Consider the following 134889-nt stretch of genomic DNA (forward strand, 5'->3'; position numbering starts at 1 on the left):
CTATTGCATAGTGCTTCTTATGTGTAAGCATCAAAACAAATTGCAGAGAACTCAAATAAAATATTAAAATTTCCTTCTTGTACCCATGCTGGAGAATTGATTGCTTTTATTTGATTCAGGCAACATCAATACTATTTACAACCAAGTGAGCTTACCCCAGTAGCCTGACTGTGTTGTATATATTTCCACAACCAAATGCTAAGAACTCTTCGGAAAATGCGAGCACCTCACATTGAGGTTGAGAATAAAGTGTGACAAGTTTCCCAAAGATGAATCCTAATAGGCTTTTTAAAGGTGAAAGGGACTTCACAACATTTTAATGGTGGGATCGAACTTTTATGCCTCAGGGACAAGAGAGCTGCAGTGAATCATTTTCAATTATACATTTATTTGGAGAAGTCCATCTATACTGTTAATGCCAAGGGGTCAGTTCCTTGCATGCTGTAGAATGGGTTACGGGCTACAAAATAAGACTTTTGCTCACATGGCATTGGAACCTGCCTGATCATATTGAATCTGGAAGAGTTTTAAAGCGCTGAATTTGGGAAGGAGACTCTTGGAGCTTCCAATACTTTGCTGCCATTAAAATAATTTTAATGAGTCTCTGTCTGACAGAATTGACTCTCTTTTATGTTATAGACATAATGGAGAAAATATGCATCTGAATCTACAAACTACTTTTAATGTTATATATCTCCTTGAGTTAAGAATCTAGAAACTGGAACAGAATAGCACTTGACATAGGTGCAAAATGTCACTGATTCTGGATTTGATTGGATTAGTGTATGACTTGTATTAGAAGGAACTCAATCAAAGGAAAACTGAAGTGGAGAGAATGGAAAGCTAATATCATAACTAATTTAGATGGTGATACTGGAACAATCGTTTGGGCTCCTTCAACGAGATGATAAATCAACGTCACGTCCTAACAGTCTACAGTTCCTTTCGATCAGGTATTTGACCAAACAGATCAGGGATCACTAGAGGGTTGGATTAACCAATGGATCTGGAATTGGGAATATTCCCAGAACAACAGGGAAATTAATCCTATTGTACACCAAAGACACAAGATTTATTTATTTAAAGGTAAATGGGAAAAGTACTTGGAAATAAAATCAGACTCCATCTCAAGGCAGTAAATGAGCAGGGTACTTGACACTCCTGAAGTTATTATGCCTGACTTGCATGGCAATTGTCAGATTATATAAGAGTAGAAGTGCAGATAAGAAGGAGAAATTCAACAAAGATTAGAAATACAGATAAGGAGTCCTAGAAATTTGGGTAAAGGAACAGATCTTTTAAATATATTTTTGAGTTGCATGAAACTACAGGAATTCTGGACTAAAGACTGCCATGTTGTCATGGGAATAGTTGCCATGACTGTCCTTATGATCTTTCAGTGTTTTAGGTGACTTTGGCAAAGCAAGAGCAGACAATAACAGAAGTAAAGTATGATCAACTAGCCTAGTTGTATGAAAGATGACAGTACCAAACTGGCTCCTTAGCCAATGTATGGCCATTCTGGGATGGTTGAACATCATGCTGTACATGGCCAAATTAGAGACAAACTAAATAGCATTGCCAGGGAGGAGGTCCAGATTCTCTCCAATCTGGACAGCACCTGAGTAGCATCTAAAAGGTTGTGTAGAAAATGAGACCTCTGTCTTAGTATAATGGATATCCAAAAGTTTCCGATTGGCAGGAGCAGGATGACATCAGATGGATCATTGTGCAAGACCAGAGGAAACTTATCACAGTGGACGTTTGTAAGAATGGTTCTGGTAATCATATATGATGGCAATGTAACCATTATTCAATATACTGAACTATGTACATTGATTGTATTATCTACTGACTGTGCTTTCAAGCACTTTTTCAAAATAGCAATTATTACAAACAGAAAATATAGAAAGGGCTTTATTCAATATTTTAGCGAACAATTTAGCGAACATTTTATATCTGTTATCAGCCCTGATATACAGCTGAAATTATTGCAGTTTAAAGGATTCCTTTTTAGTTAACTGAGAGATATTTAAGTGGAACAAAGAGTGCATAGCAGAGGCTGAGTCTCAAATCAATCCATATGCAATCCTGTATGTAAATTAAGCTGGTGGAGACAGAATTTACTGCCAAATTTCACAGAGAAATTGAGGCCGATATTAACCCTCGCACCCCCCTCTCAACATGACGGGTGGGAGAGGGTAAGGGTGGGATTAAAAATTAAAAATCGTGAAACGCGACCTCAATCCACCGCATATGCACCTGCCGCCATTTTTATGAGCGGCTGGACACTTCATTATAATATTTAAATCAGGTAGTAGGGAGGCTGATTTCAATTTAATGGTTGCTGGCCGAGTTTCCCAGGGGTTTGGAAACCCAGCAGCTAAATGGAGATGGGAACAACTGGTTGCAGAGGGTAAAACTGCTCCTCCTGGCCCCTCGAGCAAACCTTCAGCCAATCGCGGCCTCTCCTCGCTGCCGCCATCGTCGCCCCCTCCCCATCCAAACCCGCCATCTTGAGCATTCTGCCCAGAGATCTGCCGCCACCGCTCCCTTCTGCCCAGCAATCTTTCCCTCCCTCTCGATTGCCTCTCCGACACCGCCACCCACTACCAACTTCTGCCCCGCGATCTTGTCCATCCCCAACAGTCCCCGGCTGTGGCCTTCTACCACTGGCCTTCCTGCCTGGCCAGCTGCGGGAAACAGAATTAAAAAATTAAGATGAGGTCCTGCCACTAAATTCGGCAGGACTTCCATGCTCCTGGGATTTCCGGGTCTCCCCCCTGCAAACACGCTGCCCCACTCCCTCCCTGCCTCCCCGTAAATATCGCGGCTGTCATCTTCCCCGAGTATCCCCAGCAGGCAAATTTGTGGCAGCAGTGAGTTCTTCGATTGAAAAATGAAGAAACCTGTGTATTACAGTTTGGACTTTTTGTCAACACTCTTCTCATGCTCCCAGACAGCCCATAATTATCAGAAGTAAGCTGAATCTCCGAACTGAACTGAAATGTGTGCCTTTCTTTTCTGCTGACGACTGTAGTTCAGCTTTAACCATTGACCCCAAATCATTGCTTACTGGAGAATACGTGGGATGCCACCACATTACACCATCGCATCAAAAGGCAGAAAAATAACACACCATTTAACCAACCTGTACAGACTACTTGGGCAGATTTATTCACAGCTAAAGCAATGTATTGATGGGGATTTGGGTAAAAGGTAAAGTTTTATTATGAAGTGAAGGGTACATCATCTAGTCAACAAAGACTTGCACGGTTTGAAAAAACATTCCAATCATCTTCAAATGAGATGATAATTTTCCACTCTGCTGTTTAGTTCATACCATAAATGGAACAATCCCAATCTTCTGTAGTTGCAGAACCATCAACCCTCCAGATGTGCCAGTGCTTAATTTACATTAGTTAGAATTATTTTGTGAACTTGACTGCACAAACTTTGATATGTCTCGTAATGTGTACCCAATCCTCAATATCTTAAGCTCCTTGGGACATTTTCCTACATTAAAGGCAAGTTATTGTTATTGTTGTTATCTTGTGAGATGAAATGGTCTCAATAAATATTGGCTCCAGTTCGGAAATGAATGATGGTGAAACAGGGAATCAGACTATTTGTCACAAAAACTTGGAAAGGATTTTGTTTCCACACAATCAGTTATTCTGTGTAAAGATAGTCATTATGTCAGCTACCTATGGTAATTTATGCTTTAATAGGTTCTGCCAATGGCTCAGCAGGTTCAGGCAGTGAGTAGCTGAACCAAGTACAGAATAGGAAGGTCCAAGACTTTACACTGGTCTGCGTTGAGTTAGTTGATCTCAGCCAGGGTGGTGATAGAATTCTCCAATTGGCTTCAGCGCTCTGGGTTGGGGATGGAAAAATATAGGCTGCTCCTGATTGCTGTCCAGGAACACCTGCTCGAAGTAATTTTGAGTGGACATTGGTTAGGGAAAGGATCAAGCTCCGCTGTGATGTCCCCCACGATAGAAAACCTTGCTGACACTCACTGGCAACACATATATGAAAGGTGAACACTTCGTCACAGCAATGCACTGTACCCTCAGCCTATGGAACCACATGCCAGCATGGAAACAACTATTTAAGGAGAGCAGGAGGAAGGGTGGGAGAAAGGAGAAAGAAAGGCATAATTGAGTATTCGGCATAGAAATGAGCACTTCAAAAAAAAGAGAAAATAAAACTAATTTAAATTGGAAGACATCAAACGGCCAAGTAAAATCATTGTTTTATACATTTTTCATGGAAATCCAGTTATAAATGAGATAATTAATAAGAAATACCGGTGAAGGGCATTTTACCTTTATTCAGAAATGTTTCAACAAGACAAACAGAAGGTTGATACAACAATTTAGAATCCCTCATGCGCCTGAAAGATCCGATAGTTGAGCTGGTGGCGCCCCAGTCACTGAATCTCCTGTATTCACCGGGTCTCATGAAGTACTGTCGGCCTCTGTAGTTGGGTTGTTCAAGAATTGACCACCTGTGATTCCTCTATGGGCCAAGCAGTCCTCATTCATAGTGACGCACATTTTCAATCTCTCTTCCTTGAAGTCACTACATTAAATTGTCAATGTTATTGATTGAGTTTACAGGGCCGAATTCCTTCAGATTGAACTCCCGGAAATCCAGCAGAAAGGTTGAGATAAATTTCGGTTGCTGGATAGGCCAAGTTGGGATCTTAGTGTTAGCCATGGCTCAGTTGTCGCACTCTCGTCTCTGAGTTAGAAGGTTGTGGGTTTAAGTCCCAGTCCAGAGCTTGAGCACAAAATCTAGGCTGATACTTCAATGCAGTACTGAGGGAACACTGCAATCTACTGTCGGAGACACTATTTTGAAGAAGAGCTGGGGAGTTCTCCCCGGTGTCCTGTCCAATATTTATCCCTCGACCAAAATCACGAAAAACAGATGATCTTGTTATTGATCGCATTTCTGTTAGTGAGAGCTTGTTGTGCGCAAATTGTCGGCTGCATTTCTTCCATTACAGCAGTGACTGCACTTCTAAAGTGCTTAATTGGCTGTAAAGCGCATTGGCACATTCTGAGGTTGTGAAAGGTGCTATATAAATACAAGTTCTTTCTTTTAGTTGGGAATTCCTACTCAGCCTTGTAAGTGGTCGAGTGTCTTCCTTTCCCCCTTCCGTGGCCACTTGCGTGGAGAGGGCGGGGTTGCGGGGGGTGACTCTGTATATTGGGAGTTCCCTCTTCTCCATATCATAAAGGAACTGGTGTAACACTGGAGGCCATTAGGCCCAGTGAGATCTGGTATATCACCCTCATGAATGGTGGAAATAGACCTCACCGGAAGAGGTGCAGGTTGGGGAAATGACACCTCCTGGACCTGTACAAATGAGGTGATCTCCAAATGGTCATGCAAACTCTACTAAGGTCGGCACTGGATGGCACCGGTGGGCACAATCCTGGCGTTACTGGCAGGATCACGGCCCATGCATTTTCTGCATGGCTAATTACTCACTTTAATGATATTCATATAGCTGCAGTAAAATATTCTGCATGTGACCACCTGATCATCGTTTTGGACAATTTCAGTGAGAATTAAAACATAAGCGAATAAAACAAGATGACAGTGTAAAGTGGATATTTTATTATGTTGGCTAATGATTCAACAACATAAAGTCATGTTTTACAATGTCAGACTAGAAGAACCTCATACGCCTGAAAGATCTGACAGTTCCGCAAGAGCTACCCCAGTCACTGAATCTCCTGTATTCACCGGGTCTCAGGAAGTACTGATGGCCTCTGTAGTTGGGATGTTCATAGAAGTTCCAGTAACCGTCCATCACATGGCAGGAGTGAATGTCACGGTAGCGGAAACGATCGTAGACAGATGGACTGTCATCCATGAATTCCATCATCTGTCCTCCAAAGTCAGGCCTCTCGTAAATCTTCATTCTGTACGACCTTCCTCTGTACTGTAATATAAATACGATCATATTCCTGATGAAACTGCAAATATACATTTGGTGTGTGTAGAAAAAGAGATACCTGGTAAGGAGGGAATATGACGGGGCCCAGATGATGTCATCAACAATGAGGGCAAAGCTGAGATAATTTATTAACATCGATTGAACAAGTTGATTATGTTTGAGCCTCGTTAACAGCAAGCAGCTCCTATGTAATTTTATACAGTGAAGCAGTGAACTCTCTGTAAGAGTACACGTGGCCTGATATTAGTGGTTGCACCCAGACAGGAGGTTTCTCAATAGCTGTAAAAATCTAAATTTACTTATTGATCGTATTGTGAGGAGATTTTTCTCTGTGTGTGGGAGCAGGTTTCTCTTTCTTTTAATCTATTAAACAATTACAGTAAAACTAATGGAGCAAGTACAAATATGCCTGTCAGCAAGTTGTACTCAGTCATGTCTTAGTCTAGCTGGAGATAAATTTATTACTTTCTACACAGTCAATGCATCAATTTAGCTTTCAGTTCTGAATATTTGATTAATAACAAACACATGTATCCAATTATATTTCCAAATATTTATGAGCTTTGCAACAGGCTATACGTCACATGACACAACAGTGACGATACTTCAAAAGTGCTTAATTGGCTGTAAAGTGCATTGGCACATCCTGAGGTTGTAAAAGGCGCTATATAAATACAAGTTCTTTCTTTTAGTTGAGAATTCCTGTTCAGCCTTGTAAGTGGTCGAGTGACTTTCTTCCCTCCATCCATGGCCACTTGTGTGGAATGGACGGGGACTCTGCATGTTGGGAGTTCCCTCTTCTCCAGACTATAAAAGAACTGGTGTAACACTGGAGGCTGTTAGGCCCAGTGAGATCTGGTATATCACCTTCAAGAAAGGTGGAAATAGATCTCACCGTAAGAGGTGCAGGTTGGGGAAACGGCACGTCCTGGACCCGTACAAATGAGGTGATCTCCTATCGGCCACTCAAACTCAACCAAGATCAGCACTGGATGGCAACAGTGGGCACGTGAATAGGATAGTGAATAAAGCAGATAAGCTAAGGGCACAGATAGACGCATGGAAGTACGATATCTTAGCTATTACAGAAACATGCCTTAAACAGGGGCAGAAATGGCAGCTCAACGTTCCTGGTTACAGGGTTTTCAGATGAGATAGAGAGGGAGATATAAAAGGAGATGGGGGTGGCAATATTGGTTAAAGAAACAATTACGGCTGTGAGGAGGGGTGATATGTTAGAAGGATCATCAAATGAGGCCATATGATTTGAGCTAAAGAACAAAAAAGGGGCAGTCATACTGCTGGGAGTGTATTATAGACCCCCAAACAGCCAGAGGGAGATAGAAGAGCAAATATGTAGGCAAATTTCTGAGAAGTGCAAAAACAATAGGGCAGTAATAGTAGGGGATTTCAACTAGCCTATTATTAACTGGGATACAATCAGTGTAAAAGGTATAGAGAGCGCAGAATTCTTAAATTACATTCAGGAGAACTTTTTTAGCCAGTACGTAGCAAGCCCAACAAGAGGGGGCAGTTCTGGATTTAGTTTCAGGGAATGAAGCTGGGCAGGTGGAAGGAGCATCAGTAGGAGAGCATTTTGGTGGTAGTGATCATAATTCAGTTAGATTTAGCATAGTTATGGAAAAGGAAACAGATGGAACAAGTGTAAAAGTTCTAAATTGGGGGAAGGCCAATTTTACTAAGCTGTGAAGTGATTTAGCAAAAGTGGACTGGAAACAGCTACTTGAAGGTAAATCAGTGTCAGAGCAGTGGGAGGCATTCAGGGGGGAGATTCAAGGGGTTCAGAGTAATCATGTTCCCACAAAGAAAAAGGGTGGGACTGCCAAATCTAGAGCCCCCTGGATGACAAGGACCATACAGGGTAAGATAAGGCAGAAAAGGGAAGCTTATGTCAGGCACCAAGAGCTCAATACTGCAGAAAGTCTGGAGGAGTATAGAAAGTGCAGGGGTGAAATTCAAAAGGAAATTAGGAAAGCAAAGAGAAGGCATGAAAAAATACAGGCAAGTAAAATTAAGGAAAACCCAAAAATGTTTTATAAATACATAAAGAGCAAGAGAATACTAAGGAAAGAATAGGGCCCATTAGAGACCAAAAGGGTAACCATGTGTGGAGGCGGAAGATGTGGGTATGGTTCTTAATGAATACTTTGCATCAGTCTTCACAAAAGAGGAGGACGATTCAGAGATTGTAGTTAAGGAGGAGGAATGTGAAATATTGGACAGGATAAATACAGTGAGAGAGGAAGTATTAAGGCATTTAGCATCTTTGAAAGTAGTTAAATTGCCAGACCTGGATGAAATGTATCCCAGGTAGCTAAGAGAAGCAAGGGAGGAAATAGCAGAGGTTCTGACCATCATTTTCCAATCCTCCCTGGCTACGGGCATGGTGTCGAAGGATTGGAGGACTGCTAACATTGTACCGTTGTTGAAAAAGGAAGAAAGAGATAGACCGAGTAATTATAGGCCAGTCAGTCTAACCTCGGTGGTGGGCAAATCATTGGAATCGATTCTGAGGGACAGCATAAATCGTCATTTAGTAAGGCACGGGTTAATCAAGGACAGTCAGCATGGATTTGTTCAGGGGAGGTTGTGTCTGATTAACTTGATTGAATTTTTTGAGCAGTTAACAAGGAGGGTCTATGCGGGTAATGTGTTTGATTTAGTTTACATGGATTTTAGCAAGGCTTTTGACAGGTCCCACATGACAGACTGGTCAAAAAAGTAAAAGCCCATGGGATTCAAGGGAAAGTGGCTAGATGGATCCAAAATTGGCTCAGTGTCAGGAAACAAAGGGTAATGGTCGAAGGGCGTTTTTGCGACTGGAAGGCTGTTTTCAGTGGGGTTCTGCAAGGCTCAGCACTAGGTCCCTTGCTTTTTGTGGTATATATTAATGATTTAGACTTGAATGTGGGGTGTTTGATCAAGAAGTTTGTAGATGATACAAAAATTGCTGTGTGGTTGATAGTGAGGAGGAAAGCTGTAGACTGCAGGAAGATATCAATGGACTGGTCAGGTGGGCAGAAAAGTGGCAAATGGAATTCAGTCTAGAAAAGTGTGAGGTAATGCATTTGGGGAGGGCAAACAAGGCAAGGGAGTACACAATAAATGGGAGGATACTGAGAGGTGTAGAGGAACAGAGGGAATTTGGAGTGCATGTCCCCAAATCCCTGAAGCTGGCAGGACAGGGAGATAAAGTGGTTAAAAAGGATACGGGATATTTTCCTTTATTAGCCGAGGCACAGAATATAAGAGCAGGGAGGTTATGCTAGAACTGTATAAAACATTGGTTAGGCCACAGCTTGAGTACTGCGTACAGTTCTGGTCACCACATTACAGGAAAGATGTGATTGCACTAGAGAGGCTACAGAGGAGATTTACGTGGCTGTTGCCAGGGCTGGAGAATTTTAGTTATGAGGAAAGATTGGATAGGCTGGGGTTGTTTTCTTTGGAACAAAGGAGGCTAAGGGAAGATTTATTTGAGGTATATAAAATTATGACAGGAGTAGATAGAGTGAATAGGGAGGACCTATTTCTCTTATCAGAGGTGTCAGTGACCAGGGGATATATATTTAAAGTAATTAGTAGAAGGATTAGATGGGAGCTGAGGAGAAATTTTTTCACCCAGAGGGTGGTGGGGGTCTGGAACTCACTGTCTGAAAGGATGGTAGAGGCAGAAATCCTCAACTCATTTAAAAAGTATTTGGATGTGCACTTGAAGTGCTGTAACCTACAGGGCTACAGACCAAGTGCTGGAAAGTGGGATTAGACTGGATAGCTCTTTATCGGCCGGCACGGACACAATGGGTCGAATGGTCTCCTTCTGTGCCATAACATTCCAAGATTCGATGATTCTATGATTCTAGAATAACCTTCCTTTCCAGTTCGCACAAGTATAGACTTAATAATCAAGCCGTATAACTTCACCGCAGGTACAAAATTACAAGGGCTGGTACTAACTTTTGATAGTAGCAGAAAACAGGTGGCAGTGGATTGGAAAATCAGGCAGGATATATGACGGGCAGCCAATCCGCTTCCAGTCGTTATCCCCCACTGCCGAAAGTTCAAATCAGCCCCATGTAAACAGATAATGTGTCTTCACAGCCGACACAGACAAACTAAAATGCCCAGCACAGTTGTCATTTCTAGATGTCACTCTGGGTAGAACAAACAAACTAACAGAAGTAACTTACATATGGGGAGGTGCGACATGATCTGATGTTGTCATTGAATCCCATCCAGCGCTGGTAGTCAGGATATTCTCCCCTGCTCAGAACATACTGGTATCCCATGTAATTGGGTCTCTCATACACCACCCACCAGTCACTCTCAACACGGATGGAGTTACAGCGGCTGAAGTAAGAGGACAGGTCATCACAGTCAGTACTGCACTCGTAGTGCCGACCCTGGAAGTTCCTGTCTTCATAAAAGATGATCTGTGGAAAGACATAAGCTTGGAATTAATAATTTCACAAACTAGGAGATAATTAATGAAGAATTCTAATACAATGTATAAAATCTGAGTTCTCCTTGCCTTTCCCAATCTCAGTCGGACAACACGGTGTGAACTGCTGAGAGTTTGGTTCGTGTGGGAGTTTAAGGGTTAATCTCTTTAAAATCAAGTGCATATTGCTTTCAACTGTTTAAGTTCAATTGCTATCAACTGTTTAAGTTCAATTTTAAAATTTAAATTTTTAAGTTTCTGTCAGGCATCAGCAGAGTAAGTTAATTGGTTAGCTAGATTAAACTGGTACCTGAAGGTGGGGCAGGCCTGACTCATCTGAGTCACAAACTGTAGAAATACAGGGGCCTGTCAGTGCGACAGCACGGTGTGCGGACAACACAATGTAAATGCTGAGAGTCTGGTAAGTGTGGGAGTTGGGGGAAGGAGGTGCTGCTTTGCCTTGCTTTTCCTAACTTTTTCCCCAGAGCGGCAGTGGACCTGAGCGTAGAAGACTGAGATTGGGGAATAAAAGCAGCAGCAGACCTGCAACAAGAGACAACTACTCGAGCGGCGGAACGAAAGGTGATCCCCGAGGCGGGGAGCGGGGGTACTAAAGGTGAGCCCCGAGGGGGCGAGCGGGGGTACTAAAGGTGAGCCGCGAGGGGGGGAGCGGGGGTACCAAAGGTGATCCCCGAGGCGGGGAGCGGGGGTACTAAAGGTGAGCCCCGAGGTGGGGAGCGGGGGTACTAAAGGTGATCCCCGAGGCGGGGAGCGGGGGTACTAAAGGTGAGCCCCGAGGGGGGGAGCGGTGGTACTAAAGGTGAGCCCTGAGGGGGCGAGCGGGGGTACTAAAGGTGAGCCCCGAGGGGGGGAGCGGCGGTACTAAAGGTGATCCCCGAGGCGGGGAGCGGGGGTACTAAAGGTGATCCCCAAGGCGGGGAGCGGGGGTACTAAAGGTGATCCCCGAGGCGGGGAGCGGGGGTACTAAAGGTGAGCCCCGAGGTGGGGAGCGGGGGAACTAAAGGTGAGCCCCGAGGTGGGGAGCGGGGGTACTAAAGGTGAGCCCCAAGGGGGCGAGCAGCGGTACTAAAGGTGATCCCCGAGGGGGCGAGCGGGGGTACTAAAGGTGAGCCCCGAGGCGGGGAGCGGGGGTACTAAAGGTGATCCCCGAGGGGGCGAGCGGGGGTACTAAAGGTGAGCCCCGAGGCGGGGAGAGGCGGTACTAAAGGTGAGCCCCGAGGGGGCGAGCGGGGGTACTAAAGGTGAGCCCCGAGGGGGGGAGCGGGGGTACTAAAGGTGAGCCCCGAGGCGGGGAGCAGGGGTACTAAAGGTGATCCCCGAGGCGGGGAGCGGCGGTACTAAAGGTGAGGCTCGGGGGGGTACGAAAGGTGAGCCCCGAGGCGGGGAGCGGCGGTACTAAAGGTGAGCCGCGAGGGGGCGAGCGGGGGTACTAAAGGTGAGCCCCGAGGGGGGGAGCGGGGGTACTAAAGGTGAGCCCCGAGGCGGGGAGCGGGGGTACTAAAGGTGATCCCCGAGGCGGGGAGCGGCGGTACTAAAGGTGAGGCGAGGGGGGGCGAGGGGGGGTACGAAAGGTGAGCCCCGAGGGGGGGAGCGGGGGTACTAAAGGTGAGCCCCGAGGGGGGAGCGGGGGTACGAAAGGTGAGCCCCGAGGGGGGGTACGAAAGGTGATCCCCGAGGGGGGGAGCGGGGGTACGAAAGGTGAGCCCCGAGGGGGGAGCGGGGGTACGAAAGGTGAGCCCCGAGGGGGGGTACGAAAGGTGAGCCCCGAGGGGGGGTACGAAAGGTGATCCCCGAGGGGGGGAGCGGGGGTACGAAAGGTGAGCCCCGAGGGGGGGTACGAAAGGTGAGCCCCGAGGGGGGGAGCGGGGGTACTAAAGGTGAGCCCCGAGGGGGGAGCGGGGGTACGAAAGGTGAGCCCCGAGGGGGCGAGGGGGGGTACGAAAGGTGAGCCCCGAGGGGGCGAGGGGGGGTACTAAAGGTGAGCCCCGAGGCGGGAGGCGGGGGTACGAAAGGTGAGCCCCGAGGGGGCGAGGGGGGGTACGAAAGGTGAGCCCCGAGGGGGCGAGCGGGGTACTAAAGGTGAGCCCCGAGACGGGGAGCGGGGTACTAAAGGTGAGCCCCGAGGGGGCGAGGGGCCGTACTGAAGGTGAGCCCCGAGGGGGCGAGGGGCCGTACTGAAGGTGAGCCCCGAGGGGGGGAGCGGGGGTACTGAAGGTGAGCCCCGAGGCGGGGAGCGGGGGTACTAAAGGTGAGCCCCGAGGCGGGGAGCGGGGGTACTAAAGGTGAGCCCCGAGGCGGGGAGCGGGGGTACTAAAGGTGAGCCCCGAGGGGGGGAGAGGGGGTACTAAAGGTGAGCCCCGAGGCGGGGAGTGGGGGTACTAAAGGTGAGCCCCGAGGGGGCGAGGGGCCGTACTAAAGTTGAGCCCCGAGAGGGCGAGGGACCGTACTAAAGGTGAGCCCCGAGGGGGCGAGGGACCGTACTAAAGGTGAGCCCCGAGGGGGCGAGGGACCGTACTAAAGGTGAGCCCCGAGGGGGCGAGGGACCGTACTAAAGGTGAGCCCCGAGGGGGCGAGGGACCGTACTAAAGGTGAGCCCCGAGGGGGCGAGGGACCGCACTAAAGTTGAGCCCCGAGAGGGCGAGGGACCGTACTAAAGGTGAGCCCCGAGGGGGCGAGTGTCTATACTAAAGTTGAACCCCGAGGGGGCGACGGACCGTACTAAAGGTGAGCCCCGAGGGGGCGAGGGACCGTACTAAAGGTGAGCCCCGAGGGGGCGAGGGACCGTACTAAAGGTGAGCCCCGAGGGGGCGAGGGACCGTACTAAAGGTGAGCCCCGAGGGGGCGAGGGGCCGTACTAAAGGTGAGCCCCGAGGGACCGTACTAAAGGTGAGCCCCGAGGGACCGTACTAAAGGTGAGCCCCGAGGGGGCGAGGGACCGTACTAAAGGTGAGCCCCGAGGGGGCGAGGGACCGTACTAAAGGTGAGCCCCGAGGGGGCGAGGGACCGTACTAAAGGTGAGCCCCGAGGGGGCGAGGGACCGTACTAAAGGTGAGCCCCGAGGGGGCGAGGGACCGTACTAAAGGTGAGCCCCGAGGGGGCGAGGGACCGTACTAAAGGTGAGCCACGAGGGGGCGAGGGACCGTACTAAAGGTGAACCCCGAGGTTGTTTACAAATCCAGGTTCCGGGAGAGGGAAGCAAAAAGTATTTGTCGTGTGATATCATCAAAAAGCAGGTAAGTGATTGGTTGGTGAGTATTTTCTTTCTCAATTTTTCTCAACTTATATTTTGTGGTTACTACGGTCTCTTTGTGTAGCGGGGACGACTGTTAAGCAGGGGCCCTTGAGTATGTCACTTAATTCCAATGTGATTGGTGGGATCCATTTAATTTTAATTTAATTTAAATCAATTAAAGGGTAAGTCATGGCAGGACAGCTCGGCCCCGTGGCATGCTCCTCCTGCTCTATGTGGGAAATCAGGGACACTTTGTCCCTGACGACCATGTGTGCGGGAAGTGTATCCAGCTGCAGCTACTGACAGACCGCATTGCGGCACTGGAGCTGCGGATGGAGACATACTGGTGCATTCGCGATGCTGAGAACCATGTGGATAGCACGTTTAGTGAGTTGGTCACACCGCAGGTAAAGGGTGTACAGGCAGGAAGTGAATGGGTGACCACCAGGCAGAGTAAGAGTTAGAGGTGCAGGCAGGTAGTGCAGGGGTCCCCTGTGGCCATCCCCCTCTCAAACAGATATACCACTTTGGATACTGTTGGGGGGGATGACTTATCAGGGGAAGGCAGCAGCAGCAAACTTCCTGGCACCATGGGTGGCTCTGCTGCACAGGCTGGGAGGAAAAAGAGTGGAAGAGCTATAGTGATAGGGGACTCGATTGTAAGGGGAATAGACAGGCGTTTCTGCGGCCGCAACCGAGACTCCAGGATGGTGTGTTGCCTCCCTGGTGCAAGGGTCAAGGACGTCTCGGAGTGGCTACAGAACATTTTGGAGGGGGAGGGCGAACAGCCAGCTGTCGTGGTGCACATAGGCACCAACGATATAGGTAAAAAAGGGGATGAGGTCCTAAAAGCAGAATATAGGGAGTTAGGAGGTAAATTAAAAAATAGGACCTCAAAGGTAGTAATCTCCATACTTAAGAAAAGACATACTTGCTCTCGAGGCAGTACAAAGAAGGTTCACTCGGTTAATCCCGGGGATGAAGGGGTGGACATATGAGGAGAGGTTGAGTAGATTGGGACTCTACTCATTGGAGTTCAGAAGAATGAGAGGCGATCTTATTGAAACATATAAGATTGTGAAGGGGCTTGATCGGGTGGATGCGGTAAGGATGTTCCCAAGGATGGGTGAAACTAGAACGAGGGGGCATAATCTTAGAATAAGGGGCTGCTCTTTCAAAACTGAGATGAGGAGAAACTTCTTCACTCAGAGGGTGGTAGGTCTGTGGAATTTGCTGCCCCAGGAAGCTGTGGAAGCTACATCATTAAATAAATTTAAAACAGAAATAGACAGTTTCCTAGAAGGAAAGGGATTTAGGGGTTATGGGGAGCGGGCAGGAAATTGGACACGAATTTAGATTTGATGTTAGGATCAGATCAGCCATGATCTTATTGAATGGCGGAGCAAGCTCGAGGGGCCGATTGGCCTACTCCTGCTCCTATTTCTAAGAAAATATCCCATGTACTTGGGTCTCTCATACACCACCCACCAGTCACTCTCAACACGGATGGAGTTACAGCGGCTGAAGTAAGAGGACAGGTCAGCACAGTCAGTACTGCACTCGTAGTGCCGACCCTGGAAGTTCCTGTCCTCGTAAAAGATGATCTGTGGAAAGACATAAGCTTGTAATTATTAATTTCACAAACTAGGAGATAATTAATGAAGAATTCTTATACAATGTATAAAATCTGAGTTCTCCTTGCCTTTCCCATTTTGAGCTCACAGTTAGATTAGTAACTGACTGAATGTTCCACTGTTTCTCACAGCTTGGTATTTATGTGCTGGGCAGAAAGGCCTCCCTCGGCTGTACTTTTGTTACACGAATGATTCAGGATTGAAAATCAGTAAAAAGCAACAAAACACATGTTGCATTCATTGTCGAAAAATACCTGAGTTATGGGTGATGCGTCATTGATTGTTTTCAGTTTGCTTTCACCTCATTTAAATTGTTATACAAATAACAGACCAGATTTAGAGTCTATTTCACTTCCACCTTACAATTATATATCTCAAACACAGCATTAAAGCTGGAAGTGTGTTGGAGTGCAGAAAGGATATCATTGCGAATATACATCCAGAATACAGAAACAAAGGCAGCTGATGTCATGGTGTCATTTCTCGATAAGAGGATGAAAAGAAGACCAGAGACCGGAGGAAGGGGGCTGAGAAGGCTGGAGACATTGTGTGCTAAACTTTCAACTCCAGTCGTGGTGTAAACAGGCGAGATCGGATCGATTGCCCATTATACACTCCCCTCCTCCACACCCAGATTTTCCTTTCCATTGTAGTCAAAGTCAAGATAAATCGGGCGAGCCGTACAATGGACAGCTGATCCGTTATTGCCTGTCGAAAGCCCCCACTGATGTTGAAAGTTCCGATGAGTGTGATTTATGTCCTATTGTACGTGCTATATAACTCAACACCGATTTACATTACATACCATTGCCATTCACCAATACACTAATATCCTTTCCTATGCTGTATTCTGTGCACTAACACCATTTAGTTTATAATTCCAGTGTTTATTATTCTTCCCTTTTCTTATCACTTTGCACTTGTGTAAGGATTTTGGACATTTGGTCAAACCCCATTTACTCTTTTGAACTAATTGACGATTCAACATAAAGAGTTAACCAGTCTCTTTCAGGATTTGGACATTCACTTGGATTCTGTCTCTCTTCTTCTGTTACAAGCTAGAGTGTTTATTGCTTTACTTGTTTTAAATCACTTCAACCATTTACCAAACATTCTTCTTAATGAGATTACATCTCAAAAACACAAAGAGAAGGGCTTGGAGTTGGAAATTCCAAATCCAGCTGTTCTGTGTACATCAGTGTGTGAGATAGACAGGGTTAATTTCAGACAGGCTGCTCGCAAAAAGGAGAGAGCGAGACCTTGGAAGATCAGACAGAAAAGCTTGCCTGTCTCTCCCATGTTTTCTCTCGCCATATTTTGTTGGGTTGCTTAGAAATTTAGTGCGATTGTCGCAGTGCTTTAGTCAAGTGTATAAAATTTTTTAAGTTTCTTAATTTCAGTTAGTTCCCCCGGTGATAGAAGGAAATCTGATGTATTCACGGAGAAAAGTAACAGTGTAAGGTGGCCAACCACAACCACCACGAAGGTCCAATAAAGGCACCTGAAGGAAATCAGAAAGCAAATGAATTGGCTAAGAAAGGGGGGATGGGGGAATGGATTGAGAGCGAGTGGAAATGTTTCCCCCAATGGAAAATAATCAGCCTGAGAAATTGCCCAACCCAATCAATTTGAAACAATTATAAAAAGAAGAACCTGAAATAAAGGCAGTCTTGGTGATGGTAGAAAAGAAAGAAAGTCCAAGGGGAGAATATGATAATCAACCCGAATTAAAGGTGAAAGATGGGATCCTGCTGTATGACCAAAAGTGGGTGGTACCACAGAATGAGTGAAATGCTTTTCCTTACCAAGCCCAGGACGCACCCACTTCAGGACACCCCGGGGAACATTAGAGAGGCTCCAGCATGGAATGAAAAGCCAGGTGGAGCATTATTGTCAAAACTGTTTAATTTGTGTACAGCACAACCCGGATGCGAATGCCAAGAAGACACTGTTACACCACACCCGGCCGACAGCTGGCCCTTGGACCAATCTACAGACAGGCTACATTGGGCCCTTTCTCCCTTTCTCTCGAGGTTATCGGTATGTGGTGGTACTAGTAGACACAGTCTCAAAGTGAGTAGTAGCATTTCAAACCCCCATTGCAACAGCACAGGCCACTGCTAAAATACTGGTGAATCACGTATTCACCAGATGGGGATTCCCAAAGTCCATCGACTCGGACCAATGTGTTGGGAATCAAAACACGATTCCATATTTCACATAATCCTTCCCCGTCAGGCTTAGTGGAGAGAACGAACCGAACATTAAAAGCAATGTTAAAGAATTTGATTGAGCAATCCCCCAAAACATGGGACCAATTGCTGCCCTCGAATGGGAATGGGAAGTTGGGATGGGTATAAGAGGAAGAAGTTGGACTAGATTGTAAATGCACAGGAGAGAGTGGTACACCAATCCTCTCCCTGGCTTGGAAAAAGGGAGCGATCCTGGATGGTAACATTGAAAGAGACCTAATTAAGGAAACCTTAAAGACTAGAATTTAATAAAAGGCATGAGGGTTGTTTAGCTGTGGCACTAGCTTTTACAAATATGGGAATTAATGTTGACTGCGACAATGTTACAACCACCTCACTCACCAATGGAGGCGGGGAGATGAGAATGATTAGGAATCAGAGTCATGGCTGGAAACAGCAGCCTGGAACCAGATAGACATAGAGAGCATGCGGGAACAAATGAAGGAACTTTTAAAGAGCATGAATAAAGGGGATCGAGATCTGGGCCCTGATTTTCAAATAAAATTGCGGGTGCGTTGGGGGCAGGGGGACTGCGACAATCAGGAAAATCACAAGTGGGTGAAGAAGCCGCCGACTTCCGGGTTTCCCAATGACGTGCCTGTGTGCGCGTGCGCTACACGAATGCAGAAGTCCTGCCGGCAATTAAAACCAGCGGGACGATAGTTAAAGAACCAAACGTATCTCATTGAGGTACTTAAAGTATTTTATTTCTGACATAGTACAGAGTTAAAACGATTGAAAACTTACCTGGGCAGCTTTCCCACAGCTTCCAATTCACGCCTGGTGAAACCTGATGTGAAGGGCTTGGTCAGGCAAAAATAATCGTAATAATTTAAATAAAAAATAAACCAACTTTGCCACCGATGTCTCCTGCACCCCCCTGCTCTGATGTCGGATGTCCCCCTCTCTGATGTCCCCCTCTCCCCCTGATGTCCCCCCTCTCTGTCGTCCCTCTCAGCCCCCAATGTCTCCCACTCCGATGCTCCACTCAGCCCCCGGCGTCTCCCCCCCCGATCTCCCCCTCACTCTCCCCCCGGATCTCCCTCTCTCCACCACCCCCCCCGATCTTCCCCTCTCCCCCCCCCACAATCTACAGCGCTCTCCACTCTCTGTTCCAGCACTGGATGATGTGTGTCTCTCTCTCTCTCTCTATTTCTCTCCACCACTCACCTCGGCGTAGCAGCTCCTGTTGGCAGCCAGTCTGTCAATCAGGCTGACTGACGGGCGCGAAACCCCACTGCCATCACGCCACCTTTTTAAAATTGAGCCCCTGATATATGAAACCCAATAGGATACAGTATCGAGAGCCAAAATAACAAAAGGCACGGAGCAAATAATGGGAAGAGTAAATGACATAATGGACTCAAACACAATATAACGGGATATGTTGGGAAATAAAAGGTCCAAGAAGAGGTTAAGTAAAATAAACAAACAATATAACTTAGACCAGGTTGGGAATGTTTACTCTATGTTTCAATAATGAAATTGGGACAACCGGAGGCAACGGAGAAATTATATTTAACAAGAATTATCCACAAAATGGATAATGGTAAAAGGAGAGCTGGAGAATCTTTTAAGTCCAAGATTTCTTGAGAATATTGCACACTGTAATTTTCTGACAAACTTGGTGAAGATGAAACGAGCTAATGCATTTATAGATTAAAAAAATACAAAAGCTAGTAGATCATGAGTGGTGTGAGACAGTACATAATGTTGGACAACACACATGGGTTAGAATGTTTAGTATGGCTTTAATAAGCAACGTTTACTAATGTTTATGATGATAATCTGCTTATGTGTAATGGGATGTTTAATTCACAACCATGGCAAAGCAATATTCTTTCTGCATATGTCACGGCAAACCCGTCCTACACAGGAACATGACCCAATGATAAAGGAAACTTACCAATCACGGACAATGCTCAAAGTGTGTGAAAGTGGATTGGTCAAAAGATTAGTCAGATCCACTTGAGGAGGGACTGTAAGGATTTTGGACATTGGGTCAAACCTCATTTTATTATTTTGAACGACTGGATGATTCAATATAAAGGGTTAACCAGTCCCTTTAAGGATTTGGACATTCACTTCGATCATACATTTACATTACATTTGACAACAAGGGATAACGGGCCGCCCACTGATCCGAAACACTGTCTCCTCTCGGGCGGTGAGGACGTGTAAACGTGCCCATCCACCCTCAAGTCCCTCCTGCTGCCGGCCGTTATGTGCCACCTTCTCCTGCAAAACAGAGGACAGTTTGTCAGTGAGTATCCTGCAAGGAATGTGGGTGATATGTCTGTCATGGTCGAATAGCTGTCAGTTTCTGTGACCTGTGAGTGGTGGTTGTGTGGCCTGCAAGTGTAGAACTATGTTCGGGTGAGATGCAGCGTACTGAGTGCAGCATTGCTTGTAGATGGGCAGTGTTTGTTGGTGGGTGGGTGACGGGGAGTGTGATGTGTGTGGCAGTAATGCATTTGGTAGGATGTGCTACTTGACACTTGCATTCACTCACCTTGACCACTCGTGTCAAATCATTGAACTTCTTTCAGCACTGCATGACATGGCGGGTGCAGTGCTCCTGGCGTTGAAATCCTGCGCCACAGCCTGCCAATGCCTGCGGAGCTGCAGTCCGGAGGGACTCCTGCCACCCTTCCGTACACCCCTTCCACCAGGGCCTCCAGAGCATCATCGGAATAGCGTGGAGCCCTCTTTCGTGGTGGTCCAGCTATCCTCATGGCCATCTTTCCCTCCTGCAAGTAAGCAGTGTACCTGCCATTTGCAGTGTGCACCGGCACTTTTAAGAGGTGCGGGCTGCTGATGACGTGCGCTGTGCACGCCCCATTTCCAACTTCCTCATTCTCCGTGTAGCCTCTCAGCTGCACAGAGATATCATGGTGGGTAGCTGGCAGCACGAAGTTCACGTGCTGCCTGCGTAGGGTCCATCGGGCGCGGGGTACAATCACATCATGCCACCCCCGCCCGAAAACGGCCCATATCGAATTTTACCCCAATGTCTCTAAACGTTGATGAAAAGACAAAACTTGATGAGACAAACTTCGACATATCACCTGTTACCAAAGAAATCAATTCCCTACTTTCGGACCTGAACGACTGCTTTGACCTAGACGACTGCTTTCATGGGTAAGGTTGTATCATTTCTTTGCTCGCTTTGTTTTGAGCCTCCTCATGTGCTCTTTCAAATCATTAAGTAAGGAACATCGCAAATCCCCACTTGCATTATCGGGAAGAGTAATCCTTCTATTAATTGAGTGGCTTCATGCTGGCCATGTGCTCTTTTTAAATTACTAAATAAAAAATCACTGTGAGCCACAAAACTAACACATCAGGTGGCTTTCTTTGTCTGTGCTATCGTCCAGATCCATGAATCTCTGGGAAAGACCCGAAATTCCCGACACTTGTCACAATTTTACAACCAATTTATCGTCTGTCCAGAATGCTCTGCACCTGATCAACCTGCTTTTGATTGTTTGCAATCCCCACCATGGTGTCATTAGAAAATTTGGGCAGTTTTGACTCTATCCCCACTTCCAAATCATTGATATATAATGTGAATAGCAAAGGTCCCAGCACAGATCCCTGGGGCACCCTCAATCATTTCCCATCATTCGGAACCAGCTCCATGCACAATAACTCGCTGTCTCAATTGATGCAGTCAGTTGCCAAACCAATTCAATAACTGCTCATCTAATCTATGCTTTGCTGTCTTTTGGATCAAACTACAATGTGGCACTGAATCAAAAGCCTCACTGTAGTCTGTACAAACAATATTCATGGAGTTTCTTTCATCCATAACCTCCAATACCACCTCAAAGAATTCCAACAGGGTTCCCTCCATAAAGTTGTGCTAATTTATCTTGGTGGCTTCATATGCCTTTGGCGTTAAATGATGCCCTTCGTTAAGATAATATCTGAACATTTTCCCAACAACAGACGTCAGGCTCATCAGCCTATAATTTCCAGGACCGTCCTTTTGCCCTTTTTTTAATTACACTGGTTGTGTCCCTTTCTCTCCAATCCTTGGGCACAACTCCTGACCTTAAAGACCTCCACCAAAACATAACCAATTTTCTTGGCTTCTTGCTTAGGTACCCTAGTGTGCTGGCTTTGGTGTCTTACCCTCTTTCAGTGCCTTTAACATTTCAGTCACTTCCTTTTCAGTAGCAACCTGTAATCCTTGCTTTGATCAATGTATTTTAACAATGCTAATACTGGTATTTTTGAATTTACTTCTGTTTTATAATTGGTGATACACGTACACTTATGAGGAGAGAATCAGAAAACCAGTAGCTGCTTGTTGTTTTGACCAAAGCAACAGTGCAAAAGTCCTTCAATCAGTATATGTGTAACAGATATAATTACCATGCAAAACTTTCAGATTGGAGTTATAAGCAAATTTGTACACACATTCTTGCTGTGAAAGGTGTTCTCTGTGATATAGAAGGTAAATGTATCTTGTTTGCTTGTACCATAGATAAATGGACACTTTACTCACTCTTCAATTCATCTCACAGACATCTCCGATGAAAGGCTCAACAGGCAGTAGAACCATAGTTTTTTATATGTCTGAAACCAAGCAAAATAAATCTTTTGATCTGAGGATGAGGAGGTTGATTTGCTACAGACTTGTACAGGAGTGGAGCTAATCACCTGAATATCATCACTTTAACGGCACTGAGAGTCCGTCAGAAGGAATGTAACTTTGAAGTAGTTTACAGCATAGTCACTTGACTTCTCGGACATGAGCTTGACTCTAACTCAACCCACTGAGGCAACCTGGGATCATTTGAACTGATTCAGAAGCCAAAGGATGGCTGTTGGAATAAAAATCTCAGATTGGTTGCAGTTGTCTGTGCCGCTGTGAGGGTAGGGTTAGGGCACGTTGTTAGGGCAGAAGATTGAGAGCTTCATCCTGCATTTGAACTTTGTTGTATTGGCCCATGAAAGCTTGATGTTTATAGAGATCGAAACAAGTTCCATCACCTAAAACTTGCACAATTCACCTCAATCACACAAAATACTACCCTCTTTAAACCAGTTGGGAGCTATTTAATATTGACCTGTATTTTTACCTGAGGAGATTAGAAAGTTATTATATTTGATGAGAAAATTTCTGATAAATCACTGCATTAATTATAAATATTCACGTAACATTTTTTATCATTGATTGGTGCTGATATTACCAGCAGGAATTGATATTTTTTCTGAGGTTGCGTTCCAACAGCACTGATTGAGTTATTTTTGCCATGTGATATGTTTTACAATGTGTTTCTTTCAATGAATCACATTCTCTTAGAGCTGTGGATGTCAGGGAAATTGAACTAAATCATTAAATGCTTTCTGCTTGAAATGTGCCTGACCTTTATTTCAGATTTCTTTGGCAAATTGAAATGCTAAAGAATTGACCACCTGTGATTATGGGCCAAGCAGTCCTCATTCATAGTGACACACATTTTCAATCTCTCTTCTTTGAAGTCACAACATTAAATTGTCAATGTTATTGATTGAGTTTACAAGGCCAAATTCCTTCAGGTTGAAATCCCGGGAATCCAGCAGAAAGGTTGAGAAAAATGTCGGTTGCTGGATAGGCCAGGTCGGGATCTTAGTGTTAGCCATGGCTCAGTTGTCGCACTCTCGTCTCTGAGTTAGAAGGTTGTAGGTTTAAGTCGCACTCCAGAGATTTGAGCACAAAACCTAGGCTGATACTTTAGTGCAGTACTGAGGGAACACTGTAATCTACTGACAGAGACTCTCGTCTCAAGATCTGGGCAGTTCTCCCCGATGTCCATTCCAATATTTATCCCTCGACCAACATCACTAAAAACAGATGATCTGGTTATTGATCGCATTTCAGTTAGTGAGAGCTTGCTGTGCGCAAATTGTCTGCCGTGTTTCCTCCATTACAACAGTGACTGCACTTCTAAAGTGCTTAATTGGCTGTAAAGCACATTGGCACATCCTGAGGTTGTGAAAGGGGCTATATAAATACAAGTTCTTTCTTTTAGTTGGGCATTCCTAATCAGCCTTGTAAGTAGGCCCAGTGAGATCTGCTATATCACCCTCATGAAAGGTGTAAATAGACCTCACCGGAAGAGATGCAGGATTGGGAAATGACTCCTCCAAGTCCCGTACAAATGAGCTGATCTCCTATTGGCCACGCAAACCCCACCCAGATCGGTACTGATTGGCACCGGTGGGCACAATTCTGCATCTCTAATTACATTTCCAATGTAATTTTCTGCATCACTAATTACTCACTTTAATGATATTCATATAGCTACGGTAAAATATTCTGCATGAGACCACCTGATACCATCACTGTTTTGGACAATTTCATTGCGGATCAGAAAATAAGTCAATTAAGCAAAATGACAGTGTAATAGTGGATCTTTTATTATGTTGGCTAATGATTCAACAACATAAAGTCATGTTTTACAATGATAGACTAGATGTCCCTCATGCGCCTGAAAGATCCGATACTTGAGCTGATGCCACCCCAGTCACTGAATCTCCTGTATTCACCGGGTCTCATGAAGTACTGGCGGCCTCTGTAGTTGGGTTGTTCATAGAAGTTCCAGTAACCGTCCATCACATGGCAGGAGTGAATGTCACGGGAGCGGAAACGATCGTAGACAGATGGACAGTCATCCGTGAATTCCATCATCTGTCCTCCAAAGTCAGGCCTCTCATAAATCTTCATTCTGTACGACCTTCCTCTGTACTGTAATATAAATACGATCATATTCCTGATGAAACTGCAAATATACATTTGGTATGTGTAGAAAAAGAGATACCTGGTAAGGAGGGAATATGACGGGGCCCAGATGATGTCATCAACAATGAGGGCAAAGCTGAGTAAATTTATTAACATCGATTGAACAAGTTGATTATGTTTGAGCCTCGTTAACAGCAAGCAGCTCCTATGTAATTTTATACAGTGAAGCAGTGAACTCTCTGTAAGAGTACACGTGGTCTGATATTAATGGTTGCACCCAGACAGGAGGTTTCTCAATAGCTGTAAAAATCTAAATTTACTTATTGATCGTATTGTGAGGAGATTTTTCTCTGTGTGTGGGAGCAGGTTTCTCTTTCTTTTAATCTATTAAACAATTACAGTAAAACTAATGGTGCAAGTGCAAATATGCCTGTCAGCAAGTTGTACTCAGTCATGTCTTAGTCTAGCTCGAGATAAACTTATTACTTTCTACACACTCAATGCATCAATTTGGCTTTCAGTTCTGAATATTTGATTAATAACAAACAAATGTATCCAATTATATTTCCAAATATTTATGAGCTATGCAACAGGCTACACGTCACATGACACATTGACCTTCCTTTCCAGTTCGCACAAGTATAGACTTAAAAACCAAGCCGTATAACTTCACCGCAGGTACAAAATTACAAGGGCTGGTACTAACTTTTGATAGTAGCAGAAAACAGGTGGCAGTGGATTGGAAAATCAGGCAGGATATATGACGGGCAGCCAATCCGCTTCCGTCCGTTATCCCCCACTGCCGAAAGTTAAAATCAGCCCCATGTAAACGGGTAATATGTCTTCACAGCCGACACAGACAAAATAAAATGCCCAGCACAGTGGCCATTTTCTAGATGTCACTCTGGGTAGAACAAAGAAACCACCAAAAGTTTGTTTACTTACGTATGGGTAGGTGCGACATGACCTGATGTTGTCATTGAATCCCATCCAGCGCTGGTAGTCAGGATATTCTCCCCTGCTCAGAACATACTGATATCCCATGTAATTGGGTTTCTCATACACCACCCACCAGTCACTCTCAACACGGATGGAGTTACAGCGGCTGAAGTAAGAGGACAGGTCAGCACAGTCAGTACTGCACTCGTGGTGCCGACCCTGGAAGTTTCTGTCCTCGTAAAAGATGATCTGTGGAAAGACATAAGCTTGTAATTAATAATTTCACAAACTAGAAGATAATTAACGATGAATTCTAATACAATGTATAAAATCTGAGTTCTCCTTGCCTTTCCCATTTTGAGCTCACAGTTAGATTAGTAACTGACTGAATGTTCCACTGTTTCACACAGCTTGGTATTTATATGCTGGGCAGAAAGGCCTCTCTGGGCTGTACTTTTGTTACACGAATGATTCAGGATTGAAAATCAGCAAAATAGCAACAGAACAAATGTTGCATTCATTGTAGAAAAATACCTGAGTTATGGGTGATGCGTCATTGATTGTTTTCAGTTTGCTTTCACCTCATTTTAATTGTTATACAAATAACAGACCAGATTTAGAGTCTATTTCACTTCCACCTTACAATTAAATATCTCAAACACAGCATTAAAGCTGGAAGTGTGTTGGAGTGCAGAAAGGATATCATTGCGAATATACATCCAGCTATTTGTACCTTTACTGATCAATGGAGATAGCTTAATACAAAGATTCAATTTTGTTTGGATTAATGCATCTGGTTTTATCACTTATATTTTTGAGTTGTTTCTTCCTTCTCAGTTCTTCTTCCTTTTTGGCAGAAACCCTGGCCTGTGCTCAGTATTTCACCACAGCAATGTAACCTAGATTGGGAAGGGTAGAGGATTGCGACTCGAAAACCCCATATCCTACGCATTGATATCCTAACATGCTTTGCTGTGCTGTACTCTGCCCACTGCCTCAGCCGTCATGCAGGCACCTATGATGCAACAGTCAAAGGTCAATGGGGCCATGGCTCCATGCACAGCCATCTGTGATAGCAAGGCAAATAGGCTTTTAGATCAGGGAATAACAAGGTGAATTAGACACAGTTATAGACAGCAGAGGAGTCAGCTGTCTCATCACCAATTATCTCCGAGGGAACAAAGTGTCTTTCAGATGGAATTGCATTGTGAAGTAGTTTGTAACATTTGTATTTCCCCGTTAGGACTTTAACTTGAATCCAGCTCAGTGTGCCTGAAATTTGGCATTAATTGAGAGGAGAAAAGAATGGCTGATGGGAAAAGAAAATGTCAGAAGTGTGACTGAGGAAGGAGCTTCATTCTATATCTAGCCTGTGCCATATTCGACCCATAAATGCTCAGATAAGGTAGGAAAAGTAAGCAGATGGGCCACTCCTGTACTTAGCACTGACACCTCACCTGAATGAGTATAATTGATCCCCTCCCATAACACTAAGAGCAATTTGTCACTGACCATTGTACAGCATTGAAATGAGGATGATCACATGAATACAGAATATCGGTTATAATTCTTTGTGATCTGCAAGAACATAATTGATAAATCCAGATGCAATACACCAGAAAAATTGAATATTTTTATTATCATACGTGCATTGATCAGTGCAGATACAAATAACACTCAGTTTCTATACTCCTTGTCAGGTAGAGCTCAGAGAGGCAGCTTGATCATGTTTGGGACAGAGATTTCGACACATCCTACAAAAGGCAGGCATAGCTGGGGCCCGAGGAAAGTTTAGGCCTCCACACCCCAAACTCCACCCCTCCCCCACTCTGCCTCATGAACACAACCTCCATGAGACACCTCCAGAAGCTGATCTTGCCACATACCTGTGTCACTAGTGGGGCCTTCAGGCTGCGTAATATTCCAACACATCCTTTCTGGAATGACGCCCGGGAGATAAAATAACCCAGGCCTATTTCTGAAGCAGTGGGTGAGTTTCATACTTACACTGTTACCCACCCACCTCAAATCCACCCAGAGTTATAAATAATCAGGTCTTTCAGGGTTGTGGCTGAGAACACGGAGAGCTACATGTTCAGAGGAAGATAGATGAGTGTGGGTAAAGAGAATACAGAAACAAAGGCAGCTGATGTCATGGTGTCATTTCTCGATAAGAGGATGAAAAGAAGACCAGAGACCGGAGGAAGGGGGCTGAGAAGGCTGGAGACATTGTGTGCTAAACTTTCAACTCCAGTCGTGGTGTAAACAGGCGAGATCGGATCGATTGCCCATTATACACTCCCCTCCTCCACACCCAGATTTTCCTTTCCATTGTAGTCAAAGTCAAGATAAATCGGGCGAGCCGTACAATGGACAGCTGATCCGTTATTGCCTGTCTAAAGCCCCCACCGATGTTTATGTCCCATTGTACGTGCTATATAACTCAACACCGATTTACATTACATACCATTGCCATTCACCAATACACTAATATCCTTTCCTATGCTGTATTCTGTGCACTAACACCATTTAGTTTATAATTCCAGTGTTTATTATTCTTCCCTTTTCTTATCACTTTGCACTTGTGTAAGGAATTTGGACATTTGGTCAAACCCCATTTACTCTTTTGAACTAATTGACGATTCAACATAAAGAGTTAACCAGTCTCTTTAAGGATTTGGACATTCACTTGGATTCTGTCTCTCTTCTTCTGTTACAAGCTAGAGTGTTTATTGCTTTACTTGTTTTAAATCACTTCAACCATTTACCAAACATTCTTATTAATGTGATTACATCTCAAAAACACAAAGAGAAGGGCTTGGAGTTGGAAATTCCAAATCCAGCTGTTCTGTGTACATCAGTGTGTGAGATAGACAGGGTTAATTTCAGACAGGCTGCTCGCAAAAAGGAGAGAGCGAGACCTTGGAAGATCAGACAGAAAAGCTTGCCTGTCTCTCCCATGTTTTCTCTCGCCATATTTTGTTGGGTTGCTTAGAAATTTAGTGCGATTGTCGCAGTGCTTTAGTCAAGTGTATAAAATTTTTTAAGTTTCTTAATGTCAGTTAGTTCCCCCGGTGATAGAAGGAAATCTGATGTATTCACGGAGAAAAGTAACAGTGTAAGGTGGCCAACCACAACCACCACGAAGGTCCAATAAAGGCACCTAAAGGAAATCAGAAAGCAAATGAATTGGCTAAGAAAGGGGGGATGGGGGAATGGATTGAGAGCGAGTGGAAATGTTTCCCCCAATGGAAAATAATCAGCCTGAGAAATTGCCCAACCCAATCAATTTGAAACAATTATAAAAAGAAGATCCTGAAATAAAGGCAGTCTTGGTGATGGTAGAAAAGAAAGAAAGTCCAAGGGGAGAATATGATAATCAACCCGAATTAAAGGTGAAAGATGGGATCCTGCTGTATGACCAAAAGTGGGTGATACCACAGAATGAGTGAAATGCTTTTCTTTACCAAGCCCAGGACGCACCCACTTCAGGACACCCCGGGGAACATTAGAGAGGCTCCAGCATGGAATGAAAAGCCAGGTGGAGCATTATTGTCAAAACTGTTTAATTTGTGTACAGCACAACCCGGATGCGAATGCCAAGAAGACACTGTTACACCACACCCGGCCGACAGCTGGCCCTTGGACCAATCTACAGACAGGTTACATTGGGCCCTTTCTCCCTTTCTCTCGAGGTTATCGGTATGTGGTGGTACTAGTAGACACAGTCTCAAAGTGAGTAGTAGCATTTCAAACCCCCCATTGCAACAGCACAGGCCACTGCTAAAATACTGGTGAATCACGTATTCACCAGATGGGGATTCCCAAAGTCCATCGACTCGGACCAATGTGTTGGGAATCAAAACACGATTCCATATTTCACATAATCCTTCCCCATCAGGCTTAGTGGAGAGAACGAACCGAACATTAAAAGCAATGTTAAAGAATTTGATTGAGCAATCCCCCAAAACATGGGACCAATTGCTGCCCTCGAATGGGAATGGGAAGTTGGGATGGGTATAAGAGGAAGAAGTTGGACTAGATTGTAAATGCACAGGAGAGAGTGGTACACCAATCCTCTCCCTGGCTTGGAAAAAGGGAGAGATCCTGGATGGTAACATTGAAAGAGACCTAATTAAGGAAACCTTAAAGACTAGAATTTAATAAAAGGCATGAGGGACTGTTTAGCTGTGGCACTAGCTTTTACAAATATGGGAATTAATGTTGACTGCGACAATGTTACAACCACCTCACTCACCAATGGTGCGGGGACCCACAGTAGAAGGAGGCGGGGAGATGAGAATGATTAGGAATCAGAGTCATGGCTGGAAACAGCAGCCTGGAACCAGATAGACATAGAGAGCATGCGGGAACAAATGAAGGAACTTTTAAAGAGCATGAATAAAGGGGATCGAGATCTGGGCCCTGATTTTCAAATAAAATTGCGGGTGCGTTGGGGGCAGGGGGACTGCGACAATCAGGAAAATCACAAGTGGGTGAAGAAGCCGCCGACTTCCGGGTTTCCCAATGACGTGCCTGTGTGCGCGTGCGCTACACGAATGCAGAAGTCCTGCCGGCAATTAAAACCAGCGGGACGATAGTTAAAGAACCAAACGTATCTCATTGAGGTACTTAAAGTATTTTATTTCTGACATAGTACAGAGTTAAAACGATTGAAAACTTACCTGGGCAGCTTTCCCACAGCTTCCAATTCACGCCTGGTGAAACCTGATGTGAAGGGCTTGGTCAGGCAAAAATAATCGTAATAATTTAAATAAAAAATAAACCAACTTTGCCACCGATGTCTCCTGCACCCCCCTGCTCTGATGTCGGATGTCCCCCTCTCTGATGTCCCCCTCTCCCCCTGATGTCCCCCCTCTCTGTCGTCCCTCTCAGCCCCCAATGTCTCCCACTCCGATGCTCCACTCAGCCCCCGGCGTCTCCCCCCCCGATCTCCCCCTCACTCTACCCCCGGATCTCCCTCTCTCCACCACCCCCCCCGATCTTCCCCTCTCCCCCCCCCACAATCTACAGCGCTCTCCACTCTCTGTTCCAGCACTGGATGATGTGTGTCTCTCTCTCTCTCTCTATTTCTCTCCACCACTCACCTCGGCGTAGCAGCTCCTGTTGGCAGCCAGTCTGTCAATCAGGCTGACTGACGGGCGCGAAACCCCACTGCCATCACGCCACCTTTTTAAAATTGAGCCCCTGATATATGAAACCCAATAGGATACAGTATCGAGAGCCAAAATAACAAAAGGCACGGAGCAAATAATGGGAAGAGTAAATGACATAATGGACTCAAACACAATATAACGGGATATGTTGGGAAATAAAAGGTCCAAGAAGAGGTTAAGTAAAATAAACAAACAATATAACTTAGACCAGGTTGGGAATGTTTACTCTATGTTTCAATAATGAAATTGGGACAACCGGAGGCAACGGAGAAATTATATTTAACAAGAATTATCCACAAAATGGATAATGGTAAAAGGAGAGCTGGAGAATCTTTTAAGTCCAAGATTTCTTGAGAATATTGCACACTGTAATTTTCTGACAAACTTGGTGAAGATGAAACGAGCTAATGCATTTATAGATTAAAAAAATACAAAAGCTAGTAGATCATGAGTGGTGTGAGACAGTACATAATGTTGGACAACACACATGGGTTAGAATGTTTAGTATGGCTTTAATAAGCAACGTTTACTAATGTTTATGATGATAATCTGCTTATGTGTAATGGGATGTTTAATTCACAACCATGGCAAAGCAATATTCTTTCTGCATATGTCACGGCAAACCCGTCCTACACAGGAACATGACCCAATGATAAAGGAAACTTACCAATCACGGACAATGCTCAAAGTGTGTGAAAGTGGATTGGTCAAAAGATTAGTCAGATCCACTTGAGGAGGGACTGTAAGGATTTTGGACATTGGGTCAAACCTCATTTTATTATTTTGAACGACTGGATGATTCAATATAAAGGGTTAACCAGTCCCTTTAAGGATTTGGACATTCACTTCGATCATACATTTACATTACATTTGACAACAAGGGATAACGGGCCGCCCACTGATCCGAAACACTGTCTCCTCTCGGGCGGTGAGGACGTGTAAACGTGCCCATCCACCCTCAAGTCCCTCCTGCTGCCGGCCGTTATGTGCCACCTTCTCCTGCAAAACAGAGGACAGTTTGTCAGTGAGTATCCTGCAAGGAATGTGGGTGATATGTCTGTCATGGTCGAATAGCTGTCAGTTTCTGTGACCTGTGAGTGGTGGTTGTGTGGCCTGCAAGTGTAGAACTATGTTCGGGTGAGATGCAGCGTACTGAGTGCAGCATTGCTTGTAGATGGGCAGTGTTTGTTGGTGGGTGGGTGACGGGGAGTGTGATGTGTGTGGCAGTAATGCATTTGGTAGGATGTGCTACTTGACACTTGCATTCACTCACCTTGACCACTCGTGTCAAATCATTGAACTTCTTTCAGCACTGCATGACATGGCGGGTGCAGTGCTCCTGGCGTTGAAATCCTGCGCCACAGCCTGCCAATGCCTGCGGAGCTGCAGTCCGGAGGGACTCCTGCCACCCTTCCGTACACCCCTTCCACCAGGGCCTCCAGAGCATCATCGGAATAGCGTGGAGCCCTCTTTCGTGGTGGTCCAGCTATCCTCATGGCCATCTTTCCCTCCTGCAAGTAAGCAGTGTACCTGCCATTTGCAGTGTGCACCGGCACTTTTAAGAGGTGCGGGCTGCTGATGACGTGCGCTGTGCACGCCCCATTTCCAACTTCCTCATTCTCCGTGTAGCCTCTCAGCTGCACAGAGATATCATGGTGGGTAGCTGGCAGCACGAAGTTCACGTGCTGCCTGCGTAGGGTCCATCGGGCGCGGGGTACAATCACATCATGCCACCCCCGCCCGAAAACGGCCCATATCGAATTTTACCCCAATGTCTCTAAACGTTGATGAAAAGACAAAACTTGATGAGACAAACTTCGACATATCACCTGTTACCAAAGAAATCAATTCCCTACTTTCGGACCTGAACGACTGCTTTGACCTAGACGACTGCTTTCATGGGTAAGGTTGTATCATTTCTTTGCTCGCTTTGTTTTGAGCCTCCTCATGTGCTCTTTCAAATCATTAAGTAAGGAACATCGCAAATCCCCACTTGCATTATCGGGAAGAGTAATCCTTCTATTAATTGAGTGGCTTCATGCTGGCCATGTGCTCTTTTTAAATTACTAAATAAAAAATCACTGTGAGCCACAAAACTAACACATCAGGTGGCTTTCTTTGTCTGTGCTATCGTCCAGATCCATGAATCTCTGGGAAAGACCCGAAATTCCCGACACTTGTCACAATTTTACAACCAATTTATCGTCTGTCCAGAATGCTCTGCACCTGATCAACCTGCTTTTGATTGTTTGCAATCCCCACCATGGTGTCATTAGAAAATTTGGGCAGTTTTGACTCTATCCCCACTTCCAAATCATTGATATATAATGTGAATAGCAAAGGTCCCAGCACAGATCCCTGGGGCACCCTCAATCATTTCCCATCATTCGGAACCAGCTCCATGCACAATAACTCGCTGTCTCAATTGATGCAGTCAGTTGCCAAACCAATTCAATAACTGCTCATCTAATCTATGCTTTGCTGTCTTTTGGATCAAACTACAATGTGGCACTGAATCAAAAGCCTCACTGTAGTCTGTACAAACAATATTCATGGAGTTTCTTTCATCCATAACCTCCAATACCACCTCAAAGAATTCCAACAGGGTTCCCTCCATAAAGTTGTGCTAATTTATCTTGGTGGCTTCATATGCCTTTGGCGTTAAATGATGCCCTTCGTTAAGATAATATCTGAACATTTTCCCAACAACAGACGTCAGCCTCATCAGCCTATCATTTCCAGGACCGTCCTTTTGCCCTTTTTTTAATTACACTGGTTGTGTCCCTTTCTCTCCAATCCTTGGGCACAACTCCTGACCTTAAAGACCTCCACCAAAACATAACCAATTTTCTTGGCTTCTTGCTTAGGTACCCTAGTGTGCTGGCTTTGGTGTCTTACCCTCTTTCAGTGCCTTCAACATTTCAGTCACTTCCTTTTCAGTAGCAACCTGTAATCCTTGCTTTGATCAATGTATTTTAACAATGCTAATACTGGTATTTTTGAATTTACTTCTGTTTTATAATTGGTGATACACGTACACTTATGAGGAGAGAATCAGAAAACCAGTAGCTGCTTGTTGTTTTGACCAAAGCAACAGTGCAAAAGTCCTTCAATCAGTATATGTGTAACAGATATAATTACCATGCAAAACTTTCAGATTGGAGTTATAAGCAAATTTGTACACACATTCTTGCTGTGAAAGGTGTTCTCTGTGATATAGAAGGTAAATGTATCTTGTTTGCTTGTACCATAGATAAATGGACACTTTACTCACTCTTCAATTCATCTCACAGACATCTCCGATGAAAGGCTCAACAGGCAGTAGAACCATAGTTTTTTATATGTCTGAAACCAAGCAAAATAAATCTTTTGATCTGAGGATGAGGAGGTTGATTTGCTACAGACTTGTACAGGAGTGGAGCTAATCACCTGAATATCATCACTTTAACGGCACTGAGAGTCCGTCAGAAGGAATGTAACTTTGAAGTAGTTTACAGCATAGTCACTTGACTTCTCGGACATGAGCTTGACTCTAACTCAACCCACTGAGGCAACCTGGGATCATTTGAACTGATTCAGAAGCCAAAGGATGGCTGTTGGAATAAAAATCTCAGATTGGTTGCAGTTGTCTGTGCCGCTGTGAGGGTAGGGTTAGGGCACGTTGTTAGGGCAGAAGATTGAGAGCTTCATCCTGCATTTGAACTTTGTTGTATTGGCCCATGAAAGCTTGATGTTTATAGAGATCGAAACAAGTTCCATCACCTAAAACTTGCACAATTCACCTCAATCACACAAAATACTACCCTCTTTAAACCAGTTGGGAGCTATTTAATATTGACCTGTATTTTTACCTGAGGAGATTAGAAAGTTATTATATTTGATGAGAAAATTTCTGATAAATCACTGCATTAATTATAAATATTCACGTAACATTTTTTATCATTGATTGGTGCTGATATTACCAGCAGGAATTGATATTTTTTCTGAGGTTGCGTTCCAACAGCACTGATTGAGTTATTTTTGCCATGTGATATGTTTTACAATGTGTTTCTTTCAATGAATCACATTCTCTTAGAGCTGTGGATGTCAGGGAAATTGAACTAAATCATTAAATGCTTTCTGCTTGAAATGTGCCTGACCTTTATTTCAGATTTCTTTGGCAAATTGAAATGCTAAAGAATTGACCACCTGTGATTATGGGCCAAGCAGTCCTCATTCATAGTGACACACATTTTCAATCTCTCTTCTTTGAAGTCACAACATTAAATTGTCAATGTTATTGATTGAGTTTACAAGGCCAAATTCCTTCAGGTTGAAATCCCGGGAATCCAGCAGAAAGGTTGAGAAAAATGTCGGTTGCTGGATAGGCCAGGTCGGGATCTTAGTGTTAGCCATGGCTCAGTTGTCGCACTCTCGTCTCTGAGTTAGAAGGTTGTAGGTTTAAGTCGCACTCCAGAGATTTGAGCACAAAACCTAGGCTGATACTTTAGTGCAGTACTGAGGGAACACTGTAATCTACTGACAGAGACTCTCGTCTCAAGATCTGGGCAGTTCTCCCCGATGTCCATTCCAATATTTATCCCTCGACCAACATCACTAAAAACAGATGATCTGGTTATTGATCGCATTTCAGTTAGTGAGAGCTTGCTGTGCGCAAATTGTCTGCCGTGTTTCCTCCATTACAACAGTGACTGCACTTCTAAAGTGCTTAATTGGCTGTAAAGCACATTGGCACATCCTGAGGTTGTGAAAGGGGCTATATAAATACAAGTTCTTTCTTTTAGTTGGGCATTCCTAATCAGCCTTGTAAGTAGGCCCAGTGAGATCTGCTATATCACCCTCATGAAAGGTGTAAATAGACCTCACCGGAAGAGATGCAGGATTGGGAAATGACTCCTCCAAGTCCCGTACAAATGAGCTGATCTCCTATTGGCCACGCAAACCCCACCCAGATCGGTACTGATTGGCACCGGTGGGCACAATTCTGCATCTCTAATTACATTTCCAATGTAATTTTCTGCATCACTAATTACTCACTTTAATGATATTCATATAGCTACGGTAAAATATTCTGCATGAGACCACCTGATACCATCACTGTTTTGGACAATTTCATTGCGGATCAGAAAATAAGTCAATTAAGCAAAATGACAGTGTAATAGTGGATCTTTTATTATGTTGGCTAATGATTCAACAACATAAAGTCATGTTTTACAATGATAGACTAGATATCCCTCATGCGCCTGAAAGATCCGATACTTGAGCTGATGCCACCCCAGTCACTGAATCTCCTGTATTCACCGGGTCTCATGAAGTACTGGCGGCCTCTGTAGTTGGGTTGTTCATAGAAGTTCCAGTAACCGTCCATCACATGGCAGGAGTGAATGTCACGGGAGCGGAAACGATCGTAGACAGATGGACAGTCATCCGTGAATTCCATCATCTGTCCTCCAAAGTCAGGCCTCTCATAAATCTTCATTCTGTACGACCTTCCTCTGTACTGTAATATAAATACGATCATATTCCTGATGAAACTGCAAATATACATTTGGTATGTGTAGAAAAAGAGATACCTGGTAAGGAGGGAATATGACGGGGCCCAGATGATGTCATCAACAATGAGGGCAAAGCTGAGTAAATTTATTAACATCGATTGAACAAGTTGATTATGTTTGAGCCTCGTTAACAGCAAGCAGCTCCTATGTAATTTTATACAGTGAAGCAGTGAACTCTCTGTAAGAGTACACGTGGTCTGATATTAATGGTTGCACCCAGACAGGAGGTTTCTCAATAGCTGTAAAAATCTAAATTTACTTATTGATCGTATTGTGAGGAGATTTTTCTCTGTGTGTGGGAGCAGGTTTCTCTTTCTTTTAATCTATTAAACAATTACAGTAAAACTAATGGTGCAAGTGCAAATATGCCTGTCAGCAAGTTGTACTCAGTCATGTCTTAGTCTAGCTCGAGATAAACTTATTACTTTCTACACACTCAATGCATCAATTTGGCTTTCAGTTCTGAATATTTGATTAATAACAAACAAATGTATCCAATTATATTTCCAAATATTTATGAGCTATGCAACAGGCTACACGTCACATGACACATTGACCTTCCTTTCCAGTTCGCACAAGTATAGACTTAAAAACCAAGCCGTATAACTTCACCGCAGGTACAAAATTACAAGGGCTGGTACTAACTTTTGATAGTAGCAGAAAACAGGTGGCAGTGGATTGGAAAATCAGGCAGGATATATGACGGGCAGCCAATCCGCTTCCGTCCGTTATCCCCCACTGCCGAAAGTTAAAATCAGCCCCATGTAAACGGGTAATATGTCTTCACAGCCGACACAGACAAAATAAAATGCCCAGCACAGTGGCCATTTTCTAGATGTCACTCTGGGTAGAACAAAGAAACCACCAAAAGTTTGTTTACTTACGTATGGGTAGGTGCGACATGACCTGATGTTGTCATTGAATCCCATCCAGCGCTGGTAGTCAGGATATTCTCCCCTGCTCAGAACATACTGATATCCCATGTAATTGGGTTTCTCATACACCACCCACCAGTCACTCTCAACACGGATGGAGTTACAGCGGCTGAAGTAAGAGGACAGGTCAGCACAGTCAGTACTGCACTCGTGGTGCCGACCCTGGAAGTTTCTGTCCTCGTAAAAGATGATCTGTGGAAAGACATAAGCTTGTAATTAATAATTTCACAAACTAGAAGATAATTAACGATGAATTCTAATACAATGTATAAAATCTGAGTTCTCCTTGCCTTTCCCATTTTGAGCTCACAGTTAGATTAGTAACTGACTGAATGTTCCACTGTTTCACACAGCTTGGTATTTATATGCTGGGCAGAAAGGCCTCTCTGGGCTGTACTTTTGTTACACGAATGATTCAGGATTGAAAATCAGCAAAATAGCAACAGAACAAATGTTGCATTCATTGTAGAAAAATACCTGAGTTATGGGTGATGCGTCATTGATTGTTTTCAGTTTGCTTTCACCTCATTTTAATTGTTATACAAATAACAGACCAGATTTAGAGTCTATTTCACTTCCACCTTACAATTAAATATCTCAAACACAGCATTAAAGCTGGAAGTGTGTTGGAGTGCAGAAAGGATATCATTGCGAATATACATCCAGCTATTTGTACCTTTACTGATCAATGGAGATAGCTTAATACAAAGATTCAATTTTGTTTGGATTAATGCATCTGGTTTTATCACTTATATTTTTGAGTTGTTTCTTCCTTCTCAGTTCTTCTTCCTTTTTGGCAGAAACCCTGGCCTGTGCTCAGTATTTCACCACAGCAATGTAACCTAGATTGGGAAGGGTAGAGGATTGCGACTCGAAAACCCCATATCCTACGCATTGATATCCTAACATGCTTTGCTGTGCTGTACTCTGCCCACTGCCTCAGCCGTCATGCAGGCACCTATGATGCAACAGTCAAAGGTCAATGGGGCCATGGCTCCATGCACAGCCATCTGTGATAGCAAGGCAAATAGGCTTTTAGATCAGGGAATAACAAGGTGAATTAGACACAGTTATAGACAGCAGAGGAGTCAGCTGTCTCATCACCAATTATCTCCGAGGGAACAAAGTGTCTTTCAGATGGAATTGCATTGTGAAGTAGTTTGTAACATTTGTATTTCCCCGTTAGGACTTTAACTTGAATCCAGCTCAGTGTGCCTGAAATTTGGCATTAATTGAGAGGAGAAAAGAATGGCTGATGGGAAAAGAAAATGTCAGAAGTGTGACTGAGGAAGGAGCTTCATTCTATATCTAGCCTGTGCCATATTCGACCCATAAATGCTCAGATAAGGTAGGAAAAGTAAGCAGATGGGCCACTCCTGTACTTAGCACTGACACCTCACCTGAATGAGTATAATTGATCCCCTCCCATAACACTAAGAGCAATTTGTCACTGACCATTGTACAGCATTGAAATGAGGATGATCACATGAATTCAGAATATCGGTTATAATTCTTTGTGATCTGCAAGAACATAATTGATAAATCCAGATGCAATACACCAGAAAAATTGAATATTTTTATTATCATACGTGCATTGATCAGTGCAGATACAAATAACACTCAGTTTCTATACTCCTTGTCAGGTAGAGCTCAGAGAGGCAGCTTGATCATGTTTGGGACAGAGATTTCGACACATCCTACAAAAGGCAGGCATAGCTGGGGCCCGAGGAAAGTTTAGGCCTCCACACCCCAAACTCCACCCCTCCCCCACTCTGCCTCATGAACACAACCTCCATGAGACACCTCCAGAAGCTGATCTTGCCACCTACCTGTGTCACCAGTGGGGCCTTCAGGCTGCGTAATATTCCAACACATCCTTTCTGGAATGACGCCCGGGAGATAAAATAACCCAGGCCTATTTCTGAAGCAGTGGGTGAGTTTCATACTTACACTGTTACCCACCCACCTCAAATCCACCCAGAGTTATAAATAATCAGGTCTTTCAGGGTTGTGGCTGAGAACACGGAGAGCTACATGTTCAGAGGAAGATAGATGAGTGTGGGTAAAGAGAATACAGAAACAAAGGCAGCTGATGTCATGGTGTCATTTCTCGATAAGAGGATGAAAAGAAGACCAGAGACCGGAGGAAGGGGGCTGAGAAGGCTGGAGACATTGTGTGCTAAACTTTCAACCCCAGTCGTGGTGTAAACAGGCGAGATCGGATCGATTGCCCATTATACACTCCCCTCCTCCACACCCAGATTTTCCTTTCCATTGTAGTCAAAGTCAAGATAAATCGGGCGAGCCGTACAATGGACAACTGATCCGTTATTGCCTGTCTAAAGCCCCCACCGATGTTTATGTCCCATTGTACGTGCTATATAACTCAACACCGATTTACATTACATACCATTGCCATTCACCAATACACTAATATCCTTTCCTATGCTGTATTCTGTGCACTAACACCATTTAGTTTATAATTCCAGTGTTTATTATTCTTCCCTTTTCTTATCACTTTGCACTTGTGTAAGGAATTTGGACATTTGGTCAAACCCCATTTACTCTTTTGAACTAATTGACGATTCAACATAAAGAGTTAACCAGTCTCTTTAAGGATTTGGACATTCACTTGGATTCTGTCTCTCTTCTTCTGTTACAAGCTAGAGTGTTTATTGCTTTACTTGTTTTAAATCACTTCAACCATTTACCAAACATTCTTATTAATGTGATTACATCTCAAAAACACAAAGAGAAGGGCTTGGAGTTGGAAATTCCAAATCCAGCTGTTCTGTGTACATCAGTGTGTGAGATAGACAGGGTTAATTTCAGACAGGCTGCTCGCAAAAAGGAGAGAGCGAGACCTTGGAAGATCAGACAGAAAAGCTTGCCTGTCTCTCCCATGTTTTCTCTCGCCATATTTTGTTGGGTTGCTTAGAAATTTAGTGCGATTGTCGCAGTGCTTTAGTCAAGTGTATAAAATTTTTTAAGTTTCTTAATGTCAGTTAGTTCCCCCGGTGATAGAAGGAAATCTGATGTATTCACGGAGAAAAGTAACAGTGTAAGGTGGCCAACCACAACCACCACGAAGGTCCAATAAAGGCACCTGAAGGAAATCAGAAAGCAAATGAATTGGCTAAGAAAGGGGGGATGGGGGAATGGATTGAGAGAGAGTGGAAATGTTTCCCCCAATGGAAAATAATCAGCCTGAGAAATTGCCCAACCCAATCAATTTGAAACAATTATAAAAAGAAGATCCTGAAATAAAGGCAGTCTTGGTGATGCTAGAAAAGAAAGAAAGTCCAAGGGGAGAATATGATAATCAACCCGAATTAAAGGTGAAAGATGGGATCCTGCTGTATGACCAAAAGTGGGTGATACCACAGAATGAGTGAAATGCTTTTCTTTACCAAGCCCAGGACGCACCCACTTCAGGACACCCCGGGGAACATTAGAGAGGCTCCAGCATGGAATGAAAAGCCAGGTGGAGCATTATTGTCAAAACTGTTTAATTTGTGTACAGCACAACCCGGATGCGAATGCCAAGAAGACACTGTTACACCACACCCGGCCGACAGCTGGCCCTTGGACCAATCTACAGACAGGTTACATTGGGCCCTTTCTCCCTTTCTCTCGAGGTTATCGGTATGTGGTGGTACTAGTAGACACAGTCTCAAAGTGAGTAGTAGCATTTCAAACCCCCCATTGCAACAGCACAGGCCACTGCTAAAATACTGGTGAATCACGTATTCACCAGATGGGGATTCCCAAAGTCCATCGACTCGGACCAATGTGTTGGGAATCAAAACACGATTCCATATTTCACATAATCCTTCCCCATCAGGCTTAGTGGAGAGAACGAACCGAACATTAAAAGCAATGTTAAAGAATTTGATTGAGCAATCCCCCAAAACATGGGACCAATTGCTGCCCTCGAATGGGAATGGGAAGTTGGGATGGGTATAAGAGGAAGAAGTTGGACTAGATTGTAAATGCACAGGAGAGAGTGGTACACCAATCCTCTCCCTGGCTTGGAAAAAGGGAGCGATCCTGGATGGTAACATTGAAAGAGACCTAATTAAGGAAACCTTAAAGACTAGAATTTAATAAAAGGCATGAGGGACTGTTTAGCTGTGGCACTAGCTTTTACAAATATGGGAATTAATGTTGACTGCGACAATGTTACAACCACCTCACTCACCAATGGTGCGGGGACCCACAGTAGAAGGAGGCGGGGAGATGAGAATGATTAGGAATCAGAGTCATGGCTGGAAACAGCAGCCTGGAACCAGATAGACATAGAGAGCATGCGGGAACAAATGAAGGAACTTTTAAAGAGCATGAATAAAGGGGATCGAGATCTGGGCCCTGATTTTCAAATAAAATTGCGGGTGCGTTGGGGGCAGGGGGACTGCGACAATCAGGAAAATCACAAGTGGGTGAAGAAGCCGCCGACTTCCGGGTTTCCCAATGACGTGCCTGTGTGCGCGTGCGCTACACGAATGCAGAAGTCCTGCCGGCAATTAAAACCAGCGGGACGATAGTTAAAGAACCAAACGTATCTCATTGAGGTACTTAAAGTATTTTATTTCTGACATAGTACAGAGTTAAAACGATTGAAAACTTACCTGGGCAGCTTTCCCACAGCTTCCAATTCACGCCTGGTGAAACCTGATGTGAAGGGCTTGGTCAGGCAAAAATAATCGTAATAATTTAAATAAAAAATAAACCAACTTTGCCACCGATGTCTCCTGCACCCCCCTGCTCTGATGTCGGATGTCCCCCTCTCTGATGTCCCCCTCTCCCCCTGATGTCCCCCCTCTCTGTCGTCCCTCTCAGCCCCCAATGTCTCCCACTCCGATGCTCCACTCAGCCCCCGGCGTCTCCCCCCCCGATCTCCCCCTCACTCTACCCCCGGATCTCCCTCTCTCCACCACCCCCCCCGATCTTCCCCTCTCCCCCCCCCACAATCTACAGCGCTCTCCACTCTCTGTTCCAGCACTGGATGATGTGTGTCTCTCTCTCTCTCTCTATTTCTCTCCACCACTCCCCTCGGCGTAGCAGCTCCTGTTGGCAGCCAGTCTGTCAATCAGGCTGACTGACGGGCGCGAAACCCCACTGCCATCACGCCACCTTTTTAAAATTGAGCCCCTGATATATGAAACCCAATAGGATACAGTATCGAGAGCCAAAATAACAAAAGGCACGGAGCAAATAATGGGAAGAGTAAATGACATAATGGACTCAAACACAATATAACGGGATATGTTGGGAAATAAAAGGTCCAAGAAGAGGTTAAGTAAAATAAACAAACAATATAACTTAGACCAGGTTGGGAATGTTTACTCTATGTTTCAATAATGAAATTGGGACAACCGGAGGCAACGGAGAAATTATATTTAACAAGAATTATCCACAAAATGGATAATGGTAAAAGGAGAGCTGGAGAATCTTTTAAGTCCAAGATTTCTTGAGAATATTGCACACTGTAATTTTCTGACAAACTTGGTGAAGATGAAACGAGCTAATGCATTTATAGATTAAAAAAATACAAAAGCTAGTAGATCATGAGTGGTGTGAGACAGTACATAATGTTGGACAACACACATGGGTTAGAATGTTTAGTATGGCTTTAATAAGCAACGTTTACTAATGTTTATGATGATAATCTGCTTATGTGTAATGGGATGTTTAATTCACAACCATGGCAAAGCAATATTCTTTCTGCATATGTCACGGCAAACCCGTCCTACACAGGAACATGACCCAATGATAAAGGAAACTTACCAATCACGGACAATGCTCAAAGTGTGTGAAAGTGGATTGGTCAAAAGATTAGTCAGATCCACTTGAGGAGGGACTGTAAGGATTTTGGACATTGGGTCAAACCTCATTTTATTATTTTGAACGACTGGATGATTCAATATAAAGGGTTAACCAGTCCCTTTAAGGATTTGGACATTCACTTCGATCATACATTTACATTACATTTGACAACAAGGGATAACGGGCCGCCCACTGATCCGAAACACTGTCTCCTCTCGGGCGGTGAGGACGTGTAAACGTGCCCATCCACCCTCAAGTCCCTCCTGCTGCCGGCCGTTATGTGCCACCTTCTCCTGCAAAACAGAGGACAGTTTGTCAGTGAGTATCCTGCAAGGAATGTGGGTGATATGTCTGTCATGGTCGAATAGCTGTCAGTTTCTGTGACCTGTGAGTGGTGGTTGTGTGGCCTGCAAGTGTAGAACTATGTTCGGGTGAGATGCAGCGTACTGAGTGCAGCATTGCTTGTAGATGGGCAGTGTTTGTTGGTGGGTGGGTGACGGGGAGTGTGATGTGTGTGGCAGTAATGCATTTGGTAGGATGTGCTACTTGACACTTGCATTCACTCACCTTGACCACTCGTGTCAAATCATTGAACTTCTTTCAGCACTGCATGACATGGCGGGTGCAGTGCTCCTGGCGTTGAAATCCTGCGCCACAGCCTGCCAATGCCTGCGGAGCTGCAGTCCGGAGGGACTCCTGCCACCCTTCCGTACACCCCTTCCACCAGGGCCTCCAGAGCATCATCGGAATAGCGTGGAGCCCTCTTTCGTGGTGGTCCAGCTATCCTCATGGCCATCTTTCCCTCCTGCAAGTAAGCAGTGTACCTGCCATTTGCAGTGTGCACCGGCACTTTTAAGAGGTGCGGGCTGCTGATGACGTGCGCTGTGCACGCCCCATTTCCAACTTCCTCATTCTCCGTGTAGCCTCTCAGCTGCACAGAGATATCATGGTGGGTAGCTGGCAGCACGAAGTTCACGTGCTGCCTGCGTAGGGTCCATCGGGCGCGGGGTACAATCACATCATGCCACCCCCGCCCGAAAACGGCCCATATCGAATTTTACCCCAATGTCTCTAAACGTTGATGAAAAGACAAAACTTGATGAGACAAACTTCGACATATCACCTGTTACCAAAGAAATCAATTCCCTACTTTCGGACCTGAACGACTGCTTTGACCTAGACGACTGCTTTCATGGGTAAGGTTGTATCATTTCTTTGCTCGCTTTGTTTTGAGCCTCCTCATGTGCTCTTTCAAATCATTAAGTAAGGAACATCGCAAATCCCCACTTGCATTATCGGGAAGAGTAATCCTTCTATTAATTGAGTGGCTTCATGCTGGCCATGTGCTCTTTTTAAATTACTGAATAAAAAATCACTGTGAGCCACAAAACTAACACATCAGGTGGCTTTCTTTGTCTGTGCTATCGTCCAGATCCATGAATCTCTGGGAAAGACCCGAAATTCCCGACACTTGTCACAATTTTACAACCAATTTATCGTCTGTCCAGAATGCTCTGCACCTGATCAACCTGCTTTTGATTGTTTGCAATCCCCACCATGGTGTCATTAGAAAATTTGGGCAGTTTTGACTCTATCTCCACTTCCAAATCATTGATATATAATGTGAATAGCAAAGGTCCCAGCACAGATCCCTGGGGCACCCTCAATCATTTCCCATCATTCGGAACCAGCTCCATGCACAATAACTCGCTGTCTCAATTGATGCAGTCAGTTGCCAAACCAATTCAATAACTGCTCATCTAATCTATGCTTTGCTGTCTTTTGGATCAAACTACAATGTGGCACTGAATCAAAAGCCTCACTGTAGTCTGTACAAACAATATTCATGGAGTTTCTTTCATCCATAACCTCCAATACCACCTCAAAGTATTCCAACAGGGTTCCCTCCATAAAGTTGTGCTAATTTATCTTGGTGGCTTCATATGCCTTTGGCGTTAAATGATGCCCTTCGTTAAGATAATATCTGAACATTTTCCCAACAACAGACGTCAGGCTCATCAGCCTATAATTTCCAGGACGGTCCTTTTGCCCTTTTTTTAATTACACTGGTTGTGTCCCTTTCTCTCCAATCCTTGGGCACAACTCCTGACCTTAAAGACCTCCACCAAAACATAACCAATTTTCTTGGCTTCTTGCTTAGGTACCCTAGTGTGCTGGCTTTGGTGTCTTACCCTCTTTCAGTGCCTTTAACATTTCAGTCACTTCCTTTTCAGTAGCAACCTGTAATCCTTGCTTTGATCAATGTATTTTAACAATGCTAATACTGGTATTTTTGAATTTACTTCTGTTTTATAATTGGTGATACACGTACACTTATGAGGAGAGAATCAGAAAACCAGTAGCTGCTTGTTGTTTTGACCAAAGCAACAGTGCAAAAGTCCTTCAATCAGTATATGTGTAACAGATATAATTACCATGCAAAACTTTCAGATTGGAGTTATAAGCAAATTTGTACACACATTCTTGCTGTGAAAGGTGTTCTCTGTGATATAGAAGGTAAATGTATCTTGTTTGCTTGTACCATAGATAAATGGACACTTTACTCACTCTTCAATTCATCTCACAGACATCTCCGATGAAAGGCTCAACAGGCAGTAGAACCATAGTTTTTTATATGTCTGAAACCAAGCAAAATAAATCTTTTGATCTGAGGATGAGGAGGTTGATTTGCTACAGACTTGTACAGGAGTGGAGCTAATCACCTGAATATCATCACTTTAACGGCACTGAGAGTCCGTCAGAAGGAATGTAACTTTGAAGTAGTTTACAGCATAGTCACTTGACTTCTCGGACATGAGCTTGACTCTAACTCAACCCACTGAGGCAACCTGGGATCATTTGAACTGATTCAGAAGCCAAAGGATGGCTGTTGGAATAAAAATCTCAGATTGGTTGCAGTTGTCTGTGCCGCTGTGAGGGTAGGGTTAGGGCACGTTGTTAGGGCAGAAGATTGAGAGCTTCATCCTGCATTTGAACTTTGTTGTATTGGCCCATGAAAGCTTGATGTTTATAGAGATCGAAACAAGTTCCATCACCTAAAACTTGCACAATTCACCTCAATCACACAAAATACTACCCTCTTTAAACCAGTTGGGAGCTATTTAATATTGACCTGTATTTTTACCTGAGGAGATTAGAAAGTTATTATATTTGATGAGAAAATTTCTGATAAATCACTGCATTAATTATAAATATTCACGTAACATTTTTTATCATTGATTGGTGCTGATATTACCAGCAGGAATTGATATTTTTTCTGAGGTTGCGTTCCAACAGCACTGATTGAGTTATTTTTGCCATGTGATATGTTTTACAATGTGTTTCTTTCAATGAATCACATTCTCTTAGAGCTGTGGATGTCAGGGAAATTGAACTAAATCATTAAATGCTTTCTGCTTGAAATGTGCCTGACCTTTATTTCAGATTTCTTTGGCAAATTGAAATGCTAAAGAATTGACCACCTGTGATTATGGGCCAAGCAGTCCTCATTCATAGTGACACACATTTTCAATCTCTCTTCTTTGAAGTCACAACATTAAATTGTCAATGTTATTGATTGAGTTTACAAGGCCAAATTCCTTCAGGTTGAAATCCCGGGAATCCAGCAGAAAGGTTGAGAAAAATGTCGGTTGCTGGATAGGCCAGGTCGGGATCTTAGTGTTAGCCATGGCTCAGTTGTCGCACTCTCGTCTCTGAGTTAGAAGGTTGTAGGTTTAAGTCGCACTCCAGAGATTTGAGCACAAAACCTAGGCTGATACTTTAGTGCAGTACTGAGGGAACACTGTAATCTACTGACAGAGACTCTCGTCTCAAGATCTGGGCAGTTCTCCCCGATGTCCATTCCAATATTTATCCCTCGACCAACATCACTAAAAACAGATGATCTGGTTATTGATCGCATTTCAGTTAGTGAGAGCTTGCTGTGCGCAAATTGTCTGCCGTGTTTCCTCCATTACAACAGTGACTGCACTTCTAAAGTGCTTAATTGGCTGTAAAGCACATTGGCACATCCTGAGGTTGTGAAAGGGGCTATATAAATACAAGTTCTTTCTTTTAGTTGGGCATTCCTAATCAGCCTTGTAAGTAGGCCCAGTGAGATCTGCTATATCACCCTCATGAAAGGTGTAAATAGACCTCACCGGAAGAGATGCAGGATTGGGAAATGACTCCTCCAAGTCCCGTACAAATGAGCTGATCTCCTATTGGCCACGCAAACCCCACCCAGATCGGTACTGATTGGCACCGGTGGGCACAATTCTGCATCTCTAATTACATTTCCAATGTAATTTTCTGCATCACTAATTACTCACTTTAATGATATTCATATAGCTACGGTAAAATATTCTGCATGAGACCACCTGATACCATCACTGTTTTGGACAATTTCATTGCGGATCAGAAAATAAGTCAATTAAGCAAAATGACAGTGTAATAGTGGATCTTTTATTATGTTGGCTAATGATTCAACAACATAAAGTCATGTTTTACAATGATAGACTAGATGTCCCTCATGCGCCTGAAAGATCCGATACTTGAGCTGATGCCACCCCAGTCACTGAATCTCCTGTATTCACCGGGTCTCATGAAGTACTGGCGGCCTCTGTAGTTGGGTTGTTCATAGAAGTTCCAGTAACCGTCCATCACATGGCAGGAGTGAATGTCACGGGAGCGGAAACGATCGTAGACAGATGGACAGTCATCCGTGAATTCCATCATCTGTCCTCCAAAGTCAGGCCTCTCATAAATCTTCATTCTGTACGACCTTCCTCTGTACTGTAATATAAATACGATCATATTCCTGATGAAACTGCAAATATACATTTGGTATGTGTAGAAAAAGAGATACCTGGTAAGGAGGGAATATGACGGGGCCCAGATGATGTCATCAACAATGAGGGCAAAGCTGAGTAAATTTATTAACATCGATTGAACAAGTTGATTATGTTTGAGCCTCGTTAACAGCAAGCAGCTCCTATGTAATTTTATACAGTGAAGCAGTGAACTCTCTGTAAGAGTACACGTGGTCTGATATTAATGGTTGCACCCAGACAGGAGGTTTCTCAATAGCTGTAAAAATCTAAATTTACTTATTGATCGTATTGTGAGGAGATTTTTCTCTGTGTGTGGGAGCAGGTTTCTCTTTCTTTTAATCTATTAAACAATTACAGTAAAACTAATGGTGCAAGTGCAAATATGCCTGTCAGCAAGTTGTACTCAGTCATGTCTTAGTCTAGCTCGAGATAAACTTATTACTTTCTACACACTCAATGCATCAATTTGGCTTTCAGTTCTGAATATTTGATTAATAACAAACAAATGTATCCAATTATATTTCCAAATATTTATGAGCTATGCAACAGGCTACACGTCACATGACACATTGACCTTCCTTTCCAGTTCGCACAAGTATAGACTTAAAAACCAAGCCGTATAACTTCACCGCAGGTACAAAATTACAAGGGCTGGTACTAACTTTTGATAGTAGCAGAAAACAGGTGGCAGTGGATTGGAAAATCAGGCAGGATATATGACGGGCAGCCAATCCGCTTCCGTCCGTTATCCCCCACTGCCGAAAGTTAAAATCAGCCCCATGTAAACGGGTAATATGTCTTCACAGCCGACACAGACAAAATAAAATGCCCAGCACAGTGGCCATTTTCTAGATGTCACTCTGGGTAGAACAAAGAAACCACCAAAAGTTTGTTTACTTACGTATGGGTAGGTGCGACATGACCTGATGTTGTCATTGAATCCCATCCAGCGCTGGTAGTCAGGATATTCTCCCCTGCTCAGAACATACTGATATCCCATGTAATTGGGTTTCTCATACACCACCCACCAGTCACTCTCAACACGGATGGAGTTACAGCGGCTGAAGTAAGAGGACAGGTCAGCACAGTCAGTACTGCACTCGTGGTGCCGACCCTGGAAGTTTCTGTCCTCGTAAAAGATGATCTGTGGAAAGACATAAGCTTGTAATTAATAATTTCACAAACTAGAAGATAATTAACGATGAATTCTAATACAATGTATAAAATCTGAGTTCTCCTTGCCTTTCCCATTTTGAGCTCACAGTTAGATTAGTAACTGACTGAATGTTCCACTGTTTCACACAGCTTGGTATTTATATGCTGGGCAGAAAGGCCTCTCTGGGCTGTACTTTTGTTACACGAATGATTCAGGATTGAAAATCAGCAAAATAGCAACAGAACAAATGTTGCATTCATTGTAGAAAAATACCTGAGTTATGGGTGATGCGTCATTGATTGTTTTCAGTTTGCTTTCACCTCATTTTAATTGTTATACAAATAACAGACCAGATTTAGAGTCTATTTCACTTCCACCTTACAATTAAATATCTCAAACACAGCATTAAAGCTGGAAGTGTGTTGGAGTGCAGAAAGGATATCATTGCGAATATACATCCAGCTATTTGTACCTTTACTGATCAATGGAGATAGCTTAATACAAAGATTCAATTTTGTTTGGATTAATGCATCTGGTTTTATCACTTATATTTTTGAGTTGTTTCTTCCTTCTCAGTTCTTCTTCCTTTTTGGCAGAAACCCTGGCCTGTGCTCAGTATTTCACCACAGCAATGTAACCTAGATTGGGAAGGGTAGAGGATTGCGACTCGAAAACCCCATATCCTACGCATTGATATCCTAACATGCTTTGCTGTGCTGTACTCTGCCCACTGCCTCAGCCGTCATGCAGGCACCTATGATGCAACAGTCAAAGGTCAATGGGGCCATGGCTCCATGCACAGCCATCTGTGATAGCAAGGCAAATAGGCTTTTAGATCAGGGAATAACAAGGTGAATTAGACACAGTTATAGACAGCAGAGGAGTCAGCTGTCTCATCACCAATTACCTCCAAGGGAACAAAGTGTCTTTCAGATGGAATTGCATTGTGAAGTAGTTTGTAACATTTGTATTTCCCCGTTAGGACTTTAACTTGAATCCAGCTCAGTGTGCCTGTAATTTGGCATTAATTGAGAGGAGAAAACAATGGCTGATGGGAAAATAAAATGTCAGAAGTGTGACTGAGGAAGGAGCTTCATTCATTATCTAGCCTGTGCCATTTTCGACCCATAAATGCTCAGATAAGGTAGGAAAAGTAAGCAGATGGGCCACTCCTGTACTTAGCACTGACACCTCACCTGAATGAGTATAATTGATCCCCTCCCATAACACTAAGAGCAATTTGTCACTGACCATTGTACAGCATTGAAATGAGGATGATCACATGAATTCAGAATATCGGTTATAATTCTTTGTGATCTGCAAGAACATAATTGATAAATCCAGATGCAATACACCAAAAAAATTGAATATTTTTATTATCATACGTGCATTGATCAGTGCAGGTACAAATAACACTCAGTTTCTATACTCCTTGTCAGGTAGAGCTCAGAGAGGCAGCTTGATCATGTTTGGGACAGAGATTTCGACACATCCTACAAAAGGCAGGCATAGCTGGGGCCCGAGGAAAGTTTAGGCCTCCACACCCCAAACTCCACCCCTCCCCCACTCTGCCTCATGAACACAACCTCCATGAGACACCTCCAGAAGCTGATCTTGCCACCTACCTGTGTCACCAGTGGGGCCTTCAGGCTGCGTAATATTCCAACACATCCTTTCTGGAATGACGCCCGGGAGATAAAATAACCCAGGCCTATTTCTGAAGCAGTGGGTGAGTTTCATACTTACACTGTTACCCACCCACCTCAAATCCGCCCAGAGTTATAAATAATCAGGTCTTTCAGGGTTGTGGCTGAGAACACGGAGAGCTACATGTTCAGAGGAAGATAGATGAGTGTGGGTAAAGAGAATACAGAAACAAAGGCAGCTGATGTCATGGTGTCATTTCTCGATAAGAGGATGAAAAGAAGACCAGAGACCGGAGGAAGGGGGCTGAGAAGGCTGGAGACATTGTGTGCTAAACTTTCAACCCCAGTCGTGGTGTAAACAGGCGAGATCGGATCGATTGCCCATTATACACTCCCCTCCTCCACACCCAGATTTTCCTTTCCATTGTAGTCAAAGTCAAGATAAATCGGGCGAGCCGTACAATGGACAGCTGATCCGTTATTGCCTGTCTAAAGCCCCCACCGATGTTGAAAGTTCCGATTAGCGTGATTTGTGTTCTATTGTACGTGCTATATAACTCAACACCGATTTACATTTAGTTTATAATTCCAGTGTTTATTTTTCTTCCCTTGTCTAATCACTTTGCACTTGTGTAAGGATTTTGGACATTGGGTCAAATCCCATTTTACTCTTTTGAACAACTTGACGATTCAACAGAAAGAGTTAACCAGTCTCTTTAAGGATTTGGACATTCACTTGGATTCCAAGCTAGAGAATTTTTCTTTAGCTTGAGTGTTTATTATTTTACTTATAAATAGAGCGAAACCTTGGAAGACCAGACAGAAAACCTTGCCTGTCTCTCCCTTGTTTTTTCTCAACGTATTTTGTTGGGTTGCTTAGAAATTTAGTGCGATTGTCGCAGTGCTTTAGCCAAGTGTATAAAATTATTAAGTTTCTTAATTTCAAATAGTTCCCCCGGTGATAGAAGGAAATCTGATGTCTTCACGGAGAAAAGTAACAGTGTAAGGTGGCCAACCACAACCACCACAACGGTCCAATAAAGGCACCGAAAGGAAATCAGGAAGCAGATGAATTGGGGAATGGATTGAGAGCGAGTGGAAATGTTTCTTTTCATCCTCTTATCGAGAAATGACACCATGACATCAGCTGCCTTTGTTTCTGTATTCTCTTTACCCACACTCATCTATCTTCCTCTGAACATGTAGCTCTCCGTGTTCTCAGCCACAACCCTGAAAGACCTGATTATTTATAAAAGGGGGAATGGGGGAATGGATTGAGAGAGAGTAGAAATGTTTCCCCCAGTGGAAAATATTCAGCCTGAGAAATTGCCCAACCCAATCAATTTGAAACAATTACAAAAAGAAGATCCTGAAACAAAGGCAGTCTTGGTGATGCTAGAAAAGAAAGAAAGTCCAAGGGGAGAATATGATAATCAACCCGAATTAAAGGTGAAAGATGGGATCCTGCTGTATGACCAAAAGTGGGTGGTACCACAGAATGAGTGAAATGCTTTTCTTTACCAAGCCCAGGACGCACCCACTTCAGGACACCCCGTGGAACATTAGAGAGGCTCCAGCAAGTAGCATGGAATGAAAAGCCAGGTGGAGCATTATTGTCAAAACTGTTTAATTTGTGTACAGCACAATCCGGATGCGAATACCAAGAAGACACTGTTACACCACACCCGGCCGACAGCTGGCCCTTGGACCAATCTACAGACAGATTACATTGGGCCCTTTCTCCCTTTCTCTCGAGGTTATCGGTATGTAGTGGTACTAGTAGACACATTCTCAAATTGGCTAGTAGCATTTCAACCCCCCAATGCAACAGCACAAGCCACTGCTAAAATACTGGTGAATCACATATTCACCAGATGGGGATTCCCAAAGTCCATCGACTCGGACCAAGGTTGTCATTTAACGGGGAGGGTATTGCAAACTGCTATGTAGTTGCTGGGAATCAAAACACAATTCCATATTTCACATAATCCAACCTCACCAGGCATAGTGGAGAGAATGAACCGAACATTAAAAACAATGTTAAAGAATTTGATTGAGCAATCCCACAAAACATGGGACCAATTGCTGCCCATGGCATTAATGCCTATGAGGTCTACTGAGTCACATACCACCAAGGTTTCACCCCATGAGTTAATGACAGGGCGAGTGATGAGAACCCCTGGTTATTTGATGTAACAGGATATGGCCAGTATCAGGCCTTGACTCAGGGGCGGCATATTAACCGATTACGTGACCAGATGCGACAAACAACGGTCTTTGCAGCCGTTAATATTGGACAGTCTAAAAAGGCCAACAAAATGTATTTTGACACCAAAATCAAAGCAGTAGAATGGGATGTGGGACAGACAGTGATGGTAAAAACACACCAATCAGCAGGGCCATTCGCGGCTCGCTTTTCTGGACCATATCCCATTGTGGATAAAGCTCGTCCATCTGTGTACAAAGAACAAGGGAAAAGGAAAATAGTTCCATGTTAACCAACTAAAAGAGTACAAGTGAAAGTATATAATGTAATGAGCCCGATGGAGGAAGAGGTTACTCACCCCCCTCCTGTGCTGTGGGATGAGCAGGATGACAACATATTACACCCACCTGTGGGAGGACAGAGAGCCCCAGTCCAAGGCGACTGAGACAAAGGCCAGTCCGTCTGCCTGATCGGTACACTCCTCCACGGGAGGACAGACAAAAACAGTTACGATATGTAAATTGCAGAAGACATTTACATGAAACCAAATGAATTTGATCACAAAAGTAATAAAATATTAACAAAGAGCAGACATTACCCATACATTTTGTTTCATCCTAGGTCCTGACTTAAGACCAACATCGAGAAAGGTCAACGAAACATCATCAAGAATGAAATTACTCTAACTATATTAATATTGTGTGTTAACAAATTTCAAGAAAGAGATGAAGAATGCAGCATGACAGTATATCAAGGTAGAGGCCACCAGGGAAAAACTGGAATGGGAAGTTTGGGAGGAAGAAGTTAGACTACATTGTAAAGGCACAGGAGAGAGTGGTACACCAAGCCTCTCCCTGGCCTGGAAGAAAGGAGAGATCCTGGATGGTAACATAGAAAGAGACCTAATTAAGGAAACCTCAAAGACCTGCATTTAATTTAATAAAAGGCATGAGGGACTGTTTAGCTGTGGCAGTAGCTTTTACAAGTATGGCGAATAATGTTGTCTGGGACAATGTTACAACCACCTCACTCATCAATGGTACGGGAACCCAAAGTAGTTCAGAAGCAAATGTACCTCATTGAGGAACTTAAGGTGCTTTATTTCTGACGTAGTAGATAGTTAAAACAATTTTAAAACTCACCTGGGCGGTTTTCCCATGGCTTCCAATTCAAGCCTGGTGAAACCTTCTTCGATGTCCGATGTCCCCCTCTCTGATGACCCCCTCTCCCCTCGATGTCCCCCTCTCCCCCTGATGTCCCCCCTCTGATGTCCCTCTCAGCCCCCGATGTCGCCCTCTCCAATGTCACTCTCAGCCTCCAATTTCTCCCCACCCAATCTCCCCCTCTCCCCCCACGATCTCCACCTCTCTCTCCCCTGATCTCCCCCTCTCTCCCCCCACCGATTTCCCTCTCTCCACTCCCGATCGTCACCTCTCCCCTGCACCCCCCCCCCGATCTTCAGTGCCCTCACTCTCTGTTCCAGCGCCAGATGACGTCTCTCTCTCTCTCTTTCCCACACACCCCTCCCCACCTTGGCGTAGCAGCTCCTGTTGGCAGCTAGTCTGACAAGTGTAGGGATATTAGGGTCTTTCTCAAAGATTCAAGAGTCTGGTGAAGCCCAGAAACAACTTTAATCACCATCAATTACCTCACAAGCACATCGGAAAAAGTACGTTTTTATTATTCGGGTTTGCCACGGGCACCTTCACCCCCCCCACTGCCATCCCACCACCATTTAAAATTGCGCCCCTGATATATGAAACCCAATAGGATACAGTATTGATAGCCAAAATAACAAAAAGCATGGAGCAAATAATGGCAAATGTAAATGACATAATGGACTCAAACACAATATAACGGGATATTTTGGGAAACAAAAGGTCCAAGAAGAGGTTGAGTAAAATAAACAAACATTATAATTTCGACCAGGTTGGGAATGTTTACTTTATGTTTCAATAATGAAATTGGGAGAACTGAGGGCAAGGGAGAAATTATATTTAACAAGAATGGATAATGGTAAAAGGAGAGCTGGAGGATCTTTTACGTCCAAGATTTCTTGAGAATATTGCACACTGTAATTTTCTGACACACGTGTTGAAGATGAAACGAGCTAATGCATTTATAGATTAAAAAAATACAAAAGCTAGTAGATCATGAGTGGTGTGAGACAGTACATAATGTTGGACAACACACATGGGTTAGAATGATTAGTATGGCTTTAATACGCAACGTTTACTAGTGTTTATGATGATAATCTGCTTATGTGTAATGGGATGTTTAATTCACAACCGTGGCAAAGCAATATTCTTTCTGCGTATGTCACGGGAAACCCGTCCTACACAGGAACATGACCCAATGATAAAGGAAACTTACCAATCACGGACAATGCTCAAAGTGTGTGAAAGTGGATTGGTCAAAAGATTTGTCAGAACCACTTGGTCTTTGGGTCAAACCACATTTACTATTTTGAACTACTGGATGATTCAACATAAAGGGTTAACCTGTCCCTTTAAGGATTTGAACATTCACTTCGATCGTACATTTACATTACATTTGACAGCAAGGGATAACTTGCCCTGGACGTGATAGTACAAATGCACAATTGCCAAACAGCAAAGTGCAGACTGTTTAAACTGGACAGTTGGATATCAATTTGACACTGCAGGAGCAATACAGTACAGAAACTGTAAACAGGCTGAGATGTTCAATAACATCTGACAAAGAGAAGATTCCAGAAGCTTCCAGAAGGTTTTCAACATCAATAACAACTGCGAAGGACAAAGAACTGATCGGACGCCTGGCTTTGTGTAGAGGGGAGGATATAAGGGGTCCAACCAGCCATCCATCTTAATGCTATGGATAAATTGGGCCATCTCATAACTTGGTTCACACCCATTTGCTCAGAAGCATAAAAAGATAAGACATCGTAGCAGTCAAAACAACAGACAACAGACAACATCAGAGAAGCTGGAAGAAGCTTCAAGAGTTAACGACTGCAGCATGGGTTCCTCCAACAAGACTTTGCTTCTGAACTTTGAAAAAAGTCTTTGATTCTGAGCTTTGACCAAACGACTTTGTCTCTAAACTTTGATGAAAAGACAAAATTTGATGAGACAAACTTCGACACATCGCCTGTTACCAAAGAAATCAATTCCCTCCTTTCGGACCTGAACGACTGCTTTGACCCAGACGACTGCTTTCATGGATAAGGATGTATCAGTTCCTTGCTCTCTTTGTTTTGAGCCTCCTCATGTGCTCTTTTAAATCATTAAATAAGGAACGTCGCGAACCCCCACTTGCATTATCGGGGAGAGTAATCCTTCTATTAATTCAGTTACTTCATGCTGGCCATGTGCTCTTTTTAAATTACTAAATAAAGAATCACTGTGAGTCACAAAACTAACCCATCAGGTGGCTTTCTTTGTCTGTGCTATCATCCAGATCCTTGAATCTTTGGGAAAGACACGAAATTCCCTATACTTGTCAGAATTTTGCAACCAATTTTACCGTCTGTCGAGATTGCCCTGCACCTGATCAACTTGCTTTTGATTGTTTGCAATTGGAAAATTGAGGCAGTTTTGTCTCTATCCCCACTTCATTGCTATACAAAACCCTGCTTAGACCGCACCTGGAGTATTGTGAGCAGTTCTGGGCACTGCACCTTCGGAAGGACATATTGGCCTTGGAGGGAGTGCAGCGTAGGTTTATTAGAATGATACCCGGACTTCAAGGGTTAAGTTATGAGGAGAGATTACACAAATTGGGGTTGTATTCTCTGGAGTTCAGATGGGTAAGGGGTGATCTGATCGAAGTTTATAAGATATTAAGGGGAATAGATAGGGTGGATAGAGAGAAACTATTTCCGCTGGTTGGGGATTCTAGAAGTAGGCGACACAGTCCAAAAATTAGAGCCAGACCTTTCAGGAGTGAGATTAGAAAACATTTCTACACACAAAGGGTGGTAGAAGTTTGGAACTCTCTTCCGCAAACGGCAATTGATACCAGCTCAATTGCTAAATTTAAATCTGAGATAGATAGCTTTTTGGCAATCAAAGGAATTAAAGGATATGGGCCAAAGGCAGGTATATGGAGCTAGATCACAGATCAACCATGATCTTATCAAATGGCGGAGCAGTCTCGAGGGGCTGAATAGCCTACTCCTGTTCCTATATTCCTGTGTTTCCTATGATATATAATGTGAATAGCAAAGGTCCTAGCAAGGATCTCTGGGGCACCCTCAATCATTTCCCATCATTCTGACCCAGCTCCATGCACAATCACTCGCTGTCTCAATTGATGCAGACGTTGCCAAACCACTTCAATAACTGCCCACCTAATCTGTGCTTTTCTATCTCATGGACCAAACTACAGTGTGACTGAATCAAAAGCCTAACTGAAGTCCAGATAAACAATATTCATGGAGTTACTTTCATCCATAACCTCCAATACCTCCTCAAAGAATTCCAAAAGGCTTCCCTCCATAAAGTTGTGCTAATTTATCTTGGTGGCTTCATATGCCTTTGGCGTTAAATGATGCCCTTCATTAAGATAACGTCTGAACATTTTGCCGACGTCAGACGTCAGGCTCATCAGCCTATAATTTCCAGGACCGTCCTTTTGCCCTTTTTTTAAAGACAATTGTTGTGTTCCTTTCTCTCCAATCCTTTGGTACAACTCCTGATCTTAAAGACCTCCATCAAAATTTAACCAATTTTCTTGGCTTCTTGCTTAGGTACCCTAGTGTGCTGGCTCTGGTGTCTTACCCTCTTTCAATGCCTTCAACATTTCAGTCACTTCCTTTTCAGTAGCAACCTGTAATCCTTGCTTTGATCAATGTATTTTAACAATGCTAATACTGGTATTTTTGAATTTACTTCTGTGTTATAATTGGTGATACACGTACACTTATGAGGAGAGAATCAGAAAACCAGTAGCTTCTTGTTGTTTTGACCAAAGCTACAGTGCAAAAGTCCTTCAATCAGTATATGTGTAACAGATATAATTACCATGCAAAACTTTCAGATTGGAATTATAAGCAAATTTGTGCTCACATTCTTGCTGAGAAAGGTGTTCACTGCGATATAGAAGGTAAATGTATCTTGTTTGCATGTACCATAGATAAATGGACACTTTACTCACTCTTCAATTCATCTCACAGACATCACCGATGAAAGGCTCAACAGGCAGTAAAGACATGTTTTTTTATATGTCTGAAACCAAGCAAAATAAATCTTTTGATCTGAGGATGAGGAGGTTGATTTGCTACAGACTTGTACAGGAGTGGAGCTCATCACCTGAATATCATCACTTTAACGGCACTGAGAGTCCGTCAGATGGAATGTAACTTTGAAGTAGTTTACAGCGTAGTCACTTGACTTCTCGGACATGAGCTTGACTCCAGCTCAACCCACTGAGGCAACCTGTGATCATTTGAACTGATTCAGAAGCCAAAGGTTGGCTGTTGGAAAGAAAATCTCAGATTGGTTGCAGTTGTCTGTGCGGCTGTGAGGGTGGGGTTAGGGCACGTTGTTAGGGCAGAAGATTGAGAGCTTCATTCTGCATTTGACCTTTGTTGTATTGGCCCATGAAAGCTTGATGTTTATAGAAATCGAAACAAGTTCCATCCCCTAAAACTTACACAATTCACCTCAATCACACAAAATACTACCCTCTTTAAACCAGTTGGGAGCCATTTATTATTGACCTGTATTTTTATCATAGAATCATAGAATCATAGAAGTTTACAACATGGAAACATGCCCTTCGGCCCAACGTGTCCATGTCGCCCAGTTTATACCACTAACCTAGTCCCAATTGCCTGCACTTGGCCCATATCCCTCTATACCCATCTTACCCATGTAACTGTCCAAATGCTTTTTAAAAGACAAAATTGTACCCGCCTCTACTACTGCCTCTGGCAGCTCATTCCAGACACTCACCACCCTTTGAGTGAAAAAATTGCCCCTCTGGACCCTTTTGTATCTCTCCCCTCTCACCTTAAATCTATGTCCCCTCGTTATAGACTCCCCTACCTTTGGGAAAAGATTTTGACTATCTACCTTATCTATGCCCCTCATTATTTTATAGACTTCTATAAGATCACCCCTTAACCTCCTACTCTCCAGGGAAAAAATTCTCAGTCTGTCTAACCTCTCCCTATAAGTCAAACTATCAAGTCCCGGTAGCATCCTAGTAAATCTTTTCTGCACTCTTTCTAGTTTAATAATATCCTTTCTATAATAGGGTGACCAGAACTGTACACAGTATTTCAAGTGTGGCCTTACTAATGTCTTGTACAACTTCAACAAGACATCCCAACTCCTGTATTCAATGTTCTGACCAATGAAACCAAGCATGCCGAATGCCTTCTTCACCACCCTATCCACCTGTGTCTCCACTTTCAAAGAGCTATGAACCTGTACTCCTCCATCTCTTTGTTCTATAACTCTCCCCAACGCCCTACCATTAACGGAATAGGTCCTGGCCCAATTCGATCTACCAAAATGCATCACCTCACATTTATCTAAATTAAACTCCATTTGCCATTCATCGGCCCACTGGTCCAATTTATCAAGATCCCATTGCAACCCTAGATAACCTTCGTCACTGTCCACAATGCCACCAATCTTGGTGTCATCTGCAAACTTGCTAAACATGCCTCCTAAATTCTCATCCAAATCATTAATATAAATAACAAATAACAGCAGACCCAGCACCGATCCCTGAGGCACACCGCTGGTCACAGGCCTCCAGTTTGAAAAACAACCCTCTACAACCACCCTCTGTCTTCTGTCATCAATCCAATTTTGTATCCAATTGGCTACCTCACCTTGGATCCCATGAGATTTAACCTTATGTAACAACCTACCATGCGGTACCTTGTCAAAGGCTTTGCTGAAGTCCATGTAGACCACGTCTACTGCACAGCCCTCATCTATCTTCTTGGTTACCCCTTCAAAAAACTCAATCAAATTCGTGAGACATGATTTTCCACTCACAAAACCATGCTGACTGTTCCGAATCAGTCCCTGCCTCTCCAAATGCCTGTAGATCCTGTCTCTCAGAATACCCTCTAACAACTTACCCACTACAGATGTCAGGCTCACTGGTCTGTAGTTCCCAGGCTTTTCCCTGCCGCCCTTCTTAAACAAAGGCACAACATTTGCTACCCTCCAATCTCCAGTATAAATCACCTGTAGCGGTGGATGATTCAAATATCTCTGCTAGGGGACCCGCAATTTCCTCCCTGACCTCCCATAACGTCCTGGGATACATTTCATCAGGTCCCGGAGATTTATCTACCTTGATGCGCGTTAAGACTTCCAGCACCTCCCTCTCTGTAATATTTAGACTCCTCAAGACATCACTATTTATTTCCCCAAGTTCCCTAACATCCATGCCTTTCTCAACCGTAAATACCGATGTGAAATATTCATTTAGGATCTCACCCATCTCTTGTGGTTCCGCACATAGATAACCTTGTTGATCCTTAAGAGGCCCTACTCTCTCCCTAGTTACTCTTTTGCCCTTTATGTATTTGTAGAAGCTCTTTGGATTCTCCTTTGCCTTATCTGTCAAAGCAATCTCATGTCCCCTTTTTGCCCTCCTGATTTCTCTCTTAACTCTACTCCAGCAATCTCGATACTCTTCAAGGGATCCACATGATCCCAACTGCCTATGCATGTCATAGGCTTCCTTCTTCTTTTTGACGAGGGCCACAATCTCCCGAGTCATCCAAGGTTCCCTACTTCTACCAGCTAAGGAGTTTAGAAACAGTTATTATATTTGATGAGAAAATAACTGATAAATCATTGTATTAATTATAAGTATTCACAGAACTTGTTTTTATCATTGATTGGTACTGATACTACGAGCAGGAATAGATATTTTTTCTGACGTTGCATTGCAACAGCACTGATTGAGTTATTTTTGCCATGTGATATGTTTTACATTGTGTTTCTTTTAATGAATCACATTCTCTTGGAGCTGTGGATGTCAGGGAAATTTAACTAAATCATAAAATGCTTTCTGCTTAAAATATGCCTGACCTTTATTTCAGATTTCTTTGGCAAACTGAAATGCTAAAGAATTGACCACCTGTGATTCCTCTATGGGCCAAGCAGTCCTCATTCATAGTGACGCACATTTTCAATCTCTCTTCCTTGAAGACACTACATTAAATTGTCAATGTTATTGATTGAGTTCACAGGGCCAAATTCCTTCAGATTGAACTCCTGGGAATCCCGCAAAAAGGGTGAGATAAAGGTCGGGTGCTGGAAAGGCCAAATCAGGATCTTAGTGTTCGCCGTGGCTCAGTTGTCGCACTCTCACCTCTGAGTTAGAAGTTTGTGGGTTCAAATCCCACTCCAGAGCTTGAGCACAAAATCTAAGGCTGATACTTCAGTGCAGTACTGAGGGAACACTGCAAACTACTGTCGGAGACACTCCTTTGAAGAAGAGCTGGGGAGTTTCTCCCCGGTGTCCTGTCCAATATTCAACCCTTGGCCAAAATCACTAAAAGCAGATGATCTGGTTATTGATCGCACTTCAGTTAGTGAGAGCTTGTTGTGCACAAATTGGCTGCTGCGTTTCCTCCATTACAACAGTGAATGTACTTCGAAAGTGCTTAAATGGCTGTAAAGAGCTTTGGAACATCCTGAGGATGTGAAAGGTGCTATATAAATACAAGTTCTTTCTTTAAGTTGGGAATTCCCACTCAGCCCGGTAAGTGGTCGAGTGTCTTCTTTCCCACCATCCATGGCCACTTGCGTGGAGAGGCCGGGTTTGCAGGGGGTGACTCTGTCGATTGGGAGTTCCCTCTTCTACAGACCATAAAGAACCTTATATTAGGTCCAGTGAGATCTGGTATATCACCCTCATGAAAGGTGGAAATAGACCTCACCGGAAGAGGTGCAGGTTGGGGAAATGACTCCTCCTGGACCTGTACAAATGAGGTGATCTCCTATTGTCCACGCAAACCCCACACAGATCAATACTGGTTGGCACCGGTGGGCATGATCCTGGCGTTACTGGCAGGATCTCGGCCCAGGCATTTTCTGCACTTCTAATTACTCACTTTAATGATATTTATATAAGTGCAGTAATATTTTCTGCATGAGACCACATGATGCCATCACTGTTTTGGACAATTTCAGTGAGGATTAAAAAATAAGTGCATTAAGCAAGTTGACAGTGTAAAGTGGATATTTTATTATGTTGGCAAATGATTCAACAACATAAAGTCATGCTTTACAATGACAGACTAGAAATCCCTCATACGTCTGAAAGATCCGATAGTTGAGTTGTAACCACCCCAGTCACTGAATCTCCTGTATTCACCGGGTCTCATGAAGTACTGGCGGCCTCTGTAGTTGGGTTGTTCATAGAAGGTCCAGTAACCGTCCATCACATTGCAGGAGTGAATGTCACGGGAGCGGAAACGATCGTAGACAGATGGACAGTCATCCATGAATTCCATCATCTGTCCTCCAAAGTCAGGCCTCTCGTAAATCTTCATTCTGTACGACCTTCCTCTGTACTGTAATATAAATACGATCATATTCCTGATGAAACTGCAAATATACATTTGGTATATGTAGAAAAAGAGATACCTGGTAAGGAGGGAATATGACGGGGCCCAGATGATGTCATCAACAATGAGGGCAAAGCTGAGATAATTTATTAACATCGATTGAACAAGTTGATTATGTTTGAGCCTCGTTAACAGCAAGCAGCTCCTATGTAATTTTATACAGTGAAGCAGTGAACTCTCTGTAAGAGTACACGTGGTCTGATATTAGTGGTTGCACCCAGACAGGAGGTTTCTCAATAGCTGTAAAAATCTAAATTTACTTATTGATCATATTGTGAGGAGATTTTTCTCTGTGTGTGGGAGCAGGTTTCTCTTTCTTTAAATCTATTAAACAATTACAGTAAAACTAATGGTGCAAGTACAAATATGCCTGTCAACAATTTGTACTCAGTCATGTCTTAGTCTAGCTGGAGATAAACTTATTACTTTCTACACAGTCAATGCGTCAATTTGGCTTTCAGTTCTGAATATTTGATTAATAACAAACACATGTATCCAATTATATTTCCAAATATTTATGAGCTTTGCAACAGCCTACACGTCACATGACACATTGACCTTCCTTTCCAGTTCGCACAAGTATAGACTTAAAAACCAAGCCGTATAACTTCACCGCAGGTACAAAATTACAAGGGCTGGTACTAACTTTTGATAGTAGCAGAAAACAGGTGGCAGTGGATTGGAAAATCAGGCAGGATATATGACGGGCAGCCAATCCGCTTCCGTGCATTATCCCCCACTGCCGAATGTTAAAATCAGCCCCATGTAAACAGATAATGTGTCTTCACAGCCGACACAGACAAACTAAAATGCTCAGCACAGTGACGATTTTCCAGAGGTCACTCTGGGTCGAAGAAAGAAACCACCAAAAGTTTGTTTACTTACGTGTGGGTAGGTGCGACATGACCCGATGCTGTCATTGAATCCCATCCAGCGCTGGTAGTCAGGATATTCTCCCCTGCTCAGAACATACTGATATCCCATGTAATTGGGTTTCTCATACACCACCCACCAGTCACTCTCAACACGGATGGAGTTGCAGCGGCTGAAGTAAGAGGACAGGTCAGCATTGTCAGTACTGCACTCGTAGTGCCGACCCTGGAAGTTCCTGTCCTCGTAAAAGATGATCTGTGGAAAGACATAAGCTTGTAATTAATAATTTCACAAACTAGGAGATAATTAATGAAGAATTCTAATACAATGTATAAAATCTGAGTTCTCCTTGCCTTTCCCATTTTGAGCTCACAGTTCGATTAGTAACTGACTGAATGTTTCACTGCTTCACACAGCTTGGTATTTATATGCTTGGCAGAAAGGCCTCTCTCGGCTGTACTTTTGTTACACTAATGATTCAGGATTGAAAATCAGCAAAAAAGCAACAAAACACATGTTGCATTCATTGTAGAAAAATACCTGAGTTACGGGTGATGCGTCATTGATTGTTTTCAGTTTGCTTTCACCTCATTTTAATTGTTATACCAGAAAAAGACCAGAATTAGAGACTATTTAACTTCCACCATACAATGAAATATCTCAAACACAGCATTAAAGCTGGAAGTGTGTTGGAGTGCAGAAAGGAAATCATTGCGAATACGTGTGCAGCTATTTGTACCTGTTCTGATCAATGAAGATAGGTTAATACAAAGATTGAATTCCCTTGTCTTATCACTTTGCACTTGTCTAAGGATTTTGGACCTTTGGTCAAACCCCATTTACTCTTTTGAACTAATTGACGATTCAACATAAAGAGTTAACTAGTCCCTTTAAGGATTTGGACATTCACTTGGATTCAGTCTCTCTTCTTCCGTTACAAGCTGGAGAATTTTTCTTTAGATTGAGTGTTTATTGCTTTACTTGTTTCAAATCACTTCAACCATTTACAAAACATTCTTCTTAATGTGATTACATCTTGAAAACACAAAGAGAAGGGCTTGGAGTTGGAAATTCCAAATCCAGCTGTCCTGTGTGCATCAGTGTGTGAGATAGACAGGGTTAATTTCAGACAGGCTGCTCGCAAAAAGGAGAGAGCCAGACCTTGGAAGATCAGACAGAAAATCTTGCCGGTCTCCCGTGTTTTTTGTTGACATATTTTATTGGGATCCATTGAAATTTAGTGCGATTGTCGCAGTGCTTTAGTCAAGTGTATAAAATTTTTAAGTTTCTTAATTTCAGTTAGTTCCCCCGGTGATAGAAGGAAATCTGATGTATTCACGGAGAAAAGTAACAGTGTTAGGTGGCCAACCACAACCACCACGAAGGTCCAATAAAGGCACCTAAAGGAAATCAGAAAACAAATGAATTGGCTAAGAAAGGGGGGATGGGGGAATGGATTGAGAGCGAGTGGAAATGTTTCCCCCAGTGGAAAATAATCAGCCTGAGAAATTGCCCAACTCAATCAATTTGAAACAATTACAAAAAGAAGATCCTGAAATAAGGGCAGTCTTGGTGATGCTAGAAAAGAAAGAAAGTCCAAGGGGAGAATATGGTAATCAACCCGAATTAAAGGTGAAAGATGGGATCCTGCTGTATGACCAAAAGTGGGTGGTACCACAGAATGAGTGAAATGCTTTTCTTTACCAAGCCCAGGACGCACCCACTTCAGGACACCCCGGGGAACATTAGAGAGGCTCCAGTATGGAATGAAAAGCCAGGTGGAGCATTATTGTCAAAACTGTTTAATTTGTGTACAGCACAATCCGGATGCGAATACCAAGAAGGCACTGTTACACCACACCCGGCCGACAGCTGGCCCTTGGACCAATCTACAGATGTAATCAGTATGTAGTGGTAGTCGTAGACACATTATCAAAGTGAGTAGAAAAGCTTCCAATCGCCAATGCAACAGCACAGGCCCCTGCTAAAATACTGGTGAACCACATATTCACCAGATGGGGACTCCCAAAAATCCATCGACTCGAACCAAAGCAGTCATTTTATGGGCAGGGGATTGCAAACTGCTACACAGCTGTAGTGAATCAAATCACGATTCCATATTTCACATAATCCTCCCTCACCAGGCATAGTGGAGAGAATGAAGCGAACATTAAAAACAATGTGAAAGAATTTGATTGAGCAATCCCACAAAACATGGGACCAATTGCTGCCCTTGGCATTAATGCCTATGAGATCCACTGAGTCACATACCACCAAGGTTTCACCCCATGAGTTAATGACAGGGTGAGTGATGAGAACCCCTGGTTATTTGATGTAACAGGATATGTCTGAGCCTCAGTATCAGGCCTTGACTCAGGGACGGCATGTTAACCAATTATGTGACAAGATGCGACAAACAATGGCCTTTGGAGCCGTTAATATTGGACAGTCTAAAAAGGCCAACAAAATCTATTTTGACACCAAAATCAAAGCAGTAGAATGGGATGTGGGACAGACAGTGATGGTAAAAACACACCAATCAGCAGGGCCATTCGTGGCTCGCTTTTCTGGACCATATCCCATTGAGGATAAAGCTCGTCCATCTGTGTAAAAAGAAAAAGGGAAAAGGAAAATAGTTCCATGTTAACCAACTAAAAGAGTACAAGTGAATGTATATAATGTAATGAGCCCGATGGAGGAAGAGGTTACTCACCCCCCTCCTGTGCTGTGGGATGAGCAGGATGACAACATATTACACCCACCTGTGGGAGGACAGAGAGCCCCAGTCCAAGGCGACTGAGACAAAGGCCAGTCCGTCTGCCTGATAGGTACACTCCTCCACGGGAGGACAGACAAAAACAGTTACGATATGTAAATTGCAGAAGACATTTACACAAAACCAAATAAAGTCGATCACAAAAATTAATACGATATTAACAAAGAGCAGATATTACCCATACGTTTTGTTTCATCCTAGGTCCTGACTTAAGACCAACATCGAGAAAGGTCAACGAAACATCATCAGGCATGTAATTGCTGTATATATGTTAATATTAGACGTGCAACAATCCCCCACCATCAACATCCGAGGGGGTCACCATTAACCAGAAACTTGATTGGACCAGCATACTTAAATACTGTGGCTACAAGAACAGGTCAGAGGCTGGATATTTTGCGGCAATGGACTCACCACCTGACTCCCAAAAGCCTTTCCACCATCTGCAAGGCCCAAGTCAGGAGTGTGATGGAATACTCTCCATTTGCCTGGATGAGTGCAGCTCCAACAACACTCAAGAAGTTCGACACCATCCAGCCCACTTGATTGGCACCCCATCCACCACCCTAAACATTCAATCCCTTCACCACCGGCGCACTGTGGTTGCAGTGTGTGCCATCTACAGGATGCACTGCAGCAACTCGCCAAGGCTTCTTCGACAGCACCTCCCAAACCCGCGATCTATACCACCTAGAAGGACAAGGGCAGCGGGCACATGGGAACAACAACACCTGCACGTTCCCTTCCAAGTCACACACCATCCCGACTTGGAAATATGTCACCGTTCCTTCATCATCGCTGGGTCAATATCCTGGAACTCCTTACCTAACAGCACTGTGGGAGAACCTTCACCACACAGACTGCAGTGTTTCAAGAAGGCGACTCACCACCACCTTCTCAAGGGCAATTAGGGATGGGCAATAAATGCCGGCCTCGCCAGTAACGCCCACATCCCATGAACGAATAAAAAAAATATTGTGTGTAAACGGATTTCAAGAAAGAAATGAAGAATGCAACATGACAGTACATCAAGTTGGAGGCCCACGAGGGAAAAACTGGAATGGGAAGTTGGGATGGGTAAGAGAGGAAGAAGTTCGACTACATTGTGAAGGCACAGGAGAGAATGGTACACCAAGCCTCTCCCTGGCCTGGAAGAAAGGAGAGATCCTGGATGGTAACATCGACAGAGACCTCATTAAGGAAACCTTAAAGACTAGCATTTAATAAAAGGCATGAGGGACTGTTTAGCTGTGGCACTAGCTTTTACAAATATGGTGATTAATATTGTCAGGGACAATGTTACAACCACCTCACTCATCAATGGTCCAGGAACCCACAATAGTAAAGAACCAAATGTACCTCATTGAGGAACTTAAGGTACTTTATTTCTGACATAGTAGATAGTTAAATCGATTTTAAACCTATATGGGCAGATTTACCACGGCTTTCAATTCACGCTGAGTGAAACCTGCTTCGATGTCCAATGTCCCCCTCTCCCCCCAATGTCCCACTCTCCGATGTCCCTCTCAGCCCCCAATGCCTCCCATTCCAATGTCCACCTCTCCCCCTGATGTCCCACTCTCCGATGTCCCTCTCAGCCCCCAATGCCTCCCATTCCAATGTCCACCTCTCCCCCTGATGTCCCACTCTCCGATGTCCCTCTCAGCCCCCGATGTCTCCCTCTCCGATGTCCCTCTCAGCCCTCGATGTCTCCCCACCCGATCTCCTCGTCTCCCCTCATGTTCTCCCGACTCTCCCCCCTCATCTCTCCCTCTTGCCCCCCGATTGCCCCCTCTGTCCCCCCACAAATCTCCCCCTCTCTCCCTCCCCGACCATCCGCTCTAACCCCCCCTATCTTCAGCCCCGTCACTCTCTGTTCCAGCACCAGATGATGTCTCTCTCTCTCTCTCTCTTTGTCTTCCACCCCCCCACCCCACCACCACAAGGCATTGCAGCTCCTGTCAGCAGCCAGTCTGTCAATCAGGCTGACTGGCGGGCGCTAAACCTGGAAACAACTTTATTCACCATCAATTACATCGCTATCATGTCGGAAAAGATACGCTTTTTTTATTTGGGTTTGCCACGGGCGCCTTCACCCCTCACCCACCCCCGCCCCCCCCACCCCCACTGCCATCCTGTCACCCTTTCAAAATTGAGCCCCTGATATATGAAACCCAATAGGATACAGTATCGATAGCCAAAATAACAAAAGGCATGCAGCAAATAATGGTAAGAGTAAATGACATAATGGACTCAAACACAAGAAAGTGGGATCTTTTGGGAAATAAAGGATCAAAGAAGAGGTTAAGAAAAATAAACAAACAGTATAACTTAGACCAGGTTGGGAATGTTTACTCTATGTTTCAATAAAGAAATTGGGACAACCGGAGGCAAGGGAGAAATTATATTTAACAAGAATTATCCACAAAATGAATAATGGTAAAAGGAGAGCTGGAGGATCTTTTAAGTCCAAGATTTCTTGATAATATTGCACACTGTAATTTTCTGACAAACTTGGTGAAGATGAAACGAGCTAATGTGCTTATAGATTAAAAAAATACAAAAGCTGGTAGATCATGAGTGGTGTGAGACAGTACATAATGTTGGACAACACCCATGGGTTAGAATGATTAGTATGGCTTTAATACGCAATGTTTACAAGTGTTTATGATGATAATCTGCTTATTTGTAATGGGATGTTTAATTCACAACCGTGGCAAAGCAATATTCTTTCTGCGTATGTCACGGCAAACCCGTCCTACACAGGAACATGACCCAATGATAAAGGAAACTTACCAATCACGGACAATGCTCAAAGTGTGTGAAAGTGGATTGGTCAAAATATCCACTTGAGGAGGGACTGTAAGGATTTTGGACATTGGGTCAAACCCCATTTACTCTTTTGAACTACTGGATGATTCAACATAAAGGGTTAACCAGTCCCTTTAAGGATTTGGACATTCACTTCGATCGCACATTCACGTTACATTTGACAGCAAGGGATAACTTGCCCTGGACATTACAGTATAAATGCACAATTGCCAAACAGCAAAGTGCAGACTGTTTAAACTGGACAGTTGAACATAGATTTAACACTGCAGATGCAATACAGTACAGAAACTGTAAGCAGGCTGTGACTTTTAATAATACCTGATAAAGGGTAGCTTCCAGAAGCTTCCAGAAGGTTTTCAACATCAATAACAACTGCGAAGGACAAAGAACTGATTGGACGCCTGGCTTTGTGTAGAGGGGAGGATATAAGGGGTCCAACCATCCATCCATCTTAATGCTATGGATAAATTGGGCCGTCTCGTAACTTGGTTCACACCCATTTGCTCAGAAGCATAAAAAGATAAGACATCGTAGCAGTCAAAACAACAGACAACAGACAACATCAGAGAAGCTGGAAGAAGCTTCAAGAGTTAATGACTGCAGCATGGGTTCCTCCAACAAGACTTTGCTTTTGAACTTTGACAAAAAGACTTTGTCTCTAAACTTTGATGAAAAGACAAAATTTGACGAGACGAACTTCGACACATCACCTGTTCCCACAGTAATCAATTCCCTGCTTGAAGTCCTGAACGACTGCTTTGACCTAGACGACTGCTTTCATGGATAAGGTTGCATCAGTTCCTTGCTCTCTTTGTTTTTTAGCCTCCTCATGCGCTCTTTTAAATCATTAAGTAAGGAACGTCGCGAACCCCCACTTGCATTATTGGGAAGAGTAATCCTTCCATTAATTGAGTTGCTTCATGCTGGCCATGTGCTCTTTTTAAATTATTAAATAAAAAATCACTGTGAGCCACAAAACTAACACATCAGGTGGCTTTCTTTGTCTGTGCTATCGTCCAGATCCATGAATCTCTGGGAAAGACCCTAAATTCCCGACACTTGTCAGAACTTGACAACCAATTTTACCATCTGTACAGATTGCCCGCACCTGATCAACCTGCGTTTGATTGTTTGCAATCCCCACAATGGTGTCATTCGAAAATTCGGGCAGTTTTGCCTCTATCCCCACTTCCAAATCATTGATATATAATGTGAATAGCAAAGGTCCCAGCACAGATCCCTGGGGCACCCTCAATCATTTCCCATCATTCTGACCCAGCTCCATGCACAATCACTCGCTGTCTCAATTGATGCAGTCAGTTGCCGAACCACTTCAATAACTGCCCATCTAATCTATGCTTTGCTGTCTTTTGGACCAAACTACAATGTGACACTGAATCAAAAGCCTCACTGTAGTCTGTACAAACAATATTCATGGAGTTTCTTTCATCCATAACCTCCAATACCACCTCAAAGAATTCCAACAGGCTTCCCTCCATAAAGTTGTGCTAATTTATCTTGGTGGCTTCATATGCCTTTGGCGTTAAATGATGCCCTTCATTAAGATAACATCTGAACATTTTCCCGACAACAGACATCAGGCTCATCAGCCTATAATTTCCAGGACCATCCTTTTGCCCTTTTTTTAAAGACAATTGTTGTGTTCCTTTCTCTCCAATCCTTTGGTACAACTCCTGACCTTAAAGACCTCCATCAAACATAACTAATTTTCTTGGCCTCTTGCTTAGGTACCCTAGTGTGCTTGCTCTGGTGTCTTACCCTCTTTCAGTGCCTTCATCATTTCAGTCACTTCCTTTTCAGTAGCAACCTGTAATCCTTGCTTTGATCAATGTATTTTAACAATGCTAATACTGGTATTTTTGAATTTACTTCTGTTTTATAATTGGTGATACACCTACACTTATGAGGAGAGAATCAGAAAAGCAGTAGCTGCTTGATGTTTTGACCAAAGCTACAGTGCAAAAGTCCTTCAATCAGTATATGTGTAACAGATATAATTACCATGCAGAACTTTCAGATTGGAGTTATAAGCAAATTTGTGCACACAATCTTGCTGAGAAAGGTGTTCACTGCGATATAGAAGGTAAATGTGGCTTGTTTGCATGTACCATAGATAAATGGACACTTTACTCACTCTTCAATTCATCTCACAGACATCGCCGATGAAAGGCTCAACAGGCAGTAAAGACATGGTTTATTATATGTCTGAAACCAAGCAAAATAAATCTTTTGATCTGAGGATGAGGAGGTTGATTTGCTACAGACTTGTACAGGAGTGGAGCTCATCACCTGAATATCATCACTTTAACGGCACTGAGAGTCCGTCAGAAGGAATGTAACTTTGAAGTAGTTTACAGCGTAGTCACTTGACTTCTCGGACATGAGCTTGACTCCAGCTCAACCCACTGAGGCAACCTGTGATCATTTGAACTTATTCAGAAGCCAAAGGATGGCTGTTGGAAAAAAGATCTCAGATTGGTTGCAGTTGTCTGTGCGGCTGTGAGGGTGGGGTTAGGGCACGTTGTTAGGGCAGAAGATTGAGAGCTTCATCCTGCATTTGACCTTTGTTGTGTTGGCCCATGAAAGCTTGATGTTTATAGAGATCGAAACAAGTTCCATCCCCTAACATTTACCCGAGGAGATTAGAAACAGTTATTTCTATTTGATGAGAAAATTTCTGATAAATCATTGTATTAATTTTCAATATTCACATAACTTTTTTTATCATTGATTGGTACTGATATTACCAGCTGGAATTGATCGTTTTTCTGAGGTTGTGTTCCAACAGCACTGATTGAGTTATTTTTGCCATGTGATATGTTTCACAATGTGTTCCTTTTAATGAATCACATTCTCTTGGAGCTGTGGATGTCAGCGAAATTGAACTAAATCATAAAATGCTTTCTGCTTAATAAGTGCCTGACCTTTATTTCAGATTTCTTTGGCAAACTGAAATGCTAAAGAATTGACCACCTGTGATTCCTCTATGGGCCAAGCAGTCCTCATTCATAGTGACGCACATTTTCATTCTCTCTTCCTTGAAGACACAACGTTAAATTGTCAATGTTATTGATTGAGTTTACAGGGCCAAATTCCTTCAGATTGAATTCCTGGGAATCCCGCAAAAAGGGTGAGATAAAGGTCGGGTGCTGGAAAGGCCAAATCAGGATCTTAGTGTTAGCTGTGGCTCAGTTGTCGCACTCTCACCTCTGAGATTATGAAGTTTGTGGGTTCAATTACCAGTCGAGACACTTGAGCACAAAATCTAAGGCTGATACTTCAGTGCAGTACTGAGCGAACACTGCAATCTACTGTCGGAGACACTCCTTTGAAGAAGAGCTGGGGAGTTTCTCCCTGGTGTCCTGTCCAATATTCAACCCTTGGCCAAAATCACGAAAAACAGATGATCTGGTTATTGATCTCATTTCTGATAGTGAGAGCTTGTTGTGATCAAATTGGCTGCTGCGTTTCCTCCATTACAACAGTGAATGTACTTCTATAGTGCTTAAATGGCTGTCAAGAGCTTTGGAACATCCTGAGGTTGTGAAAGGTGCTATATAAATACAAGTTCTTTCTTTTAGTTGGGAATTCCCACTCAGCCCGGTAAGTGGTCGAGTGTCTTCTTTCCCCCCATCCATGGCCACTTGCGTGGAGAGGGCGGGGTTGCAGGGGGTGACTCTGTCGATTGGGAGTTCCCTCTTCTACAGACCATAAAGGACCTGGTATTAGGCCCAGTGAGATCTGGTATATCACCCTCATGAAAGGTGGAAATAGACTTCACCGGAAGAGGTGCAGGTTGGGGAAATGACTCCTCCTGGACCTGTACAAATGAGGTGATCTCCTATTGTCCACGCAAACCCCACACAGATCAATACTGGTTGGCACCGTTGGGCAAGATCCTGGCGTTACTGGCAGGATCTCGGCCGATGCATTTTCTGCACTTCTAATTACTCACTTTAATGATATTCATATAACTGCAGTAAAATATTCTGCATGAGACCACCTGATACCATCACTGTTTTGGACAATTTCAGTGAGGATTAAAAAATAAGTGAATTAAGCAAGTTGACAGTGTAAAGTGGATATTTTATTATGTTGGCAAATGATTCAACAACATAAAGTCATGTTTTACAATGATAGACTAGAAATCCCTCATACGTCTGAAAGATCCAATAGTTGAGTTGTAACCACCCCAGTCACTGAATCTCCTGTATTCACCGGGTCTCATGAAGTACTGACGACCTCTGTAGTTGGGATGTTCATAGAAGTTCCAGTAACCGTCCATCACATGGCAGGAGTGAATGTCACGGTAGCGGAAACGATCGTAGACAGATGGACAGTCATCCATGAATTCCATCATCTGTCCTCCAAAGTCAGGCCTCTCGTAAATCTTCATTCTGTACGACCTTCCTCTGTACTGTAATAAAAATACGATCATATTCCTGATGAAACTGCAAATATACATTTGGTATGTGTAGAAAAAGAGATACCTGGTAAGGAGGGAATATGACGGGGCCCAGATGATGTCATCAACAATGAGGGCAAAGCTGAGATAATTTATTAACATCGATTGAACAAGTTGATTATGTTTGAGCCTCGTTAACAGCAAGCAGCTCCTATGTAATTTTATACAGTGAAGCCGTGAACTCTCTGTAAGAGTACACGTGGTCTGATATTAGTGGTTGCACCCAGACAGGAGGTTTCTCAATAGCTGTAAAAATCTAAATTTACTTATTGATCATATTGTGAGGAGATTTTTCTCTGTGTGTGGGAGCAGGTTTCTCTTTCTTTTAATCTATTGAACAGTTACAGTAAAACTAATGGTGCAAGTACAAATATGCCTGTCAGCGAGTTGAACTCAGTCATGTCTTAGTCTAGCTGGAGATAAACTTATTACTTTCGACACACTCAATGCATCAATTTGGCTTTCAGTTCTGAATATTTGATTAATAACAAACAAATGTATCCAATTATATTTCCAAATATTTATGAGCTTTGCAACAGCCTACACGTCACATGACACATTGACCTTCCTTTCCAGTTCGCACAAGTATAGACTTAAAAACCAAGCCGTATAACTTCACCGCAGGTACAAAATTACAAGGGCTGGTACTAACTTTTGATAGTAGCAGAAAACAGGTGGCAGTGGATTGGAAAATCAGGCAGGATATATGACGGGCAGCCAATCCGCTTCCGTCCGTTTTCCCCCACTGCCGAAAGTTAAAATCAGCCCCATGTAAACGGGTAATATGTCTTCACAGCCGACACAGACAAACTAAAATGCTCAGCACAGTGGCCATTTTCTAGATGTCACTCTGGGTAGAGCAAAGAAACCACCAAAAGTTTGTTTACTTACGTATGGGTAGGTGCGACATGATCTGATGTTGTCATTGAATCCCATCCAGCGCTGGTAGTCAGGATATTCTCCCCTGCTCAGAACATACTGGTATCCCATGTAATTGGGTCTCTCATACACCACCCACCAGTCACTCTCAACACGGATGGAGTTACAGCGGCTGAAGTAAGAGGACAGGTCAGCATTGTCAGTACTGCACTCGTAGTGCCGACCCTGGAAGTTCCTGTCCTCGTAAAAGATGATCTGTGGAAAGACATAAGCTTGTAATTAATAATTTCACAAACTAGGAGATAATTAATGAAGAATTCTAATATCTAATATAAAATCTGAGTTCTCCTTGCCTTTCCCATTTTGAGCTCACAGTTCGATTAGTAACTGACTGAATGTTTCACTGCTTCACACAGCTTGGTATTTATATGCTTGGCAGAAAGGCCTCTCTAGGCTGTACTTTTGTTACACTAATGATTCAGGATTGAAAATCAGCAAAAAAGCAACAAAACACATGTTGCATTCATTGTAGAAAAATACCTGAGTTATGGGTGATGCGTCATTGATTGTTTTCAGTTTGCTTTCACCTCATTTTAATTGTTATACCAGAAAGAGACCAGAATTAGAGACTATTTAACTTCCACCTTACAATGAAATATCTCAAACACAGCATTAAAGCTGGAAGTGTGTTGGAGTGCAGAAAGGAAATCATTGCAAGTACATGTCCAGCTATTTGTACCTGTCCTGATCAATGGAGATAGGTTAATACAAAGATTGAATTCCCTTGTCTTATCACTTTGCACTTGTCTAAGGATTTTGGGCCTTTGGTCAAACCCCATTTACTCTTTTGAACTAATTGACGATTCAACATAAAGAGTTAACTAGTCCCTTTAAGGATTTGGACATTCACTTGGATTCAGTCTCTCTTCTTCCGTTACAAGCTGGAGAATTTTTCTTTAGATTGTGTGTTTATTGCTTTACTTGTTTGAAATCAGTTCAACCATTGACAAAACATTCTTCTTCATGTGATTACATCTCAAAAACACAAAGAGAAGGGCTTGGAGTTGGAAATTCCAAATCCAGCTGTTCTGTGTACATCAGTGTGTGAGATAGACAGGGTTAATTTCAGACAGGCTGCTCGCAAAAAGGAGAGAGCCAGACCTTGGAAGATCAGACAGAAAAGCTTGCCTGTCTCTCCCGTGTTTTTTGTTGACATATTTTGTTGGGATCCATTGAAATTTAGTGCGATTGTCGCAGTGCTTTAGTCAAGTGTATAAAATTTTTAAGTTTCTTAATTTCAGTTCGTTCCCCCGGTGATAGAAGGAAATCTGATGTATTCACGGAGAAAAGTAACAGTGTAAGGTGGCCAACCACAACCACCACGAAGGTCCAATAAAGGCACCTGAAGGAAATCAGAAAGCAAATTAATTGGCTAAGAAAGGGGGGATGGGGGAATGGATTGAGAGCGAGTAGAAATGTTTCCCCCAATGGAAAATAATCAGCCTGAGAAATTGCCCAACCCAATCAATTTGAAACAATTACAAATTGAAAATCCTGAAATAAATGCAGTCTTGGTGATGCTAGAAAAGAAAGAAAGTCCAAGGGGAGAATATGATAATCAACCCGAATTAAAGGTGAAAGATGGGATCCTGCTGTATGACCAAAAGTGGGTGGTACCACAGAATGAGTGAAATGCTTTTCTTTACCAAGCCCAGGACACACCCACTTCAGGACACCCCGGGGAACATTAGAGAGGCTCCAGCATGGAATGAAAAGCCAGGTGGAGCATTATTGTCAAAACTGTTTAATTTGTGTACAGCACAATCCGGATACGAATATCACGAAGGCACTGTTACACCACACCCGGCCGACAGCTGGCCCTTGGACCAATCTACAGATGTAATCAGTATATAGTGGTAGTCATAGACACATTATCAAAGTGAGTAGAAAAGCTTCCAACCGCCAATGCAACAGCACAGGCCCCTGCTAAAATACTGGTGAACCACATATTCACCAGATGGGGACTCCCAAAGTCCATCGACTCGAACCAAAGCAGTCATTTTATGGGCAGGGGATTGCAAACTGCTGGACAGCTGTAGTGATTCGAATCAAGATTCCATATTTCACATAATCCACCCTCACCAGGCATAGTGGAGAGAATGAACCGAACATTAAAAACAACGTGAAAGAATTTGATTGAGCAATCCCACAAAACATGGGACCAATTGCTGCCCATGGCATTAATGCCTATGAGATCCAGTGAGTCACATACCACCAAGGTTTCACCCCATGAGATAATGACAGGGCGAGTGATGAGAACCCCTGGTTATTTGATGTAACAGGATATGTCTGAGCCTCAGTATCAGGCCTTGACTCAGGAGCGGAATATTAACGAATTACATGACCAGATGCGACAAACAATGGTCTTTGGAGCCGTTAATATTGGACAGTCTAAAAAGGCCAACAAAATGTATTTTGACACCAAAGTCAAAGCAGTAGAATGGGATGTGGGACAGACAGTGATGGTAAAAACACACCAATCAGCAGGGCCATTCGCGGCTCGCTTTTCTGGACCATATCCCATTGAGGATAAAGCTCGTCCATCTGTGTAAAAAGAAAAAGGGAAAAGGAAAATAGTTCCATGTTAACCAACTAAAAGATTACAAGTGAAAGTATATAATGTAATGAGCCCGATGGAGGAAGAGGTTACTCACCGCCCTCCTGTGCTGTGGGATGAGCAGGATGACAACATATTACACCCACCTGTGGGAGGACAGAGAGCCCCAGTCCAAGGCGACTGAGACAAAGGCCAGTCCGTCTGCCTGATAGGTACACTCCTCCACGGGAGTAGAGACAAAAACAGTTACGATATGTAAATTGCAGAAGACATTTACACAAAACCAAATAAAGTCGATCACAAAAATTAATACGATATTAACAAAGAGCAGATATTATCCGTACGATTTGTTTCAACCTAGGTCCTGACTTAAGACCAACATCGAGAAAGGTCAACGAAACATCATCAGGCATGTAATTGCTGTATATATGTTAATATTAGACGTGCAACAATCTCCCACCATCAACATCCGAGGGGGTCACCATTAACCAGAAACTTAATTGGACCAGCATACTTAAATACTGTGGCTACAAGAGCAGGTCAGAGGCTGGATATTTTGCGGCAATGGACTCACCTCCTGACTCCCCAAAGCCTTTCCACCACCTGCAAGGCACAAGTCAGGAGTGCGATGGAATACTCTCCATTTGCCTGGATGAGTGCAGCTCCAACAACACTCAAGAAGTTCGACACCATCCAGCCCACTTGAATGGCACCCCATCCACCACCCTAAACATTCAATCCCTTCACCACCGGCGCACTGTGGCTGCAGTGTGTGCCATCTACAGGATGCACTGCGGCAACTCGCCAAGGCTTCTTCGACAGCACCTCCCAAACCCGCGATCGATACCACCTAGAAGGACAAGGGCAGCGGGCACATGGGAACACCACTACCTGCACGTTCCCTTCCAAGTCACACACCATCCCGACTTGGAAATATATCACCGTTCCTTCATCATCGCTGGGTCAATATCCTGGAACTCCTTACCTAACAGCACTGTGGGTGAACCTTCACCACATGGAAAGCAGTGGTTCAAGAAGGCGACTCAGTTCTGAAGGGCAATTAGGGATGGGCAATAAATGCCGGCCTCGCCAGTAACGCCCACATCCCATGAACGAATAAAAAAAATATTGTGTGTAAACGGATTTCAAGAAAGAAATGAAGAATGCAACATGACAGTCTATCAAGGTAGAGGCCCACGAGGGAAAAACTGGAATGGGAAGTTGGGATGGGTAAGAGAGGAAGAAGTTCGACTACATTGTGAAGGCACAGGAGAGAATGGTACACCAAGCCTCTCCCTGGCCTGGAAGAAAGGAGAGATCCTGGATGGTAACATCGACGGAGACCTCATTAAGGAAACCTTAAAGACTAGCATTTAATAAAAGGCATGAGGGACTGTTCAGCTGTGGCACTAGCTTTTACAAATATGGTGATTAATATTGTCTGGGACAATGTTACAACCACCTCACTCATCAATGGTACGGGAACCCACAACAGTAAAGAACCAAATGTACCTCATTGAGGAACTTAAGGTACTTTATTTCTGACATAGTAGAAAGTTAAAACGAATTTCAACCTATCTGGGTAGTTTTCCCACGGCTTCCAATTCATGCTGAGTGAAACCTGCTTCGATGTCCAATGTCCACCTCTCCCCCCAATGTCCCTCTCTCCAATGTCCCTCTGAGCACCCGATGTCCGCCTCTCCGATGTCCCTCTCAGCCCCCAATGCCTCCCATTCCAATGTCCACCTCTCCCCTCGATGTCCCACTCTCCGATGTCCCTCTCAGCCCCCGATGTCTCCCTCTCCGATGTCCCTCTCAGCCCCCGATGTCCCACTCTCCGATGTCCCTCTCAGCCCCCGATGTCTCCCTCTCCGATGTCCCTCTCAGCCCCCTCTGTCCCCCCACAAATCTCCCCCTCTCTCGCTCCCCGACCATCCGCTCTAACCCCCCCTATCTTCAGCCCCGTCACTCTCTGTTCCAGCACCAGATGATGTCTCTCTCTCTCTCTCTCTTTGTCTTCCACCCCCCCACCCCACCACCACAAGGCATTGCAGCTCCTGTCAGCAGCCAGTCTGTCAATCAGGCTGACTGGCGGGCGCTAAACCCAGAAACAACTTTATTCACCATCAATTACATCGCTATCACGGCGGAAAAGATACGCATTTTTAATTCAAGTTTGCCACGGGCACCTTCACCCCTCCCCCCCCTCACTCCCCCCACCCCCACTGCCATCCCGCCACCCTTTCAAAATTGAGCCCCTGATATATGAAACCCAATAGGATACAGTATCGATCACCAAAATAACAAAAGGCACGGAGCAAATAATGGGAAGAGTAAATGACATAATGGACTCAAACACAATATAACGGGATATGTTGGGAAATAAAAGGTCCAAGAAGAGGTTAAGTAAAATAAACAAACAATATAACTTAGACCAGGTTGGGAATGTTTACTCTATGTTTCAATAATGAAATTGGGACAACCGGAGGCAACGGAGAAATTATATTTAACAAGAATTATCCACAAAATGGATAATGGTAAAAGGAGAGCTGGAGAATCTTTTAAGTCCAAGATTTCTTGAGAATATTGCACACTGTAATTTTCTGACAAACTTGGTGAAGATGAAACGAGCTAATGCATTTATAGATTAAAAAAATACAAAAGCTAGTAGATCATGAGTGGTGTGAGACAGTACATAATGTTGGACAACACACATGGGTTAGAATGTTTAGTATGGCTTTAATAAGCAACGTTTACTAGTGTTTATGATGATAATCTGCTTATGTGTAATGGGATGTTTAATTCACAACCGTGGCAAAGCAATATTCTTTCTGCGTATGTCACGGCAAACCCGTCCTACACAGGAACATGACCCAATGATAAAGGAAACTTACCAATCACGGACAATGCTCAAAGTGTGTGAAAGTGGATTGGTCAAAAGATCCACTTGAGGAGGGACTGTAAGGATTTTGGACATTGGGTCAAACCCCATTTACTCTTTTGAACTACTGGATGATTCAACATAAAGGGTTAACCAGTCCCTTTAAGGATTTGGACATTCACTTCGATCGTACATTTACATTACATTTGACAGCAAGGGATAACTTGCCCTGGACATTACAGTATAAATGCACAATTGCCAAACAGCAAAGTGCAGGCTGTTTAAACTGGACAGTTGAACATAGTTTTAACACTGCAGATGCAATACAGTACAGAAACTGTAAGCAGGCTGTGACTTTTAATAATAACTGATAACGAGAAGCTTCCAGAAGGTTTTCAACATCAATAACAACTGCGAAGGACAAAGAACTGATTGGACGCCTGGCTTTGTGTAGAGGGGAGGATATAAGGGGTCCAACCAGCCATCCATCTTAATGCTATGGATAAATTGGGCCGTCTCGTAACTTGGTTCACACCCATTTGCTCAGAAGCATAAAAAGATAAGACATCGTAGCAGTCAAAACAACAGACAACAGACAACATCAGAGAAGCTGGAAGAAGCTTCAAGAGTTAACGACTGCAGCATGGGTTCCTCCAACAAGACTTTGCTTCTGGACTTTGACAAAAAGACTTTGGGCCCGATTTTACCAGGGGTGCGGGTTGGCAGCGGGTGGTCAGTCGGGCTCGAGGAAAACGCGCCGTCCAAATTGAGTGCTTTGCGCGCGCGATCGCGGGATGATTGATGTAATTAGCCGGCAGTTACGGGTTCCGCGCTTCTCAGCTGCGTGCCGGCGGCCTATGCATGCGCATTGACGTCTGAGCGATGGTGGCGCTCTATTTAAAGGGGCAGTCCACCAAAGCCCCTCCAGCCACAAGCTATACTCCATGAAGGATGGAGGAGCACAGGGGTAAGGCAGCTCCCCGTTTCACGGACCACGCCCTCCAGGTGCTGCTGGACGGGGTCCGCATGAGGAGGGAGACGCTGTTCCCCACAGATGGAAGGAGGTGCCCTGCCAGCGCCACCAAGAGGGCATGGGAGGAGGTGGCCGCTGAGGTCACAAGCAGGGGAAACACCACCCGCACTTGGATTCAGTGCCGCAAGAGATTCAATGACCTCACCAGGTCCGGGAAAGTGAGTACACTAACGCACTCTGCGTCACTCCGTCTTCCACATCACCTCAAACACCTCACAACCCCATCTCCACTGACAGCACTGCGCTCCCGCACCAATCCTCACAGCCACCCAACTATCATCCTCACAGTGCCTGCACGTACCCACCGTCCCTGTCCCCACTCGACCACTACCACACACCCCAATGCCCATACAATGGGATGGCCATGTGGCCCACGCATCCTCCCATCCATCTGGCACACGCTCAACCCATTCACACCAATGCTTGAAGCGTCTCACATTGTAATCATCACTCAATAACGTTTTTGTGTTTTGCCCTCTCAGGAGAAGAGGGCCAGGAACGCATGCGATAGGGCACGCACCGGAGGGGGCCCGCCACACGAGGTGGCCCTGACAGACGCCGAGGTCGAGGCACTGGAGATCAGCCGCACGCTGCATTGCCTGTCGGTGGCGGATGGCGAGTCTGTTTCTGGCGAAACGGCCGGTAAGGGAAAGCTGGCACTCATCACTCATGAGCGCGAATGATCTTAGCATCACATGGCATATGCCTGATATTTCCCTCTGTTCTCTTGCAGGACCGTCTGCGATCGACGTTTCGGTTGAGGGCGATTCCTCAGAGGACATGCCCGTCTCTGAGGGTGCATCGTCACACATGAGCCTTGCATCCACCAGCGCAGATACACACACCTCGGTGGGTCCCCCCCTCAGTCAGTTGGGATTGCACATGGTGAGTCACCGCGCACACGTGAGCACGAGCAGACCCTGGTGGCAGGGTCAGCCGCGGAGGGTCCGCGTCGGTGGGAGCACTCTTCTCCAGGCTTTGCTCAGCCGGACCCAGATGCTGAACCCAGGGGGCCACCTGTCAAAAGGAGAGTCGTCGAGGGGCACCAGAACATTGCTGAGGTACTGGGAGAGGTGCCACGCGCACTCTCCACAATCGCACGGAGGATGGAGGAGTCCAACTCCTGCATGAGGGGAATGGTGGCACAGGTGCAGGAGGGTATCGCCGAGATAGTGTCGCAGGGACGTGAAGGCATCTCTGAGATAGTGTCACGGGTAGGTGTGGGAACGTCTGCGGTGGAGGACAGGCTAGCCTCCCTCGAGCATCACGCACAGCTCACCAATGAGTCCATCCAAGCCCTCACAACGGCTGTTCGGATTCAGGGTGAGCAACATTCTGCCGCCAGCAACAGGTTGACAGATACATTGGAGGTGGCCTTGCAAGGTCTCACCCACGTCATCCAAACTGCCGTCCAGCAGGGTGGAAGGGGTGATGTGAGCCTTGGCCATGAGAGGGAAGATGGTGAACGGGGAAATGGAAGTGTGGACGCTACTCAAGGCGCCCCCACGTCTCACCCGTTGCCCCCCTCTCAACCAGTGCCTGCAATAGTCCATCCTCTCCAGGTGGCCGAGTCTGCCCCTGCACAGGTACAGGAGGAGCAGTCTGTGGAGGGGCCCTCACGGGTACCGAAACCCAGGGGGCGTCGGCCCAAAGCATCTACCCGGTCAGGGCACGAACAGGAGCAACCTGCCACCACCTCTGCTGGAGCCACAGGGGTAGCACCACGTAGGGGGTCCCGAAAACGAAAGCCTAAAGTTCCGTGAGCACACAGGGATTGCACCAGGGTGTTTGTCTATTTGTTTTTTTTTTAATTTCCACTCTTTGAATGTCACCACAAAATAAACTCACTTTTTCTCACCAATGCAGCCACCTCTTGTCCATAATTCTGCGGCTTGTGCAATATGTCCCTTCCGTGCGCCTCATCATGACGACGACCACCCTGTCCCACCCATTGGGCATAATACAGTGGGTGCAGGTGTACAGGCACCACTCTTCTGTGGAGGGAGCCTGTATGGACCCTCGTCTGTGCACGTTATGACATGTGAACGCCTCACACAGTGTGATGTTAGGAGAACCGTTGGCATATGAGTGCCTCGCTGGCCTGACGAGCACGCAGGTGAGCCGGTGTTCGGCCCATGGGTCGTTCCTCCTCCTCTCCCTCTTCCTCCTCCTCCTCTTCCTCCTCCTCCTCCTCCTCATTGTCGTCCTCAATGTGGGTGGCGGGTGTGCATGGGGCCTCCTCCAGCGGCACCCCTCTCTGTAGTGCCATGTTATGCAGGGCACAGCAGACAACTATAATTCGTCCCATTCTGAGTGGCGTGTATTGGAGTGCTCCCCCGGAACGATCAAGGCACCTGAAGCGCTTCTTGAGCAGCCCTATAGCCTGCTCAATTGGAGACCTGGTAGCAATGTGGCTGTCATTATACCGACGCTGCGGCTCGGTAATGGGGTTCCTCAGAGGTGTCATAAGCCACGTGTGCAGGGGATATCCCTTGTCGCCGAGGAGTCAGCCATTGCCGGCGTTGGGTGCGTGGAAGAGGGGCGGGACGGTGGACTCCCTGAGGACGAAGGCATCATGGCAGCTGCCAGGGTATCTGGCGCACACGTGTAGGAATCTCTGGCGGTGGTCACAAATGAGCTGGGCGTTCATGGAGTGATACCCTTTCCTGTTGATGAACAGTCCTGGCTCATGTGGAGGTGCCCGTATTGCTATATGGGTGCAATCGATTACACCCTGCACCCGTGGGAAGCCAGCCACAGCATGGAATCCAACCGCCCTCTCCGTCTGGCTGCGCTCATCCATGGCGAAGTTGATGTAGTGCGAGGCCCTGCGGAACAACCCATCGGTGACCTGCCTTATGCACTTGTGTGCAGACGACTGACAGACCCCGGTGATGTCCCCCGTGGCACCCTGGAAGGATCCGGAGGCGAAGAAGTTGAGGGCAGTGGTGACTTTGACGGCGACGGGTAAGAAGATGCTTGGTCCATCCGGGAGCAGCTCGTCATTGAGGAGGCTGCAGATGTCGGCGAATACCTGGCGAGTGACTCTGAGCCTACGTATGCACTGCTGCTCAGAGAGGTCCATGAAGCTGAGCCTTGGTCTGTAGACCCTGTGCGGAGGGTAGTGCCTCCTGCGACGCATCTCTCTCTGCGGATGCCCTCCATCCTGCTGTGCAGGTGGATGTGCCACAGCACCGTGTTGTGGGGATGCACGTCTCTGAGGCGGACGGCGTGGACTGCGAGGCTGCTGAGGCTGGTCATGCTGTTCGTCCTCCGAGGATGTCAACGCAGCACCCATCTGGCAGGTGTAGGTTTGCGGGGTTGTGCACGCTAGAAAAGTGTGTCCTCGCATAGGGGTTGCACTTCCACGCCGGTGAATCTTCTTGCTTGGAGGAGGGTGGTAGAGGGCAGGCGTTGCCCAATGTTACGGTGTGTCCTCCTGCGTTGGTGAAGGCTCACCCCCCCCACCTGTGGAATGTACCTTGGCAGCTGCCACAGGCTGCTGGCTGCAACACGTCCATTGAGAGTGTGAGTGTTTCCCCCAGTATGGGAAACAGTCTCATTTCACTGTAAAATCCCACCCCTGTTAAATAAACACCTCAATCAGGTCATTTAATGACCTGAAATACCTAGATAAATACACTCAAGTGGAACCCCGCTGGCTTTAATTGCCTGCGGGATTCCCACCAGCGGGGGCTACGCACGCACCCCCGCACGTCAGCGCGGAACCCGGAAGTGGGCGGGATCGAGGCGCGATCCGGTCCCGCTCCTCGAAATCGGGATTTTAGAGGCCCCCCCGCCAAGAACGCACCCGGGACCGGGTGCTAAAATCGGGCCCTTTGTCTCTAAACTTTGATGAAAAGACAAAATTTGATGAGACGAACTTTGACACATCACCTGTTCCCACAGTAATCAATTCCCTGCTTTAAGACCTGAACGACTGCTTTGACCTAGATGACTGCTTTCATGGATAAGGTTGTATCAGTTCCTTGCTCTCTTTGTTTTGAGCCTCCTCATGTGCTCTTTTAAATCATTAAGTAAGGAACGTCGCGAACCCCCACTTGCATTATCGGGTCAAGTAATCCTTCTATTAATTGAGTGACTTCATGCTGGCCATGTGCTCTTTTTAAATTACTAAATAAAAAATCACTGTGAGCCACAAAACTAACACATCAGGTGGCTTTCTTTGTCTGTGCTATCATCCAGATCCATGAATCTCTGGGAAAGACCCTAAATTCCCGACACTTGTCAGAACTTTACAACCAATTTTACCGTCTGTACAGATTGCCCTGCACCTGATCAACCTGCTTTTGATTTTTTGCAATCCCCACAATGGTGTCATTCGAAAATTTGGGCAGTTTTGCCTCTATTCCCACTTCCAAATCATTGATATATAATGTGAATAGCAAAGGTCCCAGCACAGATCCCTGGGGCACCCTCAATCATTTCCCATCATTCTGACCCAGCTCCATGCACAATAGCTCGCTGTCTCAATTGATGCAGTCAGTTGCCAAACCAATTCAATAACTGCTCATCTAATCTATGCTTTGCTGTCTTTTGGACCAAACTACAATGTGACACTGAATCAAAAGCCTCACTGTAGTCTGTACAAACAATATTCATGGAGTTTCTTTCATCCATAACCTCCAATACAACCTCAACGAATTGCAACAGGCTTCCCTCCATAAAGTTGTGCTAATTTATCTTGGTGGCTTCATATGCCTTTGGCGTTAAATGATGCCCTTCGTTAAGATAACATCTGAACATTTTCCCAACAACAGACGTCAGGCTCATCAGCCTATAATTTCCAGGACCGTCCTTTTGCCCTTTTTTTAAAGACAATTGTTGTGTCCCTTTCTCTCCAATCCTTTGGTACAACTCCTGACCTTAAAGAACTCCATCAAACATAACTAATTTTCTTGGCCTCTTGCTTAGGTACCCTAGTGTGCTTGCTCTGGTGTCTTACCCTGTTTCAGTGCCTTTAACTTTTCAGTCACTTCCTTTTCAGGAGCAACCTGTAATCCTTGCTTTGATCAATTTATTTTAACAATGCTAATACTGGTATTTTTGAATTTACTTCTGTTTTATAATTGGTGATACACCTACACTTATGAGGAGAGAATCAGAAAAGCAGTAGCTGCTTGTTGTTTTGACCAAAGCAACAGTGCAAAAGTCCTTCAATCAGTATATGTGTAACAGATATAATTACCATGCAAAACTTTCAGATTGGAGTTATAAGCAAATTTGTACACACAATCTTGCTGAGAAAGGTGTTCACTGCGATATAGAAGGTAAATGTGGCTTGTTTGCTTGTACCATAGATAAATGGACACATTACTCAATCTTCAATTCATCTCACAGACATCACCGATGAAAGGCTCAACAGGCAGTAAAGCCATGGTTTATTATATGTCTGAAACCAAGCAAAATAAATCTTTTGATCTGAGGATGAGGAGGTTGATTTGCTACAGACTTGTACAGGAGTGGAGCTAATCACCTGAATATCATCACTTTAACGGCACTGAGAGTCCGTCAGAAGGAATGTAACTTTGAAATAGTTTACAGCATAGTCACTTGACTTCTCGGACATGAGCTTGCCTCTAACTCAACCCACTGAGGCAACCTGTGATCATTTGAACTGATTCAGAAGCCAAAGGATGGCTGTTGGAAAAAAGATCTCAGATTGGTTGCAGTTGTCTGTGCGGCTGTGAGGGTGGGGTTAGGGCACGTTGTTAAGGCAGAAGATTGAGAGCTTCATCCTGCATTTGACCTTTGTTGTGTTGGCCCATGAAAGCTTGATGTTTATGGTGATCGAAACAAGTTCCATCACCTAAAACTTACCTGAGGAGATTAGAAACAGTTATTTCTATTTGATGAGAAAATTTCTGATAAATCATTGTATTAATTTTCAATATTCACATAACTTTTTTTATCATTGATTGGTACTGATATTACCAGCTGGAATTGATCATTTTTCTGAGGTTGCGTTCCAACAGCACTGATTGAGTTATTTTTGCCATGTGATATGTTTCACAATGTGTTCCTTTTAATGAATCACATTCTCTTGGAGCTGTGGATGTCAGGGAAATTGAACTGAATCATAAAATGCTTTCTGCCTAAAATGTGCCTGACCTTTATTTCAGATTTCTTTGGCAAACTGAAATGCTAAAGAATTGACCACCTGTGATTCCTCTATGGGCCAAGCAGTCCTCATTCATAGTGACGCACATTTTCAATCTCTCTTCCTTGAAGACACTACGTTAAATTGTCAATGTTATTGATAGAGTTCACAGGGCCAAATTCCTTCAGATTGAACTCCCGGGAATCCAGCAAAAAGGGTGAGATAAAGATCGGGTGCTGGAAAGGCGAACTCGGGATCTTAGTGTTAGCTGTGGCTCAGTTGTCGCACTCTCACCTCTGAGATTATGAAGTTTGTGGGTTCAAATCCCACTCCAGAGCTTGAGCACAAAATCTAAGGCTGATACTTCAGTGCAGTGCTGAGCGAACACTGCAATCTACTGTCGGAGACACTATTTTGAAGAAGAGCTGGGGAGTTTTTCCCGGTGTCCTGTCCAATATTCAACCCTTGGCCAAAATCACTAAAAACAGATGATCTGGTTATTGATCTAATTTCTGATAGTGAGAGCTTGTTGTGCACAAATTGGCTGCTGCATTTCCTCCATTACAACAGTGAATGTACTTCTATAGTGCTTAAATGGCTGTAAAGAGCTTTGGAACATCCTAAGGTTGTGAAAGGTGCTATATAAATACAAGTTCATTCTTTAAGTTGGGAATTCCCACTCAGCCCGGTAAGTGGTCGAGTGTCTTCTTTCCCCCCATCCATGGCCACTTGCGTGGAGAGGGCGGGGTTGCAGGGGGTGACGCTGTCGATTGGGAGTTCCCTCTTCTACAGACCATAAAGGACCTGGTATTAGGCCCAGTGAGATCTGGTATATCACCCTCATGAAAGGTGGAAATAGACCTCACCGGAAGAGGTGCAGGTTGGGGAAATGACTCCTCCTGGACCTGTACAAATGAGGTGATCTCCTATTGTCCACGCAAACCCCACACAGATCAATACTGGTTGGCACCGGTGGGCATGATCCTGGCGTTACTGGCAGGATCTCGGCCCAGGCATTTTCTGCACTTCTAATTACTCACTTTAATGATATTCATATAAGTGCAGTAAAATATTCTGCATGAGACCACCTGATGCCATCACTGTTTTGGACAATTTCAGTGAGGATTAAAAAATAAGTGAATTAAGCAAGATGACAGTGTAAAGTGGATATTTTATTATGTTGGCAAATGATTCAACAACATAAAGTCATGTTTTACAATGATAGACTAGAAATCCCTCATACGTCTGAAAGATCCGATAGTTGAGTTGTAACCACCCCAGTCACTGAATCTCCTGTATTCACCGGGTCTCATGAAGTACTGACGGCCTCTGTAGTTGGGATGTTCATAGAAGATCCAGTAACCGTCCATCACATGGCAGGAGTGAATGTCACGGGAGCGGAAACGATCGTAGACAGATGGACAGTCATCCATGAATTCCATCATCTGTCCTCCAAAGTCAGGCCTCTCGTAAATCTTCATTCTGTATGACCTTCCTCTGTACTGTAATATAAATACGATCATATTCCTGATGAAACTGCAAATATACATTTGGTATGTGTAGAAAAAGAGATACCTGGTAAGGAGGGAATATGACGGGGCCCAGATGATGTCATCAACAATGAGGGCAAAGCTGAGATAATTTATTAACATCGATTGAACAAGTTGATTATGTTTGAGCCTCGTTAACAGCAAGCAGCTCCTATGTAATTTTATACAGTGAAGCCGTGAACTCTCTGTAAGAGTACACGTGGTCTGATATTAGTGGTTGCACCCAGACAGGAGGTTTCTCAATAGCTGGAAAAATCTAAATTTACTTATTGATCGTATTGTGAGGAGATTTTTCTCTGTGTGTGGGAGCAGGTTTCTCTTTCTTTTAATCTATTAAACAATTACAGTAAAACTAATGGTGCAAGTACAAATATGCCTGTCAGCAAGTTGTACTCAGTCATGTCTTAGTCTAGCTGGAGATAAACTTATTACTTTCTACACAATGTGTCAATTTGGCTTTCAGTTCTGAATATTTGATTAATAACAAACAAATGTATCCAATTATATTTCCAAATATTTATGAGCTTTGCAACAGGCTACACGTCACATGACACATTGACCTTCCTTTCCAGTTCGCACAAGTATAGACTTAAAAATCAAGCCGTATAACTTCACCGCAGGTACAAAATTACAAGGGCTGGTACTAACTTTTGATAGTAGCAGAAAACAGGTGGCAGTGGATTGGAAAATCAGGCAGGATATATGACGGGCAGCCAATCCGCTTCCAGTCATTATGCCCCCACTGCCGAAAGTTAAAATCAGCCCCATGTAAACGGGTAATATGTCTTCACAGCCGACACAGACAAAATAAAATGTTCAGCACAATGGCCATTTTCCAGATATCACTCTGGGTAGAACAAAGAAACCACCAAAAGTTTGTTTACTTACGTATGGGTAGGTGCGACATGACCTGATGCTGTCATTGAATCCCATCCAGCGCTGGTAGTCAGGATATTCTCCCCTGCTCAGAACATACTGATATCCCATGTAATTGGGTCTCTCATACAGCACCCACCAGTCACTCTCAACACGGATGGAGTTGCAGCGGCTGAAGTAAGAGGACAGGTCAGCATAGTCAGTACTGCACTCGTAGTGCCGACCCTGGAAGTTCCTGTCCTCGTAAAAGATGATCTGTGGAAAGACATAAGCTTGTAATTAATAATTTCACAAACTATGAGATAATTAACGATGAATTCTAATACAATGTATAAAATCTAAGTTCTCCTTGCCTTTCCCATTTTGAGCTCACAGTTCGATTAGTAACTGACTGAATGTTTCACTGCTTCACACAGCTTGGTATTTATATGCTTGGCAGAAAGGCCTCTCTAGGCTGTACTTTTGTTACACTAATGATTCAGGATTGAAAATCAGCAAAAAAGCAACAAAACACATGTTGCATTCATTGTAGAAAAATACCTGAGTTACGGGTGATGCGTCATTGATTGTTTTCAGTTTGCTTTCACCTCATTTTAATTGTTATACCAGAAAGAGACCAGAATTAGAGACTATTTAACTTCCACCTTACAATTAAATATCTCAAACACAGCATTAAAGCTGGAAGTGTGTTGGAGTGCAGAAAGGAAATCATTGCAAGTACATGTCCAGCTATTTGTACCTGTTCTGATCAATGGAGATAGGTTAATACAAAGATTGAATTCCCTTGTCTTATCACTTTGCATTTGTGTAAGGATTTTGGACCTTTGATCAAACCCCATTTACTCTTTTGAACTAATTGACGATTCAACATAAAGAGTTAACCAGTCCCTTTAAGGATTTGGACATTCACTTGGATTCAGTCTCTCTTCTTCCGTTACAAGCTGGAGAATTTTTCTTTAAATTTAGTGTTTATTGCTTTATTTGTTTCAAATCACTTCAACCATTTACAAAACATTCTTCTTAATGTGATTACATCTTGAAAACACAAAGAGAAGGGCTTGGAGTTGGAAATTCCAAATCCAGCTGTTCTGTGTACATCAGTGTGTGAGATAGACAGGGTTAATTTCAGACAGGCTGCTCGCAAAAAGGAGAGAGCGAGACCTTGGAAGATCAGACAGAAAAGCTTGCCTGTCTCTCCCTTGTTTTTTCTCTTTACATATTTTATTGGGATCCATTGAAATTTAGTGCGATTGTCGCAGTGCTTTAGTCAAGTTTATAACATTTTTCAGTTTCTTAATTTCAGTTCGTTCCCCCGGTGATAGAAGGAAATCTAATGTATTCACAGAGAAAAGTAACAGTGTTAGGTGGCCAACCACAACCACCACGAAGATCCAATAAAGGCACCCAAAGGAAATCAGAAAGCAGACGAATTGGCTAAAAAAGAGGGGATGGGGGAATGGATTGAGAGAGAGTTGAAATATTTCCCCACAGTGGAAAATAATCAGCATGAGAAATTGCCCAACCCAATCAATTTGAAACAATTACAAAAAGAAGATCCTGAAATAAGGGCAGTCTTGGTGATGCTAGAAAAGAAAGAAAGTCCAAGGGGAGAATATGATACTCAACCCGAATTAAAGGTGAAAGATGAGATCCTGCTGTATGACCAAAAGTGGGTGATACCACAGAATGAGTGAAATGCTTTTCCTTACCAAGCCCAGGAAGCACCCACTACAGGACACCCCGGGGAACATTAGAGAGGCTCCAGCATGGAATGAAAAGCCAGGTGGAGCATTATTGTCAAAACTGTTTAATTTGTGTACAGCACAATCCGGATGCGAATACCAAGAAGGCACTGTTACACCACACCCGGCCGACAGCTGGCCCTTGGACCAATCTACAGATGTAATCAGTATATAGTGGTAGTCATAGACACAGTATCAAAGTGAGTGAAAAGCTTCCAACCGCCAATGCAACAGCACAGGCCCCTGCTAAAATACTGGTGAACCACATATTCACCAGATGGGGACTCCCAAAGTCCATCGACTCGAACCAAAGCAGTCATTTTATGGGCAGGGGATTGCAAACTGCTGGACAGCTGTAGTGAATCAAATCACGATTCCATATTTCACATAATCCACCCTCACCAGGCATAGTGGAGAGAATGAACCGAACATTAAAAACAACGTGAAAGAATTTGATTGAGCAATCCCACAAAACATGGGACCAATTGCTGCCCTTGGCATTAATGCCTATGAGATCCAGTGAGTCACATACCACCAAGGTTTCACCCCATGAGTTAATGACAGGGTGAGTGATGAGAACCCCTGGTTATTTGATGTAACAGGATATGTCTGAGCCTCAGTATCAGGCCTTGACTCAGGAGCGGAATATTAACGAATTACATGACCAGATGCGACAAACAATGGTCTTTGGAGCCGTTAATATTGGACAGTCCAAAAAGGCCAACAAAATCTATTTTGACACCAAAGTCAAAGCAGTAGAATGGGATGTGGGACAGACAGTGATGGTAAAAACACACCAATCAGCAGGGCCATTCGCGGCTCTCTTTTCTGGAACATATCCCATTGAGGATAAAGCTCGTCCATCTGTGTACAAAGAACAAGGGAAAAGGAAAATAGTTCCATGTTAACCAACTAAAAGAGTACAAGTGAATGTATATAATGTAATGAGCCCGATGGAGGAAGAGGTTACTCACCCCCCTCCTGTGCTGTGGGATGAGCAGGATGACAACATATTACACCCACCTGTGGGAGGACAGAGAGCCCCAGTCCAAGGCGACTGAGACAAAGGCCAGTCCGTCTGCCTGATAGGTACACTCCTCCACGGGAGGACAGACAAAAACAGTTACGATATGTAAATTGCAGAAGACATTTACACAAAACCAAATAAAGTCGATCACAAAAATTAATACGATATTAACAAAGAGCAGATATTACCCGTACGTTTTGTTTCATCCTAGGTCCTGACTTAAGACCAACATCGAGAAAGGTAAACGAATCATCATCAGGCATGTAATTGCTGTTTCTATGTTAATATTAGACGTGCAACAATCTCCCACCATCAACATCCGAGGGGGTCACCATTAACCAGAAACTTAATTGGACCAGCATACTTAAATACTGTGGCTACAAGAGCAGGTCAGAGGCTGGATATTTTGCGACAATGGACTCACCTCCTGACTCCCCAAAGCCTTTCCACCACCTGCAAGGCCCAAGTCAGGAGTGTGATGGAATACTCTCCACTTGCCTGGATGAGTGCAGCTCCAACAACACTCAAGAAGTTTGACACCATCCAGGACAAAGCAGCCCGCTTGATTGGCACCCCATCCACCACCCTAAACATTCACTCCCTTCACCGCCGACGCACTGTGGCTATAGTGTGTACCATCCACAGGATGCACTGCAGCAACTCACCAAGGCTTCTTTGACTGCACCTCCCAAACCCGCGACCTCTACCACCTAGAAGGACAAGGGCAGGAGGCACATGGGAACAACACCACCTGCACGTTCCTCACCAGGTCACACACCATCCCCACTTGGAAATATATCACCGTTCCTTCATTGTCGCTGGGTCAATATCCGCGGGCACCTTCACTCCTCCCCCCCCACCCCACCGCCCGCCCCCCCCCACCGCCCGCCCCCCCGCCACCGCCCGCCCCCCCCCCCACCACTCGACCCCCCCCCCCACCACTGCCACCCCCCCACCCTTTCAAAATTGAGCCCCTGATATATGAAACCCAATAGGATACAGTATCGATAGCCAAAATAAAAATAGCATGGAGCAAATAATGATAAGAGTAAATGACATAATGGACTCAAACACAAGAAAGTGGGATCTTTTGGGAAATTAAGGATCAAGGAAGAGGTTTAGTAAAATAAACAAACAGTATAACTTAGACCAGGTTGGGAATGTTTACTCTATGTTTCAATAATGAAATTGGGACAACTGGAGGCAAGGGCAAAATTATATTTAACAAGAATTATCCACAAAATGGATAATGGTGAAAGGAGAGCTGGAGGATCTTTTAAGTCCAAGATTTCTTGAGAATATTGCACACTGTAATTTTCTGACAAACTTGGTGAAGATGAAACGAGCTAATGCACTTATAGATTAAGAAAATACAAAAGCTAGTAGATCATGAGTGGTGTGAGACAGTACATAATGTTGGACAACACCCATGGGTTAGAATGTTTAGTATGGCTTTAATACGCAACGTTTACTAGTGTTTATGATGATAATCTGCTTATGTGTAATGGGATGTTTAATCTGCAACCGTGGCAAAGCAATATTCTTTCTGCGTATGTCACGGCAAACCCGTCCTACACAGGAACATGACCCAATGATAAAGGAAACTTACCAATCACGGACAATGCTCAAAGTGTGTGAAAGTGGATTGGTCAAAAGATTAGTCAGATCCACTTGAGGAGGGACTGTAAGGATTTTGGACATTGGGTCAAACCCCATTTACTCTTTTGAACGACTGGATGATTCAACATAATGGGTTAACCTGTCCCTTTAAGGATTTGGACATTCACTTCGATCGTACATTTACATTACATTTGACAGCAAGGGATAACTTGCCCTGGACATTACAGTATAAATGCACAATTGCCAAACAGCAAAGTGCAGACTGTTTAAACTGGACAGTTGAACATAGATTTAACACTGCAGATGCAATACAGTACAGTAACTTTAAGCAGGCTGTGACTTTTAATAATAACTGATAACGAGAAGCTTCCAGAAGGTTTTCAACATCAATAACAACTGCGAAGGACAAAGAACTGATCGGACGCCTGGCTTTGTGTAGAGGGGAGGATATAAGGGGTCCAACCAGCCATCCATCTTAATGCTATGGATAAATTGGGCCGTCTCGTAACTTGGTTCACACCCATTTGCTCAGAAGCATAAAAAGATAAGACATCGTAGCAGTCAAAACAACAGACAACAGACAACATCAGAGAAGCTGGAAGAAGCTTCAAGAGTTAACGACTGCAGCATGGGTTCCTCCAACAAGACTTTGCTTCCGAACTTTGACAAAAAGAATTTGGGCCCGATTTTAGCACCCGCTACCGGGTGCGTTCTCGGCGGGGGGGCCCCGAAAATCCCGAAATCCAGGTGAGGAACCGGATCGCGCCTCGATCCCGCCCACTTCCGGGTTCCCCGATGACGCGCCGGCGTGCGCGCGCAGCTCCCGCTGGTGGGAATCCCGCAGGCAATTAAAGCCAGCGGGATGCCACTTGAGTGTATTTACTTTGCTTGTTCAGGTCATTAACTGACCTGATTAAGGGACTGTGTGTGATTTTGGATAAACATGGGACTGTTTCCCACACTGGGGGAAACAATCTGAGTTGAAATGGACGTGTTGCAGCTGTCAGCCTGTGGCAGCTGCAAAGGTCCATTTGACAGGTGGTGGGGGGAGACCCTCAGCCATTGCAGGAGGCCGCTCTGTCACTTGGGACAAAGTTTGGCCTCCACCACCCTCCTCCTGATGGTCGAAGTCACCAACCTGCACACTCACCCCGGGGTCCGGAGACATGTACCTACCTTGCGGACACCCTCAGATGTACATCTTGCGGATGGGGGACGCCGTAGCTGCAGTCATGACCTCCTCGGAGGGCGAACAGCATCACCAGCCTCACCAGCCTCGCCATCCACGCCGTCCACCTCTGACACGTGGAGCTCCACAACAGAGTGCTGTGACACATCCACCTGTACAGCAGGAGGGAGGGCTACCGCAGAGAGAGATGCGTCGCAGAGGGCACTACCCTCGCCACACGTTCCACAGACCGAGGCTCAGCCTCCTGGACCTCTCTGAGCAGCAGTGCACACGGAGGCTCAGAGTCAGTCGACATGTAGCCGTGGACATCTGCAGCCTCTTTCATGCCGAGCTGCTCCTGGCTGGCACATGCACCATCTTCCTACCTGTCGCTGTCAAAGTCACCACTGCCCTCCCAAGCTTCTGCTCCACAGCCTTCCAGGGTGCAACCGGGGACATCCCCGATGTCTCTCAGTCGTCTGCGCAGAATAGCCCTGCAAATACACCTACACCCACTCTGCAGTGACACACTGGGTGGCATCAGTGGTGGGTCCTCATAGGGATACCCAGGAGCGGGCATTATTGCACAAACCGGACAGGATTCGCGAAGACATGGCAGTAGTGGTGCCAATATAATGTGTGATGTGAGTTGTTCTTTAATTCAATAGAAGTAAGAACCATGACAAACCCTCAAACACCCTTGTGCATCCCCTTCATGCTCACGACACGTTTGCCTTGCGCTGCCTACTGCACATATGTGATGCATGCCCTGTGGCTGCAGCACAGGTAGTGATAGGTTGAGTGAGGCTGGCCGTGAAAGAGATGCACGAGAGGGTGAGTATGAGATAGAGCCATGAGATTGTATGAGGATTGGGTTGAGTGGTAGTGGCGGGATGAGTACTGGCGAGGTGAGTAGGTGCAGGTAAGATGAGGATGAGGTTTGAGTGGGTATGAGGGGTGATGTGACAGAGTAGTGTTGGCGGTGCCGAAGGAGATGTGGGGTGGGGGCAATGTTGTGGCAGACAGAGTGTAGGGGAAAGACTACGTGTTCTCACTGTGGCTGACCTACTGAGGTCATTGGAGCGCCTCCTGCACTGTATGCAGGTGGGCGATATGTTGGTGGCGCTGGTGACCTCCTCTGCCACCTCGAGCCAGGACTTCTTCGTGGCAGAGGCAGGCCGCTTCCTCCCGCCTGCCGGGTGGAAGATCTCTGTCCTCCCCCTCCTCCTCACCCCATCTGGGGTGAGGCATCATTAAACTGGGAGCAGCCTTCCCACTGGGCTGCTCCATTCTGTAATTTTTGCTGTTTGTGGCAGCATCTGTCAGTGGAGGACTGCCCCTTTAAATAGAGCGCCTCCAGCTGACAGATCTTACTGCGCATGCGCAGCCCGCCCGACGCGCAGATCAGCAGCGGGGAACCCGGAGGAGCAGGTAAGTGAATCCAATTAGTGTGTTGCCTGCTACAATCGCGCGGGCAACCCACTAATTTAAGCGGGCGCCTTTTCAACGCGCCCGCTGGCCCACCCACCGAAAACCCGCACCCCTGGTAAAATCGGGCCTTTTGTCTCTAAGCTTTGATGAAAAGACAAAAATTGATGAGACGAACTTCAACACATCACCTGTTCCCACAGTAATCAATTCCCTGCTTTAAGACCTGAACGACTGCTTTGACCGAGATGACTGCTTTCATGGATAAGGTTGCATCAGTTCCTTGCTCGCTTTGTTTTGAGCCTCCTCATGTGCTCTTTTAATCATTAAGTAAGGAACGTCGCGAACCCCCACTTGCATTATCGGGTAGAGTAATCCTTCTATTAATTGAGTGACTTCATGCTGGCCATGTGCTCTTTTTAAATTACAAAATAAAGAATCACTGTGAGTCACAAAACTAACACATCAGGTGGCTTTCTTTGCCTGTGCTATCGTCCAGATCCATGAATCTCTGGGAAAGACTATAAATTCCCTTCACTTGTCACAATTTTACAACCAATTTTACCGTCTGTCCAGATTGCCCTGCACCTGATCAACCTGCTTTTGATTGTTTTCAATCCCCACAATGGTGTCATTCGAAAATTCAGGCAGTTTTGCCTCTATTCCCACTTCCAAATCATTGATATATAATGTGAATAGCAAAGGTCCCAGCACAGATCCCTGGGGCACCCTCAATCATTTCCCATCATTCTGACCCAGCTCCATGCACAATAACTCGCTGTCTCAATTGATGCAGTCAGTTGCCGAACCAATTCAATAACTGCTCATCTAATCTATGCTTTGCTGTCTTTTGGACCAAACTACAATGTGACACTGAATCAAAAGCCTCACTGTAGTCTGTACAAACAATATTCATGGAGTTTCTTTCATCCATAACCTCCAATACCACCTCAAAGAATTCCAACAGGCTTCCCTCCATAAAGTTGTGCTAATTTATCTTGGTGGCTGCATATGCCTTTGGCGTTAAATGATGCCCTTCGTTAAGATAACATCTGAACATTTTCCCAACAACAGACGTCAGGCTCATCAGCCTATAATTTCCAGAACTGTCCTTTTGCCCTTTTTTTAAAGACAATTGTTGTGTCCCTTTCTCTCCAGTCCTTTGGTACAACTCCTGATCTTAAAGACCTCCACGAAAACATAACCAATTTTCTCGGCCTTTTGCTTAGGTACCCTAGTGTGCTGGCTCTGGTGTCTTACCCTCTTTCAGTGCCTACAATATTTCAGTCACTTCCTTTTCAGTAGCAACCTGTAATCCTTGCTTTGATCAATGTATTTTAACAATGCTAACAATACCAAAAACTGGTATTTTTGAATTTACTTTTGTTTTATAATTGGTGATACACGTACACTTAAGCAAAAGGCCGAGAAAATTGGTTATGTTTTGGTGGAGGTCTTTAAGATCAGGAGTTGTACCAAAAGATTGGAGAGAAAGGAACACAACAATTGTCTTTAAAAAAAGGGCAAAAGGACGGTCCTGGAAATTATAGGCTGGTGAGCCTGACGTCTGACGTCGGGAAAATGTTCAGATGTTATCTTAACGAAGGGCATCATTTAACGCCAAAGGCATATGAAGCCACCAAGATAAATTAGCACAACTTTATGGAGGGAAGGATGTTGGAATTCTTTGAGGTGGTATTGGAGGTTATGGATGAAAGAAACTCCATGAATATTGTTTGTACAGACTACAGTGAGGCTTTTGATTCAGTGCCACATTGTGAGGAATCAGAAAACCAGTAGCTGCTTGTTGTTTTGACCAAAGCTACAGTGCAAAAGTCCTTCAATCAGTATATGTGTAACAGATATAATTACCATGCAGAACTTTCAGATTGGAATTATAAGCAAATTTGTACACACAATCTTGCTGAGAAAGGTGTTCTCTGCGATATAGAAGGTAAATGTATCTTGTTTGCATGTACCATAGATAAATGGACACTTTACTCACTCTTCAATTCATCTCACAGACATCACCGATGAAAGGCTCAACAGGCAGTAAAGCCATGGTTTTAAATGTCTGAAACCAAGCAAAATAAATCTTTTGATCTGAGGATGAGGAGGTTGATTTGCTGCAGACTTGTACAGGAGTGGAGCGAATCACCTGAATATCATCACTTTAACGGCACTGAGAGTCCGTCAGAAGGAATGTAACTTTGAAATAGTTTACAGCATAGTCACTTGATTTCTCGGACATGAGCTTGACTCCAGCTCAACCCACTGAGGCAACCTGTGATCATTTGAACTGATTCAGAAGCCAAAGGATGGCCGTTGGAAAAAAGATCTCAGATTGGTTGCAGTTGTCTGTGCGGCTGTGAGGGTGGGGTTAGGGCACGTTGTTAGGGCAGAAGATTGAGAGCTTCATCCTGCATTTGACCTTTGTTGTGTTGGCCCATGAAAGCTTGATGTTTATGGTGATCAAAACAAGTTCCATTCCTTAACACTTATCTGAGGAGATTAGAAACAGTTATTTCTATTTGATGAGAAAATTTCTGATAAATCATTGTATGAATTTTCAATATTCACATAACTTTTTTTTATCATTGATTGGTACTGATATTACCAGCAGGAATAGATATTTTTTCTGAGGTTGCGTTCCAACAGCACTGATTGAGTTATTTTTGCCATGTGATATGTTTCACAATGTGTTCCTTTTAATGAATCACATTCTCTTGGAGCTGTGGATGTCAGGGAAATTGAACTAAATCATAAAACGCTTTCTGCCTAAAATGTGCCTGACCTTTATTTCAGATTTCTTTGGCAAACTGAAATGCTAAAGAATTGACCACCTGTGATTCCTCTATGGGCCAAGCAGTCCTCATTCATAGTGACGCACATTTTCAATCTTTGTTCCTTGAAGTCACTACATTAAATTGTCAATGTTATTGATTGAGTTTACAGGGCCGAATTCCTTCAGATTGAATTCCTGGGAATCCAGCAGAAAGGTTGAGATAAAGGTCGGGTACCGGATAGGCCAAGTCGGGATCTTAGTGTTAGCCGTGGCTCAGTTGTCGCACTCTCACCTCTGAGTTAGAAGGATGTGAGCTTAAGTCCCAGTCCAGAGACTGGAGCGCAAAATCTAGGCTGATACTTCAATGCAGTACTGAGGGAACACTGCAATCTACTGTCGGAGACACTATTTTGAAGAAGAGCTGGGGAGTTCTCCCCGGTGTCCTGTCCAATATTTATCCCTCGACCAAAATCATTAAAAACAGATGATCTGGTTATTGATCGCATTTCTGTTTGAGAGAGCTTGTTGTGCACAAATTGGCTGCCGCGTTTCATACATTACAACAGTGACTACATTTCAAAAGTGCTTGATTAGCTGTAAAGAGGTTTGGCACATCCTGAGGTTGTGAAAGGTAGAAATAGATAGAGATGCAGTTTAGAGAAATGACATGTCCAGATTATCTACAAATGAGGTGATCTCCTATTGGTCATGCAAGCTCCACCAAGATCAGCACTGGATGGCACCAATGGGCACGATTCTGGCATTACTGGCAGGATAACGGCCCATGCATTTTCTGCATGGCTAATTACTCACTTTAATGATATTCATATAGCTGCAGTAAAATATTCTGCATGTGACCACCTGATACCATCACTGTTTTGAACAATTGAGGATCAGAAATTAAGTGATTTAAGCAAGATGACAGTGTAATAGTGGATATTTTATTATGTTGGCAAATAATTCAACAACATAAAGTCATGCTTTACAATGACAGACTAGAAGTCCCTCATGCGCCTGAAAGATCCGACAGTTCCGCAAGAGCTGCCCCAGTCACTGAATCTCTTGTATTCACCGGGTCTCATGAAGTACTGGCGGCCTCTGTAGTTGGGATGTTCATAGAAGATCCAGTAACCGTCCATCACATGGCAGGAGTGAATGTCACGGTAGCGGAAACGATCATAGACAGATGGACAGTCATCCATGAATTCCATCATCTGTCCTCCAAAGTCAGGCCTCTCGTAAATCCTCATTCTGTAGGAATCTCCTTGGTACTGTAATATAAATACGATCATATTCCTGATGAAAATGCAAATATACATTTGGTATATGTAGAAAAAGAGATACCTGGTAAGGAGGGAATATGACGGGGCCCAGATGATGTCATCAACAATGAGAGCAAAGCTGAGATAATTTAGTTCAGAGAGGGTTCATTTGACTGATTCCTGGGTTGAGGGGGTTATCGTATGAGGAAATGTTGGACAAGTTGGGCCTTTATACACTGGAGTTTAGAGGAATGAGAGGTGATCTTATTGAAACATATAAGATCCTGAAGGTACGAGAAGGTGTAGACGCTGAAAGGATATTTCCCCTTTTGGGAGAGACTAAAACTAGGGGCCACAGTTTAAAAATAAGGGGTCTCCCATTTAATACTGAGTCTGTGGAACTCCCTTCCCCAGAGAGCGGTGGAGGCAGGGTCATTGAATATTTTTAAGGCTGAGTTAGTTAGGTTCCTGATTAACAAGGGAGTCAAAGCTTATAGTAGGTAGATGGGAAAGTCGGGTTGAGACCGCAATCAGATCAGCTATCATCTTATCAAATGGCAGAGCAGGCTCGAGGGGCCGAATGGCCTACTCCTGCTCTTAATTCGTATGTTCGTATGGTTGAAGGATTAGAGGGGAGCTAAGGAAAAATTTTTTCACTCAGAGGGTGGTGGGGGTCTGGAACTCACAGCCTAAAAGGGTGGAAGTAGCAGAAACCCTCAACTCATTTAAAAAGTACTTGGATGTGCACCTCAAGTGCCTTGACCTACAAGGCTACGGACCAATTGCTGGAAAGTGGGATTAGGCTGGGTGGCTCATTTTAGGCCAGCGTGGACACGATGGGATGAATGGCCTCCTTTGTGTGTCGTAAATTTTCTATGATTCTATGATTTCTATGATTTATTAACATCGATTGAACAAGTTGATTATGTTTGAGCCTCGTTAACAGCAAGCAGCTCCTATGTAATTTTATACAGTGAAGCAGTGAACTCTCTGTAAGAGTACACGTGGTCTGATATTAATGGTTGCACCCAGACAGGAGGTTTCTCAATAGCTGGAAAAATCTAAATTTACTTATTGATCGTATTGTGAGGAGATTTTTCGCTGTGTGTGGGAGCAGGTTTCTCTTTCTTTTAATCTATTAAACAATTACAGTAAAACTAATGGTGCAAGTACAAATATGCCTGTCAGCAAGTTGTACTCAGTCATGTCTTAGTCTAGCTGGAGATAAACTTATTACTTTCTACACAGTCAATGCGTCAATTTGGCTTTCAGTTCTGAATATTTGATTAATAACAAACACATGTATCCAATTATATTTCCAAATATTTATGAGCTTTGCAACAGGCTACACGTCACATGACACATTGACCTTCCTTTCCAGTTCGCACAAGTATAGACTTAAAAACCAAGCCGTATTACTTCACCGCAGGTACAAAATTACAAGGGCTGGTACTAACTTTTGATAGTAGCAGAAAACAGGTGGCAGTGGATTGGAAAATCAGGCAGGATATATGACGGGCAGCCAATCTGCTTCCAGTCGTTATGCCCCCACTGCCGAAAGTTAAAATCAGCCCCATGTAAACGGGTAATATGTCTTCACAGCCGACACAGACAAACTAAAATGCTCAGCACAGTGGCCATTTTCTAGATGTCACTCTGGGTAGAACAAAGAAACCACCAAAAGTAACTTACATGTGGGTAGGTGCGACATGACCCGATGTTGTCATTGTATCCCATCCAGCGCTGGTAGTCAGGATATTCTCCCCTGCTCAGAACATACTGATATCCCATGTAATTGGGTTTCTCATACACCACCCACCAGTCACTCTCAACACGGATGGAGTTACAACGGCTGAAGTAAGAGGACAGGTCAGCACAGTCAGTACTGCACTCGTGGTGCCGACCCTGGAAGTTCCTGTCCTCGTAAAAGATGATCTGTGAAAAGATATTATTTTGCAAATTAATAATTTTTCAAACTAGGAACTATTTACGGAAGAATTTTAATATAAAGTCCAAACTCTGAGTTGTCCTTGCCTTTCCCATTTTGAGCTCACAGTTAGCTTAGCTTGGTAACTGACTGAACGTTTCACCATTTCACACAGCTTGTTATTTATATGCTGGGCCGAAAGGCCTCTCTAGGCTGTACTTTTGTTATTCTAATGATTGCAAAGGTTTGAAATCAGCACAAAAGCATTAAAACACATGACATCTACACTCATTGCAAAAATGCTCTTAAAAGAAACCTATTATTGATTGCCTTTTGCCCTCGTGTCATTTTAATTGTTGTGCAAATAAAGGCAACAATGGGCTGTCTGTTTCAATGTCTGTATAAAGTAGTTAAATTTGAATTCGATGTTGTTTTGATCTAGAATGCACTGCCTGAAAGGATGGTAGAAGCAGATTCAATAGGAACTTTCGAAAGAGAATTGGATATTTACCTGAAAAGGAAAAATTTGCAGGGCTGCGGGGAACAGCGGAGGAGTGGGACTAATTGGATAGCTCTTTCAAAGAACCTGCACAAGCATGATGGGCTGAATGGCCTCCTTCTCTGTTGTGAGATTCTATGCTTAAAGATGTCACCTCTGGTTACAGAATTTGTGATTGTGTCAAAAATATATTAGATTTCAGTTGATCTGCCTATTTTCTCACCACAGATTTTTTTCAGAACCCTCAAAAGGATGCAGCTCCGCTCCCCCAGTGCGTACATGCCATTAATTACTGAGAGGCCACTGTCCTATTTTCTGCAAACTGTCTTACTATTGTGCTCCCCATACTCTGGTTCCACTGCAGTTCTGGAACAGTTCTGATTCCAAATTCATCCAGGTGTGTTCCCAATTGTTCAGTGTAATACCCTAGGTCAACGCCCAACTGGTCAAGATGAAGCAAAACATATCCAGAACAAGTTGCTTTAATTACGGCCCTGTACATACTTGGTTGATGCATAACTATAAGTGTGTTTAGATTCCAGATCGTGCTCCTAAGTTTGTAAGCCTTCACCACAGCACGTATCTATTTATTGACATTATTACAGCAGTGTTGAGGGTGGTGTTTGTTAACACTGATTACAGTCCATACTCAGTCAGAGTCTCTTTCTTAAATACCACCTTTGTTTTTGCTTTAGATTTCAGGTTAGCTGAAAGTATATTAGAACGGGTAAGAGAGCAAAGAAAGACAGTTTGCAGAAAACAGGACAGTGGGCTCTCAGTAATTATTAGCATGTACGCACTGGGGGATGGAGCTGCATCCTTTTGAGGGTTCTGAAAAAATATCTGTGATGAGAAAAGAGGCTCTCGGATGACCCTATTCAAGAGATGCAGATCAACTGAAATCTAATATATTTTTAACACAATCAAAAATTCTGCAACCAGAGGTGACATCCTTAAGCATAGAATCTCAGAACAGAGAAGGAGGCCATTCAGCCCATCATGCTTGTGCCGGCTCTTTGAAAGAGCTATCCAATTAGTCCCACTCCCCCGCTGTTACCCCGCAGCCCTGCAAATTTTTCCTTTTCAACTATATATCCAACTCCCTTCCAAAAGTTACCATTGAATCTGCTTCTACCACCCTTTCAGGCAGTGCATTCCAGATCAAAACAACATAGAGTTCAGATTTAACTACTTCTTACAGACAGTAAAACAGTCAGCACTCCGAGACAGTGATGGTTTATTAATTCAGAAAGTTCAAGAGCAAACTGAGTGGGGTCGATTTTAGGATGGCCGAGCGGGTGCCTTCGTGGCTGGGGGGCTCCAAAAATTCGGGATTCCCGGGGCGGGTCCGGAGCCCGGCTCCAACCCGCCCACTTCCGGGTTCCCCATTGACGCGTTTAGATGTGCGCGAGCCCCCGCATGCGGGACTCCATCCCAATTAAACCAATTATTTTGATACTTCAGGTCGTTTGCAGACCTGATTGGGAGGATATTTTAGGAGGGGGGGGGATTTTCAGGTCGACTGAGCATGTTTCCCATACTGGGAGAAACACTCCCAGTTGAAACAGACGTGTTGCAGCCACCAGCCTGTGGGAGCTGCAAAGGTCCATTTGACAGGTGGGTGAGGGGAGACCTTCACTCATTGCATGAGACCACTCTGTCACTTTGGACAAAGTTTGGCCTCCACCACCCTCCTCCTAACACTAAAATTCAACCTCAACCCCGCTATGCAGACACATGTACCTACCTTGCGGACCCCCTCAAACGTACATCTTCTGGATGGGGGCCACCATAGCTGCAGTCATGACCTCCTCGGAGGACGAACAGCATCACCAGCCTCACCAGCCTTGCCGTCCACCTCTGACACGTGGAGCCACACAACACAGTGCTGTGACACATCCACCTGCACAGCAATTTACAATACAAATAGTACAAACAGTTGTTCAAGAACAAGTGAAAGGGAAAAGCGTAGAGCAGCGGAAAGAAAGTGTACTTTAGACACTACAGATCAAGTGAAAACTAGAAGGTGTAAGGCGATTATCCCAGCATCTAAGCTGAAGGTCAGACTAGGGTGTGTGGCCCAACTAAAAGTTCTATATACAAATGCACGGAGTATAAGGAATAAATTAAATGAACTACAGGTTCAAATTCAAATTGGAGGGTATGACATGATAGCTATTACTGAGACATGGCTGCAGGCTGGTCAGGATTGGGAACTAAATATACCAGGTTATAAGGTCTACAGGAGAGATAGGGAAAATGGAAGAGTGGGAGGAGTAGCCTTAGTGATTAGAGATTAAATCAATTCAATGATAAAGGAGGATATAACAAGGGGTAAGCAGCCAACAGAGACCTTATGGGTTGAATTGAGAAATAGGAAAGGATCTAAGACTATAGTGGGAGCTGTGTATAGGACCCCTGGCAGCAGCTCTGAAGTGCTAGATTATATAAATGCAGAGATTAGACAAGCGTGTAAGAAAGGCATAGTGGTCTTAATGGGGGACTTTAACCTTCACATAGATTGGGAAAAGCAGACTAGCAACTTTCAGAAAGGTAGTGAATTTCTTGAGTGTGTCCGGGATAGTTTTCCATAGCAGTATGTCCTAGAGGCAACAAGGGGGCAAGCCATACTAGATTTAGTAATGAATAATGAACCAGATTTAGTTAACAGCTTAACTGTGCGTGAACATCTATCCAATAGTGATCATAACATGATTGAGTTCAATGTACTGTTTGAAAGGGAAAAAAGTGAGTCAGCTGCTAAGATTCAAGACTTGGGCAAGGCCGACTTCAATGGGATGAGACAGACTGTCCACAGTAAACTGGGCAAATCTGTTAATGGGTAAATCGACTGATGATCAGTGGGAAATGTTTATAGAAACATTTAACGTGACACAGAATCAGTTTATACCCCTGAGGGGCAAGAACTCTACTTGCCAAAAAAAACAGCCATGGACAACTAAAGAGGTAAGGGACATTATAAGACGTAAGGAAAGGGAATACAAAAAGGCAAAAAATAGCACAGATCCTAGCGAATGGGAAAGATACAAAGATCAACAAAGGGTCACAAAACAGATAGTAAGAGCTACAAAAAGAGAGTATGAAAAGAAACTTGCAAGGGATATCAAAACCAATACAAAAAACTTTTATAGTTATATTAGGAAAAAGAGGGTGGTCAGGAGCAGTGTTGGCCCCTTAAAAACTGAAAGTGGGGATATTGTCATTGACAATGGGGAAATGGCGGACATGATGAATAATTACTTTGCGTCAGTATTTATAGTAGAAAAAGAGGATAGCATGCCGGAAATCCCAAGAAAACTAATATTGAATTGGGGACAGGGACTCGATAAAATTAACGTAAGTAAAGCAACAGTAATGAAGAAAATAATAACACTAAAGAGTGACAAATCCCCAGGACCAGATGGTTTCCATCCCAGGGTTTAAAGGAAGTTGGTGAGCACATTGCAGATGCCCTAGGTATAATCTTTCAACGTTCTCTAGATTGGAAAATTGCACATGTCACTCTGCTTTTTAAGAAAGGAGAGAGAGGGAAACTGGGGAATTATAGACCAGTTAGCCTAACATCTGTTGTGGGACAATTGCTGGAGTCTATAATTAAGGATAGGGTGACTGAACACCTCGAGAATTTTCAGTTAATCAGGGAGAGCCAGCATGGATTTGTGAAAGGTAGGTCGTGCCTGACAAACCTGATTGAATTTTTTCAAGAAGTGACTAAAGTAGTGGTCAGGGGAATGTCAATGGATGTTATTTATATGGACTTCCAGAAGGCATTTGATAAGGTCCCACATAAGAGACTGTTAGCTAAGATAGAAGCCCATGGAATCGAGGGAAAAGTACGGACTTGGTTAGGAAATTGGCTGAGCGAAAGGCGACAGAGAGTAGGGATAATGGGTGAGTATTCACATTGGCAGGATGTGACTAGTGGAGTCCCGCAGGGATCTGACTTGGGGCCTCAATTATTCACAATATTTATTAACGACTTAGATGAAGGCATAGAAAGTCTCATATCTAAGTTTGCCGATGACACAAAGATTGGTGGCATTGTAAGCAGTGTAGATGAAAACTTAAAATTACAAAGCGATATTGATAGATTAGGTGAATGGGCAAAATTGTGGCAAATGGAATTCAATGTAGACAAATGTGAGGTCATCCACTTTGGATCAAAAAAGGATAGAACAGGGTACTTTCTAAATGGTAAAAAGTTAAAAACAGTGGATGTCCAAAGGGACTTAGGGGTTCAGGTACATTGATCATTGAAGTGTCATGAACAGGTGCAGAAAATAATCAAGAAGGCTAATGGAATGCTGGCCTTTATATCTAGAGGACTAGAGTACAAGGGGGCAGAAGTTATGCTGCAGCTGTACAAAACCCTGGTTAGACCGCACCTGGAGTACTGTGAGCAGTTCTGGGCACCGCACCTTCGGAAGGACATATTGGCCTTGGAGGGAGTGCAGCGTAGGTTTACTAGAATGATACCCGGACTTCAAGGGTTAAGTTACGAGGAGAGATTACACGAATTGGGGTTGTATTCTGTCGAGTTTAGAAGGTTAAGGGGTGATCTGATCGAAGTTTATAAGATATTAAGGGGAACGGATAGGGTGGATAGAGAGAAACTATTTCCGCTAGTTGGGGATTCTAGGAGTAGGGGGCACAGTCTAAAAATTAGAGCCAGACCTTTCAGGAGTGAGATTAGAAAACATTTCTACACATAAAGGGTGGTAGAAGTTTGGAACTCTCTTCCGCAAACGACAATTGATACTAGCTCAATTGCTAAATTTAAATGTGAGAGGGATAGATTTTTGGCAACCAAAGGTATTAAGGGATATGTGCCAAAGGCCGGTATATGGAACTAGATCACAGATCAGCCATGATCTTATCAAATGGCAGAGCAGGCACGAGGGGCTGAATGGCCTACTCCTGTTCCTATATTCCTATGTTTCCTATGTTTCCTGGGAGGGAGGGCAATGGCAGAGAGAGATGCTTCGCAGAAGGCACTACCCTCACCACGGGGTCTACAGACTGAGGCTCAGCTTCCTGGACCTCTCTGAGCAGCAGTGCACACGGAGCCCTGAAAATACACCTACACCCTCTCTGCAGTGAGATAATGGGAGGCATCAGTTGTGGGTCTTCATAGTGATCCTCACGAAAGGGTATTATTGCACAAACCAGACAAGGTTCACAAAGACGTGGCAGTAGTGGTGATAACAAATTTTAATGTGCTTGGCAAAACAAACAAAACTAAATGAAAAACATGACATTCTGTCATACACCCTTGTGCAGCCACTTTTTGCTCACAAAACCTTCGCCTTACGTTTACGGGAACCCCTACGTGGTGCTACCCCTGCGTCTTCAGCAGAGGTAGTGGCAGGTTGCTCTTGTCCATGCCCTGACCGATGGGATGCTTTGTGCGGACGCCCTCTGGGTTTCGGTGCCTGTGAGGGCCCCTCCAAAGACTGCTCCACCTGCATCTGTGCAAGGGCAGACTTGGCCACCTGGAGAGGAGGCAGTATTGCAGGTACTGGTTGAGAGGGGGGCAACGGGTGAGACGTGGGAGCGCTTTGAGTGGCGTCCTCACTTCCATGTCCCCTTTCGCTATCATTCCTCTCCTGGGCCTTCTGGCATCTCTTCTCCTAACAAGGCAAAACACAGAGAGGCGTGATTGAGTGATAGTTGCATAGTGACCCGCTGCATGCATTGGTGTGGGTGGGGGTGACCATGAGGAAGATGCATGGGAAGGTGCGTGTGAGACATAGCCATGAGATTGTATGAGGATTGGGTTGCGTGGTAGTGTTCAAATTGGAACTGGGACGGTGAGTAAGTGCAGGCAAGGTGAGGATGATGGTTGAGTGGATGTGAGGAGTGATGCGAGAGCATTATGGTGGCAGTGCAGAAGGAGTTGTGTGGTGGTGGAGGTCACGTGGAAGCCGGAGTGTGGGAGAATGCGTAAGTATACTCATTTTGGCTGACCTGGTTAGGTCATTAAAGCGCTTCCTGCACTGGACCCAGGTTCGGGAGATGTTACTGCTGCTGCTGACTTCCTCTGCCACCTCGAGCCAGACCTTCTTGGTGGCAGAGGTAGGCCACTTCCTCCCGTCCGCTGGGAAAAACGTTTCCCTCCTCCTCCTGACCCCATTGAGCAGCAGCTGGAGTGAGGAGTCTGAGAACCTTGGAGCAGCCTTGCCTCTGGGCTGCTCCATGCTGCCAGTTTGGTTGTTTGCTGCAGGAGGAGCATTGGAGGACTGCCCCTTTAAATAGGGCTCCTCCTGCTGACAGCCTGTGATGCGGGTACGCAGTGCGCCCACTGCGCAGGTCTGGAACGGGAAACCCGGAAGCACGCGTAAGTACCTTCAATTAGGCTACGATCGCATGCGGAGCACCCTGATTTCACTGGGCGTGTTACCCACGCGCCCAGTCGACCCCCCGCTGCCAACCCACCTCCCTCCTAATATCGGGCCCAGTGTTTTTCCAACCAAATGGTTGAGGGATAAAAAAAATAGAGATTTTTTTTAACTTTGGGACCAGACCAAACAAAAACTGCACTGACCTTTACAGTCCTGTACATTCATGTTTTTGACTGTTGTGGTTATGCCAGGAAAAGCGATTTTATTGGAGCGGGAAATAATGGCAAAACTTGTTGCCTAACAGTTTTTTGGGGCACAAATTTTCTTGTGAAAGTGTAACAGAATGAATATTCTGGTTTAATGTTGAGTGCTTTTGGAGATCTGAAAGCATTGATACAGAAGTTTAAAAAAAGAGAAAAAAAGTGCATTTCTGTAGTGCCTTTGGTGACCTAAGGACATCCCAAAGCGCTTAATAGCCATTTAAGTACTTTTTTTCTGACGAGTAGTCACTGTTGTAATACAGGAATTTTGTAATGTCGGATCCCCCCAAAGTCCACGATAGATTAGATGAACCATTCTCCGCTATACTTCCTTATATTCTTAAGAACACCATACTCCTGATTTCCAGGTTTATTTTGTGCTTTTACTTCTTCATGATGCTCCAAATATTGGGCCTTTCTGCACTTTTTACTCAAAACATTTGTCTATAATTTGTTTCTATCTTACTTGCTTACTAGGCCCAAGCCTCTACTGCCTGACTGTTTTACTCTATTTCCCAGTCTCACCAGTATAAATCAGTGTCTTTCTTTTGGCAATTACAGTATTTATGTGATTATTTCTTTATCCAAATGACTTGAAAACCATCAATTTTAGAACCGTTTCTGAAGTAAAGTTTCACAGGAAAACTATTCTCAGGTTCTTTTTTCCTTCACAGAAAGTGGTTGCTGAGAGAAAGACAAATATATATACAGGTTATAATTAGAGCAACTGTGCTTTATTTTGTTTATACTGAGAAATTTAAAACAATCATTGGTGCAAAAGTAAAAGTTTGTCTAAGCTTGAGGTGTAACAGTTTTTGAATTTGCTTTTCCAAATTTTTCTTTTATTCGTTCATGGGATGTGGGCGTCGCTGGCGAGGCCGGCATTTATTGCCCATCCTTAATTGCCCTTGAGAAGGTGGTGGTGAGTCGCCTTCTTGAACCGCTGCAGTCCGTGTGGTGAAGGTTCTCCCACAGTGCTGCTGAGAAGGGAGTTCCAGGATTTTGACCCAGCGACGATGAAGGAACGGCGATATATTTCCAAGTCGGGATGGTGTGTGAGTTGGAGGGGAACGTGCAGGTGGTGTTGTTCCCATGTGCCTGCTGCTCTTGTCCTTCTAGGTGGTAGAGGTCGCGGGTTTGGGAGGTGCTGTCGAAGAAGCCTTGGCGAGTTGCTACAGTGCATCCTGTGGATGGTACACACTGCAGCCACGGTGCGCCGGTGGTGAAGGGGATGAATGTTTAGGGTGGTGGATGGGGTGCCAATCAAGCGGGCTGCTTTGTCCTGGATGGTGTCGAGCTTCTTGAGTGTTGTTGGAGCTGCACTCATCCAGGCGAGTGGAGAGTATTCCATCACACTCCTGACTTGTGCCTTGTAGATGGTGGAAAGGCTTTGGGGAGTCAGGAGGTGAGTCACTCACCACAGAATACCCAGCCTCTGATCTGCTCTCGCAGCCACTGTATTTATATGGCTGTCCAGTTAAGATTCTGGTCAATGGTGACTCCCAGGAAGTTGATGGTGGGGGATTCGGCGATGGTAATGCCGTTGAATGTCAAGGGGAGGTGGTTAGACTCTCTCTTGTTGGAGATGGTCATTGCCTGGCACTTGTCTGGCGCGAATGTTACTTGCCACTTATCAGCCCAAGCCTGGATGTTGTCCAGGTCTTGCTGCTTGCGGGCTCGGACTGCTTCATTATCTGAGGGGTTGCGAATGGAACTGAAATGATTTGAAAACAATCTGGAAATCGAATTTCAGAATCCTTTCAGAGGTAATGTTCACAGAAAAACATTCATCAAGTGCTTATATTTTACTTCAGTGATAGAAGTAACCTCAGAAAGAGAAAGACAGATAGACAAATAAAGATTGATGATAACAGCATTTTTCTTTTGTTTATCCAAAGAATTCAAAAAATTATTGTTCACAGAAATATTTATATAAGTGGTGTTAGCTAGTTATATATCCAGCTCCAGTGCGAATGGTGAACATTAATTATTTAATTTTCAGGAACTTGGTTCATTGTTTCTACGCATAGTCTCTGACTCACTGGGAGCAACAGCACAGGAACTCTGCTGGTATATATGATAAACATTGGGCATCATTTTAGCACCCGCTATCGGGTGCGTTCCTGGCGGGGGGGCTCCGAAAATCGGGGAATCCCGGAGCGGGTCCGGAGCCCGGCTCCAACCCGCCCACTTCCGGGTTCCCCACAGACGCGCCGACGTGCGCGCTCAGCCCCCGCAGGTGGGAATCCCGCAGGCAATTAAAGCCAGCGGGATGCCACTTGAAAGTATTTATGTTGCTCGTTCAGGTCGTTTACAGACCTGATTGAGCTGTTTTATTAGGAGGGGTGGGATTTTACACTGAACTGAGACTGTTTCCCATACTGGGGGAAACACTCCCAGTTCAAACGGAGGTGTTGCAGCCAGCAGCCTGTGGCAGCTGCAAAGGTCCATTCGACAGGTGGGGGAGACCCCTCACCATCGCAGGAGGCCACTCCGTCACATTGGACAAAGGTTGGCCTCCACCGCCCTCCTCCTAACAAGAAAATTCTCCTGCCTCCTGCACTGTATGCAGGTGCGTGATATGTTGGTGGTGCAGGTGACCTCCTCTGCCACCTCGAGCCAGGCCTTCTTGGTGGCAGAGGCAGGCCGCTTCCTCCCGCCCGCCGGGAGGAAGATCTCTGTCCTCCCCCTCCTCCTCACCCCATCCAATAAGACCTGGAGTGAGGCATCATTAACCTGGGAGCAGCCTTCCCACTGGGCTGCTCCATGCTGTTAATTTTCCTATTTTCTGCAGCATCAGTCAGTGGAGGACTGCCCCTTTAAATAGGGCTCCTCCAGCTGACAGCCTATGCTGCGCAGTCCTCCCACTGCCGCAGCTTTCCAGCGCGAAACCCGGAAGCACAGGTAAGTGGCTGCAATTAGCCTGCGATCATGTGCGGAGCACCCCGATTTCACTGGGCGCATCACCCATGCGCCCTGTCGACCCCCCACTGCGAACCCGCCTCCCTCCTAATATCGGGCCCAAAGTATCTGCAAAGGGATATAGATAGATTAAGTGAGTGGGCAAGAAGGTGGCAGATGGAGTATAATGTGGGGAAATGTGAGGTTATTCACTTGGGAAGGAAGAATAGAAAAACAGAATATTTTTTAAATGGTGAGAAACTATTCAATATTGGTGTTCAGAGAGACTTGGGTGTCCTCGCACAAGAAACACAAAAAGTTAGCTTGGAGGTACAGCAAGCGATTAGGAAAGGAAATGACATGTTGGTCTTTATTGCAAGGGGGTTGGAGTACAAGAGTAAGGAGATCTTACTACAGTTGTACAGGGCTTTGGTGAGACCTCACCTGGTGTACTGTGTACAGTTTTAGTCTCCTTATTTAAGGAAGGATATACTTGCCTTGGAGGCAGTGCAACCCAGGTTCACTAGATTAATTCCTGGGATGAGAGGGTTGTCCTATGAAAAGAGGTCGAGTAGAATGGACCTATACTCTCTGGAGTTTAGAAGAATGAGAGGTGATCTCATTGAAACATATAAGATTGTGTGGGAACTTGACAGGGTAGATGCTGAGAGATTGTTTCCCTTGGCTGGAGAGTCTAGAACTAGGGGGCATAGTCGCAGGATAAGGGGTCGGCCATTCAAGACTGAGATGAGGAGGAATTTCTTCACTCAGAGGGTTGTGAATCTTTGGAATTCTCTACCCCTGAGGGCTGTGGATGCTGAATCATTGAATATACTCAAGGCTGAGATAGACAGATTTTTGGACTCTAGGGGAATCAAGGGATATGGGGATCGGGCAGGAAAGTGGAGTTGAGGTTGAAGATCAGCCATGATCTGATTGAATGACAGACCAGGCTCGAGGGGCCATATGGCCTACTCCTGCTCCTATTTCTTATGTTCTTATAGGATTGAAAATAAGCAAAAATCAACAAAACACAAGTTACAGTCATCATAGAAAACACCTGAAAAACATGTCATGTGTCATTACTTCTTCCTGTTTAGCCGTCATGGCAGTTTAATTGTTGTGTGAAAAGATAACAGAGCATTGGAGTCTAATTGTGTTGCCTATACCCCAGTGTTACTGCAATTCTGGAATAGTTGTGACTCCAAAATCACCCAGGTATGTTTGATATGCTTTGTGTAATCAGCTTGGTCTGTGAACCAATTGGCCAAGATGGCAACAAACAAAACCAGTTGAAGTAACGTTGGATATGGTTTTGCAGATTTGCAGTTTTGTTAAACCTTTATAAAACACTGGTTAGGCCTCAGCTGCAGTATTGTGTTCAATTCTGGGCACCACACTTTAGGAAGGATGTCAAGGCCTTGGAAAGGGTGCAGGAGAGATTTAGTAGAATTATACCAGGGATGAGGGACTTCAGTTATGTGGAGAGACTGGAGAAGCTGGGATTGTTTTCCTTAGAGCAGAGAAGGTTAAGAGGAGATTTGATAGAGATGTTCAAAATCATGAATTGTGTTGATGGAGTAAATAGGGAGAAACTGTTTCCAATGGCAGAAGGGTCGTTAACCAGAGGACACAGATTTGAGGTGATTGGCAAAAGAACCAGACATGAGGAAACATTTTTTTACGCAGAGTGTTGTTATGATCTGGAATGCACTGCCTGAAAAGGTGGTGGAAGCAGATTCGAAAAGGAATTGGATAAATACTTGAAAGGAAAACATTTAAAGGGCTATGAGGAAAGAGCAGGGAAGTGGGACTAATTGGATAGCTCTTTCATAAGAGTCGGCATAGGCGTGATGGGCCAAATGGCCTCCTTCTGTGCTGTAACATACTAAGCTACAATGATACTATGACTTCTTTGTAGATGTAAGTGGTTTCCATTGCAGCACAAACAGTTGCCATTGCAGCACAAACTGATGTCACCAAACATCTGCCAGCTACGGCTGAAGCTCAGCCTGCTGCAATGGAAGCTCAGTCTGCTGCAATGGAAGCTCAGACTGCTGCAATGGAAGCTCAGCCTGCTGCAATGGAAGCTCAGTCTGCTGCAATGGAAGCTCAGACTGCTGCAATGGAAGCTCAGCCTGCTGCAATGGAAGCTCAGCCTACTGCAATGGAAGCTCAGCCTACTGCAATGGAAGCTCAGCCTACTGCAATGGAAACTCAGTCTGCTGCAATGGAAGCTCAGCCTGCTGCAATGGAAGCTCAGCCTACTGCAATGGAAGCTCAGCCTACTGCAATGGAAGCTCAGTCTGCTGCAATGGAAGCTCAGCCTACTGCAATGGAAGCTCAGACTGCTGCAATGGAAACTCAGTCTGCTGCAATGGAAGCTCAGCCTACTGCAATGGAAGCTCAGCCTGCTGCAATGGAAGCTCAGCCTACTGCAATGGAAGCTCAGTCTGCTGCAATGGAAACTCAGTCTGCTGCAATGGAAGCTCAGCCTACTGCAATGGAAGCTCAGCCTGCCGCAATGGAAGCTCAGCCTACTGCAATGGAAGCTCAGCCTACTGCAATGGGAGGACCCTAGGCAAGACAGAGGGTCAGAGGGATCTTGGTGTGCAAGTTCACAGATCCCTGAAGGCGGCGGAACAGGTAGATAAGGTGGTAAAGAAGGCATATGGGATACTTGCCTTTATTAGCCGAGGCATAGAATATAAGAGCAAGGAGGTTATGATGGAGCTGTATAAAACACTGGTTAGGCCACAGCTGGAGTACTGTGTGCAGTTCTGGTCGCCACACTACAGGAAGGATGTGATCGCTTTGGAGAGGGTGCAGAGGAGATTCACCAGGATGTTACCAGGGCTGGAGCGCTTCAGCTATGAAGAGAGACTGGGAAGATTGGGTTTGTTTTCCTTGGAGCAGAGGAGGCTGAGGGGGGACATGATTGAGGTGTACAAAATTATGAGGGGCACAAATAGGATGGATACTAAGGAGCTTTTTCCCTTCGTTGAGGGTTCTATAACAAGGGGACATAGATTCAAGGGAAAAGGCGGGAGGTTTAGAGGGGATTTGAGAAAGAACTTTTTCACCCAGAGGGTGGTTGGAGTCTGGAACTCACTGCCTGAAAGGGTTGTGGAGGCAGGAACCCTCACAACATTCAAGAAGCATTTGGATGAGCACTTGAAATGCCATAGCATACAAGGCTACGGACCAAATGCTGGAATATGGGATTAGAGTAGACAGGGCTGATGGCCGGCGCGGACACGATGGGCCGAAGGGCCTCTATCCGTGCTGTATAACTCTATGACTCTATGACTCAATGGAAACTCAGTCTGCTGCAATGGAAGCTCAGCCTACTGCAATGGAAGCTCAGCCTGCTGCAATGGAAACTCAGTCTGCTGCAATGGAAGCTCAGCCGACTGCAATGGAAGCTCAGCCTGCTGCAATGGAAGCTCAGCCTACTGCAATGGAAGCTCAGCCTACTACATTGGAAGCTCAGACGACTGCAATGGAAGCTCAGCCTGCTGCAATGGAAACTCAGTCTGCTGCAATGGAAGCTCAGCCTACTGCAATGGAAGCTCAGCCTACTGCAATGGAAGCTGAGACGACTGCAATGGAAGCTCAGACTGCTGCAATGGAAACTCAGTCTGCTGCAATGGAAGCTCAGCCTGCTGCAATGGAAGCTCAGCCTGCTGCAATGGAAGCTCAGTCTGCTGCAATGGAAGCTCAGCCTGCTGCAATGGAAGCTCAGTCTGCTGCAATGGAAACTCAGTCTGCTGCAATGGAAGCTCAGCCTACTGCAATGGAAGCTCAGCCTGCTGCAATGGAAGCTCAGACTGCTGCAATGGAAGCTCAGCCTACTGCAATGGAAGCTCAGCCTGCTGCAATGGAAGCTCAGCCTGCTGCAATGGAAGCTCAGACTGCTGCAATGGAAGCTCAGTCTGCTGCAATGGAAGCTCAGCCTGCTGCAATGGAAGCTCAGTCTGCTGCAATGGAAGCTCAGACTGCTGCAATGGAAGCTCAGCCTGCTGCTATCGTGACTCTGGGGACCATTGTGGAACGGGACTCGCAGGGAATCACAGCACTCCACCAATCTACCTGTCGCAAATGCATCTGTCCATGACAGTATTGGTAGGAGCGACCACCGCACAGTCCTCGTGGAGACGAAGTCCCGTCCTCGCACTGAGGACACCATCCAACGTGTTGTATGCCACTACCACCGTGCTAAATGGGATAGGTTCAGAACAGATCTAGCATCCATGGGTCAATGTGGGCCATCAGCAGCAGCAGAATTGTATTCCAGCACAATCTGTAAACTCATGGCCCGGCATATTCCTCACTCTACCATTACCAACAAGCCAGGGGATCAACCCTGGTTCAATGAGGAGTATAGAAGAGCATGCCAGGAGCAGCACCAGGCGTACCTAAAAATGAGGTGCCAATCTGGTGAAGCTACAACTCAGGACTACATGCATGCTAAACAGCGGAAGCAAAATGCTATAGACAGAGCTAAGCGATTCCACAACCAACGGATCAGATCAAAGTTCTGCAGTCCTGCCACATCCAGTCGTGAATGGTGGTGGACAATTAAACAACTAACGGGAGCAGGAGGTTCTGCAAACTTCCCCATCCTCAATGATAGCAGAGTCCAGCACGTGTGTGCAAAAGACAAGGCTGAAGCATTTGAAACCATCTTCAGCCAGAAGTGCCAGTGGATGATCCATCTAGGCCTCCTCCTGATATCCCCACCATCAGAGAAGCCAGTCTTCAGCCAATTCGATTCACTCCACGTGATATCAAGAAACGGCTGCGTGCACTGGATACAACATCCCAGCTCTAGCGCTGAAGACTTGTGCTCCAGAACTAGCCGCGCCTCTAGCCAAGCTGTTCCAGTACAGCTACAACACTGGCATCTACCTGACAATGTGGAAAGTTGCCCAGGTATGTCCTGTTCACAAAAAGCAGGACAAATCCAATCCGGCCAATTACCGCCCCATCAGCCTACTCTCAATCATCCGCAAAGTGATGGAAGGTGTTATCAACAATGCTATCAAGCGGCACTTACTCACCAATAACCTGCTCACCGATGCTCAGTTTGGGTTCCGTCAGGACCACTCGGCTCCAGACCGCATTACAACTTTGGTCCAAACATGGACAAAAGAGCTGAATTCCAGAGGTGAGGTGAGAGTGACTGCCCTTGACATCAAGGCAGCATTTGACCGAGTGTGGCACCAAGGAGCCATAGTAAAATTGAAGTCAATGGGAATCAGGGGGAAAACTCTCCAGTGGCTGGAGTCATATCTAGCACAAAGGAAGATGGTAGTGGTTGTCGGAGGCCAATCATCTCAGCCCCAGGACATTGCTGCAGGAGTTCCTTAGGGCAGTGTCCAAGGCCCAACCATCTTCAGCTGCTTCATCAATGACCTTCCCTCCATCATAACGTCAGAAATGGGGATGTTTGCTGAAGATTGCACAGTGTTCAGTTCCATTCGCAACCCCTCAAATAATGAAGCAGTCCCTGCCCGCATGCAGCAAGACCTGGACAATATCCAGGCTTGGGCTCATAAGTGGCAAGTAACATTCGTGCCAGATAAGTGCCAGGCAATGACCATCTCCAACAAGAGAGAATCTAACCACCTCCTCTTGACATTCAACGGCATTACCATCGCCGAATCCCCCACCATCAACATCCTGGGGGTCACCATTGACCAGAAACTTAACAGGACCAGCCATATAAATACTGTGGCTATGAGAGCAGGTCAGAGGCTGGGTATTCTGCAGCAAGTGACTCACCTCCTAACTCCCCAAAGCCTTTCCACCATCTACAAGGCACAAGTCAGGAGTGTGGAGTACTCTCCATTTGCTTGGATGACTGCAGCTCCAACAACACTCAAGAAGCTCGACACCATCCAAGATAAAGCAGCCCGCTTGATTGGCACCCCATCCACCACCCTTAACATTCACTCCCTTCACCACCGGCGCACTGTGGCTGCAGTGTGTACAGTCCACAGGATGCACTGCAGCAACTCGCCAAGGCTTCTTCGACAGCACCTCCCAAACCCGCGACCTCTACCACCTCGAAGGACAAGGGCAGCAGGTACATGGGAACAACACCACCTGCACATTCCCCTCCAAGTCACACACCATCCCAACTTGGAAATATTTCGCCGTTCCTTCGTCGTTGCTGGGTCAAAATCCTGGAATTCCCTTCCTAACAGCACTGTGGGAGAACCTTCACTACACGGACTGCAGCGGTTCAAGAAGGCGGCTCACCACCACCTTCTCGAGGGCAATTAGGGATGGGCAATAAATGCCGGCCGCGCCAGTGACGCCCACATCCCATGAACGAATTTTAAAAAATCCTTTCTGCAGCTGATCACCAGGGTTGCTGAGTCGCCGCCCTGAGAGAGTGGCAGTGGCGCCATGGCAGTCGGACCTGCTGTCCTCTCTCAGGATGATAGTATTCCTGCTCCGACCCCTGCCACTACCCCAGTACCCCTGTTGTTGACTATTGGTCAGCCAGGCCAGACTGCTGCAGCCCATGCTGAGATGCTGCAGTCTGAAGCCGGCCCAGAGCTGCTCGGGGTCGTCCTCCAAGGCCATCTGCACGTTCCTCCATTGAAGACCAGCAGCCTCCCACCACCCATGTTCCAGCCACTGGGGAAGCACCTCGTAAGAGCACCAGGATAGATAAATGCACACGGAGAACAGACACTAAGGGAATGCACAAGGGTAAGTAGTCCTATTCTGTTCGCATAATTTCATTTGTTAATCTATAAATGAGACTTTGAATTTGCATTTGGTGGTGGTTTTTATTTGCGCGATGAGCTGAGGGAGAAAGCAATGTGTAATCAAATGGAGGGCGATTTGACGGTCACGTGGGAGCGGACAGGTGGGGAGTGTAGGACTGTTGGTGAGTTGGGGGATACAGTTCACATTATTGATAGTGGGCACGGATCAGGTGAGCGCGCAGAGCCCTTGCAAACAAGGCGTGTGTTCCCTGTTGTACCATTGTGTCTTCCTCCACTTCCTCCTCCAGCTCCTCCCTCTCCTCCACCTCTTCCTCCTCCTCCTCCACCTCTGGCTCAGGTCTTCTCCGATCATTGGTGGCAAAGGCTGGTCCCTCATGATGGCGAGGTTGTGCAGCATGCAGCAGACCACCACGAATCTGCCCTCCTGCTCAGGGGAGTTCTGCAGGGCTCCTCCAGACCGGTCCAGGCAGCGGAAACGTTGTTTCAGGAGGCCTATGGTGTGCTCCACGATGTTGCATGTCGAAGCATGTCTCTCATTGTAGGCCTGCTCTGCACGTGTGTGTTGGTACCTGACCGGGGTCATGAACCACCGTGTGAGGGGGTAGCCCTTGTCACCCAGTTGCCAGTCTTTGACCTGCCGAGTCGGGTGAAAGATAGCTGGCATGTTGAACTGCCACATAATGGAGGAATCGCGACTGCTCCCAGGGTTGCTGGCACGACCTCCATGATTCGATGCGTGTGGTCGCACACCAGCTGCACGTTGAGGGAGTAGAAGCCCTTTCAGTTCACAAAGACGGCCGAGTTGATATGTGGCGCACGCAGGGCAAAGTGCGTGCAGTCAATGGCACCCTGCACCAAGGGGAAGCCAGCAATGCAAGTAAACCCCTGTGCTCGCATTTTCTCCCTGCTGTACATTTTCTCTTGTGCGGTCTATGGAATCTCCACTGCCGCTGGCTGGGGATTTCTATCCTCAGGCTGTACCTCTTCTAAACCTGTGTCAGGGGCAGGTAACTCTCTGTCCTCAGGTCCCACCTCGTCTGAGTCCCAGATGAGCGGGGGAGTGTCCCAAACGGTGGGTGGGATGGCCCTTCCCTTAAAACAAGCCACTGCACCTGCTTGTGCAGTCTGTGAGTTTGCTCCTGCTGCAGGCTGAGGATTTTTATCCTCAGACCTTGCCCCAACTGGCTGTTCCCTTCTCTCGGATTTAAACAACTTACATTGGTTAATGTGGAACCATTTGGTGCGCCGAGGCAGCTTTATGGCGTATCCCATGGGGCTTGCCTTATCTACAATGCTGTAAGGCCCCATGTATAATGGTTATAGACTGCCTACCCGAGCAAAATTCCTAACCATAACCTGATCCCCTATCTCCCACTCGTGGTGCGTACGGGGTTCTAATAGCAATCGGTTGCTCTGATGTTGCCTTCCCATGTTCCAAGCCGCTTGCCCGTGGACCTGTTTGAGGTGCTCGAGGAGGTTATTGGCAAAACTGTCCCGGTTAACCTCCCTGAGCTGACCCTCTGTGAGCAACGGGGCTAGTACATGGGTGGGAGTCTGCATAACTCTGCCAGTTGGATACAATAAAGGCTATGGGCCCCGACAACATCCCGAACGTAGTGCTGAAGATTTGTGCTCCAGAACTAGCCGTACCTCTAGCCAAGCTGTTCCAGTACAGCTACAACACTTGTATCTATCTGACAATGTGGAAAATTGCCCAGGTATGTCATGTCCATAAAATAAAAGGACAAATGCAATCCGACCAATTACCGCCCCATCAGTCCACTGTCAGTCATCAGCAAAGTGATGGAAAGTGTCGTTGGCAATGCTATCAAGCGGCACTTACCAATAACCTGCTCACCGATGCTCAGTTTGGGTTCCGCCAGGACCACTTGGTTCCAGGCCTCCTTGCAGCCTTGGTCCAAACATGGACAAAAGGGTTGAACTCCAGAGGTGAGGCGAGAGTGAGTCCCTTGACATCAAGGCAGCGTTTGAAGTCAATGGGAATCAGAGGGAAAACTCTCCAGTGGCTGGAGTCATACCTAGCACAAAGGAAGATGGTAGTGGTTGTTGGAGGCCAATCATCTCAGCCCCAGGACATTACTGCAGGAATTCCTTAGGGCAGTGTCCTAGGCCCAACCATCTTCAGCTGCTTCATCAATGAACTTCCATCCATCATAAGGTCAGAAGTGGGGATGTTCGCTGATGATTGTAGTGTTCAGTTTTTTTTTATTTGTTCATGGGATGTGGGCGTCGCTGGCGAGGCCGGCATTTATTGTCCATCCCTAATTGCCCTCAAGAAGGTGGTGGTGAGCAGCCATCTTGAACCGCTGCAGTCCGCGTGGTGATGGTTCTCCCACAGTGCTGTTAGGAAGGGAGTTCCAGGATTTTGACCCAGCGACGATGAAGGAACGGCGATATATTTCCAAGTCGGGAAGGTGTGTGACTTGCAAATATATCGCAACCCCTCAGATAAAGGAGCAGTCCATGCCCACATGCAGCAAGACCTGGATAAGTGGCAAGTAACATTCACGCCAGACAAGTGCCAGGCAATGACCATCACCAACAAGAGAGAGTCTAACCTCCTCCACTTGACATTCAACGGCATTACCATCACTGAATCCCCCATCATCAACATCCTGGGGTCAACATTGACCAGAAACTTAACTGGACCAGCCACATAAATACAGTGGTTACAAGAGCAGGAGAGAAGCTGGATATTCTGTGGCAAGTGATTCACTTCCTGACTCCCCAAAACATTTCCATCATCTACAAGGCACAAGTGAGGAGTGTGATGGAATACTCTCCTGGATGAGTGCAGCTCCAACAACACTCAAGAAGCTCAACAACATCCAGGAAAAAGCAGCCCGCTGGACAGGCACCCCATCCACCACCCTAAACATTCACCCCCTCCACCATTGGCGCACTGTGGCTGCAGTGTGTACCATCTACAAGATGCACTGCAGCAACTCGCCAAGGCTTCTTCAACAGCACCTCCCAAACCCATGACCTCCACCATCTAGAAGGACAAGGGCAACAGGCGCATAGGAACAACACGACCTGCACGTTCCCCTTCAAGTCACACACCATCCCGACTTGGAAATATATCGCCGTTCCTTCATCGTCGCTGGGTCAAAATCCTGGAACTCTCTACCTAACAGCACTGTGGGAGAATCTTCACCACACGGACTGCAGCGGTTCAAGAAGGCAGCTCACCACCACCTTCTCAAGGGCAATTAGGGATGGGCAATAAATAATCAATAAGGCGAATGGAATGCTGGCCTTTATATCTGGAGGACTAGAGTACAAGGGGGCAGGAGTTTTGCTGCAGCTATACAAAACCCTGGTTAGACCGCACCTGGAGTACTGTGAGCAGTTCTGGGCACTGCACCATCGGAAGGACAGACTGGCCTTGAAGGGAGTGCAGCGTAGGTTTACTAGAATGATACCCGGACTTCAAGGGTTAAGTTACGAGGAGAGATTACACAAATTGGGGTTGCATTCTCTGGAGTTTCGAAGGTTAAGGGGTGATCTGATCGAAGTTTATAAGATATTAAGGGGAACGGATAGGGTGGATAGAGAGAAACTATTTCCGCTGGTTGGGGATTTTAGGAGTGGGGGCACAGTCTAAAAATTAGAGCCAGACCTTTCAGGAGCGAGATTAAAAAACATTTCTACACACAAAGGGTGGCAGAAGTTTGGAATTCTCTTCCGCAAACGGCAATTGATACCAGCTCAATTGCTAAATTTAAATCTGAGATAGATAGCTTTTTGGCAACCAAAGGTATTAAGGGATATGGGCCAAAAGCAGGTATATGGAGTTAGATCACAGATCAACCATGATCTTATCAAATGGCGGAGCAGGCAGGAGGGGCTGAATGGCCTACTCCTGTTCCTATGTTCCTATGTTCCTAAATGCTGGCTTTGCCAGTGATGCCAACATCCCATATATGAATAATAAAAAAAATACGGAAAAGAAATGAAATGTTTGTAAAAGGAAATGCAGGACTGATTCTATTTGGACGATACCGATAGGAGGTTTTCAACATCAATATTTATTCCTTTTTCATATCGACATACCACATACAAAACTTTAGAGCACATGAAAACAGCTGAGGGTTTTGGCACATGACACCGACAAACTCAACAGCTCAGAAAGTTGTCATTTTCTACGCCTCGATCTGGATAGAATACACAAACCTTCAAAAGTAACTTACATATGGGTAGGTGTGACATGACCTGATGCTGTCATTGAATCCCATCCAATGCTGGTAATCAGATATTTTCCTCTCCTCAGAACATACTGATATCCCATGTAATTGGGAGATTGAAGAATTTTCATACAATGTATAAAATCTGAGTTCTCCTTGCCTTTCCCATTTTGAGCTCACAGTTAGATTAGTAACTGACTGAATGTTTCACTGCTTCACACAGCTTGGTATTTATATGCTGGGCAGAAAGGCCTCTCTGGGCTGTATCTTTGTTATTCTAATGATTCAGGATTGAAAATCAGCAAAAATCAACAAAGCACATGTTGCATTCATTGTAGAAAAACACCTGAAAGATGCCTGATGTGTCATTTATTCTTTCCTCTTTGCCTTCCTGTCATTTTAATTGTTGCTGAACAAAGCAGTTCTGGAACAATCTCAGATCCAAAGTGACCCAGGTCTCTTTCAAATAGTTTGGTGCAACTGCCTGGTTCTGCTGCCAAACTGGCCGAGATAAAGACAAACATATCCAAAGCATGTTCCTTCGTTTATTGCCTTGTACACATCTGATTGATGTATAATTGCGAGTGAGTTTAGTTTCCAGATTGCACCACTGCCCCCTCCCAAAAACCTTCAGACAATGATATCACAGCCAGCACCAATCTGATGACATTATTACCTTCATGTGCAGCCATATTAATACAAACATACGAATTAAGAGCAGGATTAGGCCATTCGGCCTCTCGAGCCTGCTCTGCCATTTGATAAGATCATGGCTGATCTGATTGCAACCTCAACCCTACTTTTCTATCTACCTACTATAACCTTTGATTCCCTTGTTAATCAGGAATCTATCTCACTCAGCCTTAAAAATATTCAATGACCCTGCCTCCACCGCTCTCTGGGAAGGGAGTTTCACAGAATGACAACCCTCTGAGAGAAAAAATTTCACTTCATCTCCGTCTTAAATGGGAGACCCCATATTTTGAAACTGTGGTCTGTAGTTCTAGTCTGTCCCACAAGGGGAAACATCCTCTCAGCTTCTACCCCTTCTGCTCCCCTCCGGATCTTACATGTTTCTAGAAGATCACCTCTCATTCTTCTAAACTCCAGTCGATACAGGCCCAACTTGTCCAACCTTTCCTCAGAAGATAACCCCCTCATCCCAGGAATCTGTTGATTGAACCTTCTCTGAAACGCCTCTAAAGCAATTATGTCCTTTCTTAAATAAGGAGACCAAAATTGCACACGGTATTCTAGATGTGGTCTGAAGGGATTCGCAAAATTTCACATGTTCCCCCCACCCCGAAGATTTATTGGAGTTATTAAAGAAACCCTGGTGTGAATGTTTTAAAAAATCCAAGGTCTCTCAAAATGGCTGCAGTCAGACACATGGCCGAGGACCGGCAGATTTGAAATTGCATTCTCAACAACTTGGCAGGTTTCGTGTCTCAGACAGGTTTCTTTAAACAATGCAGCTGCATTCTAGCCCTGAGGCAAGCTATCAACATGGCCGGCCAACACATCAAAATTCGAGCAGGAAATGATTGCAGGACAAAAGGTGAACCATCAAGGTACATTCGGAACAATGGTAAAGCAGTTAGCGAACAGATCGATACAGGAAACGGCCATAATGTAAATGGGCCAGAGATGGGGTCCTTTGTCTTACGTTTCGTGCTTAAATCAAACAATGAAGCAAGCTGATAAGGTATGAAAAAAACCTGTTACCAAGAGGGTATAACTGGGGCTGCCCAGTATCTCTCTCTCTTCTCTCTTCGGCTCTTGGCCCTGTCCTGTCTGTCTGCTAGCACCTAAGAAGGAAGGCCATTCAGTAAACCTCGCAACCACATGTCGACGGCAACAGCAGGCACAGGGGCCAGGCCTTTTCATCTGTTTTCACCGGTGAACATTAATTTTCTGGCCGCCACAAGACAACCTAGCATAAGTGTAAGGTTGGGGGTTAAGGGATATTGCTAAACTTGTGATTTTAGAATTTTCCCTCGATGTGTCCGTTTCTTTCAACCCGATAAGTGTAAGACTGTATTACATCCATAGCGATTTCTTTATCTTCTGTATTATACTGTTTACTTTGTAGTTTTAGTTTTCTTATTAATAAACATTGGTTTTCCTTGTACCAATCCACTGGTCTGTTTGTCTGTCTTTGTTACCACTCGATAAGTCCTCAGCTCAGAATCAGGAAGGGGTAAGCGATTCGCAACCGCACTGCGGGCAGGGCAGCTCAGGAAAACATGACTGGCTGACCTATTATAAGCCTGAGAAACAGTAAAAAAAGAAACCCCTTACAGAAATGGCGAGCCAGCCAGGAGCTGAGACGAAAGTGTGTAACAAGGCAGACAGTGGTGCGGAGGAGGAATCCGCAATGGAGATAAGGTTGTCTGCCTATGTGTGCGGCAAGGTAAATATCGCGAAAAAGTGGGTGGGCGATATGTTAAAGGCCGAGCGTCCCATAGATTCAGCCATCCAGTGGACAGCAAGTAAACAGTATAAGAAAGGTATTGAGAAGGCGGTCTGGCTCTTGTGTTTTAAAAAGCAGGTCTTGGTACTAGACCGTGCTGTAGCAGTACAAGCAGCCAAGATTAAGCAGTTGACCCGAGAGCTGCAGGAAAAGACAGCAGCGGAAGAGCAAGGGTTAGCAGCGCTCCAGGCAATAAGCCAAGAAAGGGCGCAGATGGCAAGGGACCACCAGGCAAAGGTAGAGCGCCTGGAATACCAGATCGCTGAGCTCAAAAGTAGCGCTAGAGGTAGAATGGAACACCTGGAATACCAGGTCAGAGAGGCGAGAGGCAGTGAGGTTAGGTTAATGGATAAGATCCACAGCCTCACGCAAGAATTAAAAGAGCAGGAGGAGAAAGTAGGCGAGGTAAAGGCAGCATATAAGCTGGCCTGCGCCCAGGGGTTTGAGGACGCAGATCATCGCCCCTGCAGGGAAGAAATAGAACGTTTGGGCATGGCCTTAGCGAGGGCGAAGGGCCTGGTGTGCCTCCTTAGCCCGAAGGCAGGCCAGTCGGATTTTACCGGCAACCCAAACAGGGAAGTCCCACAGGCAGCTCCCAGAACGACACTGGTTAGGGAACCAGAGGCTTCACGGCCATCACCCATAGCCCCGAGTTTTCAGGAGGTCTGGCAGCAAGGGGGGGTGGAGGATGAAGCATTAGGGGAGACCCAGCAATTCCTGGCAGATAGACCAGGACCGGGACCAGTGTACCCCCTCCGACAACGGAGGTACGGCCCGCCCGCCGATGGCGAGGACCTAGGGGCCATCCAGAACCAGTTTGTAGTGCCGCATGGCACCCCACAGCTCAGGGCCATGGTTCGCCATATCCCTAAGCTTACAGTGAGGGGAGACCCGTCTCTACACTTCCGTGAGATAGAGCAGGCAGCGTGCGTTAATGACTGCGATGAAGCAGAACAAGCAAAAATGCTGCTGTTTTCTCTGGGGGGTGACCTCCTCCAAACCTAATCAGATGAGTGCAAAAGGGGGCAGAAAGATTACGAGGAGTTAAGGGATGAGATATTGGAGGCCATGGGACTAAATGATGGGAGTCCGTTCGCCCGGGTGGAAAAAACGGTACAGCTCCCTGGGGAGTCCCCACAGGCTTTCGCAGACAGGCTGTGGCCAGTCTACCGGAGCGCATGCCCGGGAATGCCAGGGCGGACACTCCTGAACAGAGATCAATTAGCCCACTGGCTCCGCTGTCTCATGACAAACTGCCTGCCCCAAATTCGAACACGAGCTGCGGCTTGGCTTGACCCCCGTAGCCCCCAGACCACCGAGGAAACGGTGATCCGCCAGCTCACGATAGCATTTAAAAATATCAGGGGTATCGAGACGCCCCAACCCAAGGGGAAAGTCCACGAGGTTAAACCAGGGGCCCAGCATAAAAGGGAATGGCACCAGGAAGGGAATCGTCCCGCCCAGGCTAAGTTAAACTGCTTTGGGTGCGGGAAGAACGGCCACTGGTGGAAAGATTGTAAAAACCCCTGGAAGGATACTAAGGGAAAGAATCCCACCGCCCTAGCCCAAAAGGCAGCGACGGGGGAGGCAGAGGCAGGAATTGCCCCCGCTGCCATTGAGTCATTTTTTGAGGCCATGCGATCTTTTATGGCCAGCCAGGGAAGAATAGCAGCCACTACTGGTGTGGTAGCTCCCTCAGCCCCCCCTGACGATGCCCCGCTATGACTAGAGAAGAAAGCGCAGATCGGTCAGCAGGAGGTGAAATTCCTGGGCCTGACCGTCCGCGCAGGGGAAAGAGCCATAGACAAGGCTAGGAGGGAAGCGGTCCAAGAGCTATCGGTCCCCAGTACTGTGGAGGTGAAAAAGCAGGCAGCTGGGATCGAACCCGAGGTTAGAAATCCCCAGCTCCCAGCAGCTCCCAGCTCACAGGCAGCACCTGCAGGTGCAGTCAGGGGAGGAGTCACCCAGACCCCTGTCCAAACCACTCCCCCTCTCTTCTGGGACTCAGGTGGGGAGGAGGAGGAGCCCGAGGCAGGTAGCCCCGCCCCCGACCTAGGTTTTGAACCTGGAGAGGAAGACTCTCAGCCTCCGGCAGCAGGCAGCGAAGGGTTGCCTGTCCCCAGCTCAGACTTGGGAAGGGAGGAGCCACAGGGGAAAAGTCCCCAGCCAGCGAGGGCTGCGACCCACAGCAAGGGTCCGCTCGCCAGGGTAGCCCCACCAACAGCACTTCCGAGGAGGTCCCCTCGGACACCCCAGCCAAGGAAGACATGGTCGCCAGCTCCCCAGTTTAAAAGGGCTACCTCCCGCGTTAAAGTTAAGTCGAAAGACAAAGGTCCTCAGCCAGCAGTCGCGGGCTGTGAGGGACCGGAAGTAAAGGTCAGTACAGCCTTGCCGCAGGAAGCAGCCTGCAGCAGTCCTGACAGAATTTGAGCTGGCCGCTCGGAGACGGGCGGCGGATGTATATAACTTTAGCAGTTAAGTTTGTAGTTTTAAGTTAAGATGTATAGGTTTATTATAAGGTGTGGAACCGTAATGTAATTTTAAGATGGAACCGTTCCAGTGTTGTCAACGTGAGCCGAGGTCGAGGGACCCGCTCACACTTCACCCGAGCCAGGCAGCCTATAGGGAGCCCGGCCAGATGTTCTTTATCTTTTACAGGGAATGTTCGGAGGAGTGATCCTGCTCGCCCTGTCTGGACTGAGCCTCGCGAGAAGGGGCGACACCGAGGACCACCACATCTTCGGATGCTCCGGAAAAACGGCGCCCCTCGCCCACGATGGGAGTGGCCTACGCGAGGCGGATGAAATCGCCTTGTACACTCACGAGGGGAGCTGGCCCGAATGGCTGGGGTCAAATTCGACCCAGTACTCGAGCCAGGCCGGTTTTTCATACAGGGAAACCTCCCTCCAGTGCCCGAGGATACGAATTATCACCCCAAGGATTAGCGTCACCGTGGGAAAAGGAATATGTTTGTCATGTAAAGGCGATGTTCCCCTGGATAGGTGGTGGTGGCTTAGGAAATTAAGTAAGGATATGGGGAACCCCAGGGTAGAGTGGGAAAGGTTAGGGAATAACACCCACAGGACCATCACAGGGACCCAGGGAGGGTTAAGTGTGTGCTGGGACAAATGGTGGGAACCGGATCAGGGGATCTATGTCTGTTTGTGGGGTTCAGAGAAAGTCTGCCCCACAGGCATTTCCATCATTTTCCACAGCCAGTGGCAAGATAACGGGAGGCGGATGGACTGGAAATCGCGCCTGAGCGCATGCGTGATCCCATACTCCCCAATCTCGGTTAATGCCACTGAATTAGTAACCCGCCCCCGACAGCCCCTGCCCACGACTGCAACGTCACGTATTATAGTAGAGGGATGCCCCGCCACCACCAAGGGACCAGGGAACGGCTTGGTGCGAGTACCGACAGACCAGGTGCTGTATCAAGGGGTGCACTACGCGGTAGCCTCCGTGATTTTAAACCTCACCAAGATACACCTACCCGCGTGGTGCCCCACAGAGACCGCGGAGTTGTATCAAGCCCTCTTAAAAGAGATGTTCCGTAAATTTTATCAGTTTGATTTTTCAGACGTTGACAGAACCAGACTATACACCCATGAGCTTTTGGACGGGATTGGGAGACAAAGAAGGGGTGTTTTTAACGATGTCTTAACTGGTTTTAACACGGGGTCTTCTGTCATCAACAGCTGAGATGACATCGAGCTGCAGACCCAGATTAATGGTTTAAAAATGCAATTAAAGACAGGGTGGAGAACATTGGTGTCATTCAGGGGGGGTGCACACGTTCGTTTCACAGCGGTCCCACCCTACGTCATAAAGTGGGAGCATGGTATGACGGGTACTGACCTCTCGGGGTGCCAGAGCCGGGGATCACACATAATCCTGTGTCCCCAGCACTTGAACGCCTATTCAAAACCGCAGTGCGGGTTCAGAGCTGCTGACGCGAAGCCTATAAACTGCACCATGGAAGCCATGGCACAAGGCCATGTTCCCCCACAGGTGGCATATATAGGAGGTGGGACATATTGTATCACCACAGCAGCGTCTCACTACCAGCATGGTCAGCACAGCTGGTGTGCGGTGAGTGACAGCAGTTTCTGCTTTAAACCCGAGGCAGAAGTTCAAGTTGCACAGATACGAATTGTCCCCATCCCTGAACCATCCACTGTTCACCTCACTGTGAAAGAGAATTTCACCAACCTCCAAAAGTATGTAGCCCACTTTGCCTACCAGATACCCCCCCTCTCCCAGAACACCTCGTTCAATTATTAAAAGCAGTAGGGGTGTCCCAAAAACACTTTTACACGCTGGAACAGAAGACTGTCCAGATAGGGGCCGATATTCTGAGTATTACGACCCCACCCTGGTGGGACATCTTTGAGAATATAGAGGTCCCCTCCTGGATTCGTCTGGCATCACACGTGCTAGTAATCTGTCAGCTTGGGATCGTCCTCTACCTGGTTTGCGTCCAGTGTAGGAATAGGGGTCTCGAGGTAGTAGTTAGAACACAAAGGGTATGGAAGGACCAGTATGCTCGGGGAGACGAAACACCCGTGTGAGTTCGGGGACGCATCCCTTGCGAGTGATGGCAGCCTGTTTCATTATTTTAATAAAGATGGTCCCTTCCGTGTTGTTTTCAATAAAGTAAGTTTACGTTTTGATGTTATTTTGAAAAGAGATTGTTCATTGTTGTGTTGTATAGTATGCGAAATACTGTTTCATCCCAAGTGGTGCAGGGGTATTTGGACCCCTCCGTGTTGGAATTGTTGTAATTCAACCTTGTTTTCTATCCGAATGCCTGCCATACACTGGGATTCTCTCCAAGTAAGGGAATGTATGTGTCGAGGGATTAGGGATAGGTAAATAAAGGGGAAGGTTGTTTGCGACAGTCAGAAATCTTTGCTCACCTTGCATGGACACTTCAAGCAAGTTTAAGTATCCACAGGGGGGAGTGAAGGGATTCACAAAATTTCACATGTTCCCCCCACCCCGAAGATTTATTGGAGTTATTAAAGAAACCCTGGTGTGACTGTTTTAAAAAAATCCAAGGTCTCTCAAAATGGCTGCAGTCAGACACATGGCCGAGGATCGGCAGATTTGAAATTGCATTCTCAACAACTCGACAGGCTTCGTGTCTCAGACAGGTTTCTTTAAACAATGCAGCTGCATTCTAGCCCTGAGGCAAGCTATCAACATGGCCGGCCAACACATCAAAATTCGAGCAGGAAGTGATCGCAGGACAAAAGGTGAACCATCAAGGTACATTCGGAACAATGGTAAAGCAGTTAGCGAACAGATCGATACAGGAAACGGCCATAATGTAAATGGGCCAGAGATGGGGTCCTTTGTCTTACGTTTCGTGCTTAAATCAAACAATGAAGCAAGCTGATGAGGTATGAAAAAAACCTGTTACCAAGAGGGTATAACTGGGGCTGCCCAGTATCTCTCTCTCTTCTCTCTTCGCCTCTTGGCCCTGTCCTGTCTGTCTGCTAGCACCTAAGAAGGAAGGCCATTCAGTAAACCTCGCAACCACATGTCGACGGCAGCAGCAGGCACAGGGGCCAGGCCTTTTCATCTGTTTTCACCGGTGAGCATTAATTTTCTGGCCGCCACAAGACAACCTAGCATCAGTGTAAGGTTGGGGGTTAAGGGATATTGCTAAACTTGTGATTTTAGAATTTTCCCTCGATGTGTCCGTTTCTTTCAACCCGATAAGTGTAAGACTGTATTACATCCATAGCGATTTCTTTATCTTCTGTATTATACTGTTTACTTTGTAGTTTTAGTTTTCTTATTAATAAACATTGGTTTTCCTTGTACCAATCCACTGGTCTGTTTGTCTGTCTTTGTTACCACTCGATAAGTCCTCAGCTCAGAATCAGGAAGGGGTAAGCGATTCGCAACCGCACTGCGGGCAGGGCAGCTCAGGAAAACATAACTGGCTGACCTATTATAAGCCCGAGAAACAGTAAAAAAAGAAACCCCTTACAGATCTCACCAATGCCCTGTGCAACTGTAGCAAAACATCTCTACTTTTATATTCCATTCCTCTTGCAATAAATGACAACATTCCATTTACCTTCCTAATCACTTGCTGTACCTGCATACTCACTTTTTGTGATTCATGTACTAGGACACCCAAATCCCTCTGCACCTCAGAGTTCTGCAATCTCCATTTAAATAATATACTGCTTTTCTATTCCTCCTGCCAAAGTGGACAAGTTCACCTTTTCCCACATATTGTCGGTGGTGGAAATTAACACAAATTACAGATCATACTTTGTTTATTTGGTTTATACAGTGTCTTGGAAAGAAACTTACTGTCTGCTTTTTGGTTTTAATGTTCGGGACAACAAATAGGAAAATTCAAATAAGTAAGAGAAGAGAAAGTTAAGATGTGGGAGACAATGACAGAGATTGAAAGTAGCTTTCAGCTTTGTTTGTCCCGACGGCAAAATGTTAAAGACCGGATAGGTCTCCTTAGAGATAACTTGGAAAAAAGGATGTGAGATCACTATACTTTCCCAGAGAACACTGTATTTTTCCAGAGATCACTGTGAACTCCCAGAGATCACTATACTCTCCCAGAGATGGCTGTACTTTCCCAGAGATCACTGTAATTTCCCAGAGATCACTGTAATTTCCCACTGCCTTTTCCTGTTAATTGAGAAGTGATCCAGTTCTATTTTGAGCTCCCTCAAAGCAGCACAACTTGGGTTGAGAACAAGGTTGTGCAGAGGATTGTAGCTGTGATACTTTGGCCCCAAACCTTTGCTGTATTTGACCCATAAATCATGAAGCTTATATAAGAGTGAGAAAGTAGACCAATGATTAAAAACAGATAAGAAACATTAATCATTGATCATTATTAATGTCACTGACCTGAGTGTCACTTCAATAAAGAATATCAATTATGACTTTTAATAAAAATATGACTGAGGTTGCATTCCAAAAAGGAACCAATTGCAGTGTTGTGATTGATTTGGCAAATCGTGCAAATGTGCACCTTACCTGACTGAGTGCAATAACAGAACCTCCTGTGATTCATAAATTTGTATTTTACCAAACGAGCAACCTTTGTACTCGGGGTAGTTTAGAAGCAGCTCTGTCAGTTAAATCACTACATTTTTAAAATAAATCGTGGAATAAACAAAATACTGAGGGTGGAATTGACTTTCTGCACCTGATAAGTAAAAATAAAGAATACAGGAAGTGAAATTCGACATCTTGATTTTTAATATAGTAAAATGTTAATGCACGACAGACTCATGATGTGACCAATTGTATATATTCTGCTGTGTGTTAAACCATGTTCTATGTATTAATGGCAATAAGTGGTTTCTGAAAACATATGAACATACAAAAATGAAGGGTAGGAAAAGGCCAGCAGGTCCATCAAGGCTGCCCCACATGCATGATGGCTGGAGCATCACAACTGGACCTATCCTACCTCCCCAAAGTCATGGGGCATCATTTTAGCACCCGCTATCGGGTGCGTTCCTGGCAGGAGGGCCCCGAAAATCGGGAAATCCTGGAGCGGGACCGGAGCCCGCCTTGAACCCACAGATGCGCCGGCGTGCGCACGCAGCCCCCGCTGGTGGGAATCCCGCAGGCAATTAAAGCCAGTGGGATGCCACTTGACGCTATTTACTTTGCTTGTTCAGGTCATTAACTGACCTGATTAAGGGATTATGTGAGGAGGGGTGGGATTTTAAAGCAAACTGGGACTGTTTCCCACACTGGGGGAAACACTCCCAGTTCAAAATGACGTGTTGCAGCTGTCAGCCTGTGGCAGCTGCAAAGGTCCATTTGACAGGTGGTGGGGGGAGAGACCCTCACCCATTGCAGGAGGCCAAATCAGTCACTTGGGACAAAGTTTGGCCTCCACCACCCTCCTCCTGACAATCAAAGTCACCAACCTGCACACTTACCCCCGGGTCCAGAGACATGTACCTACCTTGCGGATCCCCTCAGATGTACATCTTGCGGATGGGGGCCGCCGTAGCTGCAGTCATGACCTCCTCGGAGGGCGAACAGCATCACCAGCCTCACCAGCCTCGCCATCCACGCCGTCCACCTCTGACACGTGGAGCTCCACAACACAGTGCTGTGACACATCCACCTGTACAGCAGGAGGGAGGGCAACCGCAGAGAGAGATACGTCACAGAGGGCACTACCCTCGCCACAGGGTCCACAGACCGAGGCTCAGCTTCCTGGACCTCTCTGAGCAGCAGTGCACACAGAGGCTCAGAGTCACTCGATATGAAGTCGTGGACATCTGCAGCCTCCTTCATGCCGAGCTGCTCCCGGCTGGCCCGAGCACCATCTTCTTACCTGTCGCTGTCAAAGTCACCACTGCCCTCAACAACTTCTCCTCCGCATCCTTCCAGGGTGCCACCGGGGACATCGCCGACGTCTCTCAGTCGTCTGCACAAAAGAGCCCTGCAAATACACCTACACCCACTCTGCAGTGACACAATGGGTGTCATCAGGTGTGGATCTTCACAGTGATCCTCAGGAAAGGGCATTATTGCACAAACCAGACAGGAATCGCGAAGACATGGCAGTAGTGGTGCCAATATAATATGTAATGTGAGTTGATCAAAAATTAAATATAAGTAACAACCATGACAAACCCTCAAACACCCTTGTGCATCCCCTTCATGCTCACGACACGTTTGCCTTACGCTGCCTACTGCACATATACGATGCATGCCCTGTGGCTGCAGCACAGGTAGTGGCAGGTTGAGCAAGGCTGACCATGAAAGAGATGCATGAGAGGGTGAGTATGAGATAGAGCCATGAGAGTGTATGAGGATTGGGTTGAGTGGTCGTGGCGGGATGAGTAATGGCGAGGTGAGTAGGTGCAGGTAAGATGAGGATGAGGTTTGAGTGGGTGTGAGGAGTGATGTGACAGTGTAGTGTTGGCAGTGCAGAAGGAGATGTGGGGTGGGGGCGGTGATGTGGCAGACGGAGTGTAGGGGAAAGAGTAAGTGTACTCATTTCGGCTGACCGACTGAGGTCATTGGAGCGCCTCCTGCACTGTATGCAGGTGGGCGATATGTTGGTGGCGCAGATGACCTCCTCTGCCACCTCGAGCCAGGCCTTCCTGGTGGCAGAGACAGGCCGCTTCCTTCCGCCCGCCGGGGGGAAGATCTCTGTCCTTCCCCTCCTCCTCACCCCGTGTATTGATACCTGGAGTGAGGCATCATTAAACTGGGAGCAGCCTTCCACCTGGGCTGCTCCATGCTGTAATTTTTTCGATTTGTTGCAGCATCTGTCAGTGGAGGACTGCCCCTTTAAATAGAGCTCCTCCAGCTGACAGATCTTACTGCGCATGCGCAGCCCGCCCGACGCGCAGATCAG

The 134889-nt window shown here is 45.2% G+C and overlaps 8 protein-coding genes across 10 annotated transcripts; all 8 read right to left on the reverse strand.

The window, feature by feature from the left end:
• Positions 1–5686: 5686 nt before the first annotated feature.
• LOC137324022 (gamma-crystallin B-like) lies at positions 5687–23212 on the reverse strand. Its single transcript, XM_067988191.1, has 6 exons — positions 23111–23212; positions 20237–20454; positions 18749–18830; positions 15209–15296; positions 10189–10448; positions 5687–5962 (listed from the first exon to the last, which is right to left on the reverse strand). Exons 1-6 carry the CDS (start codon positions 23210–23212, stop codon positions 5687–5689), a joined length of 1026 nt encoding a protein of 341 aa, XP_067844292.1.
• Positions 23213–24041: 829 nt separating this feature from the next.
• LOC137323857 (gamma-crystallin S-1-like) lies at positions 24042–27853 on the reverse strand. The gene is made up of 3 exons (XM_067987868.1): positions 27833–27853; positions 25257–25499; positions 24042–24317 (listed from the first exon to the last, which is right to left on the reverse strand). The coding sequence occupies exons 1-3, from the start codon at positions 27851–27853 to the stop codon at positions 24042–24044; spliced, it is 540 nt and encodes a 179-aa protein (XP_067843969.1).
• A 7798-nt stretch (positions 27854–35651) lies between these two features.
• On the reverse strand, positions 35652–39463 carry LOC137323858 (gamma-crystallin S-1-like). The gene is made up of 3 exons (XM_067987869.1): positions 39443–39463; positions 36867–37109; positions 35652–35927 (listed from the first exon to the last, which is right to left on the reverse strand). The coding sequence occupies exons 1-3, from the start codon at positions 39461–39463 to the stop codon at positions 35652–35654; spliced, it is 540 nt and encodes a 179-aa protein (XP_067843970.1).
• A 7798-nt stretch (positions 39464–47261) lies between these two features.
• LOC137323348 (gamma-crystallin S-1-like) lies at positions 47262–54307 on the reverse strand. 3 transcript variants are annotated; one of them, XM_067986832.1, is made up of 3 exons: positions 54293–54307; positions 48477–48719; positions 47262–47537 (listed from the first exon to the last, which is right to left on the reverse strand). In XM_067986832.1, the coding sequence occupies exons 1-3, from the start codon at positions 54305–54307 to the stop codon at positions 47262–47264; spliced, it is 534 nt and encodes a 177-aa protein (XP_067842933.1). The 3 variants fall into 3 exon arrangements, with proteins under 3 accessions (XP_067842933.1, XP_067842932.1, XP_067842931.1); XM_067986831.1 differs by lacking the exon at positions 54293–54307 and adding an exon at positions 52277–52294; XM_067986830.1 differs by lacking the exon at positions 54293–54307 and adding an exon at positions 51006–51026.
• Positions 54308–61845: 7538 nt separating this feature from the next.
• On the reverse strand, positions 61846–66077 carry LOC137324023 (gamma-crystallin S-1-like). Its single transcript, XM_067988192.1, has 4 exons — positions 66003–66077; positions 65585–65651; positions 63061–63320; positions 61846–62121 (listed from the first exon to the last, which is right to left on the reverse strand). Exons 1-4 carry the CDS (start codon positions 66075–66077, stop codon positions 61846–61848), a joined length of 678 nt encoding a protein of 225 aa, XP_067844293.1.
• Positions 66078–72742: 6665 nt separating this feature from the next.
• Positions 72743–78186, reverse strand: LOC137324024 (gamma-crystallin S-1-like). Its single transcript, XM_067988193.1, has 4 exons — positions 78151–78186; positions 76559–76625; positions 74034–74293; positions 72743–73094 (listed from the first exon to the last, which is right to left on the reverse strand). The coding sequence occupies exons 1-4, from the start codon at positions 78184–78186 to the stop codon at positions 72819–72821; spliced, it is 639 nt and encodes a 212-aa protein (XP_067844294.1). The 3' UTR covers positions 72743–72818.
• Positions 78187–87899: 9713 nt separating this feature from the next.
• LOC137323859 (gamma-crystallin S-1-like) lies at positions 87900–93651 on the reverse strand. The gene is made up of 3 exons (XM_067987870.1): positions 93628–93651; positions 89112–89354; positions 87900–88175 (listed from the first exon to the last, which is right to left on the reverse strand). The coding sequence occupies exons 1-3, from the start codon at positions 93649–93651 to the stop codon at positions 87900–87902; spliced, it is 543 nt and encodes a 180-aa protein (XP_067843971.1).
• Positions 93652–99864: 6213 nt separating this feature from the next.
• Positions 99865–102081, reverse strand: LOC137324025 (gamma-crystallin S-1-like; the record flags this gene model as incomplete). The annotated part of the gene is made up of 2 exons (XM_067988194.1): positions 99865–100140; positions 101824–102081. Coding segments are annotated over 2 exons (534 nt in total), but the record flags the coding sequence as incomplete, so codon positions are not given.
• Between the last annotated feature and the right edge of the window lie 32808 nt (positions 102082–134889).

Source organism: Heptranchias perlo, chromosome 7 (genome assembly GCF_035084215.1).
Source record: "Heptranchias perlo isolate sHepPer1 chromosome 7, sHepPer1.hap1, whole genome shotgun sequence".
Taxonomy (NCBI): domain Eukaryota; kingdom Metazoa; phylum Chordata; class Chondrichthyes; order Hexanchiformes; family Hexanchidae; genus Heptranchias; species Heptranchias perlo.

What these genes read in the sequence shown, in the direction of transcription:
- LOC137324022 (XM_067988191.1), bottom strand. Translation starts at nt 23,212, where the DNA reads ATGGCTAACACTAAGATCCCGACCTGGCCTATCCAGCAACCGACATTT. An exon ending in ACAGGAGCTGCTACGCCGAG is followed by an intron (nt 15,297 to 18,748) that starts GTGAGTGGTGGA and finishes GTCTTTCCACAG; the next exon opens with ATCATCTTTTACGAGGACAG. An exon ending in CATGTCGCACCTCCCCATAT is followed by an intron (nt 5,963 to 10,188) that starts GTAAGTTACTTC and finishes TTTATATTACAG; the next exon opens with TACAGAGGAAGGTCGTACAG.
- LOC137323857 (XM_067987868.1), bottom strand. Translation starts at nt 27,853, where the DNA reads ATGTCCAAATTCCTTACACAA. An exon ending in TGTCCAAATTCCTTACACAA is followed by an intron (nt 25,500 to 27,832) that starts GTGCAAAGTGAT and finishes GTCTTTCCACAG; the next exon opens with ATCATCTTTTACGAGGACAG. An exon ending in CATGTCGCACCTACCCATAC is followed by an intron (nt 24,318 to 25,256) that starts GTAAGTAAACAA and finishes TTTATATTACAG; the next exon opens with TACAGAGGAAGGTCGTACAG.
- LOC137323858 (XM_067987869.1), bottom strand. Translation starts at nt 39,463, where the DNA reads ATGTCCAAATTCCTTACACAA. An exon ending in TGTCCAAATTCCTTACACAA is followed by an intron (nt 37,110 to 39,442) that starts GTGCAAAGTGAT and finishes GTCTTTCCACAG; the next exon opens with ATCATCTTTTACGAGGACAG. An exon ending in CATGTCGCACCTACCCATAC is followed by an intron (nt 35,928 to 36,866) that starts GTAAGTAAACAA and finishes TTTATATTACAG; the next exon opens with TACAGAGGAAGGTCGTACAG.
- LOC137323348 (XM_067986830.1), bottom strand. Translation starts at nt 51,026, where the DNA reads ATGTCCAAAATCCTTACACAA. An exon ending in TGTCCAAAATCCTTACACAA is followed by an intron (nt 48,720 to 51,005) that starts GTGCAAAGTGAT and finishes GTCTTTCCACAG; the next exon opens with ATCATCTTTTACGAGGACAG. An exon ending in CATGTCGCACCTACCCATAC is followed by an intron (nt 47,538 to 48,476) that starts GTAAGTAAACAA and finishes TTTATATTACAG; the next exon opens with TACAGAGGAAGGTCGTACAG.
- LOC137324023 (XM_067988192.1), bottom strand. Translation starts at nt 66,077, where the DNA reads ATGCCTGATGATGTTTCGTTGACCTTTCTCGATGTTGGTCTTAAGTCA. An exon ending in ACGAATGGCCCTGCTGATTG is followed by an intron (nt 63,321 to 65,584) that starts GTGTGTTTTTAC and finishes ATTAATTACAAG; the next exon opens with CTTATGTCTTTCCACAGATC. An exon ending in CATGTCGCACCTACCCACAC is followed by an intron (nt 62,122 to 63,060) that starts GTAAGTAAACAA and finishes TTTATATTACAG; the next exon opens with TACAGAGGAAGGTCGTACAG.
- LOC137324024 (XM_067988193.1), bottom strand. Translation starts at nt 78,186, where the DNA reads ATGTCAGAAATAAAGTACCTTAAGTTCCTCAATGAG. An exon ending in ACCTTAAGTTCCTCAATGAG is followed by an intron (nt 76,626 to 78,150) that starts GTACATTTGGTT and finishes CTTTTTACACAG; the next exon opens with ATGGACGAGCTTTATCCTCA. An exon ending in CATGTCGCACCTACCCATAC is followed by an intron (nt 73,095 to 74,033) that starts GTAAGTAAACAA and finishes TTTTTATTACAG; the next exon opens with TACAGAGGAAGGTCGTACAG.
- LOC137323859 (XM_067987870.1), bottom strand. Translation starts at nt 93,651, where the DNA reads ATGTCCAAATCCTTAAAGGGACAG. An exon ending in CCAAATCCTTAAAGGGACAG is followed by an intron (nt 89,355 to 93,627) that starts GTTAACCCATTA and finishes GTCTTTCCACAG; the next exon opens with ATCATCTTTTACGAGGACAG. An exon ending in CATGTCGCACCTACCCATAC is followed by an intron (nt 88,176 to 89,111) that starts GTAAGTAAACAA and finishes TTTATATTACAG; the next exon opens with TACAGAGGAAGGTCATACAG.